Source organism: Mustelus asterias, unplaced genomic scaffold, assembly GCF_964213995.1.
Source record: "Mustelus asterias unplaced genomic scaffold, sMusAst1.hap1.1 HAP1_SCAFFOLD_35, whole genome shotgun sequence".
Classification (NCBI taxonomy): Eukaryota; Metazoa; Chordata; class Chondrichthyes; order Carcharhiniformes; family Triakidae; genus Mustelus; species Mustelus asterias.
The window spans coordinates 5,342,810-5,486,988 of NW_027590117.1; the positions used below are offsets into that span (position 1 = coordinate 5,342,810).

At 44.6% G+C, this 144,179-nt stretch overlaps 14 non-coding genes and 1 pseudogene across 14 annotated transcripts; 9 read left to right on the plus strand and 6 right to left on the minus strand.

The window, feature by feature from the left end:
- Nucleotides 1–2,041: 2,041 nt before the first annotated feature.
- trnaw-cca (transfer RNA tryptophan (anticodon CCA)) lies at nucleotides 2,042–2,113 on the minus strand. The gene has a single exon. It is a non-coding gene; the product is annotated as a tRNA-Trp (tRNA).
- Nucleotides 2,114–2,454: 341 nt separating this feature from the next.
- On the plus strand, nucleotides 2,455–2,536 carry trnas-gcu (transfer RNA serine (anticodon GCU)). The gene has a single exon. It is a non-coding gene; the product is annotated as a tRNA-Ser (tRNA).
- Nucleotides 2,537–11,828: 9,292 nt separating this feature from the next.
- Nucleotides 11,829–11,910, plus strand: trnas-uga (transfer RNA serine (anticodon UGA)). The gene has a single exon. It is a non-coding gene; the product is annotated as a tRNA-Ser (tRNA).
- Nucleotides 11,911–29,018: 17,108 nt separating this feature from the next.
- Nucleotides 29,019–29,090, minus strand: trnam-cau (transfer RNA methionine (anticodon CAU)). Its single transcript has one exon. It is a non-coding gene; the product is annotated as a tRNA-Met (tRNA).
- Nucleotides 29,091–43,014: 13,924 nt separating this feature from the next.
- Nucleotides 43,015–43,086, plus strand: trnag-ucc (transfer RNA glycine (anticodon UCC)). Its single transcript has one exon. It is a non-coding gene; the product is annotated as a tRNA-Gly (tRNA).
- Nucleotides 43,087–53,326: 10,240 nt separating this feature from the next.
- Nucleotides 53,327–53,418, plus strand: trnar-ucg (transfer RNA arginine (anticodon UCG)). The gene is given in 2 exon segments: nucleotides 53,327–53,363; nucleotides 53,383–53,418. It is a non-coding gene; the product is annotated as a tRNA-Arg (tRNA).
- A 7,327-nt stretch (nucleotides 53,419–60,745) lies between these two features.
- Nucleotides 60,746–60,835, plus strand: trnap-cgg (transfer RNA proline (anticodon CGG)). Its single transcript is given in 2 exon segments — nucleotides 60,746–60,781; nucleotides 60,800–60,835. It is a non-coding gene; the product is annotated as a tRNA-Pro (tRNA).
- Nucleotides 60,836–70,854: 10,019 nt separating this feature from the next.
- trnar-ucu (transfer RNA arginine (anticodon UCU)) lies at nucleotides 70,855–70,945 on the minus strand. Its single transcript is given in 2 exon segments — nucleotides 70,855–70,890; nucleotides 70,909–70,945. It is a non-coding gene; the product is annotated as a tRNA-Arg (tRNA).
- Nucleotides 70,946–76,117: 5,172 nt separating this feature from the next.
- Nucleotides 76,118–76,200, minus strand: trnal-uaa (transfer RNA leucine (anticodon UAA)). The gene has a single exon. It is a non-coding gene; the product is annotated as a tRNA-Leu (tRNA).
- A 1,323-nt stretch (nucleotides 76,201–77,523) lies between these two features.
- LOC144482352 (histone H2B pseudogene) lies at nucleotides 77,524–77,910 on the minus strand (annotated as a pseudogene).
- Nucleotides 77,911–83,920: 6,010 nt separating this feature from the next.
- Nucleotides 83,921–84,013, plus strand: trnar-ucg (transfer RNA arginine (anticodon UCG)). Its single transcript has 2 exons — nucleotides 83,921–83,957; nucleotides 83,978–84,013. It is a non-coding gene; the product is annotated as a tRNA-Arg (tRNA).
- Nucleotides 84,014–117,735: 33,722 nt separating this feature from the next.
- On the plus strand, nucleotides 117,736–117,826 carry trnar-ucu (transfer RNA arginine (anticodon UCU)). Its single transcript is given in 2 exon segments — nucleotides 117,736–117,772; nucleotides 117,791–117,826. It is a non-coding gene; the product is annotated as a tRNA-Arg (tRNA).
- An 8,662-nt stretch (nucleotides 117,827–126,488) lies between these two features.
- trnad-guc (transfer RNA aspartic acid (anticodon GUC)) lies at nucleotides 126,489–126,560 on the plus strand. The gene has a single exon. It is a non-coding gene; the product is annotated as a tRNA-Asp (tRNA).
- Nucleotides 126,561–128,423: 1,863 nt separating this feature from the next.
- Nucleotides 128,424–128,512, plus strand: trnar-ucg (transfer RNA arginine (anticodon UCG)). The gene is given in 2 exon segments: nucleotides 128,424–128,460; nucleotides 128,477–128,512. It is a non-coding gene; the product is annotated as a tRNA-Arg (tRNA).
- Nucleotides 128,513–137,222: 8,710 nt separating this feature from the next.
- Nucleotides 137,223–137,294, minus strand: trnam-cau (transfer RNA methionine (anticodon CAU)). The gene has a single exon. It is a non-coding gene; the product is annotated as a tRNA-Met (tRNA).
- Between the last annotated feature and the right edge of the window lie 6,885 nt (nucleotides 137,295–144,179).

Here is a 144,179-nt window from a genome sequence, read left to right on the forward strand (position 1 = left end):
AAGAGGTTTAATAATGAGCTGAATGAAGTGTCTTTGTTCACAGGAATGAAAGGTTATGTCACTGGGCTGGTAATCCAGAGGCCCGCACTGATCTTTGGAGGCATGGAGTAAGTCCCACCATGGCAGCTGGTGAAATTTGAATTAACTGATTTGATACACAGAATCATTGATCAAAAACAGAAACAGGAGTAGGCCATTCGGCCGAAATAAGTCTGGACTTGAAACCAAGCCTCAGAAATGGCGGCTTTGAAATTCTTGTTGATTGTTTTCCCACAGAAAACATCTTCACTGAACAACAGAGAACATTTCACACAACATGAAACACCTTTGCAGAACAGAAAATAAAAATTCAGCTCAAGATGGCTCATATTTACACAACCGGGAATCTGGTCAGACCCCATTTGGAATATTGTGAGCAGTTTTGGGCCCCATATCCAAGGAAGGATGTGCTGGCCTTGGAAAGGGTCCAGAGGAGGTTCACAAGAATGATCCCTGGAATGAAGAGCTTGTCGTATGAGGAACAGTTGAGGACTCTGGATCTGTATTCCTTGGAGTTTAGAAGAATGAGGGGGGATCTTATTGAAACTTACAGGATATTGCGAGGCCCTGATAGAGTGGGCGTGGAGAGGATGTTTTCACTCGTAGGAAAAATTAGATACAGAGGGCACAACCTCAGGCAAAAGGGACGATTCTTTAAAACAGAGGTAAGGAGGAATTTCTTCAGCCAGAGCGTGGTGAATCTGTGGAACTCTTTGCTGCAGAAGGCTGTGGAGGTCAGGTAATTGAGTGTCTTTAAGACATAAGTAGATAGGTTCTTGATTAATAAGGGGATCATGGGTTATGGGGAAAGGGCAGGAGAATGAGGATGAGAAAAATATATGATTGAATGGTGGAGCAGACTCAAAGGGCCAAGTGGCATAATTCTGCTCCCATGTCTTATGAATATATTTACACAACAAGGATGAATTTGACACAACCACAGCAAAGATCTGTCAACGGCAGAGACACAGTTTCACAACAGAGACAACAGTTACACAGCAGAGAGTGCAGTTACACTTACATGAAATACATTTTAAAACAAGGTCTATCTTTATGTAACAGAAAATCCCTTTTCAAACATAATCAATTTTTCCATCTCAGTATCTTGTTGGTTTGTTCGGTACCTTCTCTGTCTATCGCTCTGTGTGTGTCCTGATCATCTCTTACTGCTTCTCTGTGTGTCTTTCTCTGTCTGTTTGATTCGGGCTGATGTTAAGTGTTATTGTCCAGCCAGGGTGCGCTTCCCAACACGTGGGTCTTGTTTGAAATAAAAATACAATGAATAGTTTCCTCTCAGGAACAGGAATAGGCAAGGAGCGACAACGTTTCGGGTCAGAGTGGCTGGACCCATAACCCAGAGGTCGATGGATTGAAACCATCATCTGCTATCATGTTCTGACCAACATCAAATCGTAACATTCGGCTGCTGCCCAAAGGCAAATCTGGGTTTTCTCGACAGTAAATTTGCTTCATCATCTTGATTTTCATTAACGGGGAACACCGCGCATATGTCCCAGGTTCACAGGAAGTAGTGTCACAACACCAGATGAAAGTCCAACAGGTTTATTTGGTAGCATGAGCTTTCGGAGAGTTGTCCTTTCATCAAATAACTGTTTAGCTCAGTTGGTTGGATAGCTTTTTCAGCCAAAAACAGGGGATCAATTCCTGTGTCGGTTGAGATTCTTCTTCGCCTTGCTCCTCTCCTGAGGTGTGAATCATCCTATTAAATCACCACCCGTCAGCTGTCTCCTTTGATGACCCATAGAAACCTCTGAGTCTGTGGACCTTGCTCATATTTGCAAGCAATGAACACCTCACAACTCTGACACATTGTTTCAGATATAAAACTGTGCAAAAACTGAGCACGCGAACCGGAAGCATCCCTAAAATATCATTTCTACCATCGTTTTGAAATTTGTCATTTCGGGAACAACTGCAAACAATCAACTTTACCAAGATGTCAATTTTACCCAGATACAAAATCCGACGTAGAAAAGCTTCATGAGCCTGACGTGATTTGAACACGCAACCTTCTGATCTGGAGTCAGACGCGCTACCGTTGCGCCACAAGCTCAGACTGCTTGCTGCATTTTACATCCGGGTTATGTTCGGTGAATTCAAAACTGGGACCAGGGAATGGAACTGTCTCCCTCTTTACTTTCTGTGGTTGCACATCGAATGGAAGAGTAGCAGTGAACCGGATTAACAAGAAAGCAGCAACACAGCATTATCCTGTGGGAGAAATATGTTCTTTGTTACGGGTGTTAAAACACCCTGGTTTGGTGAGAAGTCAAAAGAGAAAACGCTAGAAAATCTCAGCAGGTCTGGCAGCATCCGCAAGGAGAGAAAAGAGCTGACATTTCAAGCCCAGACATTTCGAGCCCTTTGTCAAAGCTTGGTAAGAAGTCATTGCGTGACGAGGTGGCCGAGTGGTTAAGGCGATGGACTGCTAATCCATTGTGCTCTGCACGCGTGGGTTCGAATCCCATCCTCGTCGGTGATGGTTCGTTCAGTGTTTTGAGGTTCACGGAACCAAGATGAAGTTTGAACACACAGGCTTGAGAGAACAGTCCAGAACAATTCGATATTCCCATAATTCTCATTCTCTAAGAAACTCGATCTGACAGTCAATTCAAATCCAGGGCACCAGCTTTGCACACGAGTTTGCCACCATGTCAACATGTGGTTTCGGAAGCTCCAAAGCAGACGCCAGTGGCAGATTTTGTCTTTCCGGAATCGGCAGGTCAGCCATGAAAATTAGTGCAACATTAGCTGGTTTGGCCATGCGAAATAGCTCCTTAGTGTCAGGGGGCTGACATATGGTAAACATATGGGGTCACGGGGATTCATTCTGGGTGGGATTGTTGTCGGTGTCGGCTTGATGGGCCGAATGTCCTCCAAGTTCGAGGCGGTCAGTTTCGCTTCTCTGAGAAGATTGACACACCAGTTCCTAATTTCTTCAAATTTTACCCAGAAAGCTGACTCCGATGAGATTCGGACCCACAACCTTTGAACATTTCACAACCCACTGCCGCAACAGGTCCACAACAGACGCCATTTCCCTGGCCCTGCACTCAACCCTGGAACACCTAGATAACAAGGATACCTATGTCAGACTCCTATTTATTGACTACAGCTCAGCCTTCAACACCATTATTCCCACGAAACTCATCTCCAAACTCTGTGGCCTGGGTCTCAGCACCCCCCTCTGCGACTGGATCCTGAACTTCCGAACTCACAGACTTACCTCGAATGGACTTACTTTGCATGAAGTTGATCTTTCTCTCCACCCTAGCTATGACTGTAACACTACATTCTGCACTCTCTTGTTTCCTTCTCTGTGAATGGTATGCCTTGTCTATATACTGCACAAGAAACAATACTTTAACAATACTTTTGCACTGTATGTTAACACATGTGACAATAATAAATCAAATGAAATCAAATCAAAAATGCCATTCTTTGCGCCACAGAGACATTGCTGCAGCAACTATTCCCCGTTCCCATCTGGCAATTTCTGATGTCGTCGAACAGACAGTTGAAAAGTTCAGCAATTGGGCAGCGATTACATTTCAAAAATACTTTATCATCATTAAAATATTTTGGGACGTCCTATGGTTGTGAAAAGAGCTACAGAAATTCCAGTCGAACTCCGAAAGGACACAGACAGGTTGGTGGAATGGGAGGACATGTGGCAGATGATGAATGAAGTGATTCATTTTGGTGGGAATGACACAAAGCGACAATATAAAATAAAGGATTTAATTCCAAAAGGGGGTGCAGGAACAGCAGGACACATTTGGACATGTGTATATGTCATTGAAGGTGGCAGGACAGTTTTTAAGAGCCGTTAATAAAACATACAGTATCCTCCAGTTTATAACTGAAAACAAGAAGTTTATACAAACTTACGGCAAAGAAAATGCAGATGTGCTGTTAGATATTCTCAGCCTTGCCCCTCGCCTGAGGTGTAGTAATCCTGAGGCTAAATCAACACCATTAAGCTCTCCCTGTTGAGATGGGGAACAGCGGATGGTCATTTGGGATTATGGTGACTTTACCTTTATATCTGTGCCATATTCAGAATATGTTTTGCATTATCCGCTGATTTTCGAGGATTGGGATCTTTCTGATTCTATTGGTAGAACTGTGCGTGTGGAAGCAATTTGTTCTGGCGGTCAGCTCCCGGAACTGTAAATTAGTTTGGAATCCATTCTGTATTTGCAAACTCTGGGATTGTAAACGAGTTGATGGATCTCCTCATTCTGAATCTTCAATGCATTTTTTCAGCGTCGCTGACTGGGCTTGCATTTTTAAAGAAAATTAATTCATGGGACATGGGTGCCACTGGCTGACCAGTATTTATTGCCCAACTCTAGTTGCCTGCGGGCAATTGAGAGTCAACCACATTGCTGTGGCTCTGGAATCACATGTCGGCCAGACTGTGTAAAGACGGCAGATTTTGGTCCCTCGAGGACCAGATAGATTAATACAACAATCGACAAAGGTTTCATGGTCATCAGGAGATCCTTAATTCCACATATTTTTTATTGAATTCAAATTCCACTGCCTTGTCAGGATTTGAACCCGGGTCCCCAGAATACGAGCTAAGTTTCAGATTTCAGCGATGATTCCACAAGGCCAAGGTCTCCAAATTTCCTTTGAACTGAGTGGCTTGGTAGGCCACCTCCGAGGGCCTACAACATTGTTGTGGGTCGGGAGTTGTATGTAAGCCAGTCCAGGTAAGAATTCCTTCCCGGAAGAGCATTAGTGCTTCAGTTGTCTTTTTTTACGAAAGTTGATTCAAGGCCATTAATTCCAGATATTTTAATTGATTTTGAATTTCGCCATCTGTCGTGGTGGGAGATGTGTGAGTGTTGGTCTGTGAGAGGTTGTGTGGGTGTGTGTGTGTGTGTGTGAGAGAGAGAGAGTGATAGAGATTCACTCATTTTCAGTGAGTGTGAATTAACCCCTTATACTCATACACGGACACTGTGATCCCCTTGCCCTTGCGAATTCCTACGAAATAATTATACCACTGATACACTGGTGGGCGGGTGAAGGATTGAGATCGGTGCAGACTCGATGGGACGATTGGCCTCCTTCTGCACTGCAGGGATTCGGTTAAAAATGAGGCGCGAATGCGGTGTTTAGCCGCCAGTGTTACTGTCTCACACTGAATCTACCAGACATCTTTATTAAGAGAGAAAGTGGCGATTGAACAAATGAAATTCAGCATGTGTTGTGTTTTGCTTTAGACCGAATTTGAAATGATCTCTATTGAGAATGAGCCGGGCCGCGGGACAGGAATCATTTTCTTGCGGGATCAGCTTTTTCCTGAGAGTTGTGGGTGGCTCTGAGAAGAGCCTTTGGGTTCAGAGTTTTACAATTTGCTCGGGTTCTTTCACTTCTTTCCTGACGCTTTCTTCGCTTTTGCTGCTTTCACTTTGGGTTTGGCCTTCGATTTAGTCACTTTTTTGACAGACTTTCCGCCCGTCACCTTCTTCACAGGAGACTTTTTCTTCAGGACTGCTTTCTTCACCGCCTTTTTTGGAGTTGCCGCCTTCTTGCTGCTTGTTTTCTTCACTGTTGATTTCTTCACTGGAATTTTCTTTGCTGCGGGTTTCTTGGCTGCGGGTTTCTTGGCTGCTGCTTTCTTTGTTGTCACCTTCTTGGCCGCTGTTTTCTTTACTAAAGATTTCTTGGCTGTTGGTATCTTCACCTTCTTTCCCATTTTCCCCGGGCTTTCCTGCTGAGCGAGTTTGAAGGAGCCGGAGGCGCCCTGTCCCTTTGTCTGTACCAGAGACCCTGTCTCCACCTTCCTCTTGATCGTTAACCTGATCTGGGAGCAGCGCTTCCCCACATCCACTCCGCTGCCAGCCAAAGCTTTCTTTATCGCGGCCAGGGACATCCCCTTGCGATCGCTGCAACCCGCCACAACATTGAAGATCTGCTCGCCTAACTTGGGACCGGCTGCCGCAGGTCGGGGAGCCGCCTTCTTCTTCCTGGGAGACTTCACTTGAGCGGGAGCGTCTGGAGGAGCCGTTTCGGCGGCTGCAGTTGCAGTCATATCCGAGAGTGTGTGGAAAATCTGTGTGAGAGTCAGAACTGGATCCGAAATGAACCCAGTGGTGGCGGCACAGAGCAACTTAAAGGCAGAGAGCGGACGGAGCAGAGACAATCTGCTGTCAGCTCCCGGCTCCTCCAGCCTCTCTGTGTTTCTCTCTCCTCACAAACTCTCCCATTCCAATGAAATTCCGCCTCTCCAGAGATCCAGCTCACATCCTTCATGTCTCTGACACACGAATGTTTGCTGTTGAAAAGGTTCAACTCGAACTGAGAACTCCATTTTCCACTGAAACCCGTTTTACTGCTGCACTGATCGCGCTCTCACACGCGATAGCTGACATGTTCTCTACTTTTCCACTGAAATCTTCAATTTAGCGAACCATTTACCTTGAAATCTAACTTTGGGGCTCAGCAGGGGGATTAAGGGAATCTTTGATTGGAAAATTGTTTTATTTTACACAAGAGAGACTCGGAGATCTCATGATCAGAACAGACACACAAACACAGTTGGATTAGTCTGACTCCCCCGTCCCTTTCATACACTCTCTCTGACACAATATTCACACCTACACATTCACAGGACAAAACTTTAACCAACTGTAAGGTCCCAGGACGGAATTTATCCTCCTTTTCGCCTTTGCTCTGTATCCCGGGGGCGTCGTTATAGTTTTTCGCCTCAGTAACTGTTAAACACTCTGAGTCCCGCTCCCCGCAGATTGTCTTTGAATTCATTCATGGAATGTGAGTGTCACTGTCTGGGTCAGCATTAGTTGCCCATCCCTAATTGCCCTTGGGAAGGTGGAACCGCTGGAAGCCCCTGGAACCGCTGCAGTCCATGGGGTGTACGGCCACATCTGTAAACCAGATTCCGCGGCAACAGCCAGTTATATCTGTTTTTTCAGTTATTATAGCGGTTGCAGACATCATTGTGTTTCTTTAGGGTGAAGATACAAATTAATTGCTCTCGGAGTCTCTCAATTTTCCTGTTTTATTTGTTTTTCCTGCACTGACAGGTAACAGTAAATCACAACCTCAACAACCAGTGACAGCCAGTTAAATAATCATCCCCCACTCGCTGATAATGGAGTTTCTGACAGTGGCAGACATGTTCTGACCATCCTCCGATTGGGCCCGAAGGTGACCAGATTCACTGTCAGAGCTGGACTTTCAGACTGAGGGGGTGGCAGAGCCAGGTGAGTGATGGTGGTGACTGTGCGAACATTTGACCAAGGGTCAGTTCCTGGCCATCACAGTGGTAATTCATTTAATTATCTATCGCAGGTCAGAACAGTAGGTGGGCACTCCTAAAATAAAATTGACTAAAAATTCTCATCATCGCTGTGTTTCTAATGGAAAATCCACATTCAATTTGCTTTCAGCTGAAATGTTGTTTAAATGAAAGAAAAGGCCTCAAAACTAATCAATGAGTTCTCAGTCAGAAACAATAGTAAAAAGAAAGGTGGCCTAAACTGTCCAGAACTACGAGACAAGCCAAGTTCAGTTCACAAACTGTGCTGTGGACACATCTGGTATCTGATGAAATCAGCAACTCAGGAAGTTCCGTAATTATAACTAATGAAAATAACGGTTGTTTAAGCAGAGTGAGCTATGGTGGTATAGGGGTGAGCATAACTGCCTTCCAAGCAGATGACCCAGGTTTGATTCCTGGCCAATGCATTGGTCATTTATTTTGAACCTTATCCACGGCCTCTTGTGTTTTAAACTGAGTGGACAAAAACAGGGCGAACGAAACATTTGACAGGAATGAAATAAAATGCAGATACCTTTTTCATTTTTTGTTCGGACATAATTCTTTTTTGATGAAAAATATTGGAATAGAAAAACAAGTCTCTGACCGAATAATTGAATTTTCAGCCAGACACAAAGACTCAAAGTAAAAGTAGAGGAACAAATTTCATTTCGCACACTGTGCGTTGCGCCATCCTGGTGCCTGATGAAGTTAATATGAACGTTACTGAGGTGGTTACATTATTCTGACAAATAAGATCTGCCAAAAGATAAAATACTGGAAAATCTCAGCAGGTCTGACAGCATCTGTAAAGAAAGAAAAGAGCTGACGTTTCGAGTCCAGATGACTCTTTGCCAAACTTGCTGAGATTTTCCTGCATTTTCTCTTTTGGATTCAGATTCCAGCATCCGCAGTGATTTGCTTTCATTTGTTAAATAAGCAGCTGCTGTGGCCACGTGGTTAAGGCATTGGATTTGAAACCCGATGGGGTTTCTCCGTGCAGATTCGAGCCCCGCTGCCAGCGAGTGTGATTGGAAATGTATGCTTTAGACAGCCACAGAGTAGCAAATCCTATTTTTTTGGAAAGAATTATTTGGATCTCCAGCATGCTTTCAGCTACATAACAAGAAGGTGAGCTTGGAAAGGACACCTGAGTGTCCTCAGTTTGGCAAGGACAAGATAGGCCGAATGGATTCCTTCTATGCTGTTACATTTCTCTGGTTCATTCTAAGGTGACATGAGGAAAATCAAAGCATGAGCAGAATGACAAAGGCATCAACAGGGGCACAAGGACAAAACAAGGTCTCACGTCAGAGGAAGATTTTTATTAATGACACACAGAGCAGAAGAAATACATTTATTTAATTGAGCTGGATCCTGGAAAATGAAACAAACTTCGAACCAATCAGTGCCTGTCTGAGAACTGGCAAAGAATATGGCTGACATTGATACGGTTCATAGTGAATTTGTTTATAGAATAATATAATCATGCAGTACAGAAGAGGCTCTTCGGCCCATCGAGTCTGCTCTGACACGGAAGAAGCATCTGACCTCCAGTCGAATCGCATCCACCACCACTTGACACATAGGCCTGAATGTTATGATATGCCAATTGCTGACCACATACTTTTAAAGGATGTGAGGCAACTTGCCTCCATCACCTTCCAAGGCAGCGCATTCCAGACCATCACTACGCTTGGGTAAAAATGTTTTTCCGCACAACCACCCTATACTTCCTGCCCCTCACATTGAACCTATGTCCTCTTTTTACTGACCCTTCAACCAAGGGGAACAGCTGCTTCCTATCCACTCTGTCGATGCCCTCATAATTTTGTACACCTCGATCAGGTCCCCCCTCAGTATTCTCTGCTCTAAAAAAAACAATCCAAGCCTACCCACCTCCCTTCATAGCTTACATGTTCCATCCCAGACAGCATCATGGTGAATTTCCTCTGCATCCCCTCCAGTGCAATCACATCCTTGCTACCTTGTGGCGACCAAAACTGCACACAGTACTCTAGCTGTGGCCTCACCAAAGTTCTATGCAACTTCAACATGACATTTTATTGCAATCGATGCCCCGATTGTTCAAGACAAGTGCCCCATTTTTTTTTCACCATCCTACTAACATACCCTTCTACCTTCAGAGATTATGGACAAACACGCCAATGTCCCTATATTCCACAGAACTTCCAAGTGCCATGCCCTTCATTGAATACTTCCTTGCCAAATTATTCCTTCCAAAGTGTGTTACCTCACATCTTTCGGGGTTAAATTCCATCTGCCACTTATCCGCCCGTTTGACTATCCTGTCTATATCTTCTTGCAGACTAAGAAACTCAGCCTCCCTTTCACCACCCAGCCAATCTTTATGCCATCCGCAAAATCACTCATCCTACCCCATCATTTATATTAATCATTTGGATGAGAATTTAGGAGGCATGGTTAGTACGTTTGTAAATGATACCATGATTGGTGGCAGAGTGGACAATGAAGAAGGTTACCTCGGATTGCAGTGGGATGTTGATCAATTGAGTCAATGGGCCAATGAATGGCAGATGGAATTTGATTTAGATAAATGTAAGGTGATGTATTTTGGTGGATTAAACCACGACAGGACCTATTCAGTTCATGGTAAGACGTTGGGGTGAGTTATAAAACAAAGAGATCTCGGGGTACAGGTTCATAGCTCCTTGAAAGTGGAGTCACATGTGGACAGGGTGGTGAAGAAGGCATTCGACATGATTGGTTTCAGTGGTCAGAACATTGAACATGGAGTTGGGACATCTTGTTGAAATTGTACAAGACATTCGTAAGGCCACGTCTGGAGTACTGTGCACTAGTTCTGGTCACCCTATTATGGGAAGGAAGGATATTAAACTAGAAAGAGTGCAGAAAAGATTTATTAGGATGCTACCAGGATTTGATGGTTTGAGTTATAAGGAGGGGTTGGATAGACTGGAACTTTCTTTTCCCCTGGAGCACAGGAGACCTAGAGGTGATATAAAGAGGCCTATATCATAATGAGGAAATAGATAAGGTTGATAGCCAACAGCTTTTCCCCACAATAAGGGAGTCTAAAACTAGAGAACATAGGTTTACGATGAGAGGGGAGGGATACAAAAGGGTCCAGAAGGGCAATTTATTTCACACACAGAGTGGTGTGTGGAACGAGTTGCCAGAGGTAGTAGAGGCGGGTACAATTTTGTCTTTTAAAAAGAATTTAGACAATTACATGGGTAAGATGGATATCGAGGGATATGGACCAAACACGGGCAATAGGGACGAACTTAATGGCAAAAATTGGGCGGCATGGACATGTTGTGCCGAAGGGCCTTTTTCTATGCTGTGAACCTCCATACTCGATTTATTGACACACGCAGCAAATCCAAATTATTGTTCCCTGCTGCCATCTCCTGGCTGACCGCAAGGTGTGCAACAAGGTCACGATTCAATCAAACCTTCATGGATTGGAGTGAAATAACATCAACATGGTTCTGACCGATTAACATGATTGCAAAACATGATATTAATCAAATTCCATGTCCCAAGGACCTGCTTTCTGATTGGGCGACCCTGCTCACCCCGATCTATCGGAAAGTGTAAAACTCCCAGAACGGGAATGTCGGTTATATAATTCTCTAAACTGTGATTTCTCTGCCACTTGATTGCTTGTGTATTCGTTCTATAAATACAGAGGGGGTGACAGAGCCAGGTGGTGTTGTGGTGACTGTGCGAGCATTTGACCAAGGGTCAGTTCCTGACCCAGAGTTTTGACTTATTTAATTAGCTATCTCTGGTCAGAACAGAAGGGGGACACTCCTAAAAAAAATCACCAAATATTCTCATCATCCATGTGTTTCTAACATAAAATCCAGCTTCAATTTCCGTTCAGTGGAAACTTTGTTCAAATGAACTGCAAATCTAATCAGAGTTATCAGTCAGAAACAACAGCAAAAAGGTGGCTCAAACTGTCCAGAGAAACGAGACAAGTGAAGTTCAGGTTTAAAAAATGGGCCAAGGACACACCTGGTGTCTGCTGAAATCAGCAACTAAGGTAGTTTTGCAATTATAACGAATGAAAATAACAACTGCTTACGCAGAGTGAGCGATGGTGGGAGAGTGGTGAGCATAGCTGCCTTGACCCGGGTTCGATTCCCGGCCATCGCATTGGTAATGTATATTGGACATTATCGGCGCCCTCTTGTGGTTTACACGCACCATTTGACTGAAATGAAGTGGGCTTTATTTTTCGGATGCAGAATTCGGGTTCAATTTGATTTTAATGAAAGGTTATTGAAAAAGAATAACAAGTCTGAACTAGTGAATGAGTTCTGGATCAGAGACAAAGATACAAATTAAAAGGAGACGAACAGATTTCAACTCACACGCTGTGCTCTGCATCATTCCGGTGCCTGATAAAGGTCTGTGAATGTTGCTAAGGCGATTACATCACAACGGCAAATAAGCAGCTGCGGTGGCCGAGTGGTTAAGGCGTTGGACTTGAAATCCAATGGGGTTTCCCCGCGCAGGTTCGAACCCTGCTCGCAGCGGGTGTGATTTGAAATATTAATTCTACTGCTTCAGGGCAGCCACTGGCTCCAAGAAGGTTCGCAAAGTTTTGGCATTTAGTATTTGGATCTCCATCGTGCATTCAGCTGCATGGCTCCGGGCTGGGTGCAGGAAGATGGGCTTGGAAAGGGCACCTGGGTGTCCTTATTATTTTGTAAATTGAATTTGTGTCTTTGTTGTGAATAGAACTCCCACTCACCTGATGAAGGAGCAGCATGCTTTGTTACCAAATAAACCTGTTGGACTTTCACCTGGTGTTGTGAGATTTCTTGCTGTGTCCTTGGACTGGCATGGCAGGATAGGTTCAATGGCTTCCTTCTGTGCTGTTATTTTTCTATAATTCTTCCTGTGGTTCGATGAGAAAATTCATAACATGAACATTTTCTTTTAAAAGCAGCATCAAGGCACAAAGACAAAATACGGTCTCATGTCAGAGGAAGATTCTTATGCAATGGCATAAGAATGCACACAGAGCATAAAAATACATTTCATCAGAATACATTGAATGAATATTTCAAAATGCTGCTTCGATGATATCACATCGTGTTCATTCAAACACATTGCAACAAGCTGGTCATTACTGGGCGTTCTGTATTCCTCATTATAACAGTTTGGGAATGGAAGGAGCAGGTTCACATCTGCACATTGACAGGATCAAACTGTCTCAGATTGATAGCTCCCAGGACAGGCTTTCCTCTCCTCTCGCTCTGTGCTGTGGATTCTCAGGGATTAGTTGGAGTTTCCCAGCTCAGTAACTGTAAAAGCCTCTGAGGCCAGCAATGCTCACAGTGTCTGCTCCCCAGATTCAGGGGGCTGCAGCCAATCAGAGTTGTGCCTGATTTAACCCAGAACTGGTTGAAATGATGATATTGTTCACAAGCTGAATTCTATTTGATCAGATGAAGGTACAGATTGTGTGCACTCAGTCACTAAACAACAATATCCCGCCTTCATATAGAGTGGATGAGAGTGGGTGGAGGGAGAGACAGAGACAGAGTGAGTTAGGGTGGTGAGAAACAGACGGCCAGACAATGTCTCAGTGACAGAAATCCTTGTAAATTCCAGCTTTAGCCAGAAAGATTCTCTTGGAGAAACAGAAGCTACAGTATCAGTTCTCACTGATACTGTGGAAGAGACACATTATTAATCCCACACTCAGGAACAGTGCTGCCTTTTGACAGAAGAGATGGGGAGAGGCAAAATAAACTGAATGGTCCAGTTCAAAACTGTGTGCAGGCTCAGAGGGAGTAGGTTCAGGAAGATATTTGAAAGTGAGATAGTTTAGGACAGTCGCTTGCAAAGTGGATGGGATCCTTGGCTTCACAAATGGAAGCACTGAGTATCCATTGGATCCCGCATAATCCACGGTGTAAAAGGAGGCCATTTGCCCATTGCATCTGCACTGACTCTCTGGCAGAACATCTTTCGCCCATGGCTAACCCTCTTACTCTACACATCTTGGGTCACTAAGGGGCAATATATCATGTCTAATCCATTTATTCTGCACATCTTTAGTCTATGGGAGGAAACTGGAGCACCTGGGGAAACCCATGCAGATACAGGGAGAATGTGCAAACTCCACACAGACAGTCAGCCATGGAGGAATTGAGCATGGGTCTCTGGCGCTGTGAAGCAGCAGCGCTAACCAGTGCCACTCTGCTGGTGTAACTTTAACAATCCAATTCCTTTCTGAATGCCTCACTTGAAGCTGCATCACCACATTGTCGGACAATGCATCCCAGAGCTGAACTACTCGCTGTGGGAAAGGGTTTTCTCATTATGCTTCAATCACTAACAAAGGGTCAGTAAATTGGTCCACGGGGGTGAAAGGGTTTCATATGATGTGACCCTTCGTAAACTGGGTCTGTATTCTCTGTGATTCACAAGCATGAGAGGCAAAACATTAAAACATACAAGATTCTGAAGGGGTTTGATTTTGTGGACATTGGGAGATTGCGGAAGCTGGCTCAGTGTAAGGATCAGATCATTTCGGACTGACATGAGAATACATTTCTGCACTCATTGGGTTGTGATCCTTTGACATGCTCCATTGTTGAATACACTAGTGGTGGCACAGTGGTTAGCATTGCTGCCTCAAAGCACCAGGGAACCGGGTTCAATTCCACCTTGGGTGATTGCCTGTATGATGTTTGCACATCCTCCCCATGTTTGCAATTCATCCCATTCTCCAAAGTTTAGATGGATTGACCATGCTAAATTGCCTGTTAGTGTCCCAAATATATTGGTTAGGGGGATTAGCAGAATATGTGGGGTTACCGGGATAGGTTCTGGGTGGGATGCTCTGTCAGAGAGTCAGTGCAGATTCAATGGACCAAATGGCCTCCATCTACACTGCAGGTTATGACAGTCTATGACAATTAAGGCTGAGATAGACAAATTTTGGTTTCTCAGGGAATCAAGGGAGTGAGGAGTAAAGTGGAGTTCAATCCCAAGATCTGAAACTCCATAAGCAGCTGGTATATCCACACCTGGAGTCTGCATCCACAGTTTGGAACCCACACTTTCAAAAAGATATACAGCTGATATAAAGAGTGCAAAGCTGTGTAACCAGGAAAATGGAAGGCATGAGGGGAATACTTAGTGAGGGATTAAGAATTATTGGATTGCAACCTTTCAAGAGGTTGATTTATGGTTTAGTTCAAATTTATAAATTGATACATGACCTTATTACCCAAGCTTGAAAAGTTCTTTATTCGGAGTTACCATATTTTTGATGATCGTCAGTATCAACTACAGAAATTTGATTCACATCATAATAGTCACAGTTTGTTTTCTCCCCAATAGAACTGCTGATATTTTAAATGAATTTGTTCGGAATGCTGAAAATGTAGTGACTTTTTAGAAAACTTGTCAGAAATATAGTGTGATTTCTATCTATGTATTGTCTGATGATGTTGCTGTTCTTGTTTTAATACTGTGCCTATGTGCTTTGCACTGCATGGCAATAAAGACACATAAACCATAATTGTTTTGAATGGTTTAACATTATTGATGAGCCACATAGTAAATGTCTGCCCTTATTTCCTGTGTTCTTGTGACTGGACAAGACACAAGCATGGATACTGAGGGGAAAAAAAGGGTGGAAATTGCAGAGGCAATGGTTAAAAGTTTTCTATCCCAGCTAGTTATATGAGTGGTGCCAGAGGACTGGAGAATTGCAAATGATAAATACACTTCTTCAGAAAAGGCTGTGAGGATAAGCCAACTGAAGTCCAATCAGTTTAACCTCAGCAACGTGAAATATTCTCCAAACACTGGAGATTAAATTAACACTCACTTGTGCTGATGTACATTAAGGAAAACACATACATAATGATTAAAGGGGAATCATATTTTACTTGCTTAAGATTTTAATGAGGGTAACAGAAAAGGTTGATGAGGGGAATGTGGTAAATGTGAACATGGACTGCCAAAAAGCATTTTATAAATAAAGGGGCACACAGCAAACTTGTGGTAACATTTGGAGCTGATAGAATAAAAGGCACAGCAGCAACATGGATAGGAATCTGACAGAGTGACAGGAAACACAGCAGTGGGAAATGTTTTTATTTGGAATGGAGGTCGGTTAAAGTGGGATTCCCGGCGGGTTGGTGTTAGGAATCCTGCTCTTCCTGATACATATTAGAGACATCGGCAATGCTGCACAGAGCACATATTCAAACTGTGGTAATTACACAATACGTGACAGCATTGTGAACTGTGAGGGGGTAGTGTTGAAGCTCAAAGTTTCTTCGACAGCTTGTGGATTAGTGAGACAAGACCAATTTAAAGCAGAGAAGTGTGAAATGATTTATTTCAGTGGGAAGTAAAGGGAGAGACAATATGAAAAAAATGATACAATTGTAAAAGCATGCAGGAACAAGGGACCTGTGGTTAAATGTGACACTAATACTTGCTGTTTAGGTGACAGGTTGAGAGTGTGGTTCTTAAAGTATTTGGGATTGTGAGCTTTATACATAGGGGCACAGTTTACAAGACCAAGCAAGTTATGGGAAAGCTGTATAAAACCCTGGTTTGGCCTCAGTTGGAGTATTGCATTATCTGCAGGACAGCACTGTTTAGAAAAGAGGGGAAGGCATAAAAAAGGTTGCAATGAATCTCTGGGCGAGGGTCCAGGAATGAAGAAGTTCAGTTGCATCGGGAGATTGGAGAATTTGGGTCTTTGTTGAAGAGAAGGTTGAGAGGAGATTTGATAGAGGTGTTCAGGATTGTGGAGGGAAGTGGAAGGAGCTGACAGGGAGAAGCTGTCATGTCCCAATCTTCCTCTTTCAGGAAATGTTCCCCAAACTGAATGAACAGGGCACTGTTCCTGGTTACACTTCTCTGGCAATGCTAAATATTCCGAGTATTTGTTTTAATGTGTAATATTTAAGATAATTATACAAACACAACAAATTGTTTAGAGTAAAGAAGAGACATTAAAAGTGAAAATTCATGTTGACATCTCTCTGCTGGGCTTTGAGTCTTTCCAGTATGGGCCACTGATCTGATTAATCCAATGATGCTTTTCCCAGTCGCCTGCGTAACATGGCTTGAATCCTGGACTTTCAGTTTTTGAACTACACAGCAGAGCGTTTAAGAAAGTATTGGGGCTGAATGGCCTCATCTGTGCTCCAGTCCTCCTTCCGTCTGGTGAGCTGATCTGACACCCACCCCAGAGTGGAGTTGCTGCACAGATTGCCTTAAAAATGGTCTCTCAGCCTGAGGGAATAACTGTGAATCTCATCACCACTTCCATCCTGACTAATTTCCTCCACTTCAAACCGTCCATCAATGCCAGAAGGAGTCAGAACTGGAGTAGGAGTCTCCACCAATGATTCAGTCCCATCTTTGACCACTCGAGCATCCTGCCTTGCCTCACATCTTCTCTGTTCTCCAGCAGCGATGATGTTCCAGGGTCTTGGCTACTCTGAGTGGCCTGTTCGAGGATCGCCTTGCTCCAAAGCAGCTGCCTTTTGATGTTTGTCAGCAAGTTGTTGAAACTTGGCTCCTCTTCACCTCCAACTTCAGACCAATCGGAGACTTCCATCTTCCAAGCTTCTGGGGCTGGTTGAGCAGAAACAACAATAATTGAGGATTTTGCAGTGTTGCCACATTCGAGCAGATTTCCACCTGGGGCATTTCATTAAACACCGGCTTTTTCACTTCATTAACAACTATAGGAATGGCAATGCATTGTATTGGCCCATTTATCCTCACATAGGATTTCGCACATCATGTTGAAGTTGCACAAGACATTGGGAAGGCCACACTAGGAATACCGTGTGCAGTTCTGGTCACCCTATTATAGAAAGACCATTATTAAATTTGAAAGAGTGCAGAAATGATTTACTCGGATGCTACCGGGACTTGATTGTTTGAGTTATAAGGAGAGGCTGAATAGACTGGGACTTTTTCCCTGGAGTGTAGGAGGCGTGGGGTGATGTTATAGAGGTCTATAAAATAATGAGGGCCATAGATCAGCAAGATAGTCACTTTCTTTTCCCAAAGATAGGAGAGTCTAAAAGTGGAGAGCATAGGTTTAAAGTGAGAGGGGAGAAACACAGAGGGTGGAGTCTGGAACGAGCTGTCAGAGATAGCAGCAGAGGTGGTTACAATTTTGCCTGGGCGGCATTGATGAGTTGGGCTGAACGGCCTGTTTCCAGCTGTAAATCTCTGTGACTGTATGACTATGACTCCAGCCCTATCCGGAAACAATGCAGGTTGTCACTATCATTGCTGTAAGTGGAGGTGGACAATGCTCATTCACAACATCTGTATTCCGTATGAACAGCTGGCAGGTAGAACACCAAATCAATGGTAAATATTCTGTCAACATCCAGTGAAACTGGGTAACTATGGTAACGGGTTGGTATATTAACACAGGACCCTGTGACAATAGCTTCATCCCCAACAGGGTGATGTCACCACATCCACAATTTCCCCAGTTTGGAGATTCCAGTCAGGAAGCAAGGAGCAAAGTGTAAGACACCAGAAAAAAGACAAGAGATCTTCATTTCTATCAAACAAATCATTATGTCAGGAGTTTCCAAAGGACAGCCAATGAATGACTTCTTTAAGAGGTCATAGTCATAGAATTTTACAGCACAGATAGAGGCCATTCAGCCCCTCGTGTATGTACTGGCCATCAGCATCTATCATTTTTCAGCGCGTATTCAAACATGTACGACCTGATGAGGGAACCAAACGTAACATTTCCACATTTGCTGACAACGCAAAACTGGCGGAATTGTGAGTTGAAGGAGAATGCATGGAGGCTTCAAGGTGATTTGGACAACTTGAGTGAGTGACCAAACACATGGCAGATGCAGTACAACGCGGCTAAACGTGAAGTTCTACATTTTGGTGTGAAAAACAGAAAGGACAGGGTGAGAGGAGATCTGATTAAAACATAAAATTCTAACAGGGCTGGACAGATTAGCTGCAGGAAGGATGTTTTCCTTGGTTGGGGAATGTAGAACAAGAGGACACAGTCTTAGGATACGGGGTTCACCATTTAGGAAGAAGAGAGGAGAGATTTCTTCACCCAGAGGGTGGTGAACCTGTGGAATTCTCTACCTCAGAAGCTGTGGAGACCAAGTCACTGCATATATTCAAGAAGGAGAGAGAGGTTTTTTTTTAGATTTTACTGGCATCAAGGGGTATTGGGAAAAATGAGAACATGGAATTGAGATAGAGGATCAGCCATGATCACATTGAATGATGGAATAGACTCGAAGGGCTGAATGGCCGACTCCTCTTCCCAGTTTCTATGTTTTCAAGTTCTGATGAAAGGTCACAGACCTGAAACACTAACTCTGTTTCTCTCTCTAAACAGATGCTGCACAATTTGCTGAGCTTGCTTTTCTGCTTTCATTTCAGATTTCCAGCTTCCGAACAGAATCCAGCCAGAGTCAGCACCTTCAGTAGAGAGAGAGAGAGAGAGGAACCAATGAGTTAGAACTGAACCCAGCCAGAGTCAGCACCTTCAACAGAGAGAGAGAGGAACCAGTGAGTTAGAACTGAACCCAGCCAGAGTCAGCACCTTCAGTAGAGAGGGAGAGAGGAACCAGTGAGTTAGAACTGAACCCAGCTCGAGTCAGCACCTTCAATAGAGAGAGAGAAACCAGTGAGTTAGAACTGAACGCAGCCAGAGTCAGCACCTTCAATAGAGAGAGAGAAACCAGTGAGTGTAGAACTGAACCCTGCCAGAATCACCACCTTCAGTAGAGAGAGAGATAGAGAGAGGAACCAGTGAGTCTCGATCTGAATCCAGCCAGAGTCAGCACCTTCGTTGGAGAGAGAGAAACCAGTGAGTGTAGAACTGAAGCCAGCCAGAGTTAGCACCTTCAGTGGAGAGAGAGAAACCAGTGAGTGGAGAACTGAATCCAGACAGAGTCAGCACCTTCAGTGGAGAGAGAGAAACCAGTGAGTTAGAACTGAATCCAGACAGAGTTAGCACCTTCAGTGGAGAGAGAGAAACCAGTGAGTGTAGAACTGAAGCCAGCCAGAGTCAGCACCTTCAGGAGAGAGAGAGAGAGAGAGAGAGAGAGAGAGGAACCAGTGAGTGTAGAACTGAACCCAGCCAAAGTTAGCATCTTCAAGAGAGAGAGAGAGAGAGAGAAACCAGTGAGCGCAGAACTGAACGCAGCCAGAGTCAGCATCTTCAGGAGAGAGGGAGGAACCAGTGAGTGTGGAACTGAACCCAGCCAGAGTCAGCACCTTCAGAGGATAGAGAGGTAACTAATCTAAACCCTGTATTCAAGAACAGATGATGTGGAGATGCCGGTGTTGGACTGGGGTAAACACAGTAACAGCTTTAACAACACCAGGTTAAAGTCCAACAGGTTTATTTGGTAGCAAATGCCATTAGCTTTCAGAGCGCTGCTCCTTCGTCAGATGGAGTGGAAATCTGCTCTCAAACAGGCCACAGTTTGCCCTGTTTGAGAGCAGATTTCCGCTCCATCTGACGAAGGAGCAGCGCTCCGAAAGCAAATGGTATTTGCTACCAAATAAACCTGTTGGACTTCAATAACAGAGGCAGAAAAGAAAGAGGGAACGAATGAACAGTGAGCTGAACGCCGGTCAGAGGGCAGTTGCTGGAGTCCATCATCAAGCATTTGGAAAGCAGGGTTATAATCAGCATGGATTTAAGGGAGGGAAATCACGCTTGACAATACGACTGGAATTCTTTGAGGATGTAATTAGGAGAGTTGACCAGGAAGAACCTGTGGATGCGGTTTATTTAGACTTTCAGAAGGCTTTGGACAAGGTCTCACATGACGTTTTTAAGTTTTAAAGGTTAATTTGTTTTTTAGTGTCAGAAGCAGGTTTACATTAACACTGCAATGAAGTTATTGTGAATATCCCCCACTCGCCAGACTCTGCTACCTGTTCAGGGAGAATTTAGCATGACCAATATACCTAACTAGCACATCTTTCAGATTGTGGGAGGAAACTGGAGCACCCAGAGGAAACCCACATAGATGCAGACGTACATAGATGTACGTGCAGACTTCACAGTGACAGTGACCCAAGCCAGGAGTCGAAGCCGCGTCCCTGGCGCTGTGAGACAGCAGTGCTCACCACTGTGCCACCTCTCTACGATATAAAATTAAAGTACATGGGATTGCAGGTAGTGCCTTGTAATGTATAGAAAGCTGATGAACAGACAGGAAGCAAAGAGATGGCATAAATGGGTATTTTTCCAAGTGGAAGGCAGTGATTAGTGGGGTACCGCAGGGATCTGCGCGAGGACCCCAACTGTTCATATTATATCTGAATGATTTGGACACGGGATAAATGTATTATCTCCAAATATGTAGATGATACAATTGTGTGGGAGGGTGAGCTTTGAGGGGCATGCAGAGATCCTCCAGCGTGATTTGGACAGGCTGAGTGTGTGGGCATCTACATGGCAGATGTAGTATTATGTGGATATTATGGCAGATGATGAAATTTGAATTCACTATGAATCTGCAATCAAAAATCTAATTGTCGCTTGTCATTGAACCCTATCTGGTTTACTAATGTCCTCTAAGCAAGGAATTCTGCTGGGCCAGAGTGTGTTTGAATTGTCACGTCTAAAGGTAACAAAAGCATGGATGAGGGTTTCAGGGATGGGTGAGTTGAGGTATTACAAACACTGTGTGATGTTACACAGCTGGAAATAGGTGATCTTGGTGAAGGAACAGATATGTGGTTGGAATCTTATTTCCGAGTCTGATGAGGTGCCAAGATTATGAGGGTTTGTTTCAAACTCGGACATTGACAGTGGGAGATGGACTCAGTGACTGAGAACAGAATTTGTAGTGGAAACATTGGTCTTCCAAATATTTAATTGGGGGAATTCTCTGCTTAGCCAGTACTCGAGGTCGGAGAAGGAGTGTAATAACTTAATAACAGGGGATTGGTTGCGAGAGGTGATGGTGAGGTACAGCTGGGTGTTATCAGCAGACATGTGAAAACTAACACTGTGCTTTCAGATAATATCACTGAGGGGTAAGGTGTAGATGAAAAATAGGAAGGAGCCAAGGATATATCCTTGGGTGATTTCGGTGGTAACAGAACAGGATGGGAAGAGAAACCATTGCAGGTGATACTCTGCATATGACCAGAAAGATAAGAATGGAACCAGCCGAGTGCAGTCTTACCCAGCTGAACAATCCCTCCTCATCTCCCTCAACCTACCCACACCTTTGACATGGTTGACTGCCCCATTATGCTCCAATACCTTCCCACTGTCAGGTCAGTGTGCACAGCAGGTGAAGATGTTAATGTACCTGACATCCTGGGAAAACTAATGATGGATGAAGGCCCACTCAGTAAACGAGTGGAGAGAAAGCTGGAGTTCTCAATCATCTTCATCTCGAGCGGCAGCTCCTCCCTCTCAATATGTGTGGTGAGATCAGGCCATTCTGCTCAGTCAGGAACACCCAGACTGACTGTAAGAGAGAGAGAGGCTGTAATTAGAACCAAACAATAAGGGAGATTCACTCAAAGTAACCAAGCCCCATCCCAAAACAGAGCACAGGAAGATCCCAGTATCTAACCGTGGCCTCTGCAAAGTGAGCTGCTCTAACCTGCTGTAACACTGAGCCCAACACACAAAGCACGGGAAGATCCCAATTTCTGTGCTGATTGGTCTGACTCCAGGGAGTTTGCAGTGCCGCTATTGCCCTCTTTTTAGGGCAGTGCCGCTATTGCTGAGACGGGGGAACTGCAGCGTGACATGTTTACACAGGAAGCTGCCATTGGAAACACTAAGCTACGGATTTATAGAATCCGACAGTGCAGGAGGAGGCCATTCTGCCCATCGAGTCTGCACCAACTACAATCCCACCCAGGTTCTACCCCCAGCACTGACCCGAGCTGGTCCCCATGAAACGAAGGAGCAGTTTAGCATGGCCAATCCACCTAACCCGCACATCTCTGGACTGTGGGAGGAAACCGGAGCACCCGGAGGAAACCCACGCTCCCCACGCTGTGAGGCAGCAGTGCTAACCACTGTGCCACCCCATTTACAGCAGGGCAGGATGAGATTCCCGCTACCAAAACCCTTCACCCATCCGGTGCCCCGCTGTGGATGGATCCGGACCCGGGGACTGAAGCCACTGCCGGGACAATTGCTGCCGCTCCGCGCGGTGTCTGATGGGTCCAGGGTAAATCCCCACCAACGGCCTGCGACCGACAGCTGGGAAAACCAATCGGAAATTGACGCATCGCGATTATCCAATGGCCGCTCTGCGCCCACTGAGTGACAGCTGCGTTATCCAATCAATGGGTTCCATAGTCAGAAGTTCGAGACCATTGAAAATGATGCTCCCAAATGTAACCAATCGCAGACCGCGTTGCTAACAACAACAGCCCCACAATGTGATTGACATCTTGTCTAGCCAATCGTAACGCAGTGTCCAATCGGACTGTGCCGCTCGTGCGCGACTGCCGGTCCGATGGTAGTGGGTTATCGTTGATATTTGCCCTATTTTTAGGTCAAACCAAACAAACAAACTCGTGAGCGTCACTCCCAGCCCAGCGTCATTGCGTCATTCAATTCGATCCGGAGCTGAAACCAATGAGAAATCAAAGAGCTGGAGGCGGAAAGAATCCTTAAAGTGGAACCGCTCACACAATTATAGTTGTACAATTATAATTCGTTGATGGCAGTTAAAGCGTCAAAAGGACTGCGGAAAGTCAGAGGATGCAAAAGCTGGAACCCGCGGGAAAGGAAGGAGGAAAGAAATGAAGGGAACAGGCGACAGAAATGAACGAGAGGAAAGCAGGCTGGAAGCCAGGGGCTTTTAGACAGGGTATTCCAGAGCTGAAACCCAGAGAGCTGAAAGTACGAATATCACTGGTGGAGTGAACCAAGTAAGAAGTCTGACAACACCAGGTTAAAGTCCAACAGTTTTATTTGGTCGCAAAAGCCACTAGCTTTCAGAGCGCTGTTCCCTCATCAGGTAAGTCAGGTAACGTGATGAAGGAGCAGCGCTCCGAAAGCTCGTGGCTTTTGCGACCAAATAAACATGTTGGACTTTAACCTGATGTTGTGAGACTTCTTACCATGAGGGCAGAATCAGTGGAGCTCAGATATCTCAGAGGATTGTTACGCTGGAGGTGATGAAAGGGAGGAAGAGCTGAGGACATGGAGGGTTTTGGAAACACGGATAAGAATATTAAAATTGAGCCATTGCTTAACCACGAGTCAGTGTTTGTCACTGAGCACAGGGTTGATGCATGAACGGTATCTGGAGTAAATTCTGATTTAATGATGAGAAATCAATTAGCGGCTTTCTGGACACAGCAGCACAATAAATCGGATCAGAAGTGGACCACTTGGCCCCTCAAGCCTGCTGCTCCATTCAATAGGATCATGTTTTAGATTCCAAACCACAGAATCTTTACAATGCCGTAACAGCCCATTTGGTCCATCAAGTCTACACTGCCTTATTGAAATTGCATGCTACCTAATCCCACTCTCCCGCCTCACAGCCCCAGAGACCCGGGTTTGCTCCTGGCCTTTGCTGACTGTGCAAATTTTGCACATTCTCCCCCGTGGGTTTCCTCTGGGTGCTCTGGTTGACTCCCACGATTCAAAGATGTGCAGCTTAGGTGGATTGGCCATGTGAAATGTTCCTTTAGTTTCCAAAGATGTATACATTAGGAACTGAATCTGTGCAATTTTGACACTTATTTTGAAATTTTCCCCCTGGTTCTTGATGAACGCTTGACTGGAACATAAAAAACTCTATCATTGAATCCCTACATTGCAAAAGGTGGCCATTCGGCCCATTGAGTCTGCACTGATTCTCTGATCTATCCACGCAACCTCACATATTTATCCTGTTAATCCTCCTAATCTAAACATACTGGGAGACATAAGGGTAAATTTAGCATGGTAAATCCACTTACCCTATCAATGGAGTGTGGGGGGAAACCAGAGCACACAGAGGAAAGCTACGTGGACATAGAGAAAATGTGAAAAATACGTACAGTCACCCAAGGCCTGAATTGAGTCCAGGTCTCTGTCATTCTGCAGCAGCAGTGCGAAAGCCACCCTTATTTCTCTTCCATAAGACCATAAGACATAGGAGCAGAATTAGGCCACTCAGCCCATCGAATCTGTTCCGCCATTTTTCTCATTCCCATTCTCCTGTCTTTTCCTCATAACCCCTGATCCCCTTATTACTCAAGAATCTATCTATCTCTGTCTTAGATACACTCAACGACCTGACCTCCACAGCCTTTTGCAGCAAAGATTTCCATAGATTCGCCACTCTCTGGCTGAAGAAATTCCTCCTCATCTCTGTTTTAAAGGAACGTTCCTTTCGTCTGAGGTTGTGCTCTGGTTGTAGTTTTTCCTACAAGTGGAAACATCCTCTCTGTGTCCACTCTCTCCAGGCCCCCCAGTATCCTTTAAGTTTCAATAAGATCCCCCCTCATCCTTGTAAACTCCAACGAATACAGACCCAGAGTCCTCAACCGTTCTTCATACAACAAGCTCTTCGTTCCATGGATCATTCTTGTGAACCTCCTCTGGACCTTTTCCAAGGCCAGCACATCCTTCCTTAGATACGGTGCCCAACCTGCTCACAATACTCCACACGGTGTCTGACCAGAGCCTTTGCCAGCTTCAGAAGTACATCCGTGCTCTTCTATTCCACCCCTCTCGACATTGCATTTCCCTCCCTAACTGCCGACTGAACCTGCACGTTTACCTTAAGAGAATCCTGAACAAGGATTCCCAAGTCCCTTTGTGCTTCTGAGTTCCTAAGCATTTCACAATTTAAAAAGTAATCTGTGCCTCCATTCCTCCTTCCAAAGTGCGTAACCTCACACTTTCCCACATTGTTTTCCTTCTGCCATTTCTCTGCCCACTCTCCCAGCCTTTCCAAATCCTTCTGCAGCACACCTGCTTCCTCAATGTTACGTTTCCCTCTACAGGTCCTCACAGACTTCTTCCGTGAGGAAAAATACCCAACTTCTCAATCGATCTTCATTGCTACAAATCTTTGTCAACAGAATCATTCATGTGAATATCCTTTGCACTCCCTCCAAACTTCTTCAAGTGTGGTGCCCAGCACTGGACTCAGTGCTCCAGGTGAGGCCTATCTAGTGTATTTAAAATCTCAACATGATCTTCTTATTCATGTATTCAATCTTCCAATAAAACATAGGGTGTCATTTGCTTTATTACCTGCTCTCTCAACATGCCCAACCACCTTTAATGACTTTTCTACTGAGAAACCGAGATCCCTTTTTTCCTGCATTTCCTTAAGTGTTTCTCCATTTATTTCTCCACACTCTCAAAATGAATCAACTCACACTTCTGTGCATTGAACATCATCTAGTTAGGTGATTGACTCGCGCAGGTGCCCAACTGTGGCAAATTGGGGAACTTCACAATAACTTCATTGCAGTGTTAATGTGAGCCTTACATGTGACTAATAAACTTGACTTTAACTTTACTTTTCTTTACTTTTACTTCATCTGCCACTCGTCTGCCCAGAGGACAGCAATGGAATCATTCACTCAGCATCAACACATTGTTCTGAGCTCTAGGGTCTCTCAGAATAATTCACTCGGCCTCTCAACATGGAACAACCACCTCATTCCAGGGGGTAATGTAGTGAACCTTCTCTGTACCGCCTCTAATGCAAGCTTATCTTTTCTCAAATGTGGATACCACAGCTGCACACAGCATTGCAGATGTGGTCTCCATAAACTCCTGTACAATTGTAGCAAGACACTTTTCTTCATCTCCTCCAATTCACGTGCAATAAAACCCGACATGCCATTTGCCTTTGTAATTGCTTGAATGAATAATCCAGATTGTGCTCCGAATTCTCGAGAACATTTTAAATCCGTCACATTTCAAACTCTCCTCAACTCTGAAGAAGAGTCACGGACACCAAAAGCATTAACTCTGTTTCTCCCCCGATAGATGCTGCGAGACCTGCATGAGGTTTCTTGCATTTTCTGTTTTTGTTTCAAATTCCGTCACTGTGCCATCCTCATCTCCTTTCAGACACATATTTGTAATTTTTTAACTCTCCAGTGACTTAGGCCACCAACTGTCTTGTCATTTAATCAGTGCTGCAATTCTACTTGTTTAGAAACGACAAGAGAACAGTTCACACTCGATTCAGTGATGAATGATGAATGAGAAATTATGTGAGGAGTTGTGACAGAAAATGAGCATCTCTGCCTTCTCCCTGTAACGCGGCAGATAACAATCTAATTCCTTTGGAACGTTTCAATTGAATCTGTATCCACCGCACTTTCCAGCAGTGTATTCCAAACTTTAAACACTCACTGTGTGAAAAATGTTTTCCTCGTCTTCCTATTCCTTCCTTTGCTCATGATGTTCAATCTGTTCTCTCTCATTCTTCATCATTCCACAAGTGGGAACAGTTTGTCCCTATCCATTCTGTCCAGACTTCTCATGACATTTAATACCTGTAAGTGGAACCCCTGATGGAGTGGTAAGATATTTAAACCAGTAGACATTAAGGCATGGATACAACTCGCAGCATTCAGTTAAATGACTTTTAAATACGTTTATGAGCTAACAAGAAGCAATGTGAGATGCAGTAATTTCATTCAAATGAGTAATTATGATTGTAAAATACATATGCGGATATTTTGAATGGATTATTATTGACTTTAAGGAAGTTACCAATTGGCAGTAAACCAATCCAGATAACCCTTTGTCAAAGGGTCATCTGGACTCGAAACACTAGCTCATTTCACTCCTTACAGATGCTGCCAGACCGGCAGAGATTTTCCAACATTTTCTCTTTTGGTATCAGATGACAGCATCCGCAGTAATTTGGTGTTATGTTAGAGTTGTACTATTGCACCTCATTTCGAGTTGTAGGACTGAGAAACGTTACTAATTAAATGGATTCGATACTTTGGAACTGTTTTCCTTTTACTTTTCATTGTCTCTCTATAATCTTCCTACCAGAATGAATCACTTCACAATTCTCAGCTTTGAATTTCATCTGTAACTTGTCCACGCATTCCGTCAACTTGCCGATGTCCTTTTTGAAGTTTTACACCAGGCTCCTCACAGGTCACGATGCTTCCAAGTTTCACATTGTCCACAAATTCTGAAATTGTGCCCTGTGCACCATCACCTCTGTCTAATATATCCTGGTGCATGTTCACAGTATCTACACCTTGTGTGCATATCAAACTGGGTTGAGGCTTATAACAGAAAAGAGGAGCCAATGCAGATACCTGCCTGCATATTCCACGTAAATGCTGCAGAATTGTAGTCAAGTGGTTTTGTTATTATTGTTAAGAGGAAGTAACAGAGGATGGTTTCGATCCATCGGCCTCTGAGCTATGAGCCAAGCACTCTTCAGCTGCGCCACTCTGCTACAGAAAGTCCATCTTCGCTTCCACCCACCCCCCCACCCCCGCCCGCCTCCGCTCCCCAGTCTCCGCCCCCTCCCCCCTCCCCCCTCCCCCACGACCCCTGTCCCCTTCTCCCTCCCCCTCCCCCTCCTCCCCCGTTCCCCCTCCTTCCCCTCCCCCTCCACCTGCCTTCCCCTCCTCCCCCCTCGCCCTCCCCCTCCCCCGCCCCCTCCTCTCCCCTGCTCCCTCCCCCCTTTCCCCTCCCGCTCCCCCTCCCCCTCCCCCTCCCATCTCCCCCTCCCTCTCCCCCTCCCCCTCCCCCTTCCACTCCCCTCCCCCCTCTCTTTCTCCCCATCCCCCCTCCCTCCTTCCCACTCCTCCCTCCCCCCTCTCCTCCTCCCCCTCACCCTACCCCCCACCCCCGCTGCCTATCAATGCAATCAGTCAGATATTCACTTCCACACTTTTGTTTAACACCATCACCAGTGTCAGGAGGCTCAGTCTGGCTACACAATTCCACTGCATTACACCAAGAATAAAGGGTCAGAGAAAGACACACACAAAAGCAGCCAAAGAGGTTGTTTGTTCACGTGTAACGACAGTCACGGAATTGATCACTGATGTTTGAAAGGAGTTTTCTCTTGTAAATATGTTTATAAATATATTTCCCGCTGTGCAGCTGTGCTCTCTGCTGTTCAAAGATGTTCACTGTTGTTGTGCAAAGTGTTTCACTGTTTATCCTGCTGTGCTCTATGATATAGAGGTTTACAACATGGAAACAGCCCCATCGGCCCAACCTGTCCATGCCGCCCAGCTTTTTACCACCGAGCGATTCCCAATCGCCCGTGTTTGCCCCATACCCTCCAGACCCATCTTACCCATGTAACTGTCTCAATTGTTGTTGAGAGATGATTTCTGCTGTTGTGTAAGATGCTCCGCTGTTGTGTTTCCGGCTGTGTAAATGTTGTTTTTTCTATTCTGTTAATATGACCCCTGCTCTGCAAATGTGTTCCATGTTGTTTGAGAAGATTCTCCGTGAAGATGTTTCTGTCAGTAAATTGTTGCATGTTGTGTTAAGATGTTACCCGTTCGTATGCTTTCTTGCATATAAAATTGATTCACTGCAGATTGAAGTTTTTTGGAGAAAAGAGAAGCCGATGTAAATACCTGTCTGCCGACTCCACGGAAAAGCCACAAGTCGTTTCATTGTCAGTGATAATAGGAATAGCAGAGGATGGTTTCGATCCATCGACCTCTGGGTTATGGGCCCAGCACGCTTCCGTTGCGCCACTCTGCTCCGGCAAGGGGCATTGCTGCTGCCTATCAATATAGTCAGGCAGATTTTCGCTACTGTATCATTTAATACACGTTCCAGTGTCAGGACGCTCAGCCACTGCATCAAAGCGAGAATAAAACAGAGAAAAACACACAATAGCAGTAAGAGAGATTGTCTGGACACGTAACGACAGGCAAAGGTGATGGGAAACCGGCAAAGCACAGAATTGGAAAATCGATCTCTATTTTTAAAGGAATTTTCTGTTGCAAGTACATATTTGTAAATATATTTCCTGCTGTGTACCTCTGCTCTCTGTTGTTGAGAGGTGCTTTCTGCTGTTGTGTAAAATGTTTCCCTGATGCTTTCAATATCTTTCCGGTTGTATAAATATGATCCATGTTGTGTACTTTTTTTAAATGTTCTGTTCATATATGCCCTGCTCTGAAAACGTGTTCCGTGTTGTGTGAAAATATTCTCCGTGAAGATGTTTTCTGTTCGGCAGAAAGATGATTAACTGGTCTCATAATGTTCCATATTGGGTTAAAATGTTGCACGTTGTGTTAAGATGTTCTCTATTCTTGTATAAAACTCTGGTTAAACTGCAACTGGATAACGATCGCCCAATTTCGACTGTATTTTACCCTCTGTTAGTGAATGTGATTGGGGGATTCAGATTGTATCCAAACATGCACGTGAGTGAGATTTGTTCTGTATCTATCTGTCTCCGGTTGTAGTTGCGAGTGTTTATTTGTTTTATTCATTTCGAGAGGTGGGCATCACTGAAGGGGCCAGCATTCATTGCCAATCCCCAACTGACATTCGGAAGGTGATGGTTTGCTGCTTTCTTGAACGGCTGCAGTCCATGAGGTGTCGGTACAGCCACAGTGCTGTTCGCCGTACAGTCTTTCAGGATTTTGCCACTCTGACAGCGAAAGAGCCGCGATGTATTTCCAAGTCAGGATGGTGAGTGACTTGAGGGGGAGCTTGCAGTGCTGGTGTTCCCATGTATCTATTGCCGCTGTCCTTCGAGATGGTAAGAACATAAGAAATTGGAGCAGGAGTAGGCCATCTAGCCCCTCGAGCCTGCCCCGCCATTCAATAAGATCATGACTGATCTGATAGTGGTTTAGTTCCACTTACCCGCTCGCTCCCCAAAACCGTTAATTCCCTTATTGATCAGAAATCTATCTACCTGTGACTTAAACATATTTAACGAGGTAGCCTCCACTGCTTCAATGGGCAGAGAATTCCAGAGATTCACTACCCTCCGAGAGGAGAAGTTCCTCCTCAACTCTGTCCTAAACTGACTCCCCCTTATTTTGAGGCTGTGTCCTCAAGTTCTTGTTTCCTTTCTAAGTGGAAAGAATCTCTCTGCCTCTACCCTGGTAGAGGTGGTGGGCTTGTGGGTGCAGTCAAAGAAGAGTAGATGAAGAAATATTGCTCCCATTGCCTGAGGAGAGAAGGATGGCTTTTAATGTGCAGAGTGTTTAGGACCTGGGATGCACTGCCTGAGAGGGTGGCAGAGGCAGCATCAAATCAGGGCTGTCAAGGGGGAATGGAATCAGCACCTGAAGTGAAAGGATTTCCAGGGTTATGAGACAAGGACGGGAAAGGGATGAGCTGAGTTGTTCTTGTACAGACCAGCATAGAGACAATGGGCCGAATGGTCTCCCTCTCTTTGCTGTATCCATTCTAAGATTCGAGGTGTATGAGTGTTGGACTCATTCTGTATCGCTCTGTCTCTGGTGCGACTTATGTGTGTGATGTTCATTATGAATCTCTCTCAGAGACTTTGCAAATCTGTACACATTCTATCTGGAAGGTACATAATTGAAACAGGGCCTTTTGTTCTAATTAATACATGATTCCACACTATCCTCTACTAAAAATCTTCAACGTAACATCATCTGCTTATCTCTGAAATTCATTCTCCATCGTCTCATTACCGAGATTTTCCTTTCGTACATCTGTGCTAGTCGACTCAACTGCTCCAGGTAATAGCAAATTCGAAGTTATACTGACTGCATTTAAAAGTACATTAATATTGATTTCTCTATGGAATGTAATGCCGATATCCAATCATTAACTCCTGTTTGATCTGTCTCTGCAACAGCGACAGTAAAGATGCATTTTTCCGCTCTACTGCAGTTCTGTATTGCGGCCAGTGGATGTCAGCACACTCTGGTAGGCTGAAGTTCAGACATCAGAGAGGGACACAGCAGACAAGAATTGTTCACATCATATTGAACCTAGGACTGCGGAATTTAGAAATACTAAAGCTTTTGGCCATTTCATTTTGAAATCTACCAGTACGCTGCTTCCCTCTGTATTCGTCATTTAAATCCTGATAAATGAGCAAGGTTATGCTGAAAATTGAATGTATTAGTGCCGGTTGGCATTTTATTTGGAACCAAATGGCATTTGAATCATTAACTTAGTTAGAATTTCATTCAGCAACAGTTTAATTATTAGTACAAACCTATTAAAGCATATTTTTCAGAAAGTTTTACCTATTTCTGATTGGGGATATTGTATAGAGAGAAATTTGCTTTTCTTGATAGACATTACTGACCTATATCTGGGTGCTTAGGTTTCGAACTCAAAATTTGTCAGTGGTGCAAAATTTGAAAATATTATGATTTTTAGTGAGGAGGATATTGATAATCTGCAAGAAGATATCGACAGGCTGGTGGAATGGGCAGACACGTGACAGATACAATTTAATTAATGTAAGGAAGTGTGAAGTGATGCATTTTGGTCCGAAGATCGAGGAGAGGTGATATAAAATAAAGGATACACCTTTACCCGTCCTAATCCCCATTGCACCTTTACCATGCCAAGATTCCACAGTCTATTCACCCATCACAGAACCCATTGAATATCCAGCCTGCAGTCTACATTGCACATTCTACTTGCACATTCATCATTCAACATTTTCCACTCCCATTTTCCGATGTACCTTCACCTTGCAACATCTCCCTGCGCCGTCTCACAAGCCAGCCAACGTCGCACCTCCACTCTGTCCATTGCCCATGCTAGGCTTATCCTGCCCAGTCCGCATTGTGTTTCACTTTGCTCAGTTACAATGCCCAGATTGCACAACGTTCCAACTTTTATATTCTCCATTAATAATAAATGAATAAATAGAACCATCCCTTGATTAAACACTGTCACTTTTTAGTGGGTGAATTTCATGAAGTGCTGTGTGTGGTTCCCTCCTTGACCTTGATGCTTCTGTACAAATGTAGTCAAAGGAAAATTATCCAAATATATCTTCAATTCTCCTGCTCATTCACAAGGAAATGAGCGGGTGATGGATACAGTTTCAATAGTAGCTTTAAAAGATAGAGAATGGATTTACAAATTTAAAATCCAAGGGAGAGATCAATGCCTGGAGTTGTTTTCAGGCTGTGGCGACGAGAATAACAATGCACATTTTCAATTTGAATTGTTCAAAATACTAGAATGGAATATCCATTGTGGATGAAAGGAAACTTTAAACTGTGCAACTGTGCTGTGCTTCAGCGGCTTGTCATATAGTCATAACGGTTTACAGCATGAAAACAGGCCCTCGGACAACTTGTCCATGCCGCCTTTTTTTCAAAACGCCAAAGCTAGTCCCAATTGCCCGCATTTGGCCCATATCCCGCTAAACCCATCTTACCCATGTAACTCTCTAAATGCTTTTTAAAAGACAAATTTGTACCCGCATCTACTACTGCATCTGGCAGCTTGTTCCAGACACTCACCACCCTCTGTGTGAAGGAAATTGCCCCTCTGGACCCTTTTGTATCTCCCCCTCTCACCTTACAGCGATGCCCTCTAGTTTTAGGTTCCCCTACCTTTGGGAAAATATATTGACTATCTAGCTGATCAATGCCCCTCATTATTTTATAGAGCTCTATAAGATCACCCCTCAGCCTTTGACAGTCCAGAGACAAAAGTGCCAGTCTATCCTCCCGTTCCTTATAACTCAAACCATCAAGTCCTGATAGCATCCTAGTAAATCTTTTTTGCACTCTTTCTAGTTTAATAATATCCTTTGTATAATAGGGTGACCAGAACTGTATACAGTATTCCAAGTGTGGCCTTACCAATGTCTTGTACAACTTCAACAAGACGTCCCAACTCCTGAATTCAATGTTCTGACCAATGAAACCAAGCATGCCGAATGCCTTCTTCACCACTCTGTCCACCTGTGACTCCACTTTCAAGGAGCTATGAACCTGTACCCCAAGGTCTCTTTTACAGGAATCTCCATTCATCCATCACCTGCTGAGCATATCCAGCATTTTCGGTTTTTGATTCTGGTTTCCAGCTTCCAGCTTTGCGTTGTGTTCTGTGCAGGTGTTTAACTGGAACAGGGAACAGATTCTGATCAGCGCTGTGACGGATAGAGTAGAATGTGCCCCCGACTATCAAGCCTGTGAGATTACACTCCGAGCTGTCCAAGAGAATAAGGAAGAGAAAGAGGGAGGATCATTCTGTGATGGACAGATTTCATGTACAAAGGCCAAAATGGTCTGTATTCCCACAGCTGTTTTAACAGACATGAGATGTAGCAACATGACTTGCAATCAATAAAGTCCCTCTTCACAGTCCTTGACTTTTTAACTACGAGATTGTTGAACTTTCCACATTGTCAAAATTCCATACATGGACAAGTAAAGCAAACTTCCAGCATGTGGCGCTTTGGTTAGCGCGTTAGACATCTAAATAATGGCAAGTCAGCCATTCAAAGGTTGTGGGTTTCAGTCCCACCAGAATCGGACTTGGGGTCCGATTAGCAGAAAGCAGGTTGCTGCTCCGTGGATGTGATTCAGCTTCGGCACCGACATTTCCTGCTCTGCCATCTCTCCATGCTGCTTCTGTTTATTGGCTCCCAGGGAAACCACTGACTCAAAAATAAATCGCCAACCCCGGGGGCTTTCTTGAAGTTTGACCCGACGTTCGCTGGTTGCGTTAGAAACAGTAGCATCTTTTTCAATTAGATATTTCGCTTCTTTTGAAGATCACGAAGATTAAACAACACACACGTGCAACAACAACAACTTATAAATAACTACAATCAATAAATAAATATCAGTGCCCTGCAACCTGGTGGTGTTATTCTGACGTGTCTGCTGTGCTTGCCCTTCTAGGCTGTCGTGGTCGTGGGTTTGGAAGGTGCTGGCAAAGGAGCCTTGCTTTGTTGCTGCAGTGCATCTTGTAGATGGCGCAAACTGCTGCCATTTTGTGTCGGGAGTGGAGGGAGTGAAGCTTTATGCATGGGAAGCGAATGAAGTGGGATGCTTTGTCCTGGATGGTGCCAGGTTTTTGCAGTGCTGTTCAAACTGCATTCATCCAGGCAAGTTATCTCAGGAAACCAGGTGCTCCGGTTTCCTCCCACAGTCCAAAGATGAGCAGGTTGGGTGGATTTGGCCATGCTAGATTGCCCCTTGGTCACCAAGGTGTATGTATCGGTAGTTTAGCGGGGTGGATGCGTGGCTCTGCGGGAATAGGTCCTGTGTGCGATTCTCTGTCGGAGAGTCGGGACAGACTCGATGGGCAGAATGGTCTCCTTCACCACTGTCGGGATGGTGTGATTCTAAGGCGATTTGACTCTGTTCGAAATTCCCTGAGAAAACAATGGAACGCTGTGTTTGTAGAACTTGGAGAATTGGATTTATTGCAAATTAAATGTTTTTTTACTGCAAGATGATGAAAGTACCTGGATCACGTCAATAAATAGTCATGATATTTGAGGAGACTCTCGAACTATGTTTTTTTTATCGTTGTAGATTATCCACTGTGAAGGGAAAGACAACATTGACAAGCAAGAAATGGATATTGCGACTTACGCAGTTGCAAAGTTCACTGGAAAGGAATCCGAGGATCTGAATCCAGAATCTTCTCGTTTAGTAAATCGGTGCTTTAACCGACTAAGCCACAGAGCCTGATACCGCTCTTCGAGGGTACAGCAGAATGCTGGAAATACATTCCAGATCTGGTGATATGAGTGAAAAAAGAGATATTACCAGATCTGTAACGTACCTCTGAAAATAGAGATAGTTCACATTTCAGATGCAGACCTTTCACGGGAATGACCGGTTCTCTCTCCACAGATGCTATGGGATCTCGGAAAGATTCATGAAAGAAAAATAACTGAATCCCACAGTGGCCCATCGAGACTGCACCGATTTCCCTGTAAACCTTTCAAATCCGCCTTTCCCCGACACCCGCCCACCAGGGTCTCAAGGGAGGTGCTCCTTAGGAATTCACAAAAGAAAGCACATCAGAGGGAATCACACAAATCACTCAGTGAAACACTTCCACTAAACATTGAGAGTTTTATCGTGAGCTTGGTTCCACTTACTGTTTTCAGACACACATCTGGTATAAAAGTAGCCGTGTTCAGGATGTGATTCACACACAGTTTTCTGCTCTGAAGGCAGATGTGCTCCTTCTGTGGCACGAGGTGATTTTTAAAAAGTACTTTATTCATACGGGATATGTGTGCCGCTGGCGCGAGAAGCATTTATTGTCCAAATTAATAATCTTTGAGTAATTGGCGATGAATTCATTCTGGTGCCGCTGCAGTCCATGTGGTATGTGTGCATATACACTCCTGTTCGGGAGGGAGTTGCAAGATTGTGAGCCAGCGAGGGGAACGGTGATACATTTCCAAGTCAGGATGAAGTGTGTCTCGGAGTGGAACTGACAGGTGGTCGTTGTTTCTCAGCATCAGCTGCCCTTGTGTTGCCAGGTGAGAAATTTCGTGGGTTTGGATGCTGCCTGGCGAACGAAAAATCACTGTCAGGAGTGTGATTTGAACCCACGCCTCCAGAAGAGACTGCGACCTGAACGCAGCGCCATAGACCGCTCGGCCAACCTGACTACATCATCAAAGCGCAAAATTTCTGCACAAGTCGATCTGAATTCCACCTTTATTGTCATTACATTTATCACTCGATGTATTTTTCTATTTTTGAACCCCAACCAGAGTCCTGTATCTGAGTCCCATCCTTTCCCAAGCTGCCGGGGGCTGAGGACCTTCTCATTGCTGCATTGCGCTGTTTGCTCAAATCAACAAAGACCCAATTCCCGCCCTACCTGTTCCAACCACGAAGGTGTTGAGAGTGTCAGATCTGAGCAACGTGAAGTATCCAATAGGAGAGTTACATCCTGGCGACAGGAATATCTCTCCACAGCTGCTTTCGGAGCTGCTGAATATTTCCAGCATTTCCTCTTTCTGATTTTGTCCCTTCATTACAGGAGTTCATTTACTGACAACCCAAAACTTGTCTCGAGGGCGCAGGTCCAGACATACCTTTTCTGTGATCTTCACACAGACAAGTTCACTCTTCATTTTCCAACACACAAGCTTTAAAATCGGCTGCTTCCATACTCAGCACCCTGCGGCATTGCCTTCAAACCTCACCCCACCGTCCACCCGACCACCAGGGCCTCAGTAGTACAAATGCTTCTTGGGAATTCACAAAAGCAAGGGGATCACAGTGTTTGTGAGGAAATATAAAAGGTTAATCCACACTCACAAACGGACTGATTATGTGAGAATCTCTCTCTCTCACGTACACACACACACACACACACAGACCACCACCACCACCAAGGCAAATGGTGAAATTTCATCAATTAAGGACATCTGGGATTAAAAGTCTGACGACCATGAATCGATTGTCAAAAGGAAGACAACTGCTTCACTAATGTCCTTTAAGGAATGAATATTTTTACTGGTTTGGACCTAAACGTGGCCCCCGACCCACAGCAACTTTTGTGACTCTAAGCTGCCCTCTGAGGTGACCTATCAAGCCGCTCAGTTCAAGAGCAATTTAAGATGGGCAATAATGCGGGCCCAGCCAGCGACGTCCACATCCCAGGAATGAATAAACAAAATAAGTCGATGAGTCATAATGAGGGGATACAGAAACTCAGTTGCAGTACCAAAGGTTGTCAGAGACAGAATTAATTGAGAAACCATGTTTCAGTTCCGGAAGCTGACAGTCAGAGCAAGTCACTTCGACACGCAGTTTAACTGATAGAATCAGAAAGATCCCAATCTTCATTGAGCAGCAGATAATGCAAAACACATTCTGAATACAGACAGATGCACCAGAAAAAGCATTCCTTCTGGTTGCATCACAGCTTGGTGCGGCTCCAGCTCTGCCCAGGACCGCAAAAAATCTACAAAGTGTCCTAAACAAAGCCAGTACATCACGCAAACCAGCCTGCCATCCATTGACACTTCGCGTTGCCTTGGAAAAGCAGCCAGTTTAATCAAGCAGCCACACACCGTGGACAGACTATCTCCCACCGGCTTCTGTCGAGAACTGGATACAAAAATCTGAGGGCAGGCACGAAACAAGTAAAGAACAGCTTCTTCCTTGTTACCATCAGAATTTTGATTGGACCTATCTCGTATTAATTTGATCTTTCTCTACATGTTGCTGTGACTGTAACTCTACATTGTGCGCTCTCTTCTTTCCTTTGCTATGTATGGTATGCTTTGTCTGCGTAGCATGTAAGAAACAGTACTTCTCACTGTGTACTAATGCATGTGACAAGAATAAATCAAATCAAATAAAGTCAAATAATATGACACAGATATAAAGGTAAAGTCGCCGTAGTTGCAAATGACCACAGGCTGCTTTCCCCCTCAAAAGGGAGAGCTTACAGGTGGCGATTTAGCCCAAGGGTTACCACACCTCAGGCGACAGGCAATGCTTGGAATATCTAATGTGCGATCTAATAGTACATCTGGATTTTCTTTGCAGAAAATTTGTATCAAAATCCTGATGTTGTTTTTAAATCCGGGGATAATATACGGCTGTTACAAACTGCCCTGCCACCTTCAATGATTTGTACACAGGTCCATATATTTCCCGCTGTTCCTGTTTCCCCTTTTGGAATTATATCCTTTATTTTGTATTGCCTCTTTGCGTTCTTCCCACCAAAATGAATCACTTAATTCTTCATCCGCCACATGTCCTCCCATTCCACTAAGCTGTCTGTGTCGTTTCGGAGTTCGACTGGAATTTCTGTAGCTCTTTTCAGAACCAAAGGACGTCCCAAATCATTTCACTGATTATAAAGGATTTTTGAAATATAGTCATTGTCCAATTGCTGAACTTTTGAACTGTCTGTTCGATACGTCAGACATTCCCATATGGGGATGGGGAATAAGTGCACCAGGCGTGGCTCTGTGGCGCAACGGATAGTGTGTTAGATTCCTCGTCATTGTCTGGCGAGACAATCAAAGGTAAACTTTGAAGAAATCAGCTGTTCATAAACTGGTTCGTTAGATGTTGATTATAGTTGCGATGACCGAATTGTTCAGGTGTTTGATTTAAAATCTAATGTGGTTCACCGCGCGGGTTCGAGGCCCCAGGGGTTCGAGAGTGGATGATACTGTTCATTTTCTTTAATCACCTCCAGAGGGCTGATCACTGACTGGAAAACTGATCGCCATTCCTGTTGGATTTTGTGAAGATATCGACGAAATATTGAGTGAACAGATGGAAAAGAAGACGATAACAATGTCTGTTTGATTTCTGTATTTTGGGAGCCGATCGTGGCTCTGCGAGGTGAAAGGGGTGAGCTCAGAGGTGCGGGAGATGAATAGGGCACGGTTGAGCGCCCAACCAAACACTGAGGGTCGGGGTGGAGGCACCTTGCTTTCAGGAAGTTGGAGTCCATGTCAGGAGCGCCGATTTGGAAAGAGGCATCAGGGGAACAGTTCCGACTGAGGTGAACAAACTAGGAGAATGGGGATGGCGTCCTTACAGGGAGCGGGGTATGAGGATCTGTACTCGGCGTGTGAGTCGGTGGGGCTTTAATTACTGGTGGTCAGTCTATCTAGAATTGGAGGCAGACAGGTCAGGGAAGGGTAGGGAAGTGTCGCATTTGGACCATGCGAAAATGCGAGGATAGAAAATGGAAGCAAAATAGCAATTTTTTCCAGACGCAGATGAGAGCAGGAAGCAGCACCGATACAGTCATCGATGTAACGGAAAAAGAGTTGGGGGGTGGGAAGAGCGGGTGGCGGGGGTGGGGGGGGGGGGGCGGATGGGGGGTGGAGGCGTTGGCGGTGGCTGAACAGGATTGGAACAAGAAATATTCCACATACGCCACAAAAATCACTCACTTTCAGGCGCGTAACCGGAGCCTAACGGTGCCTTTTGTGATGCTATCTGAAGATGACAGTTTCCAACCGTCACTTTGTACAGAAATCTGATGGAACCTCCTGAAAACCGAGCCTGTTAACTGAAATCCACTATTTCTTTCAGAAATTGCAGGGAGCTGTCTCAGAATTACTTCCCTTGTAACTTTGTCCATTTAATTCTCACTTATCTTAGAATTTTTGATCCGAACAATTCCACAATATCGGTTTGATCTGGATAAATTATTGATGTTCCCAACTTGAACAAAAAACTTTGTTATCAATCGGCCAATGGGAATTCTGTGGAGGGAATTCTAATGTCCTCAGGAAGAGGTTTAATAATGAGCTGAATGAACTGTTTTTGTTTACAGGGATGAAAGGTTATGTCACTGGGCTGGCAATCCAGAGGTCCGGACTAATATTTGGGGACACGGAGTAAATCCCACCACGGCAGCTTGTGAAATTCAAATTCACGGATTTAGTACATAGAAACATGGATAGAAAACAGAAACAGGAGTTGGCCATTCGGCCCAAATAAAGCTGGAATTGAATGCAAGCTTCAGAAATGGTGGCCTTGAAATTTCCGTCCATTGTTTTCCAGAGACAACATCACAGAACAACAGAGAACATGTCACACAACAGGACACGCCTTTACAGAACCGAGAAAACTTCTGCACAAGATGGATCATATTTACACAACAGGGAACACATTGACACAACAGGGAATAATTTGACAAAACCACAAGGAAGATCTGTCAACGACAGAGTCACAGTTCCACAACAGAGAGAATAGTTGCAAAGCACAGAACACAGTTACACAGCAGGAAACACATTTCAAAACAGGGCCTAGCTTTGTGTAACAGAAAACAGCTTTTCATAAATACTCATGTTTTCCATCTCAGTATCTTGCTGGTTTGCTCGGCACCTTTTCTGTCTGTCATTGTGCGTGTATCCTGATAGTCTCTTACTGCTTTTCTGTGTGTCTTTCTCTATCTGTTACACTCGAGGTGATGTGATGTGTTATTCTCCAGCCAGGGTGTGCGTCCCACCACGGAGGGTGTTGTTTTAAATCAATAGTTGTCGGACTGCCGCGCAACAGTAATAGGCAGGAAGCGATTACGTTTCGGAGCAGACTGTCGCAGCGAAAGCGGCCCGTAACCCAGAGGTGGACGGATCGAAACCACCCTTTTCTATCGTGTTTTCTTTCGTATCAAAAAGGCATATTCGGCTGCTGTCCAATAGCAACTCTGTATTTTCTCGGCAGCAAATTTGCTTCGTCATGTTGATTTGTGTTACTGTGGGTGGCACAGCGCATTTGTCCCAGGTTTAGTTCAGTTGGCTGGGTAGCAGATTCAGCCAACGGCTCCCGATCAGTTCCCGTATCGGTTGAGATTATTGATACAGGCCCTGCCTTCTCAGCCTTGCTCCCCGCCTGAGATGTGAATCCTCCGGTGAAATCACCATAAGTCAGCTCTCCCCTGAGATGTCCGCTGAATCATCTCGGACCGTGGACGTTGCTTTCAATTTACAAACAGCAAAAATATGACCTGCTCGTGGAAACCGGAGGTGTCCCTAAAATATCATTTCATCATAATGTTGAAATGTATCGTTTCGCGAACATTTGCAAACAATCAACTTTCCCCGGATGCAGATTCCAAAGACCAACTGCAGAAATCCTCCAGGAGCCTGACGTGAATTAAACACGCAACCTTCTGACCTGGAGGGACCTGATAAATTAACTGTCTCCCTCTTTACTTTCTATGGATTTACATCGAATGAAAGAGTAACAACGAACCGAGATTAATGAGAGAGCAGGAACACAGCATTGTCCTGCGGGAGAAATGTCTTCTTGTTACGGGTCTTAAGAGCACAAGAGCTGTTTTGGGGCAATGTAAATGCGTGACGAGGTGGCCGAGTGGTTAAGGCGATGGACTGCTAATCCATTGTACTCTGCATGCGTGGGTTCGTCGTAGATGCATTTTCTCCGTCTTCGTATTGACCCAGAGATTGAGGGTGAACTGATGACTTATTTTGAGGTTTCCGAACAAACGTGAAGTTTCGGCCGAGTTCTGCAGGTATGAGGGATGAATAATCCAACACCATTCCATATTGCTCATCCAAATGAGAAACTCCAGCTGGCAATTGTGGTTTCAGAAGCTCCAAAACAGACTCAAGCTTCATTTGAGGCACCAGTTGCGGATTTTGTCTTTCCAGAATCGGACGTTCCGCCATGAAAATTAGTGCCGGGTTTGGTGGAATGGTCTTGTTCAATTGCCCGTTCCTGTCACGAGCATTAACATGCTAAATATGTGGGGTTACGGGCCTGCATGGGATTGCTGATGGCGCAGGCTCGATCGGCCGAATGACCTCCTTCTGTACTGTAGGGATTCTATGAAGTTCGGGGCGACAGTTTAACTTCTCTGAGAATATGCCCAACTGTTCTCGCATAAGATATAAACTTCTAACCAGTCAATGCCTGTTTGAGGACTGGCAAGGAATAGGGCTGACATTGAATAGGTTCATATTGAATTAGTTACAGCAAATTGATTCTTTAAGAGGTGTTGGTGCAATGCTTTCAGAGAGACTGTCATAGTGCCTTTTTTTGTTCAGTAATTTTGTTAATCTACTTGGAGCGGGTGCAGTTTGTCAACATCTGTGCCTCTTGCTTGGCCACCTCAGTGGGCAGCAGCATCTCCAAGAGTCAAGTGGGCGATGGTGGTGACTGTGTGAGCATTTGATCAAGGGTCCTGGCCATCACATTGGTGACGTATTTAATTCGCTATCGCAGGTCAGAACAGAACAGAACAGGACATCTGAAATGAAATTCATTCAAGATTCTCATTATTCATGAGTTGTTCATGGAAATATTTCTTCAATTTGCTTCCTGTGTAAACTTCGTTGCAATGAAAGAATAGGCTTCAAAGCTATTCAATGAGTTCTCAGTCAGAAACAACAGTGAAAAGGGGGGTTAAACTGTGCAGAAAAACGCGACAGCCAAGATCAGTTTACAAATTGTGTTATCGACACACCTTCGTGAGCAACGAAAGTACTTCCGTAATTATAACTAATGAAAATAACAATCACTTTAACAGAGCAAGCGATGGTGGTGTAGTGGTGAGCCTGGCTGCTTTCCAAGCAGTTAGCCCGGATTCGGTTCCCGGCCATAGCACTGGTCATGTATTTAGGTCCTTATCCACGGCCTCTTGCGTTTCAAATCGTGTGGTCAAAAACAGTTCAAACGCAGCGTTTGCTGGAAATGAAACAAAAAGGACGTCCCTTTTAAATATTATTTATTCGGACGGAAAATTCCGCTTCAAATTCTCTCTGCAGAAAAAAAATATTGAAACAGAGGAAGAAGTCTCTGTGTTGATGAATGAGTTCTCAGTCAGAGACAAATATATAAAGTAAAGGGAACCGAACACAGTTGACCTCCCTGACTGTGATCGCAATAATCCCGATGAAGTCAATATGAACGTTACTGAGGTCGTTGCATCGACTGGCCAATAAACAGCTCCGATGGCAGGGTGGTTCAGGCGTTAGACTTTGAATCTAAATTTGCTTTGATTGGAGACTTTTTTTAACTGAAAGAACAGGCCTCAAAATTATTCAATGAGTTCTCAGGCAGGTACAATGTTAAAATGTAGGCTTCAACTGTCCAAAAAACAAGAGTGAACAATTTCAGTTTACAAAATGTGCGTCAGGACCACCAGGTGTCTGAGGAAATCGGCAACTAAGGCAGTTCCGTAATTATAACAAATGTAAATAACCATCACTCAAACATAGCGAGCGATGGTGGTATAGTGGTGAGCATAGCTGCCTTCCAAGCAGTTGACCCGGGTTCGATTCCCGGCCATCGCATTGGTAATGTATTTATTACTTTATTTTGTGTTTCAAGGCATGTGGACCAAATAAAACTCGAACGTGGCAATTGCCTATAAATACGCTTCCCGTTCAAATTTTATTTATTTCGGACGGAGAATTCGGTTTCAATTTTATTTTCCTGAAAACAATACTGAAATAGAAGAATAATCTAATAAATGAATTCTCAGTCAAACATAAGGACACCAAGTAAAAATAGAGGAACACATGTCAGCTCACACACTGTTCACTGCACAATCCTGATGCTTGATGAAGTTAACGTGAACATTGCTGAGGTGATTACATCATTTTGAGAGAAAAGCAGCTGCGATGGCCGAGTGGTTAAGGCGTTTCCTCGCGAAGGTTCAAACTCTGTGCGCAATGAGCGAGATTGGAAATGTGTAATTCGCTTCTCCAGGGCAGCCCGTAATATTGAATTGTAATTTACTGTGGGCTCTTTCTATAAAGACCGGGCACTCTGCTGGCATCGACAATATGGGCCGAATGGCTTCTGTGCTGTAACTTGGCTGAGGAACTGGTGCAGGGGGCAGGGTTTCCAATTCTTGGATCATTGGGACATCTTCTGGGGCAGTTGGGACCTGTACAAGAGAGACGGGTTACACCTAAACTACAAGGGGACCAATATACTTGCAGGGAGATTTGCTAGTGTTATTGGGGAGCGTTTAAACTAGATTTGCAGGGGGATGGGAACCAGAGTGCCAGAGCAGATAGTGGAGCAGGGGTAAAAAGACAGGTTAGTTCAAGCAAAATCACAAATGGAGGGGTTGAGTGTGGTGGAAATAATATTTTGAGGTGTGCCTATTTCAATGCCAGGAGTATTGTGGGGAAGGCAGATAAGCTGAAGGCGTGGGTAGACACATGGAAATATGACATTATAGCCATTAGTGAAACTTGGCTACAGGAAGGGCAGGACTGGCAGCTCAATGTTCGAGGGTTCCAATGTTTCAGGCGGGATAGAGGCAGAGGGATAAAAGGTGGGGGGGGGGGGTGGTGGCATTGTTGGTCAGCGAAAATGTTACAGCGGTACTCAGGCTGGATAGATTAGGGAGCTTGTCTACAGAGGCCCTATGGGTGGAGCTGAGAAACAGAAAAGGTATGACCACGTTAATGGGGTTGTATTATAGACCACCCAATAGTCAGCGAGAATTGGAGGAGCAAATCAGCGGAGAGATAGCTGACAACTGCAAGAAACACAAAGTTGTGATAGTAGAGGATTTTAATTTTCCACATATAGATTGGGACTCGCATACTGTTAAAGGTTTAGACGGGGTAGAGTTTGTAAAATGTGTTCAGGAGTATTTGTGAAAAAAGAGATCCCATAGCATCTGTGGAGAGAGAAACGGTCGATCCCGTGAAATGTCTGCATTCGGAATGTGAACTGTCTCTATTTTCACCGTTTCTATGTGAACTGTCTCTATTTTCACCGATCTGGAACGTAACGGTGAAAATAGAGACAGTTCACATTCCGAATGCAGACATTTCACGGGATCGAACGTTTCTCTCTCCACAGATGCTATGGGATCCCGGATAGATTCATGAAAGAAAAATAATTGAATCCTACAGCGGCCCATTGAGACTGCACCGATTTCCCCGTAAACCTTTCAAATCTGCCTTCCCCTGACATTGAACACATCAGAGGGAATTGCACACATCACTCAGTGAAACTCTTCCGCTAAACGTTAAGCGGTTTATCTTGAGCTGGTTCCATTTACTGTTTTCAGACCCACATTTGCTATAAAAGTAGCCGTGTTCAGGGTGTGATTCATACACACAGTTTTCTCCTCTGAAGGCCATTCTGTGGCGCGAGGTGATTTATTTAAAATACTTCATTTAAACGGGATATGTGTGTCGCTGACCAGGGAAGCACATATTATCCAAATTAATTATCTTTGAGTAATTGGCGTTGAATTCATTCTGTAGCCACTGCAGTCCATGTGGTGTCAGCACATGCACTGCTGTTCGGGAGGAATTTCCAGGATTGTGACCCATTGGAACAGCAATATGTTTCCAAGTCAAGATTATGTGGTTTCGGAGTGCAACTTAGAGCGGGTCGTTGTTTCTCTGCGTCTGCTGCCCTTGTGCTGCCAGGTGAGAGATTTCTTGGGTTTGGATGGTGCCTCGCGAATGAAAAATTAAGGTCAGGAGTGAGATTTGAACTGTCACCTCCAGCAGAGATTGTGACCTGAGACCGCTCGGCCATCCTGACCAGCGACGTCAATGTTTAATATCTCTGCACAAATCGATTTGCATTCCATCTTTATTGTTATGACATTTGAAACTCTGTCTCCGACTTGACTGATTGAGGGTGAACTGATCACTTATTTTGAGGATCAGGGACCAAGTGAAGGTAAGACACAGAGTTCCACAGGTTTGAAGGGTGAATAGTCCGGCACCATTCCGTATTCTTCATCCAAATGAGAAACTCGAGCTGACAACCGATTCAAATTAGGACAGCAGCTTTGGGTAGGAGTTGCCACTATGAAAACATGTGGTTTCAGAACCTCCAAAGCAGACTTAATTTCATTTGCGGCACGAGTGGCAGATTTTGTCTTTCCAGAATGGGCCGTTCCGCCATGAAAATTAGCGCCGGGTTAGGTGGAATGGTCAAGTTATATTACCCTTAGTATCAGGAGCATTAGCATGTTAAATACGTGGGGTTACTGGGATAGGGCCTGCATGTTGTTGGCACAGGATCGATGGGCCGAATGGCCTCCTTCTGTACTGTTCGTACTCTATGAAGTTCGGGATGGCAGTTTCACTTTCCTGAGAATATTGATGACTGTTCTCTGATAACATTAAAACTTCTCACCAGTCAATGCCTGTTTGAGAACTGGCCATGCATAGGGCTGACATTGAAACGGTTCATATTGAATTAGTTACAGCAAATTGATTCTTGAAGAGATGGTAATATAATGCTTTCAGAGATTGTCATAGCTCAGTTGCGCTTGTTTGTTCAGAAATTTTGGGAATATATTTGGAGCGGGTGCAGTTGGTCAGTATGGTGGTATAGTGGTGAGCATTGCTGCTTTCCAAGCAGTTGACCCGGGTTCAATTCCCACCCATTGTATTCATCATTTGTCACCTTATCCACGGCTTCTTGCGTTTCAAAGCATGTGGGCACAAACAGTTCGAAAGCAATGTTTGCCGGTTGTGAATTAAAATGGACTTAATGTGTTTTTTTTTCGGATGTTAAATTCGGCTTCAATTTCGTTATACTGAAAAAAAATATTGAAATAGACGAAATGTCTCTGAACTAATAAATGAATTCTCAATCAAAGATAAAGACACCAAAAAGAGGGAGGCGAACAGGTTTCAGCTCACACACTGTGCTCTGCATAATCTAGATGCCTGATGAAGTTACTATGAACGTTTCTGAAGTGGTTCCATCATTCGTTCAGATAAACCGCTGCGGTGGCCGAGCAGTTAAGGTGTTGGACTGGAAACAGAATGGGGATTCCGCGCGCAGGTTGGAAACCTGCCCGCAGTGCTAGCCATTTGAAATGTTTAATTGACTTCTCCAGGGCAGCACACGAGAATAAATCGTGATTTTCATGGGTTTTTTTCTATGAAGATCTGGATCTGTGCTATGGGCCGGGTCCAGGAAGTTGGTATTGGAATGGGCGCCAGGGTGTTCTCAGCTGGCATCTACAAGATGGGCCGAATGGCTTCTGTGCTGTAACTTTCATGAGAAAAATCATGACGTGAGAGGAAAGAAACAGAGCAGCATAAGAACAAAACAAGGTCTCATGTCAGAGTAAGATTCTTACGTAATGGCATAAGAAATGCATTTCACCAGAATACATTGAATGAATGAGAATTTCAAAATGCTGCTAAGATGAAATGACATCGTGTTCATTCAAACATATTGCAACAAGCTGGGCGTTCGGTATTCCTGGTGATAACAGTTTGGGAATGGAAGGAGCACGTGAAAAATAGGGAGGAATAGTCATATTGGAACGTTAGTGAAAGAGGATTCTTGAGAATAATAAGACATCAGTGGAAATTCCATGTTAGAATTGACTTCAAGATGTCTGGATTAAGTGCTCGCTTTTCCCAGGATTCCATACACAAGCGACAAATTGATGGTATATATTCAGAGATTAGAGAATATTGCAAATAAACCGATGTTGTTTTAAAAGACGTCCAATAATTTCTGACAGATTGAACCGAGCTGGACAGCTCGTTCAGAAAGCAGTTGTTGTCTTGTTTACGCACATGATATATTTCTGGTACAATATGCACCAAGCCGACAAGATGACAGGGTCATAGAGTCATAGAGGTTTACAGCAGGGAAACAGGCCCTTCGGTCCAACTTGTCCATGCCGCCCTTTTCTTTAAAACACCTAAGATAGTCCCAATTGCCCGCATTTGGCCCATATCCCTCTATGTCCATATTGCCCCTGTAACTGTCTAAACGCTTTTTAAAAGACAAAATTATACCCGCCTCTACTACTACCTCTGGCAGCTTGTTCCAGACAGTCACCAACCTCTGTATGAAAAAAATGCCCCTCTGGACCCTTTGGTATCTCTCCTCTCTCAACTTAAACCTATGCCCTCTAGTTTTAGGCTCCCCGAGCTTTGGGAAAATGTATTGACTATCTAGCTAATCTATGCCCCTCATTACTTTATAGACCCCTATAAGATCATACCTCAGCCTTCTACGCTCCAGAGAAAAAAGTCCCAATCTATTCAGCCTTTCCTTATAATTCAAACCATCAAGTCCCGTTAGATAGAACATAGAACAGTACGGCACAGAACAGGCCCTTCGGCCCACGATGTTGTGCCGAGCTTTATCTGAAACAAAGATCAAGCTATCCCACTCCCTATCATCCTGGTGTGCTCCATGTGCGTATCCAATAACCGCTTAAACGTTCCTAAAGTGTCTGACTCCACTATCACTGCAGGCAGTCCATTCCACACCCCAACCACTCTCTGCGTAAAGAACCTACCTCTGATATCCTTCCTATATCTCCCACCACGAACCCTATAGTTATGCCCCCTTGTAATAGCTCCATCCACCCGAGGAAATAGTCTTAGATGCTAGTAAAGATGCTAGTAAAATTTACAAGGATGCTAGTAAAATTCTTCTGCACTCTTTCTAGATTAATGATATATTTTCTATAATAGGGTAACGAGAACTGTACACAGTATTCCAAGTGTAGGTTTACCAAGGTCTTGTACAACTTCAACAAGGCATCCCAACGCTTGTATTCCATGTTCTGACAAAGAAACCAAGCATGCTGAATGCCGTCTTCACCAATCTGTCCACCTGTGACTCCAGTTTCGAGGAGATATGAACCTGTACCCCGAGATCCCTTTGTTCTGTAACTCTCCCCAACGCCCTACCATTACCTGAGGAAGTCTTGTCCTGGTTCATTCTATCAAAATGCATCATTTCGCATTTATCTAAATTAAACTCTATATACCATTCGTCAGCCCACTGGCCCAATTGATCAAGATCCCGTTGCAATCCGAGATAACCTTCTTCACTCTCCACTATGCCACCAATCTTGGTGTAATCTGCAAACTGACTAACCATGCCTCCTCTATTCTCATCCAAATCATTAATATAAATAAATAACAGCGGACCCAGCATCGATTCTAGAGGCACACCGCTGGCCACAGGTCTCCAGTTTGAAAACAGCTCTTTACAAGCACCCTCTGGTTTCTGTCATCGAGCCAATTTCGTATCCATTTAGCGACCCTGGATTCTGTGAGATTGAACCTGATGCAACAGCCGATCATGTGGTACCTTGTCAAGGCCTTGCTAAAGTTCATGTAGGCAACATCAAGTTCACTGTCCTTTGTTACCCCTTCAAAAAACTCAATCAAATTTGTGGGACATGATTTTCCACTCACAAAGCCATGCTGACTGTCCCTAATCAGTCGTTGCGTCACTAAATGCCTGTAGATCCTTTCTCTCAAAATACCTTCCAACAACTTACCCACCACAGATGTGAGGCTCACTGGCCTGCAATTCCCAGGCTTTTCCCTGCAGCCCTTTTTAAACAATGACATCCGAGAGTGTGTGGAAAATGTGTGTGAGAGCCTGAACTGGATCCGAAATGAAACCAGTGGTGGCGGAACAGAGCAATTTAAAGACAGAGAGCGGACGGAGCAGAGACAAGCTGCTGTCAGCTCTCGGCTTCTCCAGCCTCTCTGTGTTTGTCGCTCCTCACAATCTATCCCATTACAATTAAAACTTGACACTTCACATTCTTTGCCTGATCATTTCTGTGACCGAAATCCGAATATTTCCTGTTGAGAAAGTTCCATCCGAATTCCGGGCAGCAATTTCCATTTCAACCCGTCTCTTTGCTGCATTGATCGCGCTCTCTCAGTCCAGCGCTGACTTATTCTCCGTTTGCCAACTGAAATCTTGCAGTCGACGAATATTTTCCATTAAATTTTCCCTTCAGACCTGAGCAAGGGAACAGCGCGATCCTATGCCAGGAAATCTTGCGATTTGACACAAGAAGGACGGCGAAATGCGGCGCTGAGGGCGGACACACAAACACAGTAACATTAGTCTAACCCAGCCGCCCCTTTAGCACACTCTCTCTGACACAATATTCACATTTGCACATTGACAAGTCAAACTGTGTCTCAGATTGACAGCTCCCAGGGCAGGCTTTCCTCTCTCGCTCTGTGCTGTGGATTATCGGGGATTAGTTGGAGTTTCCCAGCTCAGTAACTGTTAAAGCCTCTGAGGCCGGCGATGTTCAACGTGTCAGTTCCCCAGATTCAGGGGGTTGCAGCCAATCAGAGCTGTGCCTGGGTTACCCCGGAACTGGTTGAAATGATGATCTTGTTCACAAGCTGAATTCTATTTGATCAGATGAAGATACATATTATGTGCATTTCGACGCTAAACAATGTTCAGCCTTCATATAGAGTTGATGAGAGGGGGTGGAGGGATAGACAGAGACAGAGTCTGCTCGGCTAGATAATGTATCAGTGCCAAAAATCCTTGTAAATTCCGGTTTGGAGAAACAGAAGCTGCATTCTGAGCATTATTCATTAACACATTATTCATCTCACAGTCAGGAACAGTGCTGCATTCTGATAGAAGGGATGGAAAGAGGCAACAGAACATAGAACTCCTGCAGTACAGAAGGAGTCTGTACTGACTACAATCCCATCCAGGCCCTATTCAAATAACCCCACACATTTACCCGTCTCATCCCACTGACACTATGCATTCTATCCATGGTCAATCAGCCTAACCCGCACATATTTGGACTGTGTGTGGGAATCCAGGGAGGAAACCCATGCAACATGGGGAGAAAATGCAAATTCAAAGCAGACAGTGAACTGAGGCCGGAATGGAATCCGGGACTAATTATGTGAGGCAATATGCTAACCACTGTGTCAATCATTGTGCCACCCTGCCACTCTGAATGGTCCAGTTCTACACAGGATTGCAGGATCAGAGGGACCTGAGGTTCAGAGAGATCTTTGAACGTGAGAGGAGATCTTGGGAGAGTCGTTCGGGAAGTGGATTGGATCTTCGGCTTCATCAATGAGGACACTGAATATACAAGCAGGGAAGCTATGCTCAATCTTTATAAAGCTCGGATCAACTGCGGCTGTTTTAGAATCACAACAAGACCTGGTAACCACACTTTAGAAATTGTGTGAGGGTCCTTCGGAGGGAGAAAAGGAGATTTATTGGTTTGGATCCAGCGATGAGAGATTTTAGCTACAAGGTTTCGTTGGATAATTTGGAGTGTATTCTCTTTGCAGCACATGAGATTGAGTGGTGTAAGAGACATGTAAAAAACATATTGAACTAAGGTACATAGGGGAAGTTACGACATTAACCCCTAGGGTTCCAATGTTTCAGGCGGGATAGAGGGAGAGGAGGGTTCCAATGTTTCAGGCGGGATAGAGGCAGAGGGATAAAAGGTGGGGGGGTGGGTGGCATTGTTGGTCAGGGAAAATGTTACAGCGGTACTCAGGCAGGATAGATTAGGGAGCTTGTCTACAGAGGCCCTATGGGTGGAGCTGAGAAACAGGAAAGGTATGACCACATTAATGGGCTTGTATTATAGACCACCCAATAGTCAGCGAGAATTGGAGGAGCAAATCAGCGGAGAGATAGCTGACAACTGCAAGAAACACAAAGTTGTGATAGTAGGGGATTTTAATTTTCCACATATAGATTGGGACTCGCATACTGTTAAAGGTTTAGACGGGGTAGAGTTTGTAAAATGTGTTCAGGAGAATTTATTACATCAGTATATAGAGGCCAACTAGAGAGGATGCGATATTGGATCTCCTATTGGGAAATGGGTTAGGGCAGGTGATGGATGTGAGTGTGAGGGAACACTTTGGATCCAGTGATCATAATGCCATTAGTTTCAACCTGATCGTGGATAAAGATAGATCTGGTCCTCGGGTTGAAGTTCTGAACTGGAAAAAGGCCAAATTTGATGAAATGAGAAGGGATCTGGGAAGTGTGGATTGGCACAGGCTGTTCTCTGGTAAGGATGTAAATGGAACGTGGGAGGCCTTCAAAGGAGAAATTTTGAGAGTGCAGAGTTTGTATGTTCCTGTCAGGATTAAAGGCAAAGTAAATAGGAATAAGGAACCTTGGTTCTCGAGGGAGATTGTAACACTGATTAAGAGGAAGAGAGAGTTGTATGAAATGTACAGGCAGCAAGGAACAGATCAGATGTTCGAGGAGTATAAAAAGTGCAAGAAGCTACTTAAGAGGGAAATCAGGAGGGCGAAAAGAAGACATGAGGTTGCTTTGGCAGACAGAGTGAAGGAAAATCCAAAGAGCTTCTATAGGTATGTTAGGAGCAAAAGGATAGTGAGGGATAAAATTGGTCCTCTTGAAGACCAGAGTGGTAGACTGTGTGTGGAACCAAAAGAGATGGGGGAGATACTAAATGGTTTTTTTGCATCCGTATTTACTGAGGAAACGGGCATGGAGTCTACGGAAATAGGGCAAACTGGTAGGGAGGCCATGGAACCTTTACAGATTAAAGGGGAGGAGGTGCTCGCTGTCTTGAGGCAAATCAGAGTGGATAAATCCCCAGGACCGGACAGGGTATTCCCACGGACCTTGAGGGAAGCTAGTGTTGAACTTGCAGGGGCCCTGGCAGACATATTTAAAATGTCAGTATTCACGGGGGAGGTGCCGGATGATTGGAGGGTGGCTCATGTTGTTCCGTTGTTTTAAAAAGCTTCCAAAAGAAATCCGGGAAATTATCGGCCAGTAAGTTTGACGTCGGTGGTGGGCAAGTTATTGGATGGTGTGATACGGGATAGGATGTACAAATATTTGGATAGACAGGGACTTATTAGGGAGAGTCAATATGGCTTTGTGCGTGGTAGGTCATGTTTGACCAATCTATTAGAGTTTTTCGAGGAGGTTACCAGGAAAGTGGATGAAGGGAAGGCGGTGGATGTTGTCGACCTGGATTTCAGCAAGGCCTTTGACAAGGTCTCTCATGGGAGGTTAGTTAGGAAGGTTCAGTCGCTAGGTATACATGGGGAGGTAGTAAATTGGATAAGACACTGGCTCAATGGAAGAAGCCAGAGAGTGGTTGTGGAGGATTGCTTCTCTGAGTGGAGGCCTGTGACTAGTGGTGTGCCGCAGGGATCAGTGTTGGGTCCACTGTTGTTTGTCATCTATATCAATGATCTGGATGATAATGTGGTCAATTGGATCAGCAAGTTTGCTGATGATACAAAGATTGGAGATATAGTGGACAGTGAGGAAGGTTTTCAAAGCTTGCAGAGGGATTTGGACCAACTAGAAAAATGGGCTGAAAAGTGGCAAATGGAATTTAACGCAGACAATTCTGAGATATTGCACTTTGGAAGGACAAACCAAAGAAGAACGTACAGGGTAAATGGTAGGACTCTGAAGAGTGCAGTTGAACAGAGGGATCTGGGAATACAGGTACAGAATTCCCTAAAAGTGACGTCACAGGTGGATAGGATCGTAAAGAGTGCCTTTGGTACATTGGCCTTTATAAATCGGAGTATCGAGTATAAAAGTTGGAGTGTTATGGTAAGGTTATATAAGGCATTGGTGAGGCCGAATTTGGAGTATTGTGTACAGTTTTGGTCACCTAGTTACAGGAAGGATGTAAATAAGATTGAAAGAGTGCAGAGAAGGTTCACAAGGATGTTGCCGGGACTTGAGAAGCTGAGTTACAGAGAGAGATTTAATAGGTTGGGACTTTATTCTCTGGAGCGTGTTGGCGGCGTGGCCTAATGGATAAGGCGTCTGACTTCGGTGGTCATCATGACGATGATATCAGAAGATTGCAGGTTCGAGTCCTGTCGCGGTCGCTTCATTTTTCTATGGTTCTATTTTAAGCAAAACTTGGACGGGTTCATGGATGAGAGGGATGTGGAGGGGTATGGTCCAAGTGCAGGTCAGTGGGACTAGGCATAAAATGGTTCGGCACAGACAAGAAGGGCCAAAAGGCCTGTTTCTGAGCTGTAATTTTCTATGGTTCTATGGTTCTAAGATAGAACATAGAACATTACAGCGCAGAACAGGCCCTTCGGCCCACGATGTTGCACCGACCAGTTAAATAAAAAAAAAAAACTGTGACCCTCCAACCTAAACCAATTTCTTTTCGTCCATGAACCTATCTACGGATCTCTTAAACGCCCCCAAACTAGGCGCATTTACTACTGATGCTGGCAGGGCATTCCAATCCCTCACCACCCTCTGGGTAAAGAACCTACCCCTGACATCGGTTCTATAACTACCCCCCCCTCAATTTAAAGCCATGCCCCCTCGTGCTGGATTTCTCCATCAGAGGAAAAAGGCTATCACTATCCACCCTATCTAAACCTCTAATCATCTTATATGTTTCAATAAGATCCCCTCTTAGCCGCCGCCTTTCCAGCGAAAACAATCCCAAATCCCTCAGCCTCTCCTCATAGGATCTCCCCTCCATACCAGGCAACATCCTGGTCAACCTCCTCTGCACCCTCTCCAAAGCCTCCACATCCTTCCTGTAATGTGGGGACCAGAACTGCACACAGTACTCCAAGTGCGGCCGCACCAGAGTTGTGTACAGTTGCAACATAACGCTACGACTCCTAAATTCAATCCCCCTACCAATAAACGCCAAGACACCATATGCCTTCTTAACAACCTTATCTACTTGATTCCCAACTTTCAGGGATCTATGCACACATACACCTAGATCCCTCTGCTCCTCCACACTATTCAAAGTCCTCCCGTTAGCCCTATACTCAACACATCTGTTATTCCTACCAAAGTGAATTACCTCACACTTCTCCGCATTAAACTCCATCCGCCACCTCTCGGCCCAACTTTGCAACCTGTCTAAGTCTTCCTGCAAACTACGACACCCTTCCTCACTGTCTACCACACCACCGACTTTGGTGTCATCAGCAAATTTGCTAATCCACCCAACTATACCCTCATCCAGATCATTAATAAATATTACAAACAGCAGTGGCCCCAAAACAGATCCCTGAGGTACACCACTTGTAACCGCACTCCATGATGAATATTTACTATCAACCACCACCCTCTGTTTCCTATCCGCTAGCCAATTCCTGATCCAATTTCCTAGATCACCCCCAATCCCATACATCTGCATTTTCTGCAGAAGCCTACCATGGTGAACCTTATCAAACGCCTTACTAAAATCCATATATACCACGTCCACTGCCTTGCCCCCATCCACCTCCTTGGTCACTTTCTCAAAAAACTCAATAAGGTTAGTAAGGCACGACCTACCTGCCACAAAACCATGCTGACTATCACCTATCAATTCATTACTCTCCAAATAACTATAAATCCTATCCCTTATAATTTTTTCCAACATCTTGCCGACAACAGAAGTGAGACTCACCGGTCTATAATTCCCGGGGAAGTCTCTGTTCCCCTTCTTAAACAATGGGACAACATTCGCTAACCACCAATCTTCTGGTACTATACCAGAGGCCAACGACGACCTGAAGATCAGAGCCAGAGGCTCTGCAATCACTTCTCTTGCCTCCCAGAGAATCCTTGGATAAATCCCATCCGGACCAGGGGATTTATCTATTTTCAGACCCTCCAGAATATCCTGCACATCCTCCTTATCAAGATTGAGGGGAGATTTGATAGAGGTGTATAAGATTTTGATGGGTATAGATAGAGTGAATGCAAGCAGGCTTTTTCCGCTGAGGCGAGGGGAGAAAAAAACCAGAGGGCATAGGTTAAGGGTGAAAGGAGAAAAGTTTAAAGGGAATATTAGGGGGGGGGGGCTTCTTCACGCAGAGAGTGGTGGGAGTGTGGAATGAGCTGCTGGATAAAGTGGTAAATGCGGGGTCACTTTTAACATTTAAGAAAAACTTGGACGGGTTCATGGATGAGAGGGGTGTGGAGGGATATGGTCCAAGTGCAGGTCAGTGGGACTAGGCATAAAATGGTTCGGCACAGACAAGAAGGGCCAAAAGGCCTGTTTCTGAGCTGTAATTTTCTATGGTTTTCTATGGTTCTATTAACTGCGAGCATGGAGATTCGGGAATAGGTGTTGAATGTTTAAGGCAGGCTGTGTAGGAGGCAGAGGATCCCTACAGTGCGGTAGGAGGCTATTTTGCCCACTGATTCTGCGCCGGCTCTCTCACAGAAAATCCCTCCCCAACCCTGTAACCACAACGTAATTACCCTGCTAATCCCCCTGACACTAAGGGTCAATATAGTCTGGCCAATCCACCTCATCTGCACATTGTTGAAACTGGGAGGAAACCGGAACACCTGAAGGAAACCCAGGCAGAAACGGGGAGAACGTGCAAACTCCATGCAAAGTGTCATCTGGATTCGAAACGTCAGCTCCTTCTCTCCTTACAGATGCTGCCAGGCCTGCTGAGATTTTCCAGCATTTTCTCTTTTGATTTCAAACTCCACACAGACAGCACCCAAGAATGTTAGAAGTGGACTTTAGTTTTCCGCAGGTTAGAGAAGGTGGAGTTTTCCCTTCAAGTTTCTGGTATCTGGAAATCAGCAGAACATCCAAAAATAGAACTGACAATGAATATAACCATGGTAGTTATTCACATGGCGCTAACGCCCGCTGCATTAATGCATGTGCTGATCGCGTGGCCGAATGGACAAGGCGTCTGACTTCGGTGATCATGATGATGATGATATCAGAAGATTGTACGTTAGAGTCCTGTGGCGGTCGCTTTATACAGAAAAGATCCGGAAAACCACCATGTTGCTCATCAGCTGTAAGTTATGCATTTTCTTGCAAACATTGCAGGGCGCCTTTTCAGGAAGTATTTCCTTGTTGTTTGGTTCATACAATTTTCTCATATCATTAATTTATTGAGCTCCTAAGAAATCAATCTCATCTGTGTAATCTTAATAAATTGTTGATGCTCCCGAATGGAGCAACAGGCTTTGCAGCAATAGGTTTAATAGGATTCTGTGGGATGGGGAATCTATTCTCCTCAGGAAGAGGTTTAATAATGAACTGAATGAACTGTTTTTGTTTACAGGGATGAAAGGCAATGTCACTGCGCTGGTAATCCAGAGGCCCGCACTAATTTTTGCGGACACAGAGTGAATCCCACCATGGCAGCTGGTCAAATTTAAATTCACTGATTTGATCAATCTGGAATTGAAAAACTGGCCTCAGTAATGGCCGCCTTGAAACCACCGTCGACTGTTATAAAACCTCATTTGGTTCGCCAGTGCACTTTAGATAAGTCAGTCTGCCCTCCTTACCTGGTCTGGGCACATGTCTCTCCAGACACAGAGCAATGTGGGTGACTCTTACCTGCCCTCTGAAATGGGCGAGCAAGCCACTCTCAGTTGAAGGGCAATTCGGGAAGGGCAACAAATGTTGGTCCTGCAGGTGAAATCCACAGCCCATAAAAAGAAGAATCATTAAGAACAAAGGAAAGGCCTGGTAAAGTTTTGACTGTTTGCATCTTTCTTTTCTTGTAATAACAAGGCTGAGGGGTGGCCTGATTCTGGGCTTTACATTAGTGAAAGATTTTGAAAAATTTCATTTCGATAAAATGGGCCAGAGAAGGGCAGATAAGAATGTATCTCACTCTCTCATACATGTCGTTGACAGTTGGTGTTTTTAGCACAATGAGGTAACTGCTCCAGTGTATCAGAGTATCCTAAGTGTACGAGAGGAATTCCACCAGCAATGCTTCCCCGACGTCCTCCAGGTTGAAGCGATTCATTCATGCTGATGACTGGGAGCAGTTTGTTAGTCATCGTTCAAAATGGCCAAAATCTGTCCCCCAAGCTGCAGCACGCTTTGAGTCACAAGATTTAATGATGAGGCAAAATGGCGGCACAGAAGAAAGTAACAGGAAGCTAATTCTGCGCTCCTGATCCCACGACCTCGCGGGACATCCTGTCCCATGTGTCCAAAGATCTGTGAGCCGAGAATCGCCCCGTTCACTCACATTCCATAGGAGAAACTTACGGACCTGAGTGGATGCTATCCTCGAATAGATGGACAGACAACGACAACAAATGTTTGTTACAAAGTAAATGTCATTAAAAGCCACGTTCAATATTAGTGTTGCTAAAACTTCCCATCGCCAACAGAACATGAACATGTGTTGTGTGTTTGTCCCTCTCTGATACGTGAGCTTCGTTCTACCCGAGTGTGCTGGCATCTAGTGGCCGGAACCAGAACTTCAACAGAGGGAAGATATTCACATCAAGTTTCGATATTGCAGGAACAGGTCAAGATGAAGAATTAATAATGGGATGGGATAGGACAGACCTCGTACTTTAATCAATAAATCCACTCTAAAAATCACTATTAAATTATCATTGAATCGGCAGCATTTGCCATTTGCTATCGTCTGGAACATTGGAGACGATTAGCGCAGCTGTAATTAATGGAAATCTGGAAAAGTGTTGGAGGGAGAATGGATTTCAGAGACAAACAGATAACGTTACATGAAATAGTCTGGACGGAGGGGTGTGTCGAGCAGTTTATCAAATAGAACTAATTGACCCAATTTCATTTCGGTATGTTATTTATTGAATTACTCCAGATTTACAAAGTACCTCAGAGACTGGGAGATAACTAATAACTCCCCACTCACATTGTGAACAAAAGACAGAGTGATACAGAATGAATCATTCACTCATAGACACCCACAGTGACTGACAGATAGACAATCAATTCCACACTCAAATCCTGCACCACACACCAAGTGACACAGAATGACTCCTGCACCCATACACATAGAACAGCACAGGAAAAGATCATTCAGACCTTTGTGTCTGGGAGTTGTCTTTCAATAGAAGCTCAGCTATCCCAGTCCACAGCATGAAAGCATAGGAGCAGAATTTGCAGGAGACACAATACATCTGGGAAAGTAAGTTGTGAAGAGGACAGAAGGAGCATGCAGCTAGTTATAGACAAGTTCTGTACATCGATAGAAACCTGGCAACTGGAATATAATGTGAAGGTATTTATTTTGGCAGAAGGAGTACAAAATCAGATTATTACTCAAATATAGAACGGCTGTGGAATTCGAAATTGCAGAGGGATCTCGGTGTTCTCGTGCATGAGGCGCAAATAATTAGTATGCAGGTACAGCAAGTAATAAAGAAAGTTAATGAAAGAAACGAATGTTATGTTTCAGCTGTACATGTCATTTGTGAAGTATCTTGACCATTGTCCGAAATTTTGGTCTCCATATTCAATGAAGGATGTAATTGCGTTAGAAATGTTCCAGAAAAGATTTACTAGTTTGATAATTGACAGTGCAGTGCAGACGAGATTTACTCGGCTGAAAGGTAACGCAAACTGGGTGAATGTGAGGTAACTTGCTCGATGGACATCAGATCTTGAATGACCTTCACAAGGTACGCCTTGTGGGTGAATCCAGAACAACAGACGCTTAAAGAAAACTGATCTTCCGCTTTTCGGGCTGAGATGAGGCGAATTCTGTTCTCTCGGAGCGTTGTGCGACTTTGGAACTCTCTGACTCAGAAGGCCGTGGAGGCAGGGTACTAAATACTTACTAAGGCAGAGATGGATAGATTCTTGTGAGGCAACAGAATTAAAGGTTATCGGAGGTAGATGGGAATGTGGAACTTGAACCACAAACAGATCAGCCATGATCTTATTGAATGGCGGAGCAGGCTCGTGGGGCCGAATGGCCTACTTCTGTTCCTGTTTCCAATGTTCTTGTGTATGTATCCTAATTGTTAATTTCCCCTGAACTGGATTGCTGAAACGCACCAATACTCACGGTTTAGTGGGAGAACCAGAGTAATACCAAAATATGGAAAAAATTAAACAAAACCGTGGGATTGCCAACTCTGTCAGACTGTATGGTTCCTTCTCGAGACGTATTCTCTGCAATGATTTCTCGGTAGATGAGCTCTGCCCCAACTTTTGTTTATTGTCGCCATCTCCATTGCGAAGAACCTCTTTTATTAAATTGCACCTGGGATCATGCAGGATTTTAGGGGCGGCACGGTAGCACAGTGGTTAGCACTGCTGCTTCACAGCTCCAGGGTCCCGGGTTCGACTCCCGGCTCGGGTCACTGTCTGTGTGGAGTTTGCACATTCTCCTCGTGTCTGCGTGTGTTTGTTCCGGTTTCCTCCCACAGTCCAGAGATGTGCGGGTTAGGTTGATTGGCCAGGTTAAAAACTGCCCCTGAGCTGCGTGGATTAGTGGGTAAATATGTGGGGGTAGGGTCTGGGTGGGATTGTGGTCGGTGCAGACTCGATGGGCCGAATGGCCTTCTTCTGCACTTTAGGGTTTCTATGATGATTTCTATGATTTGAACCCGACACCTTGCGCATTGTAACGCTATTGCCCTAAGCATGAATCATGCCATCTGGCCAGTGAGCCAGCCACTACATTAATGCGCACTGCAAACATATTTTGATTGTCTCCTTAAGCTTATCAACCATCTTGTCGCAACGAAATTGTAAAATCAGAAATGTTAATGAACAGTGGACAAAATGCTGGAAAATCTCCCGGATCTGGTAGCATTTGTAAGGAGAGAAAAGAGGTGGCGTTTCGAGTCCAGCTGACCCTTTATCAGAGCTAAAAGGCATAAAATGTGGGAGTTATTTATACTGTAGTGTGAGGGAATGAGTCATAGAAGGTGACCTGCTGGGATGGAAATTTCCTCTGTTTTGCAGCAACTACATTTCCAACATATTCCATCTAGCTGGGCATCCAGGAGCGATGGTGAGGGTGACCTTCTTCCCCAAATATTCATGGATCGAAAATCAAATGGATGGAGGCGTTTTTCCAAGCTCCTGGGTGACTGAGGAGATGGCCGAGCGGTTTTAGCGATGGTCTACACGGGTGAGTTTAAAACTCACTCTCATCATTAATCTACGGAACTTTTAATAAATAGCTTCCCTGTATTTGAACACACGTAGCTGTGGTCTTCCACACTTTGCTCATGTCGGTTCTTCACAACTATCTTTGAACTGACGCGATGGGAATTTCTTTCGCTGAGAGACACTACAATCCCAACATTGAACATCTGGTTCATTTTCAGGGTCTAAGACAAAAAGGATCACATTTCCCCGTGAGTCTGCTGTGTTTTTCTTCAATTTTCCATGGTTATGACATAGTCTGTGAAGACAGCTAGTGAGCAGAAGTGTATTGGCTGAGCAACTCGCTTGCCAGCGGTTCGTTGGTCTAGTGGTATGATTCTCGCTTCGGGGATTTCGTTGTCTGATCATGCGAGAGGTCCCGGGTTCAAATCCCGGACGAGCCCTCACTTGTTGCCAGTTTTGGTCCCAAATGCTGGTTGTTTATTTGAACAAAATACGTTGCGTTTCAAATGGCGGGATTCACACATCTCGAGATCAGGTTTGAAATCCTGCAACACCTCGCGACAATTTTCTCAATGCTGCACATGGAGAAAATGAAACGTTTTCAAGAATGTTCACCCACGTAACCAGACTGTAAACTTATCCCAATAAATCAATCAGGGCTTTCCATTGCTTATCGCGTCAGGGATTCTTGCATCGTGTGTTCAATTGTATTTTAGTCAGAAAGAAATTGCAGTCTGACAAAGCTGGGGGTCACAGTTTGGTTTTGAATTGATTATATTTTAACTCTGCTCCAGGCGTTTCACTGAGCAGGAAGTGAATCTTTGTGATACTGTTCGGCATTCCACTCCAGAGGCAATTAACTCAGTGAAGAGGAGATTTGGAGAGGCTGTCCGTATTTGATTAGACACCAGGACCGGGTGACATGCATCGAAGGATACTGAAGGAAATGATCTGTAATTGCGAAGAAATTGGAAATAACTTTCCAATTTCGGATTTAGTAAGGTAACAATGTTTTCAACTAACTATCTTGAGTATTTTGAAGTGGTAACCGAGAGTGTTGATGAGGGTAATGCTGTTCATGCGGTTTACATAAACTTCCAAAAGCATGGGAATTTTTAATACGGCAGATTAAATTAAATGTATCAAAATGTGAATTGATCTGTTTTGAAGGAAGAACCCAGATTCAAAACATAAAATACATGGTACAATTCTAAAGAGGGAAATAAGTACATACATCTCCCAAACTGACAGGGATTGGCATAGAGGTTAACAGCATGGAAACAGGCCCTTCGACTCAACTTGTCCATGCCGCCCTTTTTTAACGACTAAGCTAGTCCCAATTGCCTGCGTTTGGCCCATATCCCTCGATAGCCATCTTACTCATGTAACTGTCTAAAAGACAAAATTGTCCCCGCCTCTATGACTACCACCGGCAGCCTTTTTCAGACACGCACCACCCTCTGTGTGGAAAAATTGCCCCGTTGCACCCTTTTGTATCTACCGCCCCCGCCCGCCCCCCCTCCCGCGCCCCGCCGCACTCACCTGAAACATATGTCCTCTAGTTTTAGACTCCCCTACCTTTGGGAAAAGGTATTTACTATATAACTAATCAATGCCCCTCATGATTTTGTAGACATCAATGAGATCACCCCTGAGCTCGAGAGAAAAAAAATCACAGTGTATCCAGCCTCTCCTTGTAAGTCAAACCATCAAGTCCTGGTAGCATTCTCGTAAATCTTTCCTGCACTCTTTCTATTTTAATAATATCCTTTCTGTAATAGGGTGACCAGAACTGTACACAGGATGGTGAGGAGAGTGATTATAATAAATCAGACGATGCCCTGCTTTTTATTAATGGGGCACAGAGTACAAAAATACAGAAACTATGTTAAGCCTGCACTTAAATTGAATTCGGTTTCAAGTGGATATTGCTTCCATTTTCTGGACAGCAAATTTAAAAAACAATATAAAAGATTTCAGAAGGTAGCAGAAATGTTTCACCAGAATAGTTCAATTGATGAAGAACTTTAGTTACTGAGAATGTTTGGATACGCTGCAACTTTACTCGGAGAAGGGAAAGTTCAGAGGAGAATTGGGAAAAACATTCAAATCCTCAGGGGTCTGGTCTGAAGATTGATAGAAATTTGTTCTCATTGTTCGTAGGATCGAGACCCAGAGGGCAGATATTGGAGCTAATTTTCAAAACAAGCAACAGCAGCATCAAGGAAATGCTGCCTAAGAGAGGGTCATGGCAGGTTCACTTGAATTTGATTGTTATTCGAAAGGAAAATATGCAGGCTAACAGTTAACCGACAAGGCAGTGAGACAAGGGGCCCGCTGAGAGCTAGCAGAGACAGATAGGGCTGAATGGCCTCCCTTTAAGTCGTTTTATTTTTTAAACAGTATTTGGGCGCCGCAGGACAGGTTTCATTTCTTGAAAATCCATAGCTGTACTTGAGAATGTGGTGGTGCGTTTGCAGTCCCGGGGGTGTAGACATACACATACTGTTGTTCGGGAGGGAATTCCTGGACATTGAACGAGTGACAGTGAAGGACGGTGATATGCTTCCAAATCAGGATGGTGAGTGACTTGGAGGGGAACATTTGGGTGGAGGTGTTCCCAAGCATCTGCTCCTCTTGTTCTTCTGGATGGACACGATCGTGGGTTTAGAAGCTGGTGTTTAAGAGTTAGGGGACTGGATAAGAAAGTAATTCCACTGACAAATTAGAGACCTTTTGCAGCAAGATGTTTGTTTAAATCACAGTATAAAACCAACTGTAACAAATGAAGCAACTTAACTATGAACAATTGAACAATATTTAAAGAAGAATGTTAACAACTGGAATTACAAATTTTCATTGTTTTAGTCCCAAATATGCAACGTTCCTCTTAAAAGTATGAAATTATACGTTACAAACAATTAGCACCCACAAACATGTTTGAAACATAGAAACATAGAAAACTACAGCATAAAACAGGCCCTTCGGCCCCACAAGTTGTGCGGAACCATATCCCTACCTTTTAGGCCTACCTATAACCCTCCATCCTATTAAGCTCCATGTACTCATCCAGGAGTCTCTCAAAAGACCCTATTGAGATTGCCTCCACCACCATTGACGGCAGCCGATTCCACTCACCCACCACCCTCTCTGTGAAAAACTTCCCCCTAACATTTCCCCTGTACCTACACCCCAGCACCATAAACCTGTGTCCTCTCGTAGTAACCGTTTCCACCCTGGGAAAAAGCCTCTGAGAGTCCACCCGACCTATGCCTCTCAACACCTTATATAACTCTATTAGATCTCCTCTCACCCGACGACTCTCCAAGGAGAAAAGACCGAGCTCCCTCAGCCTTTCCTCATAAGGCATGCCACTCAATCCAGGCAACATTCTTGTAAATCACCTCTGCACCCTTTCAATTTTTTCCAGATCCTTCCTGTAATGAGGCGACCAGAACTGAGCACAGTACTCCAAGTGGGGTCTGACGAGGGTCTTATATAGCTGCATCATTATCACCGGACTCCTAAACTCAATCCCTCGATTGATAAAGGCCAGCACACCATACGCCTTCTTAACCACCTCCTCCACCTGCGGGGCCGATTTTAGAGTCCTATGGACCCGGACCCAAAGGTCCTTCTGATCCTCTACCGTACTAAGAGTCTTTCCCTTTATCTTGTACTCTTTCACCCATTTGACCTGCCAAAATGGACCACTACGCATTTATCTGGGTTGAAGACCATCTGCCACTTCTCCGCCCAGTATTGCATCCTATCTATTTCCCTCTGTAACTTCTGACATCCCTCTAGACTATCCACGATCCCACCAACCTTCGTGTCGTCGGCAAACTTACCAACCCATCCCTCCACTTCCTCATCCAGGTCATTTATGAAAATGACTAACAGCAAGGGTCCCAGAACAGATCCCTGGGGCACACCACTGGTGACCGACCTCCATTTAGAAAAAGACCCATCTATACCCACTCTCTGCCACCTTTGGGCAAGCCAGTTCTGGATCCACAGGGCAGCAGCAGCTTGGATCCCATGCCCTCTCACCTTTTCTAGAAGCCTTGCATGGGGGACCCTATCAAACGCCTTGCTAAAATCCATATAAACACATCTACCGCTTTCCCTTCGTCAATGTGTTTGGTCACATTTTCGAAGAATGCCACCAGGCTCGTAAGGCACCTCCAAAAGGCCTTTGACAAAGCCATGCTGAGTATTCTTGAGCATACTAAACCTCTCTAAATGCTCATAAATCTTGTCCCTCAGGATGTTCTCCATCAGGTTACCAACCACTGAGGGTAGACTTACCGGTCGGTAATTTCCTGGACTATCCCTATTCCCCTTCTTGAAAATAGGAACCACATCCGCAATCCTCCAATCCTCTGGCACCTCTCCCGTCTCCATCGACGACGCAAAGATCATCGCCAGAGGCTCTGCAATCCCTTCCCTCGTCTCCCACAGTAACCTGGGGTACATCCCAACCGGACCCGGCAACTTATCTATCCTGATGCCATGCAAAGATTCCAGTACAACCGATTTGTTTAAGTCCACATACTCAATCCTTTCAGTCCACCACAAGCCCACAGTACATCCACCCATGTCCTTCTCCTCTGTGAAAACCGAGGCAAAATACTCATTCAGCACCTCTGCCATTTCTACTGGTTCCGTACTGATTTTCCCGCCTTCACCTTTTATAGGCCCTATTCCTTCACGTCTCATCCTTTTACTCTTCACATATTTAGAGTACGCCTTCGGGTTTTCCTTAATTCTACATGCCAAGGTCTTCTCGTGACCACTTCTGGCTCTCCTAATTTCCTTCTTTAGTCCCTTCCTACAACACGTATGCTCATCGTGATCCCTATCTTCGCCAAACTCTCTAAACCTTTTGGTGACTTTATTTTAGAGTGTTTTGAAGCTTCAAGAGAGAACTTGGTTTTCGGAGCATCTTGTAGAAAATCTCTGCATTCATAAGCATGATGAAGGAACTGAACAAAATCCTTATTAGTCAGGAAATTGTATTGTAGGAACCACTCGGATTAAAACACGATAAATCCCCAGGGCCTGATGCTTTGCATCCCAGAGTACTTAAAGACGTGGCCATAGAAATTCTGGATGCATTGGTGATCATTTCCTGTTTTGAATCGACTCTGGAAGAGTCCAATGGATTGGCAGTTCGCTAATGTAACTCCCCATCCCCATAGGGGAATTTCTGACGTCGTGGGATAGAAAGCTCAAAAGTTCAGCATTTGGACAGTGATTACATTTCAATCAATACTTTATTATCAGTGAAATGGTTTGGGACGTCCTGTCGTTCTGAAAGGAGCTAAAGAATTTCCAGTGGACCTCCGAAAGGACACAGAAAGGTTCGTGGAATGGGATGACATGTGGCACATGAAGAATAAAGTGATTCATTTTGCTGGGAAGAACACAAAGAGGCAACATAAAATAAAGGGCGTAATTCCAAAAGAGGATGCAGGAACAGCGGGAATATTGTGGACATGTGAATAAATCATTGAAGGTGACAGGGCAGTTTTTAAGAGCCGTTAATGAAGCTTAAATTATCATTGGCTTTCTAACTGAAAGCAAGAAGTGAATACAAAATTGCAGTGAACAAATTGCAGATGTACTATTAGATAGCACATTTACTCTTCTTAGCCTTGCCCCTCGCCTGAGGTGTGGTAATCATTAAGCTAAATCTTCACCAGTCAGCTCTCCCTGTTGAGAGGGGCACAGTGGATGGTCATTTGGGACGAAGCTGACTTTACCTTTCTATCTGGGTCATCTTCAGTAAGAAGTCTCACAACACCAGGTAAAGTCCAACAGGTTAATTTGGAATTTATTGAGTCAACTCACCTGTTGAAGGAGCAGCGCTCCGATAGCTCATAATTCCAAATAAGCCTGATGGACTTTAACCTGGTGTTGTGAGACTTCTCAATACGCCCACCCCAGTCCAATGCCGGCATCGCCACATCAGGGTCATAGTTAAACTGCGTTTTTCATTATCTGCTGCTGTGTGGGTGTTGGGATCTTTCTCATTTTGTCTGTGGAATTGTGCGTGCACAAGCGATTTGTTCTGACCGTCAGCTCCCGGAACTGTAAATTAGTTGGAATTCATTCTGTATTTGCAAGCTCCGGGATTGTAAACGAGTTGATGTATCTCCTCATTTTGAATCTCCGATATATTTTTTTCAGCGTCGCTGACTGGGCCAACATTTTCTTTTGTGTTCATTCATGGGGCTTGGGCGTCACTGGCTGGCCAGCATTTATTGCCCAATCACAGTTGCCCGAGTGCAGTTGAGAGTCAACCACATTGCTGTGGCTCTGGAGTCACATATAGGCCAGACTGGGCAAGAATCTAGTTCCCTGAAGTTCCCTGGTGAACCAAATGGATATTCCGATAATCGACAATGCATGAAAGCATAAATAGATTCTTGATTGCAGATATTTTGCATTGAGTTCAAATTCCACCAGTTGCCATGGCGGGATGTGAGCACGGATCCAAACAGAAATTAGTTGAGTTTCGGGATCAATATTCCAGCGATAATACCACAAAAACATCACCTCCAAATTTCCCTCCAACTGAGTGGCTTGTTCGGCCACCTTTGAGGGCAGCTCAGAGTCAACCACATTGCTGTTGGTCGGGAGTCACATACAGGCCAGACAAGGTAAGAATTCCTTCCCTAAAGAGCATCAGTTTATCAGTTGTTGTTTCTTTTTCTACGACAATCGATTCAAGGTAATTAATGGCAGACATTTTTATTGATGTCGAATTTCACCATCTGCCGTGGCGGTGGATGTGTGAGTGTTTATATGAGTGTGCGTGTGAGAGAGAGATTAACTCATTTTCATTCTGCTTGTGAGTGTGGATCAATCCCCTATATTCCTTCACAAACACTGTGATCCCTTTGCACCGATGAATCCTTATTAAAAAAATACTTGTACCCTTGTGACCCTGATGGGCGGGTGGGAGATGTGCTGAGCTTTGAAGACAATGCCGCAGGGCACTGTGTAAAACAGCCGATTTTAAAGCTTGTGTGTAGGAAAGTGAAGAGTGAACTTGTCTGTGAGAAGATCACAGAAAAGCTGTATCTGGAGCTGCGTAAAAGAGACAAGTGTTGGTTGTCAGTCAATGACCTCCTGTAATGAAGGCACAAAATCAGAACCAGAAAATGCTAGAAATGTTCTGCAGCTCCGAAGGCAGCTGTGGAGAGATATTCATATCACCAGGATGTAACTCTCCAATTGAATACTTCATGTTGCTTAGATCTGACCCTCTCAACACCTTCATGTAAGGAACAGGGAGGGCGGGAATTGGGTCTTTGTTGATTTGGGCAAACAGAACAATGCAGCAATGAGAAGCTGCTCACCCCCCGGCGGCTTGGGGAAGGATGGGACTCAGATACGAGTCTCTGGCTGGATTGACAAATGGAAAAAACACATCGAGTTTGAAATGTAAGAACAATAATCGATTTGTGCAGAGTTTTTACGCTAGTTCCAGTGCAGGCAGGATGGCCGAGCGGTCTAAGGCGCTGCGTTTAGATCGCAGTCTCCTCTGGAGACGTCTGTTAAAATCCCACTCCTGACAATGATTATTCCGTCGCGAGGCACCTTCGAAACCCAAGGCATCTCTCACCTGGCTGCACATGGCTGCACATGGGCCGCAGATGCAGAGAAACAACGACGACTTGCAAGGTCCACTGCATCCTAACTTGGAAATATATCGCCTTTGCTGTGGCCAGCTCACAATCCTGGAACTTTATCTCGAACAGCAGTGTATGTGCACATAACCACATGGACTGCAGTGACTCAAGAATGAGTTCATTGCCAAATACTGAGAAGTACTTAAATTGAACAATAAATGCTTCCCAGGCCAGTGACACACATATCCCGGATAAATGAAGTATTGAAAAATAATCAACTTTAGAACAGGAAATTATGTGTGTGAATCAAATCCTGAACACGGCTACTTTTATACCAGATGTGTGCCTGAAAACAGTAAATGGAACCAGCTCACGATAAACCGCTCAATGTTTCGCGGAAGAGTTTCACTGAGTGATGTGTGCGATTCCCTCTGATGTGCTTGTTCAATGTCGGGAAAGGCAGATTTGAAATAAAGAACAAAGAACAGTACAGCACAGGAAACAGGCCCTTCGGCCCCCCAAGCCTGTGCCGCTCCTTGATCCAACTAGACCAATCGTTTGTATCCCTCCATTCACAGGCTGCTCATGTGACTATCCAGGTAAGTCTTAAACGATGTCAGCGTGCCTGCCTCCACCACCCTACTTGGCAGCGCATTCCAGGCCCCCACCACCCTCTGTGTAGAAAACGTCCCTCTGATATCTGAGTTATACTTCGCCCCTCTCACCTTGAGCCCGTGATCCCTCGTGATCGTCACCTCCGACCTGGGAAAAAGCTTCCCACTATTCACCCTATCTATACCCTTCATAATCTTGCACACCTCGATTAGATCTCCCCTCATTCTCCGTCGTTCCAGGGAGAACAACCCCAGTTTACCCAATCTCTCCTCATAGCTAAGACCCTCCATACCAGGCAACATCCTGGTAAACCTTCTCTGCACTCTCTCTAATGCCTCCACGTCCTTCTGGTAGTGCAGCGACCAGAACTGGACGCAGTACTCCAAATGTGGCCTAACCAGCGTTCTATACAGCTGCATCATCAGACTCCAGCTTTTATACTCTATACCCCGTCCTATTAAGGCAAGCATACCATATGCCTTCTTCACCACCTTCTCCACCTGTGTTGCCACCTTCAAGGATTTGTGGACTTGCACACCTAGGTCCCTCTGTGTTCCTATACTCCTGAAGACTCTGCCATTTATTGTATAACTCCTCCCTACATAATTTCTTCCAAAATGCATCACTTCGCATTTATCCGGATTAAACTCCATCTGCCACCTCTCCGCCCAATTTTCCAGCCTATCTATATCCTGCTGTATTGCCCGACAATGCTCTTCGCTATCCGCAAGTCCAGCCATCTTCGTGTCATCCGCAAACTTGCTGATTACACCAGTTACACCTTCTTCCAAATTATTTATAGATATCACAAATAGCAGAGGTCCCAGTTTACTGGGAATTCGGTGCAGTCTCGATCGGCCACTGTGGGATTCAATTATTTTCTTTCATGAATCTATCCGAGATCCCATAGCATCTGGGGAGAGAGAAACGGTCGTTCCCGTGAAAGGTCTGCATCTGAAATGTGAACGACCTCTATTTTCTCAGATACGTTCCAGATCTGGCAGTATCTCTTTTTTCACAAACACCACCAGATCTGGAGCTTATTTCCAGCATTCTGCTGTACCAGGAGTAGCAGTATCAGGCTCTGCAGCTGAGTTGGTTAAAGCGCCTGTCTCGTCACAGGTAGATCCTGGTTTCACGGACACGAGCAGTGCCTTGATTAATTTCATGTGATCTTTCAACTGTTCATTGCAATTACTCAAGTTACAATGTCCCTTTCTTGCTGGTCAATATTGTCTTTCCCTTAATTGGATGATCGACAAAGTTGAAACAAACACAGATTTCGCGACTCCCCACGAATATCTCGACTGTTTATTTACACGATTCAGTTATTTCCAATAAACCCAATGCTGTAAATTCTACAAAGACAGTTTTCCTTTTTTTTCCCTCAGGGAATTTCTAACACAGTCAAATGGCGTTAGAATCACACAATCCCGACAGTGCTGAAAGGGACCATTCTGCCCATCGGGCCTGTACCCAATCTCCGACAGAGAATCGCACGCAGGATCTTTCCACCCCGCTAATCTACCGATACAAACACCTTGGGGAATCTAGCATGGCCAATCCACCCAACCTGCTCATTTTTGACTGTGGAAAGAAACCGGAGCACTCGGTTTCCTGGGATAACTTGCCTGGGTGAATGCAGCGTGAACAGCACTACAGTGTGGCACCATCCAGGACAACGTATTCCACTCCATTCGCTCCCCATGCATAAAAATTCACTCCGTCCACGACCAACACACAACGGCAGCAGTGTGCACCATCTCCAAGATGCACTGCAGCAACTCAGCAAGGCTCCTTTGCCAGCACCTTCTCAAACCCACGACCACTACAGCCGAGAAGGACAAGCGCAGCAGACACATCAGAATAATACCACCAGGTTGCAAGGCACTGATATTTAGCTATTGATTGTAGTTATTGAGAAGTTGTTGTTGTTCCGTCTGTGTTCTTTAATCTTCTTTATCTTCCCAAGCGTAATATCTAATTGAAAAAAATACTATTGCTAACCCAACCAGCGAATGTTGTGTCAAACTTTAAGAAAGCCCCCTGGGGTTTACGATTTCTTCTCGAGTCAGTGGTTTCTGTGGGAGCTGAGTAAACAGGAACAGCATGGCGAGATGGCAGAGCAGGAAATGTCGGTGCCAAAGCTAAATCATATCAATGTCGGAGAAAACTGCTTGTTCCTGATCTGATCCAAAATCCGACTTTGATGGGATTCGAACCCACAACCTTTGAATGGCTAACGTGCCATCATTTAGAAGTCCAATGCGCTATCCATTGCGCCACAGAGCCACGTGCCAGAAGTTTACTTTTCAGGTCCATACATGGATTCTTGACAATGTAGAAACGACTGGTAAGTTCAAAACTCTCGTAGTTAAAATGTCAAGAACTGTTCGAGGAACTTCATTGATTGCAAGTCATGTTGGGGCATCTTATGTCTGTTTTTTTTATACTTTTCCAATTTAATCAAATCAAGTCCAATTCAGAGTCCCAACAAGTTGAGACATTTCCGATCCAGGCTGGCAAGACAGGGCAAGGGACCATTTACCCTGTCCTGGGCCTGATCTACATGAGCCAAGCTGATTGGAGGAGGGAAAGCAATTCCTCCTCCAAGACTTGATCTCATTTGCATCTTAGCCAAAATGCCGAGATACTGCTTTTAAAAATTTCTTCATATGAAATATATGAAGCTTCAATGTAATCTAATGACCTCAACCAAGTGCAGCATCCAATCCATACTACACTTGATCTTTTAACGCGCCACAGAGCCACGTGCGAGAACTTTACTTTACATGTCCTTATATGGATTTTTGACAATGTGGAAACTATTGATAAATTCAATAATCTCGTAGTTAAAACGTCAAGGACTGTTAAGAGGGGCTTCATTGATTGCAAGTCATGTTGGGGCATCTTATGTCTGTTAAAACGGCTGTGGAAATACAAACCTTTGTGTCCTTTACACAGGAAATCTTTCCATCACAGAATGATCCTCCCTGTCTCTCCTTCTCATTCTCCTGTCCAGCTTGGAGATTAATCTCGCGGGTTTGATAGTCGGCAGACACATTCTACTCTATCTGTCACAGGACTGGTCAGAACCTGTTCCCTCTTCCAGGGAAACACCTGCACAGAACACAACGCAAAGCTGGAAGCTGGAAATCTGAAACAAATCATAAAATGCTGGAAATGCTCACCAGGTGAGGCAACATTTTTGACAAATGGAGATTTCCATAAAAATCAGCTCCTGAAACAGAGCACAGCTGCACAGTTTAAAGTTTCTTTTCATCAACAATGGATGCTCCATTCTATGATTTTGAACAATTCAAATTGATAATCTGCATTGTTCTTCTAGTCACCACAGCCTGAAAACCACTTCAGGCATTGATGTGACCCTTGGATTTTAAACGTGCAAATCCAATCACTATCTTATTAAAGCTACTATTGATACTGTATCCAACACCCGCTCAGTTGTTTGTGAAAAAGAAGGAAAATTGAAAATATATTTGAATAACTTTCCTTTGACGAAATTTGTACAGAAGCATAAAGGCGGGAATCACACCCAACACTTCATGAAACTCACCCGCAAAACATTGAAAGGTGACAGTGTTTATTCAAGGGATGGTTCTATTTATTCATTCATTATTAATGGAGAATAGAAAAGTTGGAACAGTATGCAATGTGGGCAATATAACTGAACAAAGTGAAACACAATGGGTACTGGGCAGGATAAGCCTACCATGGGCAATATACAAAGTGAAGTGCAACATTGACTGAGTTGTCAGATGGAGTGAAGGTACATAGGAAAGTAGGTGTGCTAAATGTTTAATGATCACCGTACAAGTAGATGTGAAATGCAGACTTCAGGCTGGATATTCAGTGGGTTCTGAGATGTGTGGAGAGACTGCGGCATCTTGGCATGATAAAGGTGCAATACGGATTAGGAACGCTTAATGTTATTTATATAAAACATAAATTGTTTTATATCGTCTCTACTTGATCTTCGGACCAGGATGTATCAATTCACACTTCCTTACATTAATTAAGTTGCATATGTCACGTGTATTCACATTCCACCAGCCTGTCCATGTCTTCTTGGAGTTTAAGAGCCGTGGGGTTATGCTGCAACTGTACAGGAGCTTGGTGAGACCACATTTGGAATATTGTGTACAGTTCTGGTCACCTCACTATAAGAAGGATGTGGAAGCGCTGGAAAGAGTGCAGAGGAGATTGACAAGGATGCTGCCTGGTTTGGAGGGTAGGTCTTATGAGGAAAGGTTGTGGGAGCTAGGGCTGTTCTCTCTGGAGCGGAGGAGGCTGAGGGGAGACTTAATAGAGGTTTATAAAATCATGAAGGGGATAGATAGACTGAACGTTCAAAGACTATTTCCTCGGGTGGATGGAGCTATTACAAGGGGGCATAACTATCGGGTTCGTGGTGGGAGATATAGGAAGGATATCAGAGGTAGGTTCTTTACGCAGAGAGTGGTTGGGGTATGGAATGGACTGCCTGCAGTGATAGTGGAGTCAGACACTTTACGAACATTTAAGCGGTTATTGGATAGGCACATAGAGCACACCAGGATGATAGGGAGTGGGATAGATTGATCTTGGTTTCAGATAAAGCTCGGCGCAACATCGTGGGCCGAAGGGCCTGTTCTGTGCTGTACTATTCTATGTTCTTGAAGATTATCAATATCCTTCTCACTAAAGTTCATAATCTTTTCATGTTTTGCACCACTGGTAAATTTTGAGATTGAAACCTGTACACCCAGATATAGGTGAATAATATTTGTCAAGAAAAGCAAGTTTCTCTCTATATACTACGCCAATTATAAATAGATAAAACTTTGTGTAATATATGCTTTAATAGGTTTGTACTAATAATTAAACCGTTGCGTAATGAAATTCTAACTATGCTAAACAACAATGATTCAAAATGCCACTTGGTTGAAAAGAAAATACCGACTGGTGCTTATACTTTCACTTAAAAATACTTAAAAAGCATAGCTTTGCTGATTTATCGGTATTTAATGATGAATACAGAGGAAAGCAGCGTACTGGTAGATTTCGAATTGATATGGCCAACACATTTAGTATTCCGAAACTCCTCCGTCCCAGGTTCAATATACTGTGAACATTTCCTGACTGGTTTTTCCCTCTCTGCTGTCGAAAGTTCACTCTACCAGAGTGTGCTGACGTCTACTGGGCGCAATACAGACCTGCAGTAGAGCGGAAATAAAATCACATTAACTATCGTTTTTGTAGAGACAGATCAAACAGGAATTAATGATTGGATGTCAGCCTTAAATCCCATGGAGAATTCAATATTAATGTACTTTCCCATGTAGTCAAAATAACTTGCAATTTGCTATTACCTGGAGCAGTTGAGTCGACTGGCACCAATGTAATAAAGGGGAACCTAGGTAATGAGACGATGGAGAATGAATTTCAGAGATAAGCAGATGCTGTTACATTGAAGATCTTGAGTAGAGGATCGTATGGAATCATGTACTAATTAGAACAAAAGGGCCGGTTCCAATTAGGTATCTTCTGGGTAGAATGTGTACAGATTTGCAAAATCTCTCACATAGGTTTATAATGAATATCACACACATATGTCGCACCAGAGACAGAGCGATACAGAATGAGTCCAACACTCATACATACAGAATCTCAGAATGCATACAACAAAGAAAGGGAGACCATTCGGCCCTTTGTCTGTGTGCTGGTATGTACAAGAACGACTCAGCTCTTCCCTTTCCCAGTCCTTGTCTCGTATCCCTGCAAATCCTTTCACTTCAGGTGCTGAACCCTTTCCCCTTTGACAGCCCTGATTTGATGCTGCCTCTGCCACAGTCTCGGGCAGTGCAATCCAGGTCCTAAACACTCAGCGCATTAAAAACCATCCTTCCCTCCTTTGCCAATTGGGACAATATTTTTTTTATTTTCTCTCCTTAGACTGCACCCACAAACCCACCACCTCTACCACCTCGAAGGACAGCGGCAGCAGATACATGCGAGCACCAGCACTGCAATCTTTCCTATCTCCACCATTCCCCGCCTCCATACACCCCGCCCCCACCCCCCCCCCCCCCCCCACCCTCGCCCCCGCCCCAAACCGGCGTCTAACCCACTCACCGTCCTGACATGGAAATACATCGCGGCTCCTTCACTGCTGCAGTGGCAAAATCCTGAAAGACTGTTTGGCTAACAGCACTGGGGCTCTACCGACACCTCGGGGACTGCAGCAGTTCAAGAAAACAGCAAACCACCACCTGCTTAAGGTCAGTTAGTGATTGGTAATGAATGCTGGCCCAGTCAGTGCTGCCCACCTCTCGAAATGAATAAATAAATAAAAACTCGCAACTGCAACCGGAGACAGACAGATACAGAACACATCTCACTCACATGCATTTATTGGATAGAATATGAATCCCCAATCACATTCGCTAACAGAGGGTTAAACACAGTCGAAATTGGGCGATTGTTTTTAAGTTGCAGTACATGTGAGTGAGAACTATTTTCTCATCTATCAATCTTTGGTATTTAGTATGAGTTTCGGATTAATCAAATAACCTGCAGTCTCTGGGACTATTTATGAATTTGGATTAATTCCAAATAACTTTCCAGCACAGAAACAGACCACTGATGTGGTAGGTTTTAAGCAAACAATGTGTGTGAGTTTCAGCCCAGCATTAAATCTCTGTCAGTGTGAACACAATTGTGAAAGATAATGTATCTTTCAATCTGATCCTGGATTGCTATGCAAGTTTCACCCAGGTTGTTCACATTGTTTTGATCTGTGACACTCAGCCTGATTCAGAGTAAGAATTTTGACATGCAAGTAAAATGAAGTCCAGTCTGGAATTGGGAGAGTGTCTTCCACCTGGTATAGTGCAAGTGAGGATTTAGCGTTAGTTTATAATTTATAGTTCAGTTCGTAGCCATCAAATTGATTTTGTAACTTTTAGTTTCATAAGCAGGGTAAGTTTTCAACTGGCATTTGTGTTTGTATACTAGCTTTCAGAATATCCGAATCTGAGAATGCATTTGAGATTTGAATGTGTACCTAATGTATGTGAGGGCAGACTGTGGGGATTATTGCGACCACTTCTAAACCCCTGATTTGGTGATATGACTGGTATTTAACTCGAATCTCAGAGTACATTATTAAGGTTGTGTAACTTTTAACAGAAAACCATCTGTCAGTTTTATCTGATATTTAATTTCGAGCTGAGGCTGCACTATTGTGGGATTGACGCAGCGATGATCTGATAATGGATGAGAATTTGGACTGGGATTGGTGAATCCCCCTGTTCGTTGTACTGAGTTTGTTTTGATTTCTTATTGTCTCATGTAGTATTCTGCTGTGAAAATTCCAGTTTCTTGCATGCTGGTTCGACAAAGCGTACCGTTCATGGAGGAGAAATAAAGCAGTGTCGTGAATTTCGTGTTAAAAAATCTATTTACCTGGAGTGGGGTTCGAACCTACGAGGGCATATGTCTATTGGATCTTAAGTCCAACGCCTTAACCACTCGGCCATCCTGGTACAAAAGCTTGGCGTGATGTGGACACGACATCTGGCTTTCCTGCTGTTAGAGCAGTGATTGAAAATGCGCCTCTGGAATTATTTCTGCTGTCTCAGACGTGGAACTGATGAGCTGTTTATTTCTCCGTCAGTGACAATATGCGAAATGTGTGACAAGGAGCTGGCGACACTCTTCCCTTTAACTTCCGTGGACGAAATATCACATTTATTCTAGTTCCTTCAATTATTTGTCTGCGCGAACAAAGTACATTTCACAACTCAAATACACATTCCGTCAGTTTAATCACGATTAATAATCATTGTGAGCGGTTTGCGAGGCTGAAGCCAGACTCTCGCTCTGATTGGTCACTATCATTTCAATCAGGTTCGTAACTAATCGGAGAGCCAGGAAAAGAAATGAAACCTGGGTGAAATGTTCAGGAAACTTTCAATCTCACACTTTATCATCTGTTTATTGTATTTTCCCTCACAGAATCCTGGCGCTATTTTAGGAACAGTTTGATTTTCTGAATCTCTTTTCTGTCACCAGCGGAAATAAGACCCCGTTCAGCAATTTAAAACGGAGCAAATCTCAGCTCACTGGAAAAGCAGAAACAGAGATTCCCAGCCAACTCCTTCACACAGGCTTCACAGGGACAGAGGGAAAGGCTGATTTCTGATCCTCTCCCCTGAAAGCGGCTGGGAATATTACAATCGGAACTGTGGAGAGCATCCCCGCCATATCCTGCCGGTTGAATCGGCAGCATTGTGTCCGGAGAATCGGAGCTGCGGGGAGTGGGAGTGGGGGGGGGGGGGGGGGGGAGGGGTCGCTACGATGGGCTCTGGGTCCTGAGTGTGCACAAATCTCGCTGATTCCGTCCTCTGTGAAAACTGCGGAATACACAGATGAGCCCGAGAAGAACCTCTTCATTCCCGCCTTTCTTCTGTTCCGGCTGCAACGCCGAGATCACCCGAGATCAATAAACATCATTGTATTATGAAGTTAATTCACCAATTGTTAAAGCTCTGAATATAGTTATTAATAAATTTAAGTAATGGCTTCCTAATATTGTGTTTCTCCTCATTGCCCCTCACAAATCCCAGACTGAGTTTAATAATCCGCTCTCAGTTCAGTTTGATTGTCCCATCAATGTGAAAGTGTGTGTGAGGGGCGGGTATGAAGTCCCATTCACAGCATTCTGTAACGGGGCAAATCCCTATTCTCCAGAAATAGATTTCTCATTAACTTAATAAGGGAAAAGATGGCGCAGCTTTTTCACAGAGATTGTGGGTGGCTCTTCAAAGAGCCGTTGTGTTTGGGGTGTTTTCAATCCATGGGGTGTTTTACTTGGAGCTGATGTACTTGGTCACCGCCTTTGTCCCTTCCGACACGGCGTGCTTGGCCAGTTCCCCGGGCAGCAGCAGGCGCACGGCGGTCTGGTTCGCCCGGGAGCTGATGGTGCTGCGCTTGTTGTAATGGGCCAGGCGGGAAGACTCACCCGCGATGCGTTCGAACATACGGTTCATGAACGAGTTCATGATGCTCATGGCCTTGGAGGAGATGCCGGTGTCAGGGTGAACCTGCTTCATCACTTTGTAGATGCAGATGGAGTAACTCTCCTTCCTCGACTTTCGCCGCTTCTTCCCGCCCTTTGTTACCGGTTTCTTCATCACTTTCTTCGTTTCCTTCTTGGGAGCTGGTTTCGATGTTGGTTTCTTCTCATTCGCCATCTTCAATTTCACGCAGAATTAAAGAAAACCCCTTTGGGAGGGATTTCAAGGATTGCGAATCATCGGAACGGCGATATATTTTCAAGTCAGGATGATGTGCGTCACGAATTGAAATTTAGAGGTGGTTGTTCTTTCTCTGCATCTGCTGTCCTTGTGCTGCCAGGTGATTTATTGGGTTTGGATGGTGCCTCGCGAAGGAAAAAGCCTTCGACCGCTCGGCCATTCTGACTACACGGGGCAGCTGTAAAATCTCTGCCTAAATTGATTTGAATTCCATCTTTATTGTTATGACATTTAAATCTCTGTCTCCGCATTGAATGATTGAGGGTAAACTGAACACTTATTTTGAGGTTCACGGACCAAGGTGAAGGTAAGACTCAGAGTTCCACAGGTTTGAGGGATGAAAAGTCCAGCACCATTCCATATTCTTCATCCAAATGAGAAACTCGAGCTGGCAATCGATTCAAATCAGGACACCGGCTTTGGGCAGGAGTTTGCCAGCATGAGAACATGTGGTTTCAGAAGCTCCAAAGCAGACGCCAGCTTCATTTGCGGTCCTAGTGGCAGATTTTGTCTTTCCAGAATTGGCTGTTCCGCCATGAAAACTAGTGCCGGGTTAGGTGCAATGGTCATGTAAAATTGCCCCTTCGGGTCAGGAGCGTTAGCATGTTAAATACGTGAGGTTCCGGGGATAGGGCCTGCATGGGATTGTTGTTGGCATGGGTTCGATGGGCCGATTGGCCTTCTTCAGTACTGTAGGGATTCTATGAAGTTTGGGCGGCTGTTTCGCTTCTCTGAGAACATTGATAACTGTTCTCTGATAACCTTAAAACTTCTAACCAGTCAATGCCTGTTTGTGAATTGGCCATGAATAGGGCTGACATTGAAACGGTTCATATTGAAGCAGTTACAGCAAATTGATTCTTGAAGAGGTGTTAATATAATGCTTTCAGAGACTGTCGTAGCTTCTTAAAAGATCAGTTGCGCTTGTTTTTCGTTTGTTCATTAATTTTGTGAATCTATTTGGAGTGGGTACAGTTGGTTAGTATCTGTGCCTCTTGCTTGGCCAGCTCCGCGGGCAGCAGCAACTCCATTCCTGTCCCGATGTCTTGACACAAACAGCAAATCCAAATTATTGTTCACTGCTGCCAACTCCTGGCTGAACGCGTGTTGTGCAGCAAGGTCGCCATTCATTCAGAACCTTTTTGGATTGGAGTGAAATAACATCAACATGTTTCTTACCAATTAAAATGATTGCAAAAAATGATATTAACCAAATTGCATGTTCCAGAGATCTATTTTCTGATTGGGCGATGCTGCTCACCCCGATCTACGGAAAATGTAAACCTCCCAGAAATGGAATGTCGTTTATAGGATTCTCTCATCTCTGATTTCTATGCCACCTCTTTGCTTGTGTATTTGTTCCGTAAATACAGAGATAGTGGCAGAGTCAGGTGAGCGAAGGTGGTGTAGTGCTGACTTTGTGAGCATTTGACCAAGGGCCAGTTGCTGACCATCACAGTGGTGACTTATTTAATTCGCTATCGCAGGTAAGTACAGCAGAGGGTCACTCCTAAAATGAAATTCACTGAATATTCTTATTATCAATGAGTTACGAACGGAAAATTCAGCTTCAATTTGCTTTCAGTGTAAACTTTGTTTCAATGGAAGAACAGATCTCAAAACTAATCAATGAGTTCTCAGTCAGAAAAAACAGTAAAAAGGGTAATTGAAACAGTCCAGAAAAAGGAGACAAGCCAAGTTCAGTTTATGAACTGTGCTATGGACACACCTGGTGTCTCGTGAAATCAGCAACTAAGGAAGTTGGCTAATTATATATAATGAAAATAAGGGGGCTTTCAGCAGAGCAAGCGATGGTGGTATAGTGGTGAGCATAGCTGCTTTCCAAGCAGTTGACCCGGATTCGATTCCCGGCCAGCACATTCATCATTTTTTAAGAATCTTATCCACGGTCTCTTGCGTTTCAAAACATGTGGACAAAAACAGCGAGAACGCAGCATTTGACGGCAGTGTCATAAAATGGACTTCACGTTTGCATTTCATTTTTCCGGACCGAAAATTCGGCTTCAGTTTCTTTATGCTGAAAGCAAACACTGAAATAGATGAACAAGTCTCTGATCTAATAAATGAATTCACAGCCAGAGATAAATATATAAAACAAAGGGAACCGAGCACGGCTGACCTCCCTGACTGTGATCTCAATAATCCTGAAGAAGTCAATATGAACATTGCTGAGGTGGTTGCATCGACTGGCCAATAAGCAGCTGCGATGGCCGAGTGGTTCAGGCGTTTGACTTGGAATCTAAATTTGCTTTCAGTGGGAAACTTTGTTTAAGTGAAAGACCAGGCCTCAAAACCAATAATTGAGTCCCCAGAAAGGTACAATATTAAACTGTCCAAAAAACGAGAGTAAACAATTTCAGTCTACAAACTGCATTACGATACACCTGGTGTCCGATTAATTCGGCGACTAAGGTAGTTCCGTAATTATAACGAATGAAAATAACAATTAATGAAACAGAGCGAGAGATGGTGCGATCGTGGTGAGCAGAGCTGCATTCCAAGCAGTTGGCTCGAGTGCGCTTCCCGGCCATCACCTTGATAATTTACTTCGGACCTTATCCACCGTCTCTTGCGTTTGAAAACATGTGGATATACTAAAGTTCGAACAGAACAATAGGCGGTAACGAAATAAAATGGACTTCCGTTTAATTTTTTTTTCGGACGGAGAAATCGGTTTCAATTTGTTTATACTGAAAACAATATTGAAATAGAAGAACAAGTCTGAACTAATAAATTAATTCTCAGTCAAAGAATAGGACACCAAATAAAAGAGGAACATATTTCAGCTCACACTGTTCTCTGCACAATCCTGGTGCCTGACGAAGTTAAGATGATGTGGAGATGCCGGCGTTGGACTGGGGTAAACACAGAAAGAAGTCTCACAACACCAGGTTAAAGTCCAACAGGTTTATTTGGTAGCAAAGGCCACGAGCTTTCGGAGCGCTGCTCCTTCATCATGTGACTCCAGCTCGTGGCTTTTGCTGCCAAATAAACCTGTTGGACTGAAACTGGTGTTGTGAGACTTCTTATGAAGTTAAGATGAACATTGCTGAGACGATTCCATCACTTTGAGAAATAAGCAGCTACAATGGCTGAGTGGTTAAGGCGTTCGACTCGAAACCCTCGTTTCCTCGCGCAGGTTCATGCCGTGCGCGCAGTGACTGAGACGAGAAATGTTTAATTGGCTTCTCCAGGGCAGTCGATGATATTGAGTTGTAATTTACTGTGGTATTTTTCTATAATGATCGGGAACTATGCTGGCATCGACAAGATAGGCCGAATGGTTTCTGTGCTGCAACTCCCTTCCATGAGAAAAATCATGACGTAGGAAGAAAGAAACAGAGCACTATCAGGACACAAGGACAAAACTATGTCTCATTTCAGAGTAACATTCTTATGTAATGACACACAGGGCGGAGGAAATACACTTCATCAGAATGCATTGCATGAATGAAAATATCAAAGTGCTGCTTCGATGATAAAATATAATGTTCATTCAAAAAATGCTACAAGCTGTTCATTGCTGGGCGTTATGTATTCCTGCTTAAAATAGCATGGGAATGGAAGGAACATGTCGAATATCGGGAATTATAAACACATTGGAACGTTTGCAAAGGAGGATTATAGATATTCAGAAGACATCTGGAAATTTCATGGTTGAATTAATTTCAAAACGTCTTTGGATTAAGTTGTCACTTTGCCCAGGACTCCAAAAACAAGCGAGAAAGTGATGGAATATATTCAGAGATGAGAGAATTCTGCATCCAAATCGATGTTGCTTTAAAATCGTCCAATAATTTCTGACACATTGAACCGAGCTGGGCAGCTCATTTAGAAAGCGGTTGTTGTATTGTTTACGCACAAGATATATTTCTGGTACAATATGTCCCAGACCGACAAAATTATATCCAAGAATGTGTGGAAAATGTCTGTGAAAGTCAGACCTGGATCGGAAATGAAACTAGCGGTGGCGGCACAGAGCAGCTTAAAGGCAGAGAGCAGACGGAGCAGAGACAAGCTGCTGTCAGCTCCCGGCTCCTCCAGTCTCTCTGTGTTTCACTCTCCTCACAAACTCTCCCACTGCAATTAAAATTGGACACTCCAGATTCTCAGACTGTCCTACTTCTATTACTGAAAGCTGAAAATTTCCCGTTGAGAAATTTCCATCTGAATTCAGGGCAGCAATTTCCATTTCAACATGTCTCTTTGCTGAATTGATCGCGCTCTCTCAGTCGAGCGCTGACTCAGAGTTCGTTTGTCGACTGAAACCTTGAAATCGACCAAAACTTTCGCTTAACTTCTTTCTTCAGGTCTGAGCAGGACAGCAGCACGATCTAATGACAAGAGAATCTTTCGAGTTGACACAAGAAGGCTGGAGAATCCGGAGCGGAGTGCGGACACACAAACACTAACATTTGTCTAACCCAGCCGCCCCTTTAACACACTCTCGCTGGCACAATGTTCACCTCTGCACATTGACAGATCAAACTCTGTCTCAGATTGACAGCCCCAGGACTTCGCCTCCTCGCTCTGTGCTGTGGATTCTCGGGCATTAGTTGGAGTTTCAAAGGTCAGGAACTGTTAAAACCGCTGAGGCCGGCGATGCTCACAGTGTCTGTTCCCCAGATTCAGGGGGCTGCAGCCAATTAGAGCTGTGCCTGGGTGAACCCAGAACTGGTTGAAATTATGATCTTGTTCACAAGCTGAATTCTATTTGGTCAGATGAATATACAGATTGTGTGCACTCAGTTACTAACCCACAAATTCCCCCCTTCATATAAAGTTGATGAGAGGGCGTGGAGGGATAGACAGAGACAGAGTGAGTTAGGGCAGTGAGACACAGACGGCCAGACAATGTCTCAATTACAAAAATCCTTGTAAATTCCGGCTTTTTCCAGAAAGATTATCTTGGAGAAACAAAAGCTGCAGCCTCAGCTCTCAGTGATATTGTAACAGAGACAAAATATTAATACCACACTCAGGAACAGAGCTGCATTTTGACAGAAGAGATGGGGAGAGGCAATAGGAACTGAATGGTCCAGTTCTAGACTGTGTGCAGGCTGACGGGGACCTGAGGTTCAAAGATGCCTTTGATGGAAAGAGTCGTCAGGAAGGCGGATTGGATCATTGGCTTCGTAAGTCGAGGCACTCAGTATAAAAGCAGGGAAATTATGCTCAATCTTTATGAAGTTCTGATCAACTGCAGCTGTTTTTGGATTGCACCCAGGCCCGGTAAGCACAGCTTAGAAAGTGCGTGAGGGTCCTTATGAGGGGGGAAACGAGATTTACTGTTTTGAATCCAGCGATGAGGGATTATACCTACAAGGTAATGCTGGATAATTCGGAGTTTCTCTCTTTGCAGCAAACGGGATTGAGTGGTGCTGTACGAGAGGTGTAAAATACTATAACATATTGAACTAAGGCACACAGGGGGAAGTTGCTGCATTAGCTGCGAGCAGAAGTATTCAGGGACAGGTATGAAAGATTTAAGACAGGATGTGGAGGAGGCATAGGATCCCGACAGTGCGGAAGGAGGCCATTCGGCCCAGACATTCTGCACCGACTCTCCGACAGAGAATCTCTCCCTGTAACCCCACGTAATTACGCTGCTTATCCCCCTGAAAATAAGGGTTAATTTTGCCTGGTCAATCCACCTAATCTGCACATCGTTGGAGATGAGAGGATACCGGAGCACCCGAAGGAAACCCACGCAGACATGGGGAGAACGGGCAAACTCCACACAAACAGGCAGCCAAGAATGATAGAAGAGGACTTTAGTTTCCGGCCGGTCACAAACTCTGGGGATTCCCCTTCAATTTTTTGGCATCTGGGAATCAGAGTAGCATCCAAAAACGCAACTGAAAATAAATACAATCACGGCAGTTATTCACATGGAGCTAACATTTGGAACGGTATGCCATCTGTTGACCGCGTGGCCTAATGGATAAGGCGTCTGACTTCGGTAGTTCTGTGCGGTGATGATATCAGAAGATTGCAGGTTCGAGTCCTGTCGCGGTCGTTTTATGCAGAAATCTGGTAGAACTAACGGCAAACCGAGATTTCCTTCTTCAGCTGAACTTGCACACACTGCAGGGCGCTTTCTCTGAATGCATTTCCTTCTTGTTCTGTTCATTAAATTTTCTCATCTCTTTATTTTATTCTCCTCCCAAGAAATCAATATTTTTTGTGTGATCTTAATAAATTATTGATGCTCCCGAATGGAGCAACAGGGTTTACAGCCAATGGTTTCATAAAATTCTGTGGAGGAAAATCTAATCTCCTCAGGAAGAGGTTTAATAATGAGCTGAGTGAACTGTTTCTGTTTACAGGGATGAAAGGTGATGGGGCTGGTAATCCAGAGGCTGGCACTAATCTTTGGGGACACGGAGTAAATCCCACCACGGAAGCTGATGAAATTTAAAATCACTATTTAATCAATCTGGAATTGAAAGCTGGTCTCAGTAATGGCGGCCTTGAAACTACAGTCGATTGTTGTAAAATATAATCTGATTCACCGATGCAGAACAGATAAATAAGTCTGGCCTCCTTAACTGGTCTGGCCTACATGTGACTCCAGACCCAGAGTAAGAGGTAAGAGAACTCTTACTCGAGCTCTGAAATGGTCAAACAAGCCATTCTCAGTTGAAGGGGAATTAGGGAAGGGCAACAAATGCTGGTCCTGCAGGCGACACCAACAGCCCATAAAAAGAAGAATCATTGAGTGGAAAGAGAATGGCCTGGTAACGGACTGAGATACTGGACCCTTCTTCTCCACTAACAACAAGGCTGAGGAATGGCCTGATGCTGGGATTTAATTCAGTGAAAGATTTTGAAAAAAATCATTTGGATCAAATGAGACCAGAGAAGTGCAGAAAAGAATTTGTCTCACTCATACATGCCATTGATGGTTGGTAGTTCCAGGGCAATGATGTACATCCGACCAGTGTATCAGCGCATCCTAAGAGTGTGAGGGAAATTCCATCGGTAATACTTCCCCGACATCCTCCAGATTGAAGCGAGGGAGCATTCATGCCGATGACTGGGAGGACCTTGAAAATTGGCGAAACATATCCGCCAATCTGCAGCACACTTTAGTGAGGCAAAATGGCGGCAGAGAAGAAAGTAACAGAGAAGAAAGCTCTGTGGGCCGAGAATGGGCCGGTTCACTCACATGAAGACACATAGCAGAAACTCACGGCCCTGAATGGATGTCATCCTCGAATCGAGGGACAGACAACGATAACAACTGCTTGTTACAAAATACCTATCATAAAAAACCACGTCCAACATTAGTATTGTTAAAATTTTCCACTCCCAATAGAATTTGAACAATTCTTGTTTGTTTATCCCTCTCTGGTCTGTGAGCTTCGCTCTACCTGAATGTGCTGACCTCTACCGGCCGCAACTCAGAACTTCAAAAGAGGGAAGACATTCACATCAAGTGAGGGTGTTGCAGGAATGGGTCAATATGAATAATTAATGCTGGGGTGTGACAGGATAGGCCTCGTAATTTAATTGTTAAATCCACGATAGAAATTACTCTTAAATTATCATTGAGTTGGCAGCATTTGCAATTTGCTATCGGCTAAAGCGTTGGAAGTTGGCTCGTTGGTTTTGGAGTATGATTCTCGCTTGGGGTCGGACTGGCGTGCTAGAGGTCCCTGGTTCAAAATCTCGGACAAGCCAATCCACCGTTTATTAAATCGGGAGCAGGTTTGAGCTCACGAGCATTCCTGCAGTGAATATATCACTGCAGAATACAAGAAGAAACGATTACTCGATTTAAATTTCGGTTGTCCCAAAAAGGATACAGAAGGATACGAGACAGGAAATTTGCCAACAAACTCGAATTATTTTGGGCGGCACGGTGGCACAGTGGTTAGCACTCCTCCCTCAGCGCCAGGGTCCCAGGTTCAATTCCGGCCTCGGTTCACTGTATGCAGTTTGCACGTTCTCCCCATATCTGTGTGGGTTTCCTCCCGTAACCCAAAGACATGCGGGCTAGGTTGATTGGCCATGTTAATTTGACCCCCGTGTCAGGGGGATCGTCAGGGTAAATGAGGGTTACAGCACCATGGCCTGGGTGGGAATGTGGTCGGTACAGACTCGATGCGCCAAATGGCCTTCTTCTGCGCGGTCGGGATTCTATGATTGGAGACGCTTAGCACAGCTGTATTTCATGGAAAGCTGGGTAAGTGTTGGAAGGTGAATGGACTTGAGAGAAAAAGATGAAATAGTTTGGGTTGAGGATCGTGTCGAGCAGTTGATCAATTGGAAAAAAATGGTCCCAATTTAATTCAGGTATATTATTTATTGAATTATCCCAGATCTACAAAGTGGCTCAGAGACTGGGAGACAAACAATAAATCGGAATCACAGTGTGAACAAAAGACAGAGTGATACAGAGTGCATCGTTCACTCATATACACCCACAGAGACTGTCAGATAAACAATGAATTCCACTCTCAATTCCTGCATCACACACCAAGGGACACAGAATGGTTTTCACATCCATACACACAGAATAGTTACAGCACAGGAAAAAATAATCGGACACTTTGTGTCTGGGAATTATCATCTCCATAGAAGCTCAGCTATCGCAGCCCACAGCTGAAAGCACGGCAGCAAAATTTGCAGAAGACACAATATATGTCGTAAAGTAACTTGTGGAGAGGGGAGGACGTAAGGAGCTTGGAGATAGTTATAGACAGATTTTGTGCATGGGTGGAAACCTGGCAACTGGAATATAATGTGAAGTTATTCACTTTGTCAGGAAGAGAACAAAATCAGATTATTAGTCAATTCTAGAAGGGCAGCAAACTTCCCCAGATGCAAAGGGATCCCGTTCTTCGAGTGTACGAGTCACAAATATTTAGTATGCGAGAATAACAAGTAACAAAAAAGATAAATGGAATGTTTGCTTTGTTACAAGCATTTAATCATGTAAGAAAATAATGTTATGCTTCAGTTGTTTAGGTCATGAGTGAAGTATCTCGAATATTGTCTGAAGTTTTGGTATCCATATCTAACGAAGGATGTAAATGCTTTGCAAACGGTCCAGAAGAGATGACAGTTTGATAACTTGAATAGTTCGACAATGCAGAGGAGATTTACCAGATTGCGAAGAGGAAAGAATTTCCTCTGTTTGGGCATCTTTGCAACGGGGATACTCCGAGTCGGAGGTAACTTGTTCAAAGCACATCAGATCTTGAATGGTCTTCACAATTGCACGTGGAAATGCTGTATCTTCGTGTGAGTGAATGCAGAACAACGGGCACTTAAAGAAAACTGAGCTTCCTCTTTTCGGGCGGCGAATTCTGTTCTCTCGGAGCGTTGCGCGACTTTGGAACTCTGCCTCAGAAGGCGGTGGAGGCGGGGATATTGAATATTTTTAGCCGGAGGGAGATGATTCCTATTTGGCAACAGAATCACAGGTCAACGGGGACAGATGGAAATGTGGAAATCGAAACATAAACAGATCAGCCATGAACTTAGTGAATGGCGGGGCAGTCTTGTGGGGCCGAATTGCCTTCTTCTGCCCTTATTTCCTCTGTTCGTGTGTCCGTCGCCTGATTGTAAATTTCCCCTCAACAGGACTGCTGAAACGCACTCATATTCGCGGTTCACTCAGAGCACCGGAATTAAACTCATACATGGAAAAAATAAAATCAGACGGTGGGATTCCCAGATCTGTCAGACTGTATGGTTGTTTTTCGAGTCTTCAGAGATATTTTCTCTGCAATGAGTTCTCGGGAGCTCAACATTGCTTCGGCTTTCGCTCATTGTCGCCGTCTTCATTGCAAAGAATTATCTTTAAAAAAAACTTACCGGGGCTCGTCCGGGATTTGAACCCGAGACCTCTCGCATCTTCATACTGTGCCCAAAGCGAGAATCATACCCCTTGACCAACGAGCCACCCGCGTTGGCCCTGCTACTGAAAACAACTTTTCAATGTATCCCAAAGTTTAGCAACTATCTTTTCACAACGCAATTGTTTATCAACTATCTTTTCTCAACGCATTAGAGATGTTAATGAGCAATGTTTCATTTCACTGTCTGTTCTGGTGAAGGTCAGAAGCAGTGATATCTGTTTTCACCACTCTCCAAGTCGGCCTGTGGTTGTGAATCACCAGTCCTGTGTGTAATGTCATTCTGCCAGTCAGTGAGTTTTAGTAGAAATTCGAAGTCATCCTGACTTCATCAGTGGCCTCATGGTTAAAGTATGAGTGATGCGAATCATGATGTGATCAAACGAGTGTCTGTTTCAGTCTTTCTGCCGTGAGTTTTCATGCTGAGGAGAAACATGTGGGACATGGTCTGGGAATGTTTCACACTGCTCCATTCTCATAATTCCCTGACCTGATGGAATGGAAATTTCTTCTATTTGCAGCAGCTACATTTCCAGCATGTTCCATCTGGCTGATCATCCAGGAGCGCTGGTGAGGGAGACCTTCTTCCCCTGCTCTTCATGGACAGAAAATCAAATGGAAGGAGACTGTTGACAAGTTTCTGTGTAGTTGACGAGATGGTCGAATGGTCTGTTTATCGATTGTATTCTGCACGGGTGGTGCATCATGCCCTCTCATCATCGATCTATGGAACGTTTCATACATTGCTTCTCTGCATTTGATCACACGTAGCTGTGTTTTTCCACATTTTGTTTCCTGTCGGTTCTTCACGACAATCTCTGAACTGATGTGATTGGAGTCCCTTTCGCTGAGAGGAACTACAATCCCAACATTGAAATTTTGGTTCAATACTCAGGGTGTAAGACAACGAGAATCACATTTCCCTGTGAATATGCTGTGTTGTCTTCAATTTTCTATTACTCTCTCATGGTCTGCAAAGACAGCTCGTCTGCTTTGAGCGGAACATATACTGATTGGCTCAGCTCCTTGCATGTCACCGGCTCGTTGGTCTCGTGGTGTGATTCTCGCTTTGGGGACTTCAGAGAAACATAGAAGAAAGGAGCAGGAGGAAGCCATTTGGCCCTTCGAACCTGCTTTGCCATTCATTACGATCATGGCTAAACCTCCAAATCAATAGCCTAATCCCGCTTTTTCCCATAACTTCTGATCCCATTCGCCCAAGTGCTATATCTCGCCGCTTCTTGAATGCATTCAATATTTTGGCATCAACTACTTCCTGTGGTAATGAATTCCACAGGAGCACTACTCTTTGGGTGAAGGAATGTCTCCTCACCTTCGTCCTAATTGGTCTACCCTGAATTCTTAGACTGTGACCCCTGTTTCTGGACTCCCCAACCATCGGAGAAATTCGACCTGCATCTATCCATAAGACCATAAGACCATAAGACATAGGAGCGGAAGTAAGGCCATTCGGCCCATCGAGTCCACTCCACCATTCAATCATGGTTGATTTCAACTCCATTTACCCGCTCTCTCCCCATAGCCCTTAATTCCTCGAGAAATCAAGAATTTATCAATTTCTGTCTTGAAGACGCTCAACGTCTCGGCCTCCACAGCCCTCTGTGGCAATGAATTCCACAGACCCACCACTCTCTGGCTGAAGAAATTTCTCCTCATCTCTGTTCTAAAGTGACTCCCTTTTATTCTAAGGCTGTGCCCCCGCGTCCTAGTCTCCCCTGTTAATGGAAACAACTTCCCTACGTCCATCCTATCTAAGCCGTTCATTATCTTGTAAGTTTCTATCAGATCTCCCCTCAACCTCCTAAACTCCAATGAAGATAATCCCACGATCCTCAGACGTTCATCGTATGTCAGGCCTACCATTCCTGGGATCATCCGTGTGAATCTCCGCTGGACCCGCTCCAGTGCCAGTATGTCCTTCCTGAGGTGTGGGGCCCGTCTAGCCCTGTTCGAATTTTATAAGTCTCTATGAGATCCCACTCATTCGTCTGAACTCCGGCAAAAGCAATCCTAACCTAGTCTCTCTCCCCTCATACATCTGTCCTGCCATTCCTGGAATCAACCTGGTAAGCCTTCACTGCACTCCCTCGAGTCCAAGAATATCCTTCCTCAGAAAAGGAGACCAAAACTGCACACAATATTCTAGGTGTGGGCTCACCAAGGCCCTGTATACTTGCAACAACATATTCCTGCTTCTGTACTGGAAACCTCTGGCAATGAATGCCAACATACCATTTGCCTTCTTTGCCGCCTGCTGCACCTGCATGCTTACCTTCAGTGAATGGTGCACGACGACACCCAGCTCCCACTGCACACTCCCCTTTCCGAATTTACAGTCATGCAGGTCGTAATCTGCCTTATTGTTTTACTTCCAAAATGAATGACCTCACACATATCCAAATCTTACTGCATCTGCCATGGATTTGCCCACTCGCCCAGCCTGTCCAGATCATTCTGAAGGATCTCTGCATCCTCGTCACAATTCACCCTCCCACTCAACTTGGTGTCATCTGCAAACTTTGAGGTGTTACAATTTGTTCCCTCATCCAAACCATTGATATTTATTGTGAATAGCTGGGGTCCCAGCACCGATCCCTGTGGCACCCCATTAGCTACTGCCTGTCAATTTGGAAAGCACCCATTCGTTCCTACCCCTTGTCTCCTCTCTCCCAACCAGTTTTCGATCCATCTCAAGATGGAAATATTGAGAAATCCTGAGGTGGGAGGGAGAGGTGCCAGAGGTCGTGGTACATATTGGTACCGCTGACATAGGTAGGAAGAGGGAAGGGGTCATGAGAAGAGAATATAGGGAGTTAGGTAGAGAGTTGGGAAGGAGGAACGCAAATCTAGTAATCCCAGGATTTCTGCCTGTGCCAAAGGAACGTGAGAGTAGTAACGGAGTGAGGTGGAGGATGAATGCGTGGCTGAGCGACTGGAGTAGGGGGCAGGGATTTAGGTTCCTGGATCATTGGGACCTCTTTAGGGGCAAATGTGACATTTACAAAAAAGACGGGTGGCACTTGAATCCCAGGGGGACCAATATCCTGGCAGGAAGGTTGGCTAAGGCTACTGGGGAGACTTTAAACTAGAAAGGTTGGGGGCAGGGAATCGCGATGAGGTGACTGAGAGCGAGGAGGTTAGACCACAAATAGAGAAGGATTGTAAACATTGTAAGAGGGAGAATAGACGGGTGATGGAGAAGGGGAGAGCTCAGACCGAAGATTTGAGATGTGTCTATTTTATCGCCAGGAGCGTAGTGAATAAAGTGGATGAGCTTAGAGTGTGGATTGGTGCTTGGAAGTGTGATGTGGCGGCAATTACGGAAACTTGGGGACAGGGATAGGACTGGATACTTCAGGTGCCAGGTTTCAGATGTTTCAGAAAGGACAAGAGGGAAGGAAAAGAGGGGGGTGGGGAGCGGCACTGCCGATCAGGGATAGTGTCACAGCTGTAGAGAAGGTGCAAGCCGTGGAGGGATTGTCTATGGAGTCTCTGTGGGTGGAAGTCCGGTGCGGGAAGGGGTCGATAACTTTGCTGGGTGTTTTCTACAGGCCGCCCAATAGTAACAGGGATGTTGAGGAGCAGATAGGGAAACAGATCCTGGAGAGATGTAGTGATAACAGGGTTGTCGTGATGGGAGACTTTAATTTCCCAAACATCGATTGGAATATCCCGAAGGTAAGGGGTTTGGATGGGAAGGAGTTTGTTAGGTGTATTCAGGAGGGTTTGCTGACACAGCATGTGGATAAGCCTACGAGAGGAGAGGCTGTACTCGATCTGGTACTGGCAAATGAGCCTGCGCAGGTGTCGATCTCTCAGTGGGGGAGCATCTTGGGGACAGTGGTCATAACTCTATCTCCCTTACGCTAAGATTAGAAAGAGATAAGATCAGGCAAGCAAGGAAAGTGTTTATCTGGAGTAAGGGGAAATATGAAGCCATCAGGCAGGAAATTAGAGGCGTAAATTGGAAGGAGGTATTCTCGAGGAAAAGTACCGAAGTAAGGTGGCAGATTTAAAAGGAATGTTTGTCTGGAGTTCTGCATGACAACGTTCCGATGAGACAGGGAGGCTTTGGTCGGTTACGGGAACCGTGGTGCATGAAAGCTGCGCTGAACCTAGTCAAAAAGAAAAGGAAAGCGTCCAAAAGGTTCAGAGAGCTCAGCGATGATAGGGATCTAGATGAGTGTACGGCTTGTAGGAACGGACTTAAGAAAGAAATTAGGAGAGCCAGCAGGGGTCACGAGAAGGCCTTGGCAGGTAAGATTAAGGAGAACCCTAAGGCGTTCTATAAATATGTGAAGAGGAAATGGATGAGATGTGAAGAAATAGGACCTATAAAATGTGAAGGTGAGAAAGTATGTACAGAACCAGAAGAAATAGCAGAGGCGCTTAATGAATACTTTACCTCGGTATTCACGGTGGTAAAAGACCTGGGTGGTTGTACTACAGGATTGCGGTGGACTGAAAAGATTGAGAATGTGGAAATTAAGAAAGAGGATGTGTTGGAAATTTTGAGTAGCATCAAGATAGATCAGTCGCCGGGACCGGATGGGATGTATCCCAGGGCACAGTGGGAGGCGAGGGAAGAGATTGCAGAGCCTCGAGCGATGACCTTTGTGTCGCCGATGGAGATGGGAGAGGTTCCGGAGGATTGGAGCATTGCGGATGTGGTTCCTCCATTCAAGAAAGGGAATAGGGATAGCCCAGGAAATTACCGACCGGTGAGTCTAACCTCAGTGGTTGGTATGTTGATGGAGAAGATCCTGAGGGACAGGATTAATGAACATTTAGAGAAGTTTAGTATGTTCAAACGTAGTCAGCACGGCTTTGTCAAAGGTAAATCGTGCCTTACGAGCCTGGTGGAATACTTTGAAAATGTGACTAAACACATTGACGAAGGAAAAGCAGTAGAAGTGGTTTACATGGACTTCAGCAAAGCGTTCGATAAGGTCCCCCATGCAAGATTTCTCGAGAAAGTGAGAGGGGATGCGATCCTAGGGGCTGTTGCCTTGTGGATCCAGAACTGGCTTGCCTGCAGAAGGCAGAGAGTGATTGTAGATGGGTCTTTTTCTGAATGGAGTGCCCCAGGGCTCTGTTCTGGGACCCTTGATGTTTGTCATTTTCATAAATGACCTGGATGAGGAAGTGGAGGGATGGATTGGTAAATTTGCCGACGACACGAAGGTTGGCGATGTTGTGGATGGTTTGGAGGGATGTCAGAAGCTGCAGCGTGACATAGATAGGATGCAAGACTGGGCAGAGAAGTGGCAGATGGACTTCAACCCGGATAAATATGTAGTGGTCCATTTTGGCTGGTCAAATGGGATGAAGGAGTATGATATTAAGGGTAAGATTCTTAGCAGTGTAGAGGATCAGAAGGACCTTGGGGTCCGTGTCCATAGGACTCTTAAATCGGCCTCGCAGGTAGAGGAGGTGGTTATGAAGGCGTATGGTGTGCTGGCCTTCATCAATCGAGGGATTGAGTTTAGCAGTCGGGAGATAATGATCCAGCTTTATGAGACACTCGTCAGACCCCACTTAGAGTACCGTGCTCAGTTCTGGTCGCCTCATTACAGGAGGGATGTGGAAATTATTGAAAGGGTGCAGAGAAGATTTACAAGGATGTTGCCTGGATTGGTTGGCATGCCTTCTGAGGACAGGTTGAGGGAGCTCGGTCTTTTCCCCTTGGAGAGACGAAGGATGGGAGGTAACCTGATAGAGGTGGACAAGATGTTGAGATGTATCGATCAGGGGGATTCTCGGAGGTTTTTTTCCCAGGGCCGAAATGGCTGCTACGAGAGGACACAGGTTTAAGGTGCTGGGGAGTAGGTACAGAAGAGATCATAGATCAAAGAACCCTACAGTGCAGAAAGAGGCCATTCGGCCCATCGAGTCTGCACTGCTGCTTCACATCTCCAGGTTCCCGGGTTCGATTCCCGGCTCGGGTCACTGTCTGTGTGGAGTTTGCACATTCTTCTCGTGTCTGCGTGGGTTTCCTCCGGGTGCTCCGGTTTCCTCCCACAGTCCAAAGATGTGCAGGTTAGGTTGATTGGCCAGGTTAAAAAAAAAATTGCCCCTTAGAGTCCTGGGATGTGTAGGTTAGAGGGATTAGCGGGTAAAATATGTGGGGGTAGGGCCTGGGTGGGATTGTGGTCGGTGCAGAGTCGATGGGCCGAATGGCCTCCTTCTGCACTGTAGGGTTTCTATGATTTCTATGATTTCTCTATGGACCACAATCCCACCTCGGCCCTGCCCCCATACCCCTACATATTTTACCCGCTGATCCCTCTCACCAACGCATCTCAGGATACTAAGGGGCACTTTTAGCATGGCCAATCAACCTAACCCGCACATCTTTGGACTGTGGGAGGAAACCGGAGCAACCGGAGGAAACCCACGCAGACACGAGGAGAATGTGCAAACTCCACACAGACAGTGTCCCGAGCCAGGAATCGAATCCAGGTCCCTGGAGCTGTGAGACAGCAGTGCTAACCACTTTCCTGCCGTGCCGCCCCGTCAGGATTACTGCCAGGGGTCCCGCACTGTCAGGGGTAAGTTTTTGACTCAGAGGGTGGTGGGTGAGTGGAATCGGCTGCCGTCAGTAGTGGTGGAGGCAAACTCGATAGGGTCTTTTAAGAGACTTCTGGATCAGTACATGGAACTTAATAGCATTGAGGGTTATCGGTGAGCCTCCATACAAGCCGAGGTAGGTAGGGACATGACCGGCGGAACTTGTGGGCCGAAGGGCCTCTTTGTGCTGTATTTTTTCTATGTTCTATACTTCCCCCAGTCCCATGTGCTTTAATCTTGCACGATAATCTCTCGTGCAGGACTTTGTCAAACGCTTACTGAACGTCCAAATATACCACATCAACTGGTTCCCCTTTGTCAACTCTATTAGTTACGTCTTCAAAGAATGTCAGCAGATTTGTCAAGCATGATTTCCCATTCATAACTTCATGCTGACTCTGTCTGATCCTGCCGCTGCTTTCTAAATGCTCTGCTATAAAGCCCTTGATAATGGTTTCGAAAATTTTTCCGACATTTCGATGTTAAGCTTCCTGTTCCATAATTCCCTGTTTTCTCTCTACCTCCCTTTTTGAATATTGGAATGACATTCGCTTCCCTCCAATCAGGAGGGACTGTTCCAGAATCTATAGAATCCTGGAAGATGATCACCAATGCATCCATTATTTCGAGAGCCACTTCTTTAAGTACTCTGGGATGTCGATTATGAGGCCCTGGGGATTTATCCGCTTTTAATCCCTCCAATTTTCCCAGCACTATTTATCTACTGATATTAATCTCCCTCATTTCATCCCTCTCACTAAATCTGGCATTCTCCAACATTCCTGGCATTTGATTCATGTCTTCTTTTGTGAAGTCAGAACCAAAGTATGCATTCAGTTGCTCGGCCATTTCTTTTCCCCCAATTATACATTCCCCATTTCTGTCTGCAGCGGATCTACATTTGTCTTCACCAACCTCTTTCTCCTCACGCATCTATAGAAACTCTAAGCGTCAGTCTTTATGTTTCCTGCAAGCTTACTTTCGTACTGTATTTTCCCCTTTTTAATCAATCCCTTGGTCCTTCTTTGCTGCATTCTAAACTGCTCCCAATCCTCAGACCTACTTTTTTTTCTTGGCCAATCTGTATGCTTCTTCTTTGGATTGGATACTGTCTCTAATTTCCTTTGTAGGACATGGATTGGCCCTCTTCGCCATTTTGCTTTTGTGCCGGACATGATCAATCAGTTGCTGCAGTCCCCCCATGTGTTCCTTGAATGTTTGTCATTGTCTTCCTTTCAACTAACTCTCCCCAATCTATCAAGGCCAACTCAAGCCTCATATCCTCATAGTGTCCTTTATTATGATTCAACACCATATTCTCCGAACCAACAACTTCACTCTCCATATTGATAAAAAATGCTATCCTGTTATGGTCACACATCATGTGGAGATGCCGGCGTTGGACTGGGGTAAGCACAGTAAGAAGTCACGGGGTTACTCATCCCCAAGGGTCTTGTCCAGCTAGATTGGCAATGATTCCCTTCTCATTACACAGTACTCAGTCTGAGATGACTTGCTCTCTCGTTGGTTCCTCGACATAGGTTTCAAGAAAACCATCCAGTATGTGCTCCAGGAATTCTTCATCTTTTCCACTGCGGCTCATTTGACTTGTGCAATCCAGTTGCAGATTAGAATCACCCATGATCACCGATATCCCCTTATCACATGCATCTCTAATTTCGTGTTAAATGTCATTCCCATTATCACCACTGCAGTTTGGGAGTGTATATATGACACTCACGCATGCTTTTTGCCCCTTGGTATTTCTCAACTCTATGCATACACACTCCACGTTGCCAGAGCTAATATCCTTTCTCACTATTGTGTTAATTTCCTCTTTAACCAGGAGTGACACTCCACCACTTTTTTCCTTTATATCTGTCCTTCCTAAACGTTGAATCCGCCGGGACATTCAATTCCCACCTGCAGCCGTATGGTAGCACAGTGGTTGGCACTGCTGCCTCACAACGCCAGGGACCCGGGTTTGATTCCCGTGCTTAGGTCACTCTCTGTGTGGATTTCGCACGTTCTCCCCGTGTCTGCTTACATTTCCTGCCACAGTCTGAAGGACGTGTTGGTTAGGTGCATTGACCCGGAAAGGGGCCGGAGTGTGGCGACTGGTGGAATTTCACAGTAACTTCATTGCAGTGATAATTTAAGTCCTTCTGATGACTAATAAATTAATATCAACTTTAAGCCATTTCTCCACAGAGAATGAGTGTGCGAGAGGTCCCGGATTCAAATCCGGGACGAGCACTGACCTGTTGCCAGTTTTGGTCCCAACTGCCGATTGTTTATTTGAAAACCAATGTTACGTTTCAGACACGGGGTTTCCCTATTTTGAGATTAGGTTTTGGAACCTGCAACGCATTGCGGCGTCTTTCTCAAAACTGCACACGTGGAGAAAATGTGGAAAAGTTTTAAAGAATGTTTTCCCACGTAACGGACTGCAAACCAATCTCAATAAACCAATCGGCGGGGGCGGGGGGGGGGGGGGGGTGTGGGGGGGTGGGGGGGAGGGGGGCGCAGGAGGGGCGGGGGTGGGAGTTTGGTTTTGAATTGATTATATTCTTACTGAGGTGTTTTACTGAGCAGGAAGTGAATCTTTTTGATGTTGTTCGGCATTCCAGTCCAGAAGTAATGAACACAATTAGGTTTCAGAGAGGTTTTCTGCACTGAATTAGACACTGCGACTGGGGTGATCGGCATTCAAAGATCCAGAAGGAAATGACAGTTTTGATGTTTCTGGCCTCTACCATCTTCCCAGGCAGTACAATCCAGGCTCCCACCGTCCTCTGGATGAAAAAATATTGTTCCCTCAAATCTGCTTCATATTTTCTGACCGTCACCTTAATATTCTGTTCCCTTGTTGTCGAGTCTGCAAGTAAGATGAATAATTGGTTCCTATCCACCCTGTCGATACGCCTCATAATCTTATACACGTCAGTCAGGTCTTCCCGCAGCCGTATCTGCTCTAAAGAAAACAACCCGAGCCTATCCAATGTCTCTTTGGAGCTCATATTCTCCAAACAGGAAACATCCTGGTGAATAGACTCTGCACGCTCTCCAGTGCAATCACGTCCTTATTATAGCGATGTGACCAGAAATGCACACAGTCCTCCAGCTGTGACCTCACCAAAGTATTGTCCAGCTCCAACTGAATCTTCCTGCTCTTAGAATCATACATTAATACTCCATCCCTTACGCTCCCTGTATCTTAACAACTCACAGATCAAACGGCTTTTTCCACATCGAAAAACATTATCCCCGGGAGCTGGAGCTTATCCTTGTATTTTCGAGGATCTAGGAATAACTGGGCGATCTAAGAATAGAACTAAAAAACATATAAAATCACTATATTGATTGACATTGTGCTAACATCAGGTTAGCAGTCGATGCGTTGACCACGTGCCCTGATGGATCAGGCGTCTCACTTCGATTTTTCTCGTCATGGTTTGCAGGTTCGAGTCCAGTCGCGGTCGCTTGTGTCAGGATTCTGGTGGAACTCCCATGGAACAGAGTTCTTTCCCGTCAGCTGAAACACACCTTTTCCTCCAAGCATTGCTGGGCTCGTTCGCAGAATGTATTTCCTTGTTATTTTGTAAATTTAGTTCTCAGAGATGTCGGTATTTCTCCTCCTCCCCACCCACCACCCCCCGCCCCCCACCCACCGCCAACAATTCCGCAATATCTGTTTGATCGGGATACATTATTGGTGTTCCTATGTAGAGCATTTTTTTTATTCAATTGGTTGATTGAAGTTCTGTGGAGGGAATTATAATCTCCTTCGGAAGAGGTGTAACAATTAGCTGAATGAACTGTTTCTGTTTTCAGGGATGAAAGGTTATGTCACTTGGCTGGTAATCCAGAGGACCGCACAAATCTACGGGGACACGAAGTAAATCCCACCACGGCAGCTGATGAATTGTAATTCACTGATTTAATACATAGAAACATGGATATAAAATAGAAACAGGAGTATCCCATTCGGCCGAAATAAGTCTGCAATTTTAAGCTCGTTTCAAAAACGGCGCCATTGAAATTCCCGTCGAATGTTTTCCCATAGAAATCATCTTCACAGAACAACAGAGAACATTAGACACAACAGAAAACATCGTTACAGAGCTGAGAAAACTTCCACTCAAGACGGATTATATTTACATAACGGGGAACACATTAACACAACAGGGAAGAATTTGACACAATCACAGTGAAGACCTCTTAACGGCAGAGTCCCAGTTCCACAACAGAGAGAACATTACACCGCAGAGAGCACAGTTACACAGCAGAAAATACATTTCAAAACAGGGCCTGTATTTGCGTAATAGAAAACATATTTTCACAAATAATCAGTTTTTTCCATCTCAGTACCTTGATGGTTTGCTCGGCACCTTTTCTGTCTGTCATTGTGTGTGTTTGTCCTGATAGTCTCTTACTGCTTTTCTGTGTGTCTTTCTCTGTCTGTTAGAGTCGGCGTGATGTTTATTGTCCAGCCAGGGTGAGTTTCCCAACACGTCGGTCTTGCTTGAAATAAAAAGAGACAGTGAATCGTTTCCTGGCTTCCCCACAACAATGAAAGGGAAGAGCAGCTGACCCCCCGGCGCTGAGTGGCGCAGCGGAAGCGTGCTAGGTCCTTCGCGAAGCGGTCGATGGATCGAATCCATCCTCTTGCTATCATATTCTCTCTCACATCAAATGGAAACGTTCGGCTGCTGCCCAATGGGATATCTGTATTTTACAGACAGTTCATTTGCTTCATCATCTTGATCTCCATTACCGTGAACGCATTTGTGCAAGTTTAGCTCAGTTGACTGGACAGCTTGTGAAACCAAACTCTCGTGATCAATTCCTGTATTTTCTAAGGACGTTCATGAAGGCCCCACCTTCTCAGCCTTGCTCCTCGCCTGAGGTGCGAATCCTCCAGTGAAATCACCACCAGTCAGCTCCCCCCTTTGATGCCCCGAGAAACATCTGGGATTGTGAATCTTACTTGAAATTTACAAGCAATGGGCGAATCACATCCCTGACACATCGTTCAGGTATAAAACTGTGCTAAAAAAAAACACTGGGCATGCGAACCGGAACCATCCCTGATATATCTTTTCCGTCTTAGTTTCGAAACTTGTCATTTCAGGAACAATCGGAAACAACCAACTTGCACCAGATACAAAATCCAAAGCCCGACGCAGAAAAGCTCCGTGAGTCTCATATGATTTGAACACGCAACCTTTTGATCTTGGAGTCAGACGCTCTACCGTTCCGCCAAAACCTCACGATGCTTACTGTCTTTTACATCTGGGTTATGTTCAGTGAATTCAAAATCAAACAGGGACCAGAGAGGGGAACTGTCTTTCTCTTTACTTTCTGTGGATTTACATCGACTGGAAGAGTAACGGCGATAAACAGAGATAAACGAGATTGCAGAAACACAGCATTATCCTATTGGAGAATTTTTTTCTTTTTTACGGGTGTTAAAATCACAAAAAATGGCGGTTGGTCCATGTGACGAGGTGGCCGAGTGGTGAAAACGATGGACTGCGAACCCATTGTCTTCTGCACAATCCCAACCTCATCGGTCTTGTATTTGCTTTGCCTCCTTATTGAGGGTGAACTGTTGGTTCGTTTAGTGTTTTGAAGTTCACGGGACCAAGATGAAGTATGGACACAGAGGCTTGAGAGATGAGTCGTCCAGCACAATTCCATATCCCCATAATTCTAATCCTATGAGAAACTCAATCTGACAATCGATTGAAATCAGGGTACCAGCGTAGGGCAGGATTTTGTCACCATGAATATATGTGGTTTCAGAAGCTCCAAAGCAGACACCAGCTTCATTTGTGGCAATAGTGGCAGTTTGTCTTTCCAGAATCGTCACCTATGAGAATTAGTGCTGTATTAGCTGGATTGGCCAGGCTGAATTGGCACTTGGTGTCAGGGGGATTAGCACGGTAAATATGTGAGGTTACAGGGATACGGACTGGGTCGGATTGTTGTCGGCGCAGCCTCGATGGGCCGAATGTTCTCCTTCCACACTGTGGGGATTCGATGAAGTTCGAGGCGGCAGTTTCACTTCTCCGAGATCACTGACACAGCAGTTCCTTATTTCCTCAAATTTTACCCGAAAACTTGACTCCGATGAAGTTCAGACCCACATCCTTTGAGCATCTCGCAAGACAATGACTAGCAGTCCAACATGTCAATCTTAGCGCCACAGAGACATAGCTGCAGCATCCATTCCCCATTCGCAGATGGGAATTTCTGACGTCGTCGAACAGATAGTTCAAAAGTTCAGCAATTGGACAGTGACTGCATTTCAAAAATACTTTATCCGCATTAAAATAGTTTGGAACGTCCTGTGGTTGTGAAAAGTGCAGCAGAAATTCCAGTCGAACTCTGACAGGGCACGGACAGGTTGGTGGAATGGGAGGTCATGTGGGAGATGAAGAAGGAATTGATTCATTTTGGAGGGAAGAACACAAAGAGAGAACATAAAATGCAGGGTATCATTCCAAAGGTGTGTGCAGGAACAGCGGGACATAGGTGGACATGTTTATAAATCATTGACGGTAATAAGAGCCTTGAATAAAAAAAAGTATCCTCGACTTTACAACCAAAAGCAAGAAATTAATACAAATTTACTGCGAAGAAAATGCAGATAGCACATTAGATATTCTCAGCCTGAGCTGTGGCAATCCTGAGGTTAAATCAATACCAGTAAGCTCTGCCTGTTGACATGGGGAACAGCCGATTGTCAAATGGGATTATGGTGACTTTACCTTTCTGTCCGTATCATGTTCAGGCTGTGTTTTGCATTATCTGCTGCTGTCTGAGAATTGGGCTATTTCTGATTCCATCAGTGGAACTGTGCGTGTAGAAGGGATTTGTTCTGGCAGTCAGCTCCCGGAACTGTAAATTAGTTTGGAATTCATTCTTCATTTGCAATCTCTGGGATTGTAAACGAGTTGATGGATCTCCTCATTCTGAATCTCCGATGTATTTTTTTCAGCGTCGCTGACTGGGCCAGCAATTTTCTTCTCATTATTTCATGGGACGTGAAATGCGGCTGACCAGTATTTATTGACCAACTCTAGTTGCCCGCGAGCAATTGAGAGTCAACCAAATTGCTGTGGCTCTGGAGTCAGATGTCGACCAGACCGGGGAAAAACGGCAGATTTCGGTCCCTGGCGGACCAGATAGATTCAGACGACAATTGACAAAGGTTTCATGGTCATCAGGGGATTCTTAATTCCAGATTTTATTTTTAATTGAATTCGAATTCCACCAGTTGCTGTGGTGGGATTCGAGTCAGGGTCTCCTGAACACGGGCTGAGTTTCAGATTTCGGCGATAATACCACAAGTCCAAGGCCTCGAAATTTCTTCTGAAATACGAGGGCAGCCACATTGCTGTTGGTCGGGAGTTACATGTAACTGAGATCTGGTAAGAATTTCTTCCCTGAAGAACATTAGTGATACAACTGGTTTTTTTTTACGAAAATCGATTCAAGGTCATTAATTCCAGATATTTTTATTGATTTCGAATTTCTCCATCTGCCGTGGCAGGATATGTGTGAGTGTTGGTCTGTGAGAGGTTGCATGTGTAGGTGTGTGTGCGTGTGTGTGTGTACTTGTGTGTGTGTGTGGGGGCGGGGGCGGTTTGGGTGACAGAGATTCACTCATTTTTAGGCTGTGAGTGTGAAATAACCCCTTGTATTCATACACTGACACAATGATCCCCTTGCCCTTGTGAATGCCTAAGAAATAATTATACGACTGAGACCCTGGTGGGCGGATGGAGGGTGGGCTGAGGATTGAAGGCAATGCCACAGGGTGCTGAGAGTGAAAGCATGTGTGTAGGAAAGTGAAGAGTGAACTTGTCTGCGAGAAGATCAAAGAAAAGCTGTGTCTGGTGCTGTGCCCGAGAGACAAGTTTGTGCTGTCAGTAAATTAGATCCTGTCATGAAAGCACAAAATCAGAAAGAGGAAATGCTGGAAATAGTCAGCAGCTCCGAAAGCAGCTGTGGAGAGATATTCCTGTCGCGTCAATGTAACTCTCCAATTGGACACTTCACGTTGCTCAGAATCTTACACTCCCAACATCTCAGTGTCAGGAACAGGTAGGGCGGGAAATGGGCATTTGTTGATTTGAGCAAACAGAACAATACAGCAATGAGAAGATCTTCACCCACCGGCGGTTTGGGGAAGGATTCGACTCAGATACAGGCATCTGGGTGGGATTGAAAAATGCAAAAGGACGTCGAAATTCAAACGTCATGAAGATCTAGCCGCTGGATTCAGGTAGCAGTTTCCTCTGGAGATGTGGGTTCAAAACCCACTCCTGACATCGATTCTTTTTGGTGCACCAGGTGCCATTCAAACCCATGAAATCTCTCACCGAGAAGCACAAGGGCAACAGACGCAGAGAAACAACGACCACATGCAGCTCCACTCCGAGCCACACACGATCCTGACCTGAAAATATATCGCCGTTTCTGTGGCTGGTTTAGAATCCTGGAACTCCCTCCCTAACAAAAATGTGTGTGGACATAAACTGCAGTGATTCAAGAATGAATTCACCGCCAAATTCTCAAACATAATTAATTTTGGACAGGAAATGCTTCCTGTGTCAGTGACAGGTATATCCCTTATAATATAAATTCTAACAAAAAAATCACCTCGTCTCACAGTCGGAACGCATCTGATTTCAGAGCAGAAACAGTATGTTTGAATCACATCCTGAACACGGCTACTTCTATACCAGATGTGTGTTTGAATACAGTAAGTGGAACCAGCTCACTATAAATCGCTCAGTGTTTAGCTGACCATTTTCACTGAGTGATGTGTGTGTTCCCTCCGATGTGTTTGTTTAATGTCGGGAAAGGCAGAGTTGAAAGGTTTACAGGGAACTCGGTGCAGTCTCGATGGGCCACTGTAGAGATTCAACTATTTGTCTTTCATGAATGTATCCGAGATCCGGATAGATTGTTAAATTGACCCTAATGTCAGTGAGATTGGCAGGGTCAATATGTGGGGTTATGGGGATAGAGCCTGGATGGGACTGTATACGGTGCAGACTCGATGGGCGGAATGCCCTCCTTCTGCACTGGAGGGATTCTATGATTCACTAACCCTGCCCCTCCCACCTTCCCACTCCCTCCCGACAGCATTGTGCATGTGCCTACTGACTGCAGCAGCTGAGGCAAACAACGCAGCACCACCTTTCCCAGGGCAATTGTGGATGGGCAATAAATTCTGCCCTAGCCAGTGATGCCCAAATTCCATGAATGAACACAACAAAAATACTGAACAAAGAGGTTTCTTCTTATCTCCGTCTGAAATGGGAGATGTTTATTTCTTATGCGCTGTTCTCCTAGTCACATTGCCGGTGTAATTCTGAGCACAATCGAGATTGTTTGGTAAGTGCAGCCTCATTGCAGAGTTACATTGTGGAGGAATGCGCTGCCTGGTGGTGCAAATGGTGCGTTTCGTCCTCATGGTTCACTGCATCCACTTAAGTATGGGCTGCCCAGGGCACAGTCACTGTGGGAAACATTTCAAAAGTTTCTGCCTCTGGTACAATTCTGTATCTGAATTTGACTGGGGGTAATTCCGAGGGTATCAATTATATAGATTTATCGGTCAGATGCAATTTTAAGTGCCCTGCTGCTGTTTGTGGTACTCAAAGTTCATCATGTACCTGCCAGTGGAATTAATTCTCTGTAAGTCTATGATGCTGTTTGAAATTATGGGTTTAATTTGATACTTTTCAGTCATGTTTCACTATCTTATCTTCCATGAGTATGCTTTTCTCGCTGTGTTTCCTGGGCTCTTTCTAAATCTCTCAGTGACACTATTGATATGTCAGATTTATTCCCTATGACTCAGACTCAGCTCCTGTGAGTGAGTGCAGCAAACAGTCTGTATCTTTCAGCTCCTGACACTGAACTTGTTTTTGAGAATTATTCTCTCATCTGTCAGTCTCTAAGTCTGCTCTATTGTGGGATTGACACGATGATTATCTGATAGTGGGTGAGAATATGGACTCGGATTTAAGAATCCCCCTGTCCATGGTACTGATTTGAGGGTGACATGGTCACAACATCTGTCTCTCCTGCTCTGTTTGATTGAGGAATTGAAAATTGTCGTCTCTGTAACTATTTCTGCTGTCTGAGAGTGTGGAACTGATGAGCCGTCTGTATCTCTGAGTTCTGTCAGTGACAATGCACGGACTGTGTGTGAGAAGGAGCAGCCGACACTCTTCCCTGTAACTTCTGGAGGAAGCGTCACATTTATTCTGATTCCTACAAATATTTGTCTGTTGAAACAAAAGATATTTTGTAACTCAAATACAGATTCCGTCAGCTTAATCTCTATTAATAATCATTGAGAGCGGTTTGTGAGGTTGCAGCAAAAGTCACACTCGAATTGGTGACGCTCATCTCAATCCCACTTTGAACCAATCGGAGAGTCAGAGAGAAGGAATTGGAAGTTTGATTGGTTGAAATCTTTTTTAAAAGCTGTCACTCTCACCTCCCACCGCTGGTGTCGCTGTCTCTCCCTCTCTCGCTCTGTCACACTGGACTCCCAGGGCAGAAGCCGCAGTCTCTCCCTCTCGGTCTATCACTCTGTCCTCCCATCACTGGTGTCGCTGAAGCTTTCCCTCTCGCTCTCTCACTCTCTCCTCCCACCGCTGGTGTCGCTGTCTCACCCTATCGCTCCGTCACTCTCTCTTCCCACCGCTGATGTCGCTGTCTCCACTCCCTCTCGTTGTCTCTGAGAGTATGTGTGTTTCTGAGTTTGTGCAGAATCACCACAGTGCAGAAGGAGGCCATTCAGCCAATTCAATCGACACGCAGAATCCCAACCAGATCCTATCCCCATAAACCCATCTACTTACCACACTAATCTCCACTTTGTTCCACTGGAGCAAGCTGAGAGGGAGTGATTGGAGGCAGGAGTGCTGGTGAGAGATTGATTGAATTGTTTATTTATTGAATTAGTCAGCTAGTGTGTGTCTATTTTTTTGGTGTCCATATCCACAGATCTCTAAAGGTTGACACTCAAGTGGATAGAGCTGTGAAGAAGGCCTATAGTGTGTTAGCTTTTATTAACAGGGGGTTAGAGTTTAAGAGCCGTGGGGTTATGCTGCAACTGTACAGGACCTTGGTGAGACCACATTTGGAATATTGTGTGCAGTTCTGGTCACCTCACTATAAGAACGACGTGGAAGCGCTGGAAAGAGTGCAGAGGAGATTTACCAGGATGCTGCCTGGTTTGGAGGGTAGGTCTTATGAGGAAAGGTTGAGGGAGCTAGGGCTGTTTTCCCTGGAACGGAGGAGGCTGAGGGTAGACTTAATAGAGGTTTATAAAATGACGAAGGGGATAGATAGAGTGAACGTTCAAAGACTATTTCCTCGGGTGGATGGAGCTATTACAAGGGGGCATAACTATAGGGTTCATGGTGGGAGATATAGGAAGGATATCAGAGTTAGGTTCTTTACGCAGAGAATGGTTGGGGTGTGGAATGGACTGCCTGCAGTGATAGTGGAGTCAGACACTTTAGGAACGTTTAAGCGGTTATTGGATAGGCACATGGAGCACACCAGGATGATAGGGAGTGGGATAGCTTGATCTTGGTTTCAGATAAAGCTCGGCGCAACATCGTGGGCCGAAGGGCCTGTTCTATGCTGTACTGTTCTATGTTCTATGTTCTATCTCCCTAACCTGCACACCTATGGACAGTTCTGGACAATTTAGCATGGCCAATCCACCTAACCTGCACAGAAATTGAATGTGTGAGGAAACTGGAGCACCTGGAGGGCACCCACTTCGATACGGGGAGGAAGTGCAAACTCCACACAGACAATGGCCCAAGGTTGGAATTGAGCCAGGGCCTCTGGTGCTGTGAGGCAGCAGTGTTAACCATTGTGCCACCGTATGTGTGTGAGAGCATGTGTGTGTGAGAGAGTATGTGTTTGCATTAGCTGTTCTCCAGTTCTTTGGCAGCTCCCCCGTGGTCAGGCAAGAATTAAAACTTTGGGTCAGAGACCTTGCAATCTCCTCCCTTGCCTCCCAAAGCATCTTGAGGCACAATCCCCCAGACCTGGAGACTTGTCCAAGCAAGCCTCCCAACACCTCCAAAACCTTGTCCCTTCCTTTGTCAATTGGCTGAAGAACATCACAGTCTCTGTCTCTCTCCCTGCCTCTCCTCTCTAACTCTCTGCCCCTTTCTGTCTCTCTGACCCCGCTCTCTCGGCACGGTCCGGTAGCACAGTGGGTAGCACGGTTAGGGCGGCACGGTAGCACAGTGGTTAGCACTGCTGCTTCATAGTTCCTGGGACCTAGGTTCGAATCCCAGCTTAGGTCACTGTCCGTGTGGTGTTTGTACATTCTCCTCGTGACAGCGTGTGTTTCCTCCGGGTGCTCCGGTTTCCTCCCACAGTCGAAAGGTGTGCGGGTTAGGTTGATTGACCGTGCTAAAATTGTCCCTTAGTGTCCCTTAGTGTCCTGAGATGCGTAGGTTAGAGGTATTAGCGGGTAAATGTGTCGAGATATGGGGGTAGGGCCTGGGTGGGATTGTCGTCGGTGCAGATCCGATGGGCCAGATGGCCTCTTTCTGCACTGTAGGGTATCTATGGTTCTATGATTCTCTCTCTGTCCCCTCTCTCTCGCTGCCCACCCTCTCTCTCTGCCCCCCTCTTTGCTTCCCTCTCTCTCTGTCGGCCTTTCTCTGCATGTCACCCCCCCCCCCCGCCCCCCTCTCTCTATGCCCCTATTTCTATCTATGCCTCCTCTTTCGTCATGGCCCCCTCCCGCTCTGCATGCCCCCCTCTCTCTCTGCACCCCCCCCCCCTCTCTCTGTTCCCCTGTCTCCCTCAGACAGTAAATAGCAGGACCATGTTGTTAATGCTGGGTGAGTTTATTGAGGGATGTGTTGTGTCTTAGTTGGGGACAGGGACAGATCAGAGGGTGAGGCCGGCTGCTGGACCCTCTCTTGGCCTAGAAGCCGAAGGTGCCGTGAGGTTTGGCACAACCGAGCTGTATCCAGTTGGTGAGTGAGTAGAAGATGCCCCGATTGTTGTCAATCCTGATGGGCTCCTCCAGCAGCAAGACCCCATTAACTCGGCCCGGGAGTCACTACAACTGGTGAGCCTCCTGCACAGCCTCTGTCAAACGCAACCAGAAAGTGTGCAGTCGTCAACGAGAGAGAGAGAGAGAAAGTGAAAACCTGTGAGTCAGAGAGAGCGAGAGAGAGAGAGAGTCAGAGAGAGAGAATCACACAGCGAGAGTGAGTCAGAATGTGGTGACTAGGGAAATTTCACTGTAACTTCATTGCAGTATCAATACAGGCCTTACATGTGACAAATAAATAAACTTCTCTTCAACTTACCTTTACTTTACTTAAACTTTATCTGCTACTCGTCTGCTCAGAGGAGAGCAATGGAAGCATTCACTCAGCATCTACACATTGTTCTGAGCCTCATGGTCTCTCAGACTAATTCCCTCAGCCTCTCATCACAGAACAACCTCCTTATTTCCCGGGGCAATCTTGTGAACCTTCTCTGTGCCGCCCCCAATGCAAGTGTATCATTTTTCAAATGTGGAGACAATAGCTGTACACAGTATTGGAGCGGTGGTCTCAATAAAATCCTGTACAATTGCAGCAAGACACCTTTCTTCATCTACTCCAATCCACTTGCAATAAAAACAAATGTGCCCTTTGCTTTTCTAATTGCTTGAATGAATAATATCGATTGTGCTCCGAATTTTCTTCAACATTTTTAAATCCGTCACATTTCAACCTCTCCTGAACTCTGAAGAAGAGTCATACAGACTCGATGCATTCACTCTGTTTCGCTCTCCATAGATACTGCCAGACCTGCTGATTAGAACTGAAAATGGTGCCCTGCATGGGCACTGGATAATTACTCATTTGAATCAATTACTGCAGTCATATTCATTCTTGTTAGCTCATAAACCCATTTAAAAGTCACTTAACTGAATGCTGTTACTTTTATCAGTGGCTTAATGTCGACTGGCTTAAAAATCTTACCACCCCATCAGGGGTTCCACTTACAGATATTAATGTCATGAGACGTCTGGACAGAGGGGATAGGGACAAACTTCTCCCACTCATGGAATGATGAAGAATAAGAGAGAACAGATTGAGCATCATGGCCAAAGGAAGGAATAGGAACACGATGAGTGCTTAATGTGTGGAATGCACTGCCGGAGATTGTGATGGATACAGATTCAATTGAAATGTTCTAAAGGGATTAGACTGTTAAGTAAAAAGGAAAAATGTGCAGGGTTACAGGGAGAAGCTGGAAATCCTTATTTTCTGTCACAACTGCTCACATCATTTCTCATTCATCATTCATCGATTATGAACTGTTCTCTCGTCGTTTCTAAACAAGGAGAAGTGCAGGAATAATTATATGAAAAGAGATTTGGTGGCCTAAGTCCAACGGCAGAGTTAAAAAAAATAACAAATATATGACGAAAAGGCGGTCAGGAAGACACAGAAATGAAATCTGTATTGAGGGGATATCCCCTCAACAGGCTGCCTTTCGATGTTCAGTACAATAAAGACTTCCAGCTTCTCCCTGTAACCCTGCACATTGTTCCTTATGATTGTAAAACACATATGCTGATATTTTGAATGGATTATTATTGACTTTAAGGAAGTTAGCAGCCAGCAGTAAACCAGTCCAGATGACACTTTGTCAGAGGGTCATCTGGACTCGAGATATTAGTTCATTTCACTCCCTACAGATACTGCCAGACCTGCAGAGATTTTCCAGCATTTTCTCTTTTGGTTTCAGATGACAGCATCCGCAGTAATTTGTTGTTATTTTAGAGTTGTACTGTTGCACCTCATTTGGAGTTGTTGGTCTGAGAAACCTCACTAATGAAATGGATTAGATATTTTGGAACTGGTTTCCTTTTACTTTTCATTGTCTCTCTGTAATCTTCCTACCAGAATGAATCACTTCACAATTCTCAGCTTTGAACTTCATCTGTAACTTGTCCCTGTCCTTTTTGAACTTTTACACCATCCTCCTCACAGGTCACAATGTTTCCACGTTTCACATTACCTACAAATTCTGAAATGGTGCCCCGTGCTAAGGCTACTGGAGAGACTTTAAACTAGAAAGGTTGGGGGGAGGGAATCGAAATGAGGGGACTGAGAGCGAGGAGGTTAGCTCGCAAATAGATAAGGAATGTAGACAGGGTAAGAGGGAGGTTAGACGAGTGAGGGAGAAGGGAAGTGCTCAGGCTGAAGGTCTGAGATGTGTCTATTTTAATGCCAGGAGTGTAGTGAATAAAGTGGATGAGCTTGGAGCGTGGATTGCTGCTTCGAATTGTGATGTGGTGGCCATTACGGAGACTTGGATGTCTCAGGGACAGGACTGGGTGCTTCAGGTGCCAGGTTTTAGATGTTTCAGGAAGGACAGGGAGGGAGGCAAGAGAGGGGGGGGAGTGGCACTGTTGATCAGGGATAGTGTCACGGCTGTAGAGAAGGTGGACGCCGTGGAGGGACTGACTACGGAATCTCTGTGGGTGGAGGTTAGGAATAGGAAGGGGTCGGTAACTTTGCTGGGTGTTTTCTATAGGCCGCCCAATAGTAACAGAGATGTTGAGGAGCAGATGGGGAAACAGATCCTGGAGAGATGTAGGAATAACAGAGTTGTCGTGATGGGAGATTTTAATTTCCCAAACATAGATTGGAATATCCCTAGGGCTAGGGGTTTGGATGGAGAGGAGTTTGTTAGGTGTGTCCAGGAGAGTTTCCTGACACAGTATGTGGATAAGCCTACTAGAGGAGAGGCTGTTCTTGATCTGGTGCTGGCTAATGAACCTGGACAGGTGGAGGATCTCTCGGTGGGTGAACATCTTGGGGATAGCGATCATAATTCTATCTCCTTCACGATAGCATTGGAAAGAGATAGGGTCAGGCAGGCTAGGAAAGTGTTTCTCTGGAGTAAAGGGAAATACAGTGTCATCAGGGAGGAAATTAGACGGGTAAATTGGAAGGAGGCATTCTTGGGGAAAAGTACCGAAGGAAAGTGGAGGATTTTCAAGGAATGTTTGTCTGGAGCTCTGCATGACAACGTTCCGATGAGACAGGGGGGTGTTGGTAGGGTACGGGAACCGTGGTGCACGAAGGTTGTGATGAACCTGGTAAATAAGAAAAGAGAGGCGTACAGAAGGTTCAGAGAGCTAGGAGGTGTTTAGGATTTAGAGGAGTATACGCGATGTAGGAAGGAGCTTAAGAAGGAAATTAGGAGAGCGAGAAGGGGTCATGAGAAGACCTTGGCGGGTAAGATTAAGGAGAATCCCAAGGCTTTCTACAAATATGTCAAGAGTAAAAGGATGAGATGTGAAGGCATAGGACCCTTAAAAGGTGAAGGGGGAAAAGTTTGTGCGGAACCGTTAGAAATGGCGGAGGTGCTTAATGAATACTTTACCTCGGTATTCACGGTGGAAAGGGATCTGGGTGGTTGTACTGCTGGATTGCGGAGGACAGAAAGGATCGAGCATGTGGACATAAAGAAAGAGGATGTGTTGGAACTATTGAATGGCATCAAGGTTGGTAAGTCGCCGGGACCGGATGGGATGTACCCCAGGTTACTGTGGGAGGCGAGGGAGGAGATTGCGGAGCCTTTGGCGATGATCTTTGCATCGTCGATGGAGACGGGAGAGGTTCCGGAGGATTGGAGGATTGCGGATGTGGTCCCTATATTCAAGAAAGGGAACAGGGACAGCCCGGGAAATTACCGACCGGTGAGTCTAACCTCAGTGGTTGGTAAGTTGATGGAGAGGATCCTGAGAGACAGGATTTATGATCATCTAGAGAAGTTTAGTATGGTCAAAAGTAGTCAGCACGGCTTTGTCAGGGGCAGGTCGTGCCTTACGAGCCTGGTTGAGTTCTTTGAAAATGTGACCAAGCACATTGACGAAGGAAGAGCGGTGGATGTGGTCTATATGGACTTCAGCAAAGCGTTCGATAAGGTCCCCCATGCAAGACTTCTTGAGAAAGTGAGAGGGCATGGGATCCAAGGGGCTGTTGCCTTGTGGATCCAGAACTGGCTTGCCTGCAGAAGGCAGAGAGTGGCTGTGGAGGGGTCTTTCTCTGCATGGAGGTCAGTGACCAGTGGAGTGCCCCAGGGATCTGTTCTGGGACCCTTGCTGTTTGTCATTTTCATAAATGACCTGGATGAGGAAGTGGAGGGATGGGTTGGTAAGTTTGCTGACGACACCAAGGTAGGTGGTGTTGTGGATAGTTTGGAGGGATGTCAGAAGTTGCAGCGAGACATAGATAGAATGCAAGACTGGGCGGAGAAGTGGCAGATGGACTTCAACCCGGATAAGTGTGTAGTGATCCATTTTGGCAGATCCAATGGGATGGAGCAGCAGTATAAAATGAAGGGTACCATTCTTAGCAGTGTAGAGGATCAGAAGGACCTTGGGGTCCGGGTCCATAGGACTCTTAAATCGGCCTCGCAGGTGGAGGATGCGGTCAAGAAGGCGTATGGCGTACTAGCCTTCATTAATCGAGGGATTGAGTTTAGGAGTCGGGAGATAATGCTGCAGCTTTATAGGACCCTGGTTAGACCCCACTTGGAGTACTGCGCGCAGTTCTGGTCACCTCATTACAGGAAAGATGTTGAAGCCATTGAAAGGGTGCAGAGGAGATTTACAAGGATGTTGCCTGGATTGGGGGGCATGCCTTATGAGGATAGGTTGAGGGAGCTTGGTCTCTTCTCCCTGGAGAGACGAAGGATGAGAGGTGACCTGATAGAGGTTTACAAGATGTTGAGGGGTCTGGATAGGGTGGACTCTCAGAGGCTATTTCCAAGGGCTGAAATGGTTGCTACGAGAGGACACAGGTTTAAGGTGCTGGGGGGTAGGTACAGGGGGGATGTCAGGGGTAAGTTTTTCACTCAGAGGGTGGTGGGTGAGTGGAATCGGCTGACGTCGGTGGTGGTGGAGGCAAACTCGTTGGGGTCTTTTAAGAGACTTCTGGATGAGTACATGGGATTTAATGGGATTGAGGGCTATAGATAGGCCTAGAGGTGGGGATGTGATCGGCGCAACTTGTGGGCCGAAGGGCCTGTTTGTGCTGTGACTTTCTATGTTCTATGTTCTATTACCTCGGTCACTAACACATCCTGGTGCATATTCACAGTATCTGCAGCTTTTGTGCATATCAAGGTGATCAACTGCAGTTTGAGGCTTATAACAGAAAAGAGGAACCAATGGAAATGTCCGCATATTCCAGGTAAATGTTGCAGAATTGTAGTCAACTGGTTTGGTGACCTTTGTTAATAGGAAATAGCAGCGAATGATTTCAATCCAGCTACTTCTGAGTTATGGGCCCAGCACACTTCCGCTGCACCACTCTGGTCCAGTAAATTCAGCCCCACCTGCTGCCTATCAATGTAGCCAATCAGATATTGTCTTCGACATTGTTGTTTAACACCAGCACCAGTGTCAGGAGGCTCAGTCTGGCCACACATTTCCACTGCACAACACCAAGAATACAATGGACAGAGAAATATACGCACAGAAGCAGCAAAATAGACTGTTTGTACGCGTGTTACGACAGAGAAATGTGCCGGGAAATCGGCAAGATACGGAAATGATCACTGATGTTATAAAGGAGTTTTCTCGTGTAAATGTGTTTCTAATTATATATTTCCTGCTGAGTAACGGTGCTCTCTGCTGTTCAAAGATGTTCACTGTTGTTGTGCAAAGTGTTTCACTGTTTATTAATATACTTCCTGCTGTGCTCTGTAATATAGAGGTTTCCAGCATGGAAACAGGCTCATCGGCCCAATTTGTCCATGCCGCCCAGTGTTTTGCCACCGAGCTATTCCCAATTGCCCGTGTTTGCCCCATATCCCTCCAGACCATCTTACCCATGTAACTGTCTCAATTGATGTGGACAGTTGTTTTCTACTGTTGTGCAAAATGCTTCCCAGTTGTTGTAAATGTGTTTTCGGCTGTGTAAGTGTTCTGTTAATATGTCTGCTGCTCTGCAAACGTGTTCCCTATTGTGTGAGAAGACTCTCTGTGAAGATGTTTCTGTCAGTAAATTGTTGCATATTGTGTTAAGATGTTCCCGGTTCTTGTTTAAAACTCTGGTTGCACATAAAAGAGGTTTACTGCAGATCGAGGTTTTTCGGGGAAAAGAGAATCCGAGAAAAATGCTCGTCTCGATACTCGACGTAAAGTCACAAAATGCTTCATGGCTGCTGCCAAGTTGTTTCATTTCCAGTGCTATTGGGAATAGTACAAGATGGTTTCGATCCACCGACCACTGGGTTATGGACCAAGCACGCTCCGCTGCGCCACTCTGCTACGGTACGCATCATTTCTGCTGCGCCACTCTGCTACGGTACGCATCATTTCTGCTGCGCCACTCTGCTACAGTACGCATCATTTCTGCTGCGCCACTCTGCTACGGTACGCATCATTTCTGCTGCGCCACTCTGCTACGGTACGCATCATTTCTGCTGCCTATCAATTGCAGCCAGGCAGATTTTCGCCCCTGTATCGTTTAACACGAGCACCGCTGTCAGGAAGCTCAGCCACTGCATCACACTGAGAATACAGCAGACAGAAAAAAACAATCAAGAGCAGTTAAAGAGATTGTCTGGACATGTGTAACGACAGGCAAAGGTGCGAGGAAACCGGCAAGACACGGAATTGCAGAATCGATCACTGATATTGAAAGGAATTTTCTGTTGGAAGTGCAAGTTTGCAAATATATTTCCTTTTGTGTAACTGAGCTCTGCCTGTTGTTGAGAGATGTTTTCTGCTGTTGTGTAAAATGCTTCCCCGATGCTGTAAATGTCTTTCCGGCTGTGAAAATACGATCCATCTTGTGTATTTTTTATTAAATGTTCTGTTAATAAATGCCCTGCACTGTAAACGTGTTCCTTGTTGTGTCAAAATATTCTCCGTGAAAATGTTTTCTGTTCGGCAGAAAGTTAATTATCTGGTCTCATCATGTTCCATATTAGTTTAAAATGTTGCATGTTGTGCTTCGATGTTCCCTGTTCTTGAGAAACTCTGGTTAAACTGCAACTGGATAACGATCGCCATTATTCGACTGTCTTTTACCCTCTGTTAGCGAATGTGACTGGGGATTCATATTGTATCCAACACATGCATGTGAGTCAGATTTGTTCTGTATCTGTCCGTCTCCGGTTGCAGTTGCGAGTTTTTATTTGTTTTATTCATTTCGAGAGGTGGGCATCACTGACGAGGCCAGCATTCATTGCCAATCCCGAACTGACCTTAAGAAGGTGATGGTTTGCTGCTTTCCTGAACTGCTGCAGTCACTGGGATGTCGGTCCAGCCACAGTGCTGTTAGCCTAACAGTCTTTCAGGATTTGCTACTGAGACAGTGAAGGAGTATTTCCATGTCAGGTCGGTGAGTGGCTTGCGGGGAGCTTGCAGCGCTGTGGCTGCCATGTATCTGCTGCCGCTATTTTTCGAGATTGTAGAGGTGGTGGGTTTGTGGGTGCAGTCTAATAAGAATAGATGAAAAAATATTGCTCCCATTGCCAGAGAAGATCAGGATGGATTTTAATGCGCTGAGTGTTTAGGACCTGGAATGCACTGCCTGAGAGTGTGGCAGAGGCAGCATCAAATCAGAGCTCTCAAAGAGGAATGGGTTCAGCACCTGAAGTCAATGTATTTGCAGGGCTATGAGAAAAGGACTGGGAAAGGGATGCGCTGAGTTGTTCTTGTACAGACCAGCACACAGACAAAGGGCCGAATGGTCTCCCTCTCTTTGTTGTATCCATTCTAAGATTCTAGATGTATAAGTGTTGGACTCATTCTGTATCGCTCTGTCTCTGGCGCGACGTATGTGTGTGATATTCATGATAAATCTGTCTGAGAGACTTTGCAAATCTGTACACATTCTATCTGGAAGGTACATAATTGAAACCGGGCCTTTTGTTCTAATTAGCACATGATTCCACACGATCCTCTACTCAAAATCTTCAATGTAACATCATCTGCTTATCTCTGAAATTCATTCTCCATCGGCTCATGACCTAGATTTACCTTCAGTACATCTGTGCCAGTCGACTCAGCTGCTCCAGGTAATAACAAATTGCAAGTTATACTGACTAGATGGGAAAGTACATGAATATTGAATTTTCTATTGGGATTTAATGCTGACATCCAATCATTAATTCTTGTTTGATCTGTCCATGCAACAGCGACAGTGATGTGATTATTTTCCCGCACAACTGCAGTTCTGTATTGCGGCCAGTAGAGGTCAGCATACTGTGGCAGACTGAACTTCAGACATCAGAGAGAGACAGAACAGACAAGAATTGTACACATTATATTGAACTAGGACGGAGGAATTTCGAAATACTAAATTTGTTTGCCATATCAATTCGAAATCTACAAGTACGCTGCTTTCCTCTGTGTTCATCATTTAAATACCGGTAAATCAGCAAGGCTATGCTGTTTCAGTGAAGGTATTTGTACCGGTATGTATTTTCTTTTGAACCAAGTGGCATTTTGAATCATTGTTGTTTAGCAGAGTTAGAATTTCATTATGCAACAATGTAATTATTGGTACAAACCTATTAAAGCATATATTACACAAAGTTTTACCTATTTCTCATTGGGGATGGTATATAGAGAGAAATCTACTTTTCTTCATATATATCACTGACAAATACCTGGGTAAGAGTTTTAACAACACCAGGTTAAAGTCCAACAGGTTTATTTGGCAGTAAATGCCATTAGCTTTCGGAGCGCTGCTCCTTCGTCAGATGGAGTGGAAATCTGCTCTTTTCCACTGTGTTTACCCCAGTCCAACGCCGGCATCTCCACATCATGACTATATCTGGGTGTACAAGTTTTAAACTCAAAATTTGCCAGTGGTGCGAAACTTGAAAATATTATGAACTTTAGTGAGAAGGATATTGATAATCTTCAAGAAGATACCGACCTGCTGGTGGAATGGACAGACACGTGACAGATGCAATTTAATTAATGTAAGAAAGTGTGAAGTGATATATTTTGGTCCGAAGATCGAGGAGAGGTGAGATAAAATAAAGTGTGTGCCTTTAGTGTTCCTCGTCCCTTGGCACCTTCACCATGCCAAGATGCCACCGTCTATTCACCCTTCACAGAACCCGTTGAATATCCAGCCTGAAGTCTGCATTTCACCGTCCACTTGTGCAGTGATCATTAAACATTTAGCACTCCCACGTTCCGATGTACCTTCACTCTGCAACGACTCATTGCTCCGTCGATAACTCAGTTAACGTTGCACCTTCTCTTTGTGCACTGCCCATGGTCGGCTTATCCTGTCCAGTCCCCATTGTGTTTCAGTCTGCTCAGTTACACTGTCCAGATTGCACCAACCTTTCTATTCTGCATAAATAATAAATGAATAAATGGAACCATCCCTTGATTAATAACTGTCTCATTTCAATGTTTAGCGTTTGAGTTTAATGAAGCGCTGTGTGTGATTTCCGCCTCTATGCTTCTGTACAAATTTAGTCAAAGAGCGTTATCTAATTATATCTTCAATTCTCCTTCTCATTGAAAAAGAACTGAGCGGGTGATGGATAATGTTTCAATAGTCGCGTTAAAAAGATAGAGAATGGATTTACAAATTTAAAATCCAAGGGTGACATCAATGCCTGAAGTAGTTTTCAGGCTGTGGCGACAAAAATAACAATGCACATTATCAATTTGAATTGTTCAAAATCATAGAATGGAGCATCCATTGTGGATGAATGGAAACTTTAAACTGTGTCGCTGTGCTGTGCTTCAAAATCTTGTTTTACAGAAATCTCCATTAATGATAAGTGTTGCCTCACCTGCTGAGCATTTTCAGCATTTTCTGTTTTTGCTTCGGATTTCCAACTTCCAGCTTTGCCTTGTGTTCTGTGTAGATGTTTTACTGCAATTGATCCGCTCTGTGACAGATGGAGCAGTATGTGTCGCCCAACTATGAAGCCTGCGAGATTACACTCCAAGCTGTTGAAGAGAATGAGGAGGAGAGCTCGGGAGGATCATTCCGTGATGGACAGATTTCCTGTATAAAAGAGATAAAGGTCTGTATTTCCACAGTTGTTTTAACAGACATAAGATGTCCCAACATGACTTGCAATCAGCGAAGTTCCTCCTAACTGTTACCGACGTTTTAAATACGAGATTTGTGAACTTATCAGAAGTTTCTACATTGTCAAGAATCCATATATGGACCTGTAAATTAATCTGTTGGCATGTGGCTCTGTGGCGCAATGGATAGCGCGTTGGACTTCTAAATAAGGGCAAGTTAGCCATTCAAAGGTTGTGGGTTCGAGTCCCACCAGAGTTGGGTTTTGGATCAGATTAGTAGCAAACGGTTTGCTTCTTCTTTGATGTGATTCAGTTTCGGCACCGACATTTTCTGCTCTGCCCCCTTTCCGTGCTGTTCCTGTTTACTCGGCTCCCAGGAAAACCACTGACTCGAGAAGAAAACGCAAACCCCAGTGGCTTTCTTAAAGTGTGACACAACATTCGCTGGTTGCGTTAGAAGGAGTAACATCATTTTCAATTAAATATTTCGTTTCTTTTGGAAGATAAACAAGATTTAAAAACTCACACGCAGCAACAACTTATAAATAACTACAATCAATAAATAAATATCAGTGCCCTGCAGCGTGGTGGTGTTATCTTGATGTGTCTGCTGCGCTTGCCCTTCTAGGCTGTAGTGGCCGTGGGTTTGGAAGGTGCTGGCAAAGGAGTCTTGCTGTGTTGCTGCAGTGCATCTTGTCGGTGGGGCACACTGCTGCCATTGTGTGTCGGTAGTGGAGGGAGTGAACTTTTATGCATAAGAAGCGAATGAAGTGGGATGTTTTGTGCTGGATAGTGCCACACGTCTGGAGTGCTGTTCAAGTTTCATTCACCCAGGAAACCAGGTGCTCCGGTTTCCTCCCAAAAGATGAGCAGGTTGGTGGATTGGCCATGCTAGATTGCCCCTTGGTCCCCAAGGTGTTTGTATAGGCAGATTAGTGTGGTGCATGCGTGGCGCCGCGGGGAAAGGTCCTGTGTGCGATTCTCTGTCGGAGAGTCGGTACAGACTCGATGAGCAGAACGGTCTCCTTCAGCACTGTCGGGATTGTATGATTCTAAGGTAATTTGACTGTGTTAGAAATTCTCTGTGGGGAAAAAAATGGAAAGCTGTGTTTGTAGAACTTACGCCATTGGGTTTATTGCAAAGTAAATGTTTTTTTTATTGCAGCATGATGAAAATACTTGGATCTTGTAAATAAACAGTCGGGATATTCGTGGGGAGTCTCGAAATATGCTTTTGTTTCATCTTTATAGATCATCCACTGTGAAGGGGAGATAATATTGCCGAGGAAGAAAACGGCATTGTGACTTGCACAATTGCAAATATCAGGTAAAAGAAATCCAGGCTCAACTGGGATTTGAAGGCCAGACCACCTGTGTACGAGAAACGCGCTTTCAACAACTAAACTACACAGGCTCTCTGTAAGGTCAAATACTGGAAAAACGTTCTCGATCTTGTGGTATTTGTGAAAAAAAGTGATACTAACAGTGCATATGCACACTGATTTGAAACCAGGATATGCCTGCTACTACGCAGGCGCTTTAACCAACGTTGCCGCAGAGCCTGACATTGCTACCCGTGGTACAGCGGTATGCTGGAAATATGTTCCAGATCTGGTGGTATTTGTGAAAAAAGAGATACGACCAGTACTGGAAAGTATCCGGGAAAATAGAGATAGTTCACATTTCAGATGCAGACCTTACACGGGGACGGCCGTTTCTCTCTCCACAGATGCGATGTGATCTCGGATAGATTATTAAAAGAAAAATAATTGAATCCTACAGTGGCCCATCGAAACTGCACCGATTTCCCTGCAAACCTTTCAAATCCGCCTTTCCCCGACATTGAACAAGCACATCAGCGGGAATCGCACACATGACTCAGTGAAACTCTTCCACTAAACATTGAGCGGTTTATCGTGAGCTGGTTCTCTTTACTGTTTTCAGACACACATCTGGTATAAAAGTAGCCATGTTCGGGGTATGATTCATGCACACAGTTTTCTGCTCTGAAGGCAGACAGGCCCCTTCTGTGGCGCGAGATGACTTTCATTAAATACTTCATTCATACGAGATATGTTTGTCGCCGACCCGGGAAGAATATATTCTCCAAATTAATCACCTTTGAGTAATTGGCGATGAATTCATTCTGGAGCCACTGCAGTTCATGTTGTGCGTGTGCGCACACACTGCTGTTCGGGAGGGATTTCTCGGATTGTGAACCATCGGAACGGCAATATGTTTCCAAGTCAGGATGATGTGCGTCTCGGAGTGGAACTTCGAGGTCGTCGTTGTTTCTCTGCATCTGCTGGCCTTGTGTTGCAAGGTGAGAGATTTCCCTGGGTTCGGATGGTGCCTCGCGAAGAAACAAATCGTGAACGCAGCGCCTTAGACCGCTCGGCCACCCAGACTATAGGCCAAAGTGTAAAATCTCTGCACAAATCGATTTGAATTCCATCTTTATTGTTATGACATTTAAAACTCTGTCTCCCCATTGACTGATTGAGGGTAAACTGATCACTTATTTTAAGGTTCACGGACCAAGGTGAAGGTAAGACTCAGAGTTCCACAGGTTTAAGGGCTGAATAGTCCAGCACCATTCCATATTCTTCATCCAAATGAGAAACTCGAGCTGGCAATCGATTCAAATCAGGACACTAGCTTTGGGTAGAGGTTTGCCACCATGAAAACATGTGGTTTCAGAGGCTCCAAAACAGACGTCAGCTTCATTTGTGGCATTAGTGGCAGATTTTGTCTTTCCAGAATTGGTCGTTCCCCCATGAAAATTAGTGCCGGGCTAGGTGGAATGGTCATGTTAAATTGTCCATTAGTATCAAGTGTTAAATACGTGGGGTTACTGGGATAGGGCCTGCATGGGATTGTTGTTGGCACAGGCTCGATGGGTCGAATGGCCTTCTGTACTGTAGATTTTCTGTGAAGTTCGGGGCCGCAATTTCACTTCTCTGAGAATATTGATGGCTGTTCTCTGATTGCATTACAACTTCTAACCAGTTAATGCCTGTTTGAGAACTGGCCTTGAATAGGGCTGACATTGAAACGGTTCATATTGAATTAGTTACAGCAAATTGATTATTTAAAAGGTGTTAATACAATGCTTTTAGAGACTGTCATAGATTTGTTCAGTAATTTTATGAATCTATTTGGAGCGGGTGCAGTTGGTCAGGATATTGCTTGGCCAGCTCCGCGGCAACAGTAGCTCCATTCCTGTCCGGATGTCTTGACGCAAACAGTAAATCCAATTTATTATTCACTGCTGCCATCTCTGGCTGAACGCGAGTTGTGCAACAAGGTCGCGATTCATTCAGAACCCTTTTGGATTGGAGTGAAATCACATCAACATGGTTCTTACCGACTAAAATGACTGCAAAACATGATATTAATCAAATTCCATGTTCCAGAGATCTGCTTTCTGATTGGGCGATCCTGCTCACCCCGATCTCTGGAAAATGTAAGACTCCCAGAAATGCAATGTCGGCTATTGGATTCCATAATCTCTGATTTCTATGCCACTTCGTTGCTTGTTTGTTCATTCCGTAAATACAGAGGGAGTGGCAGAGTCAGGTGAGCGATGGTGGTGCAGTGGTGACTGTGCGAGCATTTGACCGAGTGCCAGTTCCTGACGATCACAGTGGTGACTCATTTAATTAGCAATCGCATTCAGAACAGAAGCGGGTCACTCCTAAAACTAAATTCACTGAATATTCTTAGTATCAATGAGTTACGAACGGAAAATCCAGCTTCAATTTCCTTCAATGTTTCAATGCAACAAGAGGCCTCAATCCATGAGTTCTCAGTCAGAAACAACAGTAAAAAAGGTAAGTTAAACAGTCCGGAAATACGATGCAAGCCAAGTTCAGTTTCCAAACTGTGCTATGGACACGCCTGGTGTGTGATGAAATCAGCAACTCAGGTAGTTCTGTAATTATATCTAATGAAAATGACGAGCCCTGAAGTAGAGCAAGTGATCGTGATATAGTGGTGAGCATAGCTCCCTTCCAAACAGTTGACCCGTGTTCGATTCCCGTCTTTTGCATTGATCATTTATTTAGAACTTTATCCACTGTCTCTTGCGTTTCAAAGCATGTGGGCACAAACAGTTCGAACGCAATATTTGCCGCTCATGAAATGAAATTGATTTAAATGTTTCAATTTTATTTTTTTCGGACGTTAAATTCGGCTTCAATTTCTACTGAAAAAAAAAATTGAAATAAACTAAAAGTCTCTCAACTAATAAATGAATTCTCAATCAAAGAACAAAGAACAAAGAACAAAGAACAGTACAGCACAGGAAACAGGCCTTTCGGCCATCCAAGCCTGTGCCGCTCCTTGGTCCAACTCGACCAATCGTTTGTATCCCTCCATTCCTAGCCTGCTCATGTGACTATCCAGGTAAGTCTTAAACGATGTCAGCGTGCCTGCTTCCACCACCCTACTTGGCAGCGCATTCCAGGCCCCCACCACCCTCTGTGTAAAAAACATCCCTCTAATATCTGAGTTCTACTTCGCCCCTCTCACCCTGGGCCCGTGACCCCTCGTGAACGTCACTTCTGATCTGGGAAAAAGCTTCCCACCATTCATCCTATCTATCCCCTTCATAATCTTGTACACCTCTATTAGATCTCCCCTCATTCTCCGTCTTTCCAGGGAGAACAACCCCAGTTTACCCAATCTCTCCTCATAGCTCAGACCCTCCATACCAGGCAACATCCTGGTAAACCTTCTCTGCACTCTCTCTAACGCCTCCACGTCCTTCTGGTAGTGCGGCGACCAGAACTGGACGCAGTACTCCAAATGTGGCCTAACCAGCGTTCTATACAGCTGCATCATCAGACTCCAGCTTTTATACTCTATACCCCGTCCTATAAAGGCAAGCATACCATTTATTGTATAACTCATCCCTCCATTATTTCTTCCAAAATGCATCACTTCGCATTGATCCGGATTAAACTCCATCTGCCACCTCTCCGCCCAATTTTCCAGCCTATCTATATCCTGCTGTATTGCCCGACAATGCTCTTCGCTATCCGCAAGTCCAGCCATCTTCGTGTCATCCGCAAACTTGCTGATTACACCATTTACACCTTCTTCCAAATCATTTATATATATATCACAAATAGCAGAGGTCCCAGTACAGAGCCCTGCGGAACACCACTGGTCACCGACCTCCAGCTGGAAAAAGATCCTTCGACCACTACCCTCTGTCTCCGATGGCCAAGCCAGTTCTCCACCCATCTAGACACTTCTCCTTGTATCCCATGAGCCTTATCCTTCTGAACCAACCTGCCATGTGGGACTTTCAAAGAAAAAGATACCAAAAAGAGGGAGAGGAACAGAATTCAGCTCACACACTGCTCTGCATAATCTAGCTGCCTATTGAAGTTACTACAAATATTTCTGAGGTGGGTAAATCATTCTAACAGACAAACCTCTGTCGTGGCCGAGCAGTTAAGGTGTTGATCTCGACACCCAGTATGGATTCCACGCGCAGGGCAGAAACGTGTTTGCAGTGGTTCCCTTTGAAATGTTTAATTAGTTCTTCCAGGGCAGCCCATGAGAATGAATCGTAATTTTCAGTGGTCTTTTTTCTATAAAGATCTGGATCTGTGCTGTGGGCCGGGAGCAGGAAGTTGGTATTGCAAGGGCACCAGTGTGTTCTGACCTAGCATCTACAAGATGGGCCGAATGGCTTCTGTGTTGTAAATTCCATGAGAAAAATCATGGCGTGAGAGGAAAGAAACATAGCAGCAAAAGAGCAAAACGTGGTCTCATGTCAGAGTAAGATTCTTATGTAATGGCACATAAAACATAAGAAAAGCAAGTCACCAGAATACGTTGAATGAATGAGAATTTCAAAATGCTGCTTCGATTATATGACATCATGTTCATTCAAACAAATTGCAACAAGCTGGGCGTCCGCTATTCCTGGTGAGAACAGTTTGGGAATGGAAGGAGCAGGTGAAACGGAGGGAGGAATAGTCATTGGAACGTTAGTGAAAGAGGTTTTTGAGAACAATAAGACATCAGTGGAAATTCCAAGTTAGAATTGATTTCAAAATTTCTGGATTAAGTGGTCACTTTGTCAAGGATTCTAAACACGAGCGATAAATTGGTGGAATATATTCAGAGATTAGAGAATTTTGCAAACAAATCGATGTTTCTTTTAAAAATCGTCCAATAATTGCGGCCAGCACTAATATTTGCGGACGTGGAGTGAATTCTACCATGGCAGCTGGTGAAGTTTAAATTCACTGATTTGATCAATCTGGAATTGAAAAACTGGTCTCAGTAACGGCCGCCTTGAAACTACCGTCGATTGTTATAAAACTTCATCTGGTTCACCAGTGCACTTTAGATAAATAAGTCTGCCCGCCTTGCCTGGTCTGGCGTACATCTGTCTCCAGACACAGAGCAATGTGGGTGACTCTTACTTGCCCTCTGAAATGGCCGAGTAAGCCACTCTCAGTTGAAGGGCAATTAGGGAAAGGCAACAAATGTTGGTCCTGCAGGTGACACCCATAGCCCATAAAAAGTAGTGTCATTGAGAACAAAGGAAAGACCTGGTAAAGTTTTGACTGCTTGCATCTTTCTTTTCTTATAATGACAAGGCTGAGGGGTGGCCTGATGCTGGGCTTTAAATTATTGGAAGATTTTGAAAAAAATCATTTCGATAAAATGGACCAGAGAAGGGCAGAGAATAATGTATCTTACCCTCTCATACGTGTCGTTGATAGTTGGTATATACCTGGACTGCGTGAGGACGGATAATGGAACACATCACACCAACAATTCTGATCTATTTCCCTATTCGCTCAACAGATGATCTGCTCGCACTCGTGTTGATGTGGAAGTGCCGGCGTTGAAAAGGTGGACACAATAAGAATTCTCACAACACCAGGTTAAAGCTGGTTTCACGAGCTTTAGGAGAGCTGCTCTTTCATCAGATGAGTTGAGGGAGGTTGACAAACACGACATCGATAGACACAAACACAATAGGACGATAATTACAGATTGGAGTGTGAATAATGGTTAGAATGCGAGACTTTTCAGGGAATCAATTCGTTAAAGAAATAGAGAGCAAGGGTGGAGAGAGGGATAATCACCGGTTAAAGAGGTGTGAATTCTCTCAGATCAGGAGAGTATGATGGATTTTTCAAATTCAGCGTGTATGGTGAGGGTTGTGTGTCCTGTGGCTTGAACCCAAGATGCCATTTGAGGCTTTCCTCATGCATGTGGAACTTGCCTGTCTGTTTCTGCTCGGCGATTCTGCTTTGTCGTGTGTCCTGAAGACAACCGAAGATCGGAGGCTGAGTGCCCTTGACTGCGGAAGTGGTGCCCGATTGGAAGACAATACTGCAGCTTGGTGAGGCCGCACGCACTTTCCGATGGTCAAGTGATTAGGATTCGGCACTTTCACCGCCGTGGCCTGTGTTCGATTCCCAGTCAGTCAAGTTACTTTCCATTCCCAAAACAAAGGAACTTCTTCCCAAAAGAAATTTGGCATGTCAGCTATGACTCTCACCAACGTTTACAGATGCAACAAAGAAGCATTCTTTCTGATTCTATCACAGTTTGGTACGGATCCTGCTCTGCCGAATGCCGCAAGGAACTACAACATGTTATAAATGTAGCCCAATCCATCACGCAAAACAACCTCCCATCAATTGACTCTGTCGACACTTATCGCTGCCTCGGCAAAACAGCCAACATAATTAAGGACCCCACGCACCTCGGACATTCTTTCTTCCACCTTCTTCAGTCGGGAAAAAAGATACCTAAGCCAGAGGTCACGTACCAACCGACTCAAGAACAGCTTCTTCCCTGCTGCTGTCAGATTTCTGAATGGACTTGCCTTGCATTAAGTTGATCTTTCTCTACACCCTATCTATGACTGTAACACTACATTCTGCACTCTCTCGTTTCCTTCCCTATGAACGGAATGTTTTGTCTGTAGAGCGCACAAGAAGCAATAATTTTCACTGTATGGCCGATACATGTGACAAAAATAAATCAAATCAAATCAATTCAAATGAAACAACTGATCAGATCACATCAGACTCTGGCGAAAAGCTTGCGTTTGCGCTGCAGGGATTATGTGGTTCTATGTTGCAGACACTGCTTGGAAATCTGTTTTGTTTTCGAATCCGTGGCCGAACCATGGACAGTAGAGCTTTATTTGAGCTTCTTAAAATTATCATCGGAGACACAGAATAATTAATTACAACTTCATGAGTTCAGAATCGGGTTGGAAACTTGATTCATTTTCCAGTGGCTCACAGAGATATGCCCTGATAAGATTTTAACTGAGGCAGCTTTGAACAAATGAAACAATATCAAACAACTGATGAGACGGTAAAAGCCACAGAAATAATCTTTCCACGATTATGTGAGATTGGGGATGATAATTTCCGTTTTTGCTCAATCCGCACCTACCTCGGGCAAGACAGAAGACAATAGAATTAAAGAAAAGCATCTGAGCTGTAAAGCACTTTGTAAGTTCCAGCGGGTTGGAGAAAAAGACGTTTTTAGAGATAAAAGCAAAATACTTCAGATGCTGGAATCTGAAACAACAAATATCTCAGCATGTCTGACAGCATCTGTGGAGAGAGACCAGCTGAGATTGTCCAGCATGTTCAGGTTTCAAGACACGCCGTCTTTCCTCCAGAATTAATAAGAACATGCAGTTTGAAATGAACGGCAAACGCGCCTTTCTGTCTCCACCTGATTCTTGTTTTTTTCATGCATCCATCTCATCCTCTTTCCTGGTAATCCAAAAGTCGGTGGTTAAAACCGCTGTTTGCTGCATGAAATGGTCCTCCGAATTGCGGAAAAGAACTGATCTCGTCAGAACTCAGTTGTCGCTCTGAAAGTGTAAGTGGCAAGTGTACAATGTGCCCATCATCATTTCCTCGTTAGTATAGTGGTTAGTATCCCCGCCTGTCACGCGGGAGACCGGGGTTCAATTCCCCGACGAGGAGTTTATCGCATTTTTGTTATGTCAAGTTGTTGTTGAACAACCTGTGTTGCTCTCTGGCTTTGAAAATAGAAAATAAAGACTGTCAAGGAAAGAAGCACTCAAAAATGCAAATCCTTACATTTTTACGGACACGTTTCGTGACCTGAGATCAACGTTCGTTCAATTCATCGGCATTTTGGCTCACATTTGATGTGGCGATGCCAATGTTTGGGTGGGGTCCTTGAAGGTGGCAGATCATCTTGAGAGAGCAGTTAATGAAGCAAATATTTTCCTAAGTTGTCTGAATAGTCGATTGGATACATGCGTATGGAGGTCATGTTGAGCTTTTAAATACCCCAGATAGGCCTCATCTTGAGTACTGCAACCGCTTCTGGGCACCACATTTGACGAAGGTTGTGAAGGCATTGGAGAAGGTATTTGGACACAGCGTTTGATAGGCTTGAGGGGTGAATAGTCCAGCACCATTCAATATACCCACCTTTATAATCCCATGAGAAACTCGAGCTCGCAATTTCAGCAGTTGTTTGAAAAAAAGTTCCATCACCGAATGTAGACAGGCAGGAGGAGATACCTGTACCTCAATGATCAGACAACGTGGGAAATGACTTTTGTGTTCCGATGGTCAGTGTTCTGTGTGAAGCTCGGAGGGGTTTGACTTTTCCAATTAATTTGTAACCCTTCAGTTAGTTCTTTATGGAGCTGTTTCAAGGGGCGTTTCCGAGTCAGGAATGTTGGAAATGATCTTTAGTTTTCTGAATGTTACAAACCAAAGTCTCATCTGCTTCTCAGGTGGAATGCTCAGTGAGCTGGGGCAGGTCGAACAATTTCCTGTCCTTCCTTTGATTATCTCCAGGCTTGTGGGTAAGGTGCTTGTTGACAGGTGCAGTATTGCAGTGAGGAAAATGAAAAAGAGAATGGGACAAAGTCACAAACTTGTTTGGCTGCAGGTTTTACTGAATGGAGTTTGTGTTTTTCACTTGGTGAGAGTCACTGACTGCATGTGATTGTGGAGTAGGCAGAGGATGGTGACACATGTCAGTGAACAGCCAAGTCTGAGGATAATAGCGAGAGTCATGCAATACAGAAGAGGCGCCTCAACTCATCAAGTCTGCACCGAGAAACCTACATTAAATCTACACCAATCCTACTTTCCAATACGTGGCCCATAGTCCTGAAAATTATGACATTTCAAGTGTTCATCCACATACTTTGTAAACTTAGTGACATTTTCCTGCCTCGACTATCTTCCCAGGCATCGCAGTCCAGACTCTCACCAAGCATTGGATGAAAAAAATGTGTCCCTCAAATCCCATCTAAACCTCCTGTCCCTCAACTTAAAATACTACCCCTTGTTATCAACACTGAAATTGAGAGGAACAGCTGCTTCCTATCCACCTTGTCCATAACCCTCATAATCTTATACACCTCAATCAAGTCTCCCCTCAGCCTTCCCTGCTCTAAAGAAAACAACCCGAGCCTAAATAGTTTCCCTTCCAGTCAACATCCAGGTGAATGGCCTCTTCACCCTCTCCAGTGCAATCATATGCTTCCTATAGTGATTTGACCAGAACTGCAATCAGTACTTCAATTGTGGCCTCAGCAAATTTTTGTACAGCTCCAACATTGCCTTGCTGCTCTTGTAATCATACACTAATGCTCCATTCCTCACGCTCCATGTATCTTCACGACTCACAGAGTAAAAAGGCTATTTCGATGTCGAAAAATATTACGTACGTTGCTGGAGCATTCCCTTGTATTTTCTGGGACCTGGGAATCTGTGGATCATCTTCGAATCGAATGAAAAATAACATTGTCACTGTACTTACTCACACGATGCTAACGTCAGCGGCAGTATCCATCAGCTGACCGCGTGGCCTAATGGCTAAGGCGTCTGACTTCGGTATTTCTCATGGTGGCATCAGAAGTTTGCAGGTTCGAATCCTGTCGCGGTTGCTTTATATAGAAATCTGGTGCATCTTCCTGGGAACCTCGTTCTTTCGTGTCAGATGCAGTCCAGTTTTGCTTCCAAACATTGCAGCGCTCTTTCTCAGAATACATTTCCTTGTTATCTTGTCAATTAAATTCAGACTCATGCTAATAATTTTACCTCCGAACAATTCCACAGTATCTGTTTGAATTGGATAAATTATTGATTTTCTCAACTAGAAACAAATGCTTTGTTTCAATCGGTTTAATGAAATTCTGTGGAGGGAATTCTCATCTGCTCGGAAGAGGTTTAATAATGAGCTGAATGAACTGATTTTGTTTACAGGGATGAAAGATCATGCCACTGGGCTGGTAATCCAGAGACCCGTACTAACTTTTGGGGACACGGAGTAAATCCCAACAAATTTAAATTCCCTGATTTAATACAGAGAAACATGGATAGAAAACAGAAACAGGAGTAGGCCATTCAGCCAATCTAAGTCTGGAACTGAAAGCAAGTCTCTGTAATGGCGGCCTTGAAAGTCCCGACGGCTGTTTCTCCACAGAAAACATCTTCACAGAACAACAGAGAACATTTCACACAACAGGAAACCTTTACATAAGAGGGAAAACTTCTGCTCAATACGGATCGCATTTACACAACCGGGAACACGCCTACACAACAGGGAAGAATGTGATACAACCACAGTGAAGATCTGTCAACGGCAGATCCCAGTTCCACAACAGAGAGAACAGCTACACAGCAGAGAGTACAGTTACGCAAAAGGAAATGCATTTCAAAACAGGGCCTATCTTTGTGGAACAAAAAACCCCGTTTCATACATAATCAGTTTTTCCATCTCAGTAGCTTGCTGGTTTGCTCGGAATATTTTCTGTCTGTCATTGTGTGGGTGTCCTGACAGTCTCTTACTGAATTTCTGTGTGTCTTTCTCTGTCTGTTACAGTCGGCGTGATGTTACGTGTTATTGTCCAGCCAGGGTGATCCTCCCAACACGTGAATCTTATTTGAAATAAAAATACAATGAATAGTTTCCTCTCTCCCACGCAGCAGGAATAGGCAGGACGCGGGTGACATTCCGGAGCAGACTGGCAAAGCGGAAGGGCGCTGGACCGATAACCCAGCGGTCGCTGGATTGAAACCATCCTCTTGCTGTCATATTCTCGCTCACATCAAATAGAAACATTCGGCTGCTGCCCAATTTCCTCAACCGCTTGGTCGAAAACAGATTGTGATAAATGAAATTCAGTCTCATTATCCTTACTCTTTGCCTCATGTGGCGGCACGATAGCGCAGTGGTTAGCACTGCTGCTTCACGGGTCCCGGGTTCGATTCCCGGCTCGGGTCACTGTCTGTGTGGAGTTTGTACATTCTCCTCGTGTCTGCGTGGGTTTCCTCCGGGTGCTCTGGTTTCCTCCCACAGTCCAAAGATGTGCGGGTTAGGTTGATTGGCCAGGTTAAAAATTGCTCCTTAGAATACTAACATGCGTAGGTTAGAGGGATTAGCGGGTAAATATGTGGGGGTAGGGCCTGGTTGGGATTGTGGTCGGTACAGTTTGTGGTCGATGAGCCGAATGGCCTCCTTCTGCACTGTAGGGTTTTTATGTGGGCGGTACGGTAACACAGTGGTTAGCACTGCTGCTTCCCAGCTCCTGGGATCTGGGTTCAATTCGCGGCTTGGGTCACTGTCTGCCTGGAGTTTGCACATTCTTCTCGTGTCCAGCGTGCGTTTCCTCCCACCGTCCAAAGATGTGCGCGTTAGGTTGATTGGCCATGCTAAAATTGTCCCTCAATGTCCTGAGATGCTTCGCTTAGAGGGGTTTGCGGGTAAAAAATTAGTGATATGGGGGTAGGGCCTGGGTGGGATTGTGGTCGGTGCAGACTCGATGGCCTCAAATGGCTTCTTTCTGCACTGTAGGGTTTCTTTCTTTTTATGTGGCTGGACAGCTTATTCAGCCAAAAGCTCGCTGCAATTCTTGTATCGATTGGGATTTTTCATGAAGGCCACGGCTTCTCAACCTTGCTCCTCGCCTGAGGTGTGACTCCTTCGTTTAAATCACCACTAGTTAGTTATCCCCTTTCATGACACCGAGAAACATTTGGAACTGTGTACCTTGCCTTAACTTTACAAGCAATGTACGAATCAAATCCCTGACACGTTGTTCAAATGTAAAAGTGTGCAAACAAGTACTGAGCATGCGAACCGGAAGTATCCCTAAAATTTCATTCCTATCACAGTTTTGAGGTTTTTCATTTCTGGAACAATCAACAAATGCAAAATCCAAAGGCTGATGCAGAAAAGCTCCACGAGCCTGATGTGATTTGAACCCACAACCATTCTGACATCGAGTTAGACGCGCGCTACCGTTGCACCACAAGCTCACAGCATTTGGCGATATTTTACATCTGGTGAGTTCGGTGAGGGACAGGGACCAGAGAAGGGAACTGCCTCCCTCTATACTTTATCGGGATTCACATCGAATGAAAGAGTAAGAGCGAACCAAAATTAATGGGAAGGTACAGAAACAACATGATCCTGCAGGAGAAATGTGTTCTTTGTCCCATGTGTTAAAATCACAAGAGGTGATCAGAAAGGTTACCATTGTATGATGAGATGGCCGAGTGGTTAAGGCGATGGACTGCTAACCTATTGTGCTCTACACGCGTGGGTTCGAGTTCCTTCCTCGTTGATGATCCATTTTCCCTGCCCCTTTATTGAGGGTAAACTGATGTTTCGTTGTTATTTTGAGATTCACAGAACCAAGATGAAGTTTGGACACAAGATGAAGTTTGGACAGGCTTGAGGGGTGAATATTCAAACACAAATCCATATTCCAGATCCTAATCCATGATCTCGAGGTTGACTCCTATCTTGGCTGAACCCACTCCCTGATTGCCGATTAAAATGCTCAGCCCAGAGTTCAAATAAACATTCTCACGCGTTCCCTTAAAGGTCACTGTCTAAACAGACTAACTCATGGCACCATGGCTGGGCACCAGAACATCTCGTGCGGACAGCGAATAAGCCAGTCAAACCTGAAATATGATTAAGTGTTCGAAACGTTCCTTCCACCCGAAGCTTTAACTGATCACAAGGTTCAATTATTCCCTCGAAATATGGCTGCATCATTAGTCAGAGATAATAGTCTTTTGACCGCGGTGCCTCGCAGTAAACTGCTTTCAGCCAAAGTGAACAATAGTCCTTAAAAGCAATAATAATCCGCTCAAAATATCAGCATATGTGTTGAACAGTCATAATCGCTCGTTGGACTCAATTACTGAATCTCATATGTGTAACTTGCTCCTTGTTAGCTCATAAACGTATTTTTAAAAAAGTAATTTAACTGAATGCTGCTAGTTCCACCAGTGCCTTAATGTTGACGCTGATTCAATTCCGGCCTCGGATCACTTTCTGTGTGGAGTTTGCACTGTCTCCCCATGCTCTATTATCCTCCCACAGTGCAAAGGTCTGCGGGTTAGGTTGTTTGGCCATGCTAAATTGACCCGAATGTCAGTGGGTTAATCGGGAGAATCTGTGGGGTTTCGGGATTAGGGCCTGGGTGGGATTGCGGTCGGTGCAGAGTCGATGGATCAAATGGCCTCCTCTGTATTCTAGGAATTCTATGATTCAGAGGCCGCTGGCTGGACATTTGCTGCCGCTCAGCCCGGTGTCTTAGATGTGCACGGTAATCCCCGCCTTCTCTATCGGCCTATTCTCTGATCAAAGTCACGTCCCTGTTATTCAATGGAGACTCGGCGCTGACTGAGTGACATCTGCTTTGTCCAATCAGGATTCCCGTTTGAAATGTGAGGGAACAATGAAAATGACGCTACATATTCTGACAAATAGCAGAGCGATTTGTTCAGCTCTACACACGCCCACATTACAATTGACATCAACTTCAGCCAATTGAACAACATTACTGCAAGGCTTTTCCTTGATCCTTCATCATTCGGCGCTGTTCGTCGACCTCCTCCGTCGCGGAAATGTCCTCCGTGCCTTTTTCTACCGCGCGGAGGCGTTTCCTGTGCGGGCTGCTGCTGCACACCCTCCACTACCGCCTCCTCGCCTGTCGCCCGGATACACCTTGGCGGGCCTTGTTGCCGCCGGGCGGCGGAGGTCCCCGCTGGAGGTCCCTCTACGGAGGGATCTCCCCCAATTACGTCGGGGACCTGGGGTGGAGGGTGATGCATGCAGCAGTTCCGCACAACCGTAGGATTCACTGGTTCACGGGCTCCGAAGACTGCCCTTTCTGCGGCCTTGTGGAGTCCGTGGACCATGTCTATGTTGAGTGTCTTAGGCTGCACTCCCTTTATGTTTTCCTGAAGAACCTTTTATTGATGTTCTGTTTGCACTTCAGTCCCACGCTCCTGATCTACCGACACCCGGTGCGGAGAGGGGAGGGTCGGGATGGCGACCTCCTCGTGAACCTGCTCCTGGGCCTGGCGAAACGCGCCATTTACCGGTCCAGGCAGCGGGCGATCGAGGGGGCCGTCCATCCTGACTGTCTTCCCCTCTACCGCGGCTACGTTCGCGGCCAGGTGTCCCTGGAGAGGGAGCATGCGGTGTCCACGGGCGAGGTTGACGCTTTCCGCGCCCGCTGGGCACCGCAGGGGTTGGGGTGCATTATTGACCCTAATAATCACATTTTAATTTGATGTTTTTAAGTTTCCTTTGTATTTTGATTTCTGTTCGGGCTGTTCCCCCTCCTTTTTGGGGAGCTGCCCCTTTTACTTTGTCCTGATTTAATCTGAGTTTGTTTACTTGGTTTGACCTAAAAAGAGGTCGACCTCCTCCGTGTCATCCCCAGCCGAGCGTCATTGCGTCATATAATTCGAACCGGGGCTGAAACCAATGAGAAATCAGAGAGCTGACGGCGGGTAAACAAATCTTAAAGCGGAATCGCGGTGAGAATTACAGGTGTACAACTATAACTCTTGATTGTACTTGATTTCAGAGTAATTTCACAGTAACTTCATTGTAGTGTTCATATAAGCTTTACTTGTGACTTACAAATAAACGTTCAACTTTAAAACGGAAACAGGACTGGAGAAAGTCAGAGTGTGAAAAAGATAAATCCCACGGGAAAAGGAGGAAGTCAATAAAGGGAAGGCGATAAAAGTGGAGGATGAAGGAAAAGAAGAAAGAGGCAGCGAGGGCATTCCAGACCCGAGGCCCTCAAGGCAGGGCCAACACTGGGGGAGCGAATCGAATCAGTGATGCTCAAAAGGTCTGAATTAAAATAACTCAGATGTTTCAGAGGGTTGATGGACTTGAGGTGATTACAGGGAGCGAGAGCTGAGGACATGGAGGGACTTGAAGACTCGGATGAGAATTTTAAGATTGAGACATTGCTTAACCACGAGTCAGTCTTTGTCAGTGAGTATACAGTTGATGGTTCACGGTTTGTGGAGTGAATTCTGATATGTGAAATAGATTATTGGATGAGTTTTACTTTCTGGACACAGCAGCACAATATATCAGATCAGGAGTAGACTTCCTCAGGTTCCTATTAAAGGTTAAAGGAGTTGTACGAGGCAAGTGTTTTACATAGAGGGTGGTGGGTGCCTGGAACTCGCTGCCGGGGAGGTCGTGGAAGCAGGTACGATAGTAAGTTTTAAGGGGTGTCTGGACAAATACATGACGAGGATGGGAAAAGAGGGATATGGTCCCTGGAAGGGTAGGAGGTTTTAGATCAGTCGGTGCAGGCTTGAAGGGCCGAAGGGACTGTTCCTGTGCTGTAATTTGCCTTGTTCTTTGCTCTTTAGACCATATTGTCCCTCAAGCCTGCTCCGCCATTCAATGAAACAATGTTTTAAATTCCCAAACCACTGAATTTTTACGGTGTAGTAGGACTCCATTTGGCCCATCGAATCCATATTGGCTCATTTAAAGAGCATTTTACTTCATCCCACTCCCATGGTTTACAGGGTGACGCAGTGGTTAGCATAGCTGTCTCCCGGCACGAGGGACGTGGGTTCGATTGTGCCCTTGGATGGGAGTTTGTGTGGAGTTCGAATTTCCCCCCCGCCCCGCTGTCTGCGTGGGTTTTCTCTGAATGCTCCAGTTTCCTCCCACAGGAGAAATTAAATGCACTTTTGGTGAAAGGCTACACAAAACAGTCAAAGAACAACTGAAGATACCAACGGCTCGAGGAGTGGTGCACTGAGCTTCTTTGGAACACGAGAAAAGGCCAGAGACAGAGAAACCATTGTGAAAACAAGCGGAGAATGAAAAAGGTAGCCGCCCAGAACTCAAATGTGGAGCAGCACTTTTGAAATGAATGGAGGGATCGCACACGGTGAGTATTCAATCTTTGTTTTGTCTTCACAATTCAGAACAGATAACGTTGTGAGCAGCAAAAGCAGTTGCATAATTTGGAAGAGGAAAGGGACCCGGGATTAATTCCCCGCTTGGGTTACTGTATGTGTGGAGTCTGCACGTTCTTCCCGTGTCTGTGTGGGTTTCCTCTGGGTACTCTGGTTTCGTCCCACAGTCCAAAGCTGTGCGGGTTTGGTGGATTAGCAATGCTAAATTGTCTCTTATGTGTCAGGCAGGCTAATAGAGTAAATACATGGGGTTACAATTCTGCGGTGGGATTATGGTCAGCGAAGACTCGATGGACTGAATGGCCACTTTCGGCACTATAGGGATTCTATGATTGTAATCGGCCTTTCATCTGGAAGGGATGTTAGAGGCCTTGGAACTCTTGAGGAGAGCCAGGTAAATTTGTTTTCGTTGATGGGAAATGGGAAAAGCTGTACAGAGGGAAAGCTCAATTCAGAGTAAAGAAAGCACAGCGAAAGGGAAAGGGAGTGTGTTTGTGGTAGGAGCAAGCTAGAATTGGCAGAAATCACAAAGGATTATGCATTGAATGAGAAGAATTGTGGGGAAGAAGGTGAGAACAAGGGGAAACATTCACAGTACTTGAGGGGAAGGGACGAGAACAAACTGTAGGAAGTGGGACATAAATGTTTGAAATCCCTGTCAACACTATTGGGAGCCGATCGTTTGATGAGGAAACAAGAAAATTGATTAGAATTGTTGGAGTAATAAATTGCATTATCCCTCCTCACTGTTCAGAGCACGAAACACAAATTCCAGGTGTAAGATTGATTTCTATCAATATATTTATTTCAAACAGTTATTTTGCTTGTAACGCTGTCTCTAAAATAGGCCAGATTAAATGATATCTCTGTTCAGATGACAAACATCACTCGGATATCACACTCTCCTGTCATTTAAATTCTTCACCTTGCTTTATGCCCATCTTTCCATCTAAGCCTCCTGCAATGTTCCAATGAAGCTCAATGTAATTTCCAGAAACAGAACCTCATATCTCATTGAAACATTGTACAGCCTTCCAGACTCAGCACCGAGTAAAATAAATTCAGGCATTAAACTCAGCTCCATTTTGCCTCAAGGTTTCTTTGCAGGTTTTGATTTTACTCTTGTTTTTTTTTTGTTTCGGGCGGCAGCTGTTTATCGTTCTGCCATCCTCGCCACCTTTTTAGATACATATTTAGATTATTGGCTTGCTCCTTTATATTCATACCACCAACTCTTCTGTCGTTTAACCATTGCTGCGCTTCTCCTTGTTTAGAAACGACAAGAGAACAGTGCAAACTCGATTCAGTGATGAGTGACGAATGAGAACGTATTAATGTTCTGACAGAAAATGAACATCTCCGCCTTCTCCCTGAAATTCTGCACACTCTTCCTTTTTAAGTAACAGTCAAATTCCTTATGGAATGTTTCGATTGAACCTGCCTCCATCGCACTCTCCGGCAATGCATTCCACACATTAAGCATTTGCTGTGTGAAAAATGTTTTCCTCATGTTTCTATTCCTTCCTTTGCTAATGATGTTAAATCTGGTCTCTCTCATTTTTCATCATTCCACGAGTGGGAACAGTTTGTCCCTATCCACTCTGTCCAGACGTGTCAGGAAAATTAGTGCCTCTATCAAATCTCCTTTCAACATTCAATTCCCCAAGGAAAACAGTTCCAAAGTCTATAAACCTTTCTCATTAGTGAAGTTCCTCAGTTCTGCAAACATTTTCGTGAACCTTTTCTGCGCTCTCTCCAATGTCTTCACATCCTTCCGAAATCGTGGCCCCAGAACTGGACATACTCCAGCTGTGCATGGTTTTGTGTCCTACACCATTTGAACATAACCTCCTTACTCTTGTACTCTGTGCCCCTACCAATAAAGGATAGAATTCAATATGCTTTATTAAACCATCTCTCCACCTGTCCTGACCCTGTCCAATAACATAAGCACAAACACAACCAGCTACGTCTGCTCCTGCGCCTTATTTGCAGCTGTTTCATTTACTTTTTATTGCTTCGCTATTACCTTCCAACGAGAATGAATCACTTGACAATTCTCTGCTTTGAATTTCATCGGCAACATGTCCACTCATTCCGACAACTTGTCAATCTCCCCTTTGAAATTCTCACTATCCTTCTCACAGTTCACAATGCTTCCAAGGTTCACATTATCCACAATTTCTGCCCTGCACCAAGGTCACGAATCTGTACTGGTGGATGTTCACAGCCTTGACAGCTTGTGTGCTTGTCAAAGTGATCTGCTGCAGTTTGAAGCACTGAACAGAAAAGGGAACTGACGCAAGCCCCTGTCAGTAATCTCCACTCAAACACTGGAAAAGTTTCGCGATTGTCGTCAAGTGGTTTTGTTATCGTTGCGAATAGAAATAGCAGAAGATGGTTTCGATCCATCGACCTCTGGGTTATGGGCCCAGCACGCTTCCGCTGCGCCACTCTGCTACGGAATGCCAACATTCTACTGCCTATCAAAGTAGCCAGTCAAATATTCACTTCTACATTGTTTAACATCAGCCCCAGTGTCAAGAGGTTCAGTCTGGCGACACAGTTCCACGACGTCACGAAAAGAACTCAATGAACAGAGAATGGCGCTGACAGAATCAGCAAGAGAGACTGTCTGGACATATGTAACGATTGACAAATCTGCTGGGAACCGACAAGACACGGAACTGGAGAATTGGCCACTAATGTAAAGGAATTTTGTGTTGCAAGGATATATTTGCAAATATATTTCCAACTGTGTAACTGTGCTCTTTGATGTTCAAAGATGTTCACTGTTGTTGTGTACAGTGTTTCACTGTTGTAAATATATTTTCTGCTGTGTAACTGCTCTCTCTGTTGTTGCGAGTTGTTTTCTGTTGTATAAGATGCTTCCCTGTTGTTGTAAATGTGTTTCCGGCTGTGTACATAGGATCCATTGCGTGTCAATATATTTTTCAGTTCTGTTGATATGTCACCAGTTATGTGAACTTTTTTCCTGTTGTGTAAACATATTCTACTTAAAGATGTTCTCTGTTCGGCAAAATAAAATCTTTCTGGTCTCCGATGTTCAGTGTTGGGTCAACATGTTGCATGTTGTGTTAAGATGTCCCCTGTTCTTGTGTAAAACTCTGGTTAACCTGAAAATGGTTAACTGAAGCCCAATATAGACTGCTTGCTATCCTTTGTTCGTGAGAGTGATTGGCGAATTCATTTTGTATCCAACAGATGTATGTGACTGAGATTTGGTCTGTATCTGTCAGTCTCCGGTTGTGGTTGCGTGATTTTATTTGTTTTGTTTATTTACGTCAGGTGTGAGCTCACTCGGTCGGCCAGCATTCATTCCCCATTTCTAATTGACCTTGACAATAAGCTGCTTTCTTGAACCACAACAGCCCCTGAGGTACAGATACACCCACAGCACTGCTAGCCTTACAGTGTTAGGGAGAGAGTTCCAATATTTTGCCCCAGTGACAGGGAAGGAATGGCAATATATTTCCAAATCAGGAAGGGGAGTGGCTTAGAGTGAATCTTCGAGATACTGGGGTCCCCATGTATGCGCTGCCGCTGTCCTTCTAGATGGTAGCGGTGGCGGGTTTGTGGATGCTGTCTAAGGAGAGTAGATGTAGAAAAAACCGTCCCCATTGGCACAGCAGAGTAGGATATTTTTTGATGTGCTGAGAGTTTAGCGCCTGAAATGCACTGCCTGAGAGTGTGGCAGCGCCAGCATCAAATCAGGGTTGTCAAAGGGGAATGGGACGAGCGCCTGAGGAGAACTGATTTGCAGAGTTTAGAGGCAATGACTGGGAAAGGGACGAGATGAGTTATTCTTGTATAGAACCGCACAGAAAGGGCCGAATGGCCTCTCTCTTTCTTATATCCATTCTAAGATTCTATATGTATGAGCATTGGACTCATTCAATATTGCTCTGTCTCTGGGACGTCATATGAGTGTGATATTCATTATAAATCTAGCTGTGTCTGAGACACTTTTCAAATCTGTACTCATTCTACCTGGAATATACCGAATTGAAACCGGGCCTTTTGGTCTGATTAGTACATGATTCCACACGATCCTCTATTCAAAATCTTCAATGCAACATTATCTGTTTATCTCTGAAATTCATTCTCCATCTTCTGATCATCTAGATTTCATCTAAATACAGCAATGCTAATCGGCTCAACTGCTCCAGACAATAACAAGTTCCAAATTATGCCGACTGCATGGGAAAGTACATTAATATTGAATTCTCTTTGGGATTTACTGCTGACATCCAATCATTAGTTCCAGTTGGATCTGCCTCTGCAACACCGACTGTTCATGTGAATTTCTTCCGTTCTGTCACTGGCCTGGGTCGATGGTAGATGACAGCATACTCTGTTAGACTGAAGATTAGACAACAACAGAGGGACACAGCAGACCAGACTTGTTCACATTATATTGAACCTGGGACAGAGGAATTTCGAAATAGTAAATGTGTTGGCCATTTAATTTCGAAATCTACCAATACGCTGCATTCCTCTGCAATCATAATTTGAATCCCGACAAATCAGCAAAACTGCTTTTTAAGTGAATGTATTAGTACTGGTGGGCATTTTATTTTGAAGCATGTGGCATTTTGAATCATTGTTGTTTCGCATAGTTAGAATTTCATTATGCCACAGTTTGATTATTAGTACAAACTTGTTAAAGCACATCTTACAAAAAACTTTACTTATTTCTGATTGTGAATGGTATTGAGAGAGAAACTTGCTTTTCTTGATTTATGTTACTGACTTATATGTGGGCGTACATATGATGCAAAACTTGAAAATATTACGAAATTTAGTGAGGAAGATATTGATAGTTGTCATGAGGGTATCGACAGGTTGGTGGAATCGGCAGACAAGTGACAGATTCAATTTAATCAATGTAAGGACGTGTGAAGTAACACATTTTAGTCAGAAGATCGAGGAGCAGTGATATAAAATAGGGGTATGCCTTTACCCTTTCTAATCCCTATTGCACCTTTATCATGCCAAGATTCCAGTCTATTCACCCATCTCAGAACCCATTGAATATCCAGCCTTCTGTCTGCATTACACATTCGAGTTGTTCAGTACTCATTAAACATTTAGCATTCCCACTTTCGTATGTACCTTCTCCCTGCCATGTATCCCTGCTCCGTCACACAACCCAGTCAACATTGCACATCTAATTTGTACTTCGTCTTATCCTGCCCAGTCCCATTGTGTTTTTACATGCTCAGTTATGTTGCCCAAGTTGCATACTGTTGTAGTTTTTCTATCCTCCGCGAATAACAAATGAATAAATAGGCCCATCCTTTGATTGAACGCTGTCATTTTCAATGTTTAGCGGGTGAGTTTCATGAAGTGCTGTGCGTGATTCCCTCCTTTATGCTTCTGTTCAAATTTGGACTAAGGAAAATTATCCAAATATATCTCCAATTCTCCGTCTCCTTCGCAACGAACTGAGCGGATGGTAGATACAATTTTAATAATCCCTTTAAAAATAGAAAATTGATTTACAAATTTACAAATGCAAGGGTGACAGCAATGCCGAGAGTGGTTTTCAGGCTGTGGCGACTAGAATAAAAATTCATCTAAAAAAATTTAATTGTTCAAAATGATATAATGTACCATCCATTGTGCATGAAAAGAAAGTTAAACTGTATAGCTGGGCTGGGCTTCGGGAACTTGTTTAGCATTAAGAAAGATGTTGCTTCACCTGCTGAGCATTTCCAACATTGCCTGTTTGTGTTTCCTATTTCCAGCATCCAAAATATTTTGTTTTCTGTTCTGTGCAGATGTTTAACTGGACAGGAAACATGTTCTGCTCAGCCCCGTGACACACAGATTGGAATGTCCATCCCGAAAATCATTCCTGCGAGATCAGACCCCAAGCTGTATAGGGGAATGAGGAAAAGAGAGAGTGGATTATTCTGACATCAATGATTCGGTGATGGACAGATTTACTTTAAAACTGATCCAAAATGTGTATTTCCAGAGCTATTTAAAAAAAATATGAGAGGGCCCTCCGCGCCTTGCATTCAATTAGGTTTCTCTCAAGCGCTTTCGGCGTTTTAACTCCAAGATTATTGAATTACCAACATTTTGTACATTGAAAAAAATCCATATATGGACCTGTAAATGCAATTACATGCGTGTGGCTCTGTGGCACAATGGATAGCGCGTTGAAGTTCTAATCAATGGCAAGTTCGCCATTCAAAGTTTGTGGGTTGGAGTCCCACCAGAGTCCAACTTTGAATCAGGTTAATAACAAACCAATTGCTGCTTCATTGATGTTACTCAGCTGCGGCACCGACATTTCCTGCTCGACTATCTCTCCATGTTGTTTCTCTTCACTCGACTCCCAGGGAAACCACTGACTCGAGAATAAAACGCAAATCCCGGGGTTATTCCTAAAGTTTGACAAAGTATTCGCTGCCTCGCTTGGAAAGAGTAGCATCGTGTTTAATTAGACATTTAGCTTTCTTTAAAACTAAGCAAAACACAAAGAAGATTAAGAAAGACACACGTCAACAATTGATAAATAAATATAAACAATAAATAATAGTGCCCGCATCTTGGCAGTGTTATTCCTATGTTTCTACTGCCTTCGGCCTTCGAGGCTGCAGTGATCTTGGGTTTAAAAGGTACTGACAAAGGAGCCTTGGTGAGTACCTGCAGTGCATCTTGCAGATGGTGCATACTGCTGCCACTGTTCTTCGGCGTTGGAGGGAGTGAATGCTTCTGGATGGGAAGCGAATTAAGTGGGATGCATTGTCCTGGATGGTGTAACACTTCTGTTCTTCCAGCTGTATTCACCAAGGCAAGTTATCTCAGGAAATCAGGTGCTCCGGTTCCCTCCCACAATACGAAGATGTGCAGGGTGGCTGGATTAGCCTTGCTAGATTGCCCCTCGGTGTCCCAAGATGAGTGGTTTATGTCAATTAGCGGGGTGGATGCGTGACGCTATGCGGATAGGGCATGAGTGGAATGTACTGTGGGAGATTTGGTACAAAATCGACTGACAGAATGGTCTCATTCAGTACTATCGGGATTCTATGTTTCTCAGACAGTGTTAGAAATTTCCTGAGAAAAGGGGGAAAACTGTTTTTGTAGCATTTACAGCAGTGAGTTTGTAGCAGATTAAATTCGTTACTGCAAGCTGACAAAAAAAACATTGTATCCTGTAAATAAATAGCTGAGATATTTGTGGGGGCTCTCGAAATGTTTTTTTTTCCTGTTGATCATCTACCATAAAGGGAAAGATAACAAAAACTTGGAATAAAGGAACCTTTCGCATTGTGCAACTGCATCGATCACTGGAAAGGGAGTAATGATCTGCTGGGATTGGAACCCAGGCTTTAAGCAACAAAGCCGCAGAGAAGTTCTCAGAGAAGTGAAACTGCCGTCTCGAACTTCATAGAATCCACATAGTGCAGAAGTTGGACATTAGGCCCATCGACCCTGCACCGACAACAATCCCAACCAGGGCGTGTGCACGTAACCTCCCCTATTTACCGTGCTAATCGCCCTGACACGAAGGGGCAATTTAGCACGGCCAAACCAGCCAACACGGCACTTATTTCCAAGGCTGACCTGCCGATTCTGGAAAGTTAAAAATGTGCCAATGAAGCTGACGTCTCCTTTGGAGCTTCTGAAACCACATATTTCCATGGAGGCAATCTCCTGTCCAAAGCTGGTGTCCTGATTTGAATCGATTGTCAGCTCGAATTTCTCATTGTATTAGGAAGATAGGAACATGGCATGGTGCTGGACTATTCGCCCCTCAAGCCTGTCGAAGTCTGTGTCGTTACTTTATCTTGGTTCCGTAACCGCAAAACACGAAACGAATCATCGGTTCAACTTCTATAAATGGTTCAAAATGGAGACATAGAAAACGCATAAACGATTAGAATGGGATTTGAACCCACGCGTGCAAAACACAACGCATTAGTAGCCCACCGCCTTAACTATGCGGCAACCTTCTCAAACATAGGCTTTTGCCCACTCTATCTCGTGTGTTGTTAACACCCGTAATAAAAAACATTTTCCTCCCGCAGAATAATGTGGTGTTTCTGCTCTCTCGTTAATCTTGGTTCGTTGTTGCTCCTCGATTCAATGTTTATCCACAGAAAATGAAGAGGGGGACAATTAGCCTCTCAGTATCCGAGATGCTTTAGAATTCACCGAACATAAAACAGATGTAAAAATCACGGAAGCATGTGAGCCGGTGGCGGAACGGTGGCGCGTCTGACTCCAGATCAGAAGGATGCGTGTTCAGATCACGTCAGGCTCACAGTTTCTGTTTGTATTTTGGTGAAGTTGATTGTTTGCGAATGTCCCCGATATGATGAATTTCAAAACTGCGGTCGATAGAAATGAAGTTGTTGGCGATTCTTCTGGTTCACATGCTCAGTTTGTGTATTTATTTTTGCACAGGTTTATATCTGAACAAATGGTGGCCGCATAAATGCGATGCTGCCATTGCTTATAAAATTACAGTAACGGTCACAGTCCCAGATGTTTCATCAAAGTGGGAACTTTCTGCTGGTGATTTAACAGAATAATTCATACCTCAGGCGGGGAGCAAAGCGAAGAGGGCAGGGCCTTCGTGAATAATCTCAACCGAAAAAGGAATTGAACCAGAGATATTGGCTGCATAAATTGTCCAGGCAACTGAGCGAAACTGGGACAAATGAGCTGTGCCACTGTGATATTCTCACGAACGGAGAGCAAGATAATGAAGCAAATTTGCTGCAGGGAAAACCCAGATATCCCTTTCTTCTGAACGTGAGCGAAAACACAACAGCAGAGAATGGTTTAGATCCATAAACCACTGGGTTTTGGGGCCAGCACGCTTCCGCTGCGCCACTCTGCTTCGCAGGCCCATTGTTTCCTGAAAATTACTGTTTCGCGGAAGCCAGGAATCTATTCACTGTCTCTTTTTATTTCAAACAAGAAATGTTGCCCAGCAAACCAGAAAGAGACTAATGTGGAAAAATTGATTATTCATGATAAGTTATTTTTTGTTACACAAAGAAATCCCTGTTTTGAATTGTATTCCCTGCTCTGTAACTGTTCCTTGTTGTGGAGCTGGGACTCTGCCTTTGACAGATCTTCGCTGCGGTTGTGTCAATTTCTTCCCTGTTGCGCAAATATGTTCCCGGTTGTGTAACAAAGAATAACGAACAAAGAACAATACAGCGCAGGAACAGGCCTTTCGGCCCTCCAAGCCCACGCCGCTCCCTGGACCAAACTAGATCATTCTTTTGTATCCCTCCATTCCCACTCCGTTCATGTGGTTATCTAGATAAGTCTTAAACGTTCCCAGTGTGTCCG